Source organism: Dipodomys spectabilis, unplaced genomic scaffold (assembly GCF_019054845.1).
Source record: "Dipodomys spectabilis isolate Male_0828 unplaced genomic scaffold, ASM1905484v1 ptg000418l, whole genome shotgun sequence".
In the NCBI taxonomy this organism is placed as follows: Eukaryota; Metazoa; Chordata; class Mammalia; order Rodentia; family Heteromyidae; genus Dipodomys; species Dipodomys spectabilis.
The window spans coordinates 294111-438289 of NW_024871095.1; the positions used below are offsets into that span (position 1 = coordinate 294111).

At 40.2% G+C, this 144179-nt stretch overlaps 1 pseudogene; it reads right to left on the minus strand.

The window, feature by feature from the left end:
- Positions 1-10802: 10802 nt before the first annotated feature.
- LOC122097228 lies at positions 10803-10899 on the minus strand (annotated as a pseudogene).
- Positions 10900-144179: the final 133280 nt, after the last annotated feature.

Consider the following 144179-nt stretch of genomic DNA (forward strand, 5'->3'; position numbering starts at 1 on the left):
TATTATAATGTTTTGAAATTATTATATGATGGAATTAAAAATTTGTAGAGTCTACTGAAATTATCTCATTTTGTTTGGATTTGTGATGCTAAATCAATAAGACCATGGTTTCCTGAAATTTATGCTAACAGACTATATCACCAAATTATATTCTAATTACATCTTATTATTGTATTTTTATATAGGGTTCTACTGTTGCTGTTTTATGATATAGAAAGTTGTGAAGCTAGACTGAAACTTGCAACCCCACTGCCTCCAGTAACAATGTTTTATCACTGATAAGTATAACTCTAACTAATCAGGAGTTTGAGACCTGAGATTTAGTTCAGACAGCCTGAGCATGAAATTTTATGAGTCTCTTCTCTCCAGTTCAGTACAGAAAGCTTGCAGTGGAACTGTGGCATAATTGGTAGATCACTACTGTCACCAGAAAGATACTCGGGCTTGTCATATAGCCCCTGAATTCAAGACCTAAAACACAGATATGCACAACACACCCTCACACACATACACACACACTCCAACACACATGTACACACACATTCTCTATAGCCCCTGAATTCAAGACCTAAAACACAGATATGCACAACACACCCTCACACACATACACACACACTCCAACACACATGTACACACACATTCTCTGGCAATGTTGTATCTTAAATTCTTATCCAGAGATTGGGCAATAGGCCACTAATTTGTGAAGGTTTTTTTCCTGATTATTTTGAAGGAGGAGGATAGTTCATGGGACAAAGATGACAAGACTTTAGTGAGGAATTCTTTATAAACGACTAGCTTATTAAAAAAAAAAAAAAACAAGAGCACAGTTTTTATATTTAAAGCTTACATTCCTTCAACTATAGTATTTCTCTATAATAATCATTGAATTATGAGAAGACAATGCAGCACCTCTTCCCTCCTCCCCTTCCCCTCTGTCATAAAATATGACAAAAGTATCAAAAATACTCTCTTATTTTACAAGAATGTACATCTATAAAAAGGTCTGACAATATGTATAAGGTTTATTTTTAAATACTTGTATGATTTTCCCACCTCTAAGTACTTAACTTTTTTCCACATGACAGCACACTGGGGCTTCAAGGGCAAACAAGATTAGGAAACAAAAAACTAACAAAGTCCTAGGATGTAGATGTCAAAAATAGATGCAAGAAGTACATGGCAGGCTGAGAGGGCCCAGAGAGGAAAAATGATTTCTGTAGGATGAGAGGAATAGTGACAAATAAGGCATGGATCTGACCTAGGAAGTGTTCCTTGAGGTTGAGAGCATACTGATTCCCAGGCCGAGCTGAGGATATTGGGATTTGACAATGTTCACATATGTATAGAGTGATGTGGGAGGGGAGATTTCAGTCTCCAGTATGTCTTTGGGATGGTCTTATGTGAGCAGGAAGCTTAGATCATTGGGCTCTGAGAGATGACACTCTCTGCCTCATAATGGAATAGAATATGGAACTCTGAGAGCCAGGCAACTGTAACTGACAGTCAGCTCAAACCAGCTCAAGTGGCCTGTAGCTCAGGAACAAGAAAGATGTTCCTGTGTTGTTTGCAAAGTTCAAGAGACTCAGATCTCAGGCATGAGAGGTGTTAGTTCTTCACTCAATGCTGTAGACATTGGATCAGTGCCAAAACATGAATCCATATACTCAGGCCTTTTTTAAATTTTTTATTATAAAGATACTATACAGAGGGTTACAGTTACATGAGCAAGGTAATGAGTACACTTCTTATTAAGCATTGTTACCCCCTCCATTGTTTTCCCCCTACCATCCCTTCCCTCCCTAACTTCCCCGAGGTTTTTTTTTTTCTTTAATAGTGATTAAGTGATAACAAAATTTCCCAAATTTCACAGTATTGTGGAATAAGGATGCGCATTTAAAGTCACAAGCTCATTCTAATTTTCCTGGAGCAAATTGTCTATCACAGTCTATAACATATAATGGTGTACCCATATACACCATACATGTGATCAGCAGTATGGGATAATTAGTAGTGGTTCGACCAGATGAGTGGGAGTTCTTTGTTTCTTAAGTCCTGTTAATTTTGTCATAACACCTAACATTTTGGATTTAGCATCCACTTATCAGGGAGACCACGTACCGCTTGTCTCCTTGCTCTTGGCTTACCTCGCTCAAAATGATTCCTTCTAGCTCCATCCATTTCCCTGAAAATGCCATTATTTTGTCATTTCTAATGGCTGCATAATATTCCATTGTGTATAGATACCACAATTTTTGGATCCATTCATCTGTGTTGGGGCATCTGGGTTGTTTCCATATCCTAGCTATTGTGAACAGTGCTGCAATAAACATGGAGGTGCACGTGTCCTTGTATATTGGTTCCTGTTGTTGAGAGTAGAGGCCTAGAAGTGTTATGACTGGGTCATAAGGGAGGTCAATCTTTAGCTTTCTAAGGACCCTCCAGACTGCTTTCCAAAGTGGTTGTATAAGTGTCCATTTCCACCAGCAGTGTAATAGGGTTCCTCGTTCTCCACATCCCCTCCAGCATTTATTGTTGGCTGATTTGTGGATGTGGGACATTCTGACTGGGGTAAGGTGGTATCTCAGGGTTGTCTTTAGTTGCATTTTGGATTAAAAAACAAGACCCCTCTATCTGCTGCCTTCAGGAGTCACATCTTGCCCATAAAAACAAACACATTTTCAATGTTAAAGGTTGGAACAAAATCTACCAAGCAAACGGCCGCCATAAACAGGCGGGAGTTGCAATCCTAGCATCAGATAAAATAGACTTCAAATTAAAATTCGTGAGAAGAGATAAAGAAGGTCGCTACATACTAATTAAGGGATCTCTCTTTCAGGAGGATATTACAATTCTAAATATCTACTTGCCAAACAATGGTGCACCCAAATTTATCCAAGAAACACTACTTTCCCTCAAATCCCATATCAATCCAAAGACATTAATTATTGTGGATTTTAACACACCACTCTCTCCAATAGATAGATCAACTTGGCAAAAACTCAACAGAGAAACTGCAGATCTAAACAGCTGCATAGATCAACTAGATTTAAGAGATATCCACCGAACATTTCACCCAGCAGCATCAGAATACACGTTTTTCTCAGCAGCACATGGAACATTATCTAAAAGAGACCACATTTTAGGCCACAAAGCAAACTTGGCTAAATTAAGAAACATTGAAGTTATACCTTGCATCCTCTCTGACCACAAGGGAATAAAATTAGAACTCAACACCAAAAGCCACCAAAGAAATTCTAGTATCACATGGAGGCTGAACAACACACTGCTGAATCACGAGTGGGTCATGGAAGAGATTAGAAAGGAAATTCAAATGTTCATGCTATTCAAAAAAATGAACACACAAATTACCAGCACCTCTGGGACACAGCAAAAGCAATACTCAGAGGCAAGTTTATAGCTCTGAGCTCCTACATCAACAAATTGGAGAGATCAGAAATCAACAATTTAATGACACATCTAAACCTCCTTGAAAAAGAGCAGCAAGATAAACCCCAATCCAGTAGACGGAAAGAAATAATTAAAATTAAATCAGAATTAAATGAATTAGAATCCAAAAAAACTATAGAAAGAATCAACAAAACAAAGAGTTGGTTCTTCGAAAAAATTAACAAAATTGGCAGACCCTTAGCAAACCTTATCAGAAAAAAAAGAGAACACACCCAAATAAATAAAATCAGAGATGAGAATGGAAACATCACCACGGAAACAACCAAGATTCAGAACATTATAAGGGAATACTTCTCAAAACTTTATGCTAATAAGTTTGAGAACATGACAGAAATGGACCTTTTCCTAGCAAATATTGACATGCCAAAACTAAACCAAGATGAGTTATACCAGCTTAACAGGCCCATATCAAGCATTGAAATAGATACAGCAATAAGAGACCTTCCAGCTAAGAAAAGTCCAGGATTAGATGGTTTTACAGCGGAATTCTACAAGGCCTTCAAAGCAGAGCTCACACTAATACTCCTCCAATTCTTCAATGAAATTGAAAGAGAAAGTTCACTACCGAACACATTCCATGAAGCCATCATAACCCTCATCCCAAAACGAGGCAGGGACTCATCAAAGAAAGAGAACTATAGACCCATTTCTTTGATGAACATTGATGCAAAACTTCTCAACAAAATTTTGGAAAACCGACTTTAACAATTCACCCAAAAAATCATACACCATGATCAAACAGGATTCATTTCAGGGATGCAAAGTTGGTTCAATATAGGCAAATCAATTAATATTATTCATCACATCAACAGGAGCAAGAATAAGAACCACATGGTTATCTCAATAGATGCAGAAAAAGCATTCGACAAGATCCAACACCCCTTTATGATGAAGGATTTGGAAAAATTAGAAATCCATGGAACATTCCTCAATACAATAAAGGCTGTATATGACAAACCTACAGCCAGCATTATACTTAATGCTGAAAAACTAAAGCCATTTCCTCTTAACTCAGGAACAGGACAAGGATGTCCACTCTCTCCAATTCTCTTCAATGTAGTATTAGAATGCCTAGTTACAGCAATAAGACAAGATGCAGACATAAAGTGGATCCAAATAGGGAAAGAAGAAATAAAACTCTCCCTCTTAGCAGACAACATAATCTTGTATTTAAAGAATCCCAAAGACACCACTCCCAAATTACTCAAGCTGATTCAAAACTTTGGCAAAGTAGCAGGGTATAAAATTAACCCCCCAAAATCAATGGCTTTTCTGTATGCCAACAATGAGAAAAGTGTGGCTGAATTTAGGAAACGAACTCCATTTGTAATAGTCCCACCAAAAATAAAATACCTAGGAATTAACTTAACCAAAGGAGTGAAGGACCTCTATGATGAAAACTTTAAAATCTTGAAAAAGGAAATCAACACAGAACTTAAAAAATGCAAAATCTCCCATGCTCCTGGATTTGAAAATTAACATCGTGAAAATGGCAATACTTCCCAAGGCTATCTACAAATTCAGCGCGATACCTATCAAAATTCCAACCTCATTCTTCAAGGAAATAGAAGAGGCAATCCAAAACTTCATATGGAACAATAAAAGACCCCAAATAGCAAAAACGCTCCTCAACAGAAAGAACATTGCTGGAGGAATATCAATACCAAATTTCAAACTCAACTATAAAGACATAGTAATCAAAACAGCTTGGAATTGGCATAAGTACAGACCTCAAGCCCAATGGAATAGAATTGAAAACCCAGAAATGAACCTACAGACCTACAGTCATCTAACTTTTGATAAGGGAGCTAAAACAATAGTATGGAACAAAGACAGCCTCTTCATTAAATGTTGCTGGCAAAATTGTTTAACTACTTGTAGAAAACTAAAGCTAAACCCTTATATATCACCCTGCACCAGAATCAACTCCAAATGGATCAAAGACCTCGAAGTCAAACCAGACACTCTGAAAACATTAGTGGATGGAATAAGAGAAACCCTAGGTCTCCTTGGCTCAGGCCGAAATTTTCTGAATAGAGACCAGGAAACACAACTAATCAAAGAAAGGTTGGACAAATGGGATTGCATAAAGTTGCAGAGCTTCTGCATTGCAAAGGACATAGCTAGCAAGATCAATAGAAAGCCCACGGATTGGGAGAAGATCTTCACTAGCCATACAACAGACAAGAATCTCATATCTAAAATATACTTGGAACTCAAAAAATTAAATCCCCCAACAACAAATCCTCAAAGAAAAAACTGCCCAATAAATAAGTGGACAAAAGACTTAAAGAGAAACTTCTGTGAAGAAGAAAGAAGGATGGCCAATAGACACATGAAGAAATGCTCCACATCCCTAGCCATAAAAGAAATGCAAATCAAAACAACATTGAGATACCACCTCACTACAGTTAGAATGGCAAAAATCAAGAACTCTAACATCAAGAGATGCTGTAGGGGAGGTGGACAGAAGGGAACCTTACTTCACTGATGGTGGGAATGTAAACTTGTTCAACAACTTTGGAAAGCAGTATAGAGGTTCCTTAAAAGACTTCACATAGAGCTCCCCTATGACCCAGCAATCCCACTTTTGGGCATTTACCCTAATGTTTACAAACAAGACCACACTAAAGATACCAGCACAACTATCTTTATTGCAGCATTATTTACCATAGCTAAGATATGGAACCAACCCAGATGCCCCTCAGTAGATGAATGGATCAAGAAAATGTGGTATATATACACAATGGAATTCTACGCCTCCATCAGAAAAAATGACATTGCCCCATTTGTTAGGAAATGGAAAAACTTGGAAAAAATTATATTAAGTGAAGTAAGCCAGGCCCAAAGAAACATAGGCCCCATGGTTTCCCTTATTTGCAATATCTAGTATATGTATGAGTCAAGCGGAAAAGGTCAGATAATGTGATGTTAGGAAAATGAACCCTTAGATATGTATTTTAATGTTTTTTTCTTTCATGCTTGTGTTGCTTGTGTTTCTAACGCATTTATAAGATTATTTCTTTGTTGCTTTGTATGTCCCTCCTCCACAGTATAACCCCTGCTTTCACTATATTTGATGTCAGTGTAACTTGTGGAGGAGATGGGGAAAAAAAAGTCGTTTAAGGATACAGGTGGACCTGTTGCAACAATGAGAAGTACAAGTTGTCATGTCCAAAACGAGCTTTACAACATCGGTGCAGGGGCGGGGGAGAATGATTGGTATTGGGGGGAGGGAGGCTGGGAAGGGATGAGAAGGGTAAACAAAGGAGGAGGCTGCAATGCTTGGTAAGAAATGTACGCATTATCCTTCCCATGTAATTGTAACCCCTCTGTACAGTATGTTCACAAATAAAATTAAATTAAATTAAAAAAAAAGTATAACCAATTTAAGAGGTCAAATGCATATTCTGTACTGACAATCATCTTACAGCAATAACTTGCCAACTAATTATTTCGGTATCTTCTTACCTAACATACAATAAGAGCTGAAAGCAGTCTCTTTTTCTAAATTAATATTGTAAATGCTTTGATTATGATGACTTTATTATTAGACAAATAATATGTACAGAAGGGTGGTTCCACTGAAATGACATGACAGACACTGATAAATAAAAACATTTCAACACAGTTAGCTTTTTTCAGTCTCACCCTCTCCACATTGGCAAACAACATTGAAACAGCACATGTACACATATACACATACACACATGTTCGCACATGTATACACACATATGCATGCATGCTAAATTCAGGGTTTATTGTACAAAAAATCCAAATAAAATATTAGTGATTAGGACAAATGATAATATGCCTTATTACAAAATAATACATAAACCATTACCACGCATGTTACATTTTACCTGCCTTTCCACATGTGACCACTTAATTTATTTTTAATTAATTAATTACCCTATTAATTAATTCATTTGTTTGGTGCTAATCCTAGTGCTTGAACTCAGGGCCTAGCTTTGTCCCAGAATTTATTTTTTGTTTCAGTTTTCTCAAGGCTAGTATTTTACTGCTTGTACCACAGCTCCATTTCTAGCTTTTGATTGTTACTTTCAAATCAGAATCTAATGGACTTTTTTTTTCTTGGTCTGCTTTCAAACCACAATCCTCAGATTTCATCTTTCTTATTAACTAGTACTAAAGACATAAGCCATCGGTTTGGCTTCTACTTTTTCCTCTATAGTTATCTAATGCCCATACTTATATAGTAATTTTAAAATGAGAGTATAGAAGCAAGATGTACAGTGATGATACTGTCCTGTCAGAAATTCAAGTTAGTAATGTAAATTTATTATTAAAACCATACACAAACAATACCATGATATAGTGTAAGAGAACTCACTATTGAACATACGAGCTTTAAGAGTTTTCTAATAGATCCATTATTTATTGGTACCCAACATTAGAAAAATGTATGAGGCATTGGTAAAACAGAAGTCCTTTGCATGACTACATACATTCTTTGTTTTTTTAAAGACACTTGCTTTCATCTAAAATGTAGGCCTGACTATTGTCTTCATGTGATTTTGATGATTGAAAGTGCTTAGTGAGAAAGTCAAAACGTATTAGTAGTCCTTAACTATCAATTCTCATTTTCTTCTTGGAGAATATTATGATCAAATCAATAGTTCAGAATCAGCAAGCAATACTTCACAATCATGCTTCCAGTGCAAGTGGATCACCAATAAGAAATCCTCAATACCAATTTCCACAAAGTTTTGTCACAGATACAATCTCCCTGCTTTCTCTAGCTGCTTTACTACCTTCTTATTCCTTCATTGTACAGGAAAAGTATGATTCAACTGATTTCAGTCAGATCTGTTACTAAAATTATCAAGGATTTAGTTTATTGTGTGTAATTTTGTCAAAGTTATATCTCTTTACATAGGCTACTAAAAATGTATTTACTAATTTCAAGTAAATACATAAATTCTATTTCCATCTCTTTTAAAAATAAATTTTTGTTTGCTCTATAAATTGATCAGAGGCATGGATTTTGTGGCTAGATAGGTCATTAAACATCTGTCTCTCTCTTTCTCTCTCCCTTTCTTGGTTCTCATAGATAATACGATTGCTCCATAATTATCCTAATTTATTTTGCTTTTATATTTTTGGTTGCATCATTTCACTTTTTCCTCTGCCATTTCCCATATCATTTATATAAAAGGCATTATTTCCTATTTTCTCATTCCTAGAATAAGCTGCACATGAAGACATCACAGGTCCTCATTTTCTGTGTGTACATTTGAATATGGAGGAACATCTTTCCTCTGCTCTCCATCAATTCCCTACTCTCCAGTTAGAATAATTTCGAATAGTAAAATTGGAAAAAAAAATAAATCATGATGAATAAACAGTTGCAGAAAATTCACCGGATATTTCTGACCAGTTCAACCAATGTGAAATATTAGGGAAATACATGGACACCTCATTCCCACTGGCACTCAAAGTCTCTGGTTAGGCAATTCTTAGGAATATGGGGAACAAGATGAAAAAGTAAGGAATGGTATCAATTGCAAGAAATAAAATTGGAGAAGGATCCAAGCAATTTTCTTCATTTTGCTGCTGAAAATATTCAGCTTATTACATTGCGGAGACTTCTTTCCCAAAAGGCCACCACTCATGTGAATAGTAGGGATGATGATGAGTATACCCCTCTTCGAGAAGCCTACAGTGGACACTTAGACATTATCAGTGAGTTGATGTCTCAAGCGGCACATGCAATAACTGTAGATGACTGATCACAGTGCATATACATGGAATAATACCAGAGTGGCTTCTTTCTTACTTCATCATGATACAGATACCAATGCCCAGACTAAAGGACTCATTTTTTTAAAAAAAATTTTTTTGGTTTGGTAGTGGGACCTGAACTCTGGGCCTGGACGCTGTCCCTCACCTCTTCAGCTCAAGGCTAGCGCTCTACCACTTGAGCCACAGCACCACTTCTGGCTTTTTTTTCCTGCTTATGTGGTGCTGAGGAATCGAACCTAGGGCCTCATGCATGCAAGCTTAGTGCTCTACCACTGAGCCATATTCCCAGCAAAATATTTTTGTTTGTTTGTTTTTTGTTGTTGTTGTGTTTTTTTTTGGTCGGTTGTGGGGCTGGAGCTCTGGGCTTGGGTGCTGTCGCTGTGCTCTTCAGCTCAAGGCGAGCACTCTACTGCTTGAGCCACAGCGCCACTTCCCCAAACTAAAGAATTTTTGACACCTTTACATCTTGTTGCTGAGAACTTAGATAGCAAAGATACGCTGGATCACCTTCTGTTGAACCATTATATAAAACCAGGCCGGAAGAACAACATAGAAGATACTGTATTTGATATTGCCAAAAGGATAAATATGTATCACTACCTCTGTGACGTTGTGATAGGCTATACGAATTGTTCACTGAAGTCCTAATGGTCGGGTTAAGTTTCTTAAATTTCAAAAATGCAAGTCCATCTTTTGTGTCCCTACAAAATATTTTCACAATCCAAATAAGAGCAATATATATATTTTTTGGTCAGTCATGGGGCTTGAAATCTGGGCCTGGGAGCTATCCCTGTGCTCTTCAGCTCAAGGTTAGCACTCTACCACTTGAGACACAGCTCCACTTCCAGTTTTCTAGTGGTTTATTTGAGATAAGTGTACCACAGACTTTCCTTCCCAGGTTGGCTTTGAACCATGATCCTCAGATCTCAGCCTCCTGTGTAGCAAGGATTATAGGCATGAGCCACCAATGCCTGGCAGCACCAATATTTTACTGTAAAAATTCATGGATTCCGTGGAATTCTTCCAAGTGAATTGCCTGCCTTGGATGTCAAAATGTATTCAATATTTTTTGTATATATGTATAATAATTTCTTCAGAGTTTGTGATTTTTTTAATCAGAAATAATTTTAATTTATCTGTTGAAATGAGTAGTACAGAAACTAAAATATTTCTTGTGCTTGTCTGAAAAAGTATATTTTAAAATATTCTATATTATATGTTTGCAAAATGTTCATAATTTATTTTATTTTCTCCTAGATATACTTTGAATTCTACATTATTTTATAATATATAGGTTCATTAATGTGTCCTTTCCGATTGCATTCCATATAGAAACAGTTTGCTTCCTTTTTTTCTAGGACTTAATATTATTTTTATTTGGGATAAAATGAAAATGTTGTCTAATTTGAGAATATTTGTAAAGTTTATGCTATGTAAACGCCTTTCTGAGGTGAAGATTTAATACACTGATCTCAAACTAAATTATATGAATTACGTGTATTTTTACACTTGCAATTTTGTAATCAACTTTTTAATAACTGTTTTTCATTTCTTGCATCTGAAGAATGAAAAATATGGAATACTTCTCAAATTTTCATATTATCCTTGTGCAAGTGCCATGTTAATCTCTGTATTTTAATTTGAGTATACGTGCTGCTAAAGTGTGTAGTATCCTCTAAATTTAAGTAGTTAATCATGCAATCTTTATACAGGTTTATATCTATGGGTGCCTACTTGTAACAAGGAAACTTTATTGTTCCTAACAATGCTATCGATCTTATTTCCCTAAAATTCTGTGAATAGTGGAAAATTTATATTTATCAGTCGATTGCTCACATTTGCAAAATTTTTTTGTCAATGACTATCTTAAGTTTTTTTATTTGGAATTTGATCATACTCTCAATTATTTATAGATAGGTCCAAAGGTGATGGCTTTTTCAAGTATTTATTCAACTGAATTAGCTTTGCGGACCTAATGGATTCAAAGTAAGTGTTGCTTAAGAGCTACTTCTAAACTTCTTAAGCTGACATTTTCCCAAATGAGGTGTTACAGGAACAAATGTCTACCTGAGCCTTTACACTTCTTCCATGTGGGAACAGCCCAACCAGAATATCTTACCCTGACAGCATAGATTGTCTTACTAGAAGAAAACTAATCTTGGTTACAAGAGATCATAGAGAGATGAACAGTTCAAACAGAACTGTTCAGACTAGAAGGTATTTTATCAAAATATAATTGTTTATTATACCTTCCATTTCAAAAGTAGCTAACGCCAAGAAGGTGAAAAAATTGTTGGTATGCATGATTACTTAATGTCCTGGCCTGTCTACCATCCAACCATGCAGCAACTTACACTACTGCCTTTTTATCACCCAATATTTTCATAGTTGCAGGAGAAGTGCATATGTTTCTCCTCATTATTAGGCATTAAATTGATAATGTTTTAATCACAGTGTTTCCTATTGCCTCCATGCTGTAAATCTACAAATGGTAAATCTTTAGGTCTAACTCTATCAGACACTGAAGTAGAGATAATGGAATAATACTTTAAAATAGAGTTGCCTTTAATACAGTAACTACAACAGAACAATACAAAACGTGTGCTTTTTAATTATATTATATATAGTTATATATTTTATATTGATATGTGCTGATTTTATATTTCACACATTGAAACTGACTAGAATTAGTTGATAGTTTGACAAATAAATTGATATTTATTTATTCCAATAAATAGAATTGGAATATAAATAATTAGGTTTAAAATATATATTAGACTATAAAAGTATCAATGCAAAGTTTTTAGTATAAACTTATGATACATTCTAACTGTTCTTGGTCTTCTGAATCCACATGGTAAAAAAAAACAATGTTTTCCTCTAATCAATAATGGATTTTACTCTGCTGCTGTTTATTGTTTTAATTCGCTTGTCCCAAACTGTTTTTCTCCATATTTCTAAAGCATTCCTACTGATTATGCCCAAATTTTGCTTAGATGTCTAAAAACTATTATTCTTCTGCAATACCCATGCATACTAGGGACCCAGGTCCGAGTTACCTGCATCATCAGATAACAGGGGCAAAACTTCTCACCAAAGCCCATGCAACATATCAACACAAAGTAATTGAAGACCCATCTCAATTTCGCATTTCCTATATTTCAGGGCACCAATTCCTTGAGATGCAGGAATTAGAAGTAAGCAATTGTGAAATACAAGGCTACTTAAAATGAAGGATGAGATCGCAAAATTTGAGAGAAAGTACTGTAATTTAAACATTCAACTTACAGATGACCAGCCCATATGAGTGAACAAGTTCACAAAGTGTCATAAGATTATTTTAATACCCCTCACCTATTATTAACGAAAGATTTTATTCCAACATAAGTGGGCCAAAAATAGTTTCTGGGAGGATAGATCAATAATTGGTCTACCAAACCCTGAAATCTTGACTTAGAGCTCAAATGTAATTCAGAAAAACATTTGAAGCACTAAAGAGTGCTTCAAACACTGGGAATTCAGTACAACATGTTTCTGTGGTATAAAAATGTCACTCTCAAACCAATGATAATCTATATTTAATCTCCTGAAAGTGTATTCCTTTTCAAATAAACATTTTGAAATCACATTTGCCAAAATAACATTTGACAAGTTGATGATACTTAGTGACATTACAAGTTTTTCAAGTATAGGGAGCAAGTTACAATAGAGTTGAATTATTTACACAGCACTAATGCCAAACATGTTCAACCATTCATTAAAGTGTAGAAATAATACCACCCACAATTTGTGTTTTTCAGTAAGAGACTTCCAGAAGTGTGTTAAATAGATCAGCCTCCTAAATTTCAAACCCAAACGTTACCTAATAAATTTCATCATTTATTAAGGTACATTTAAAAAAAATCACAAATAGTTGCCTTATCATATGTTATTTTATGTTTTCCCTCTGTCTAACATAGTAAGAAATATGACTTTAAGTCTTGAATATGGGTACTCATCAGAGATATGACAAACATAATACCTGTCTTCTATTTCTATCATATTCCTCTCTAGGAATAAAGTCAATTTTCTTCTTTTTCCAAAACTTATAGGTAATAGAAAATATTATTCCATGTAAAATAAAAGAATCACACCATTGTACAAAGCCATTTATAAAAATTCATTGTTAGGAATACATTCTAAGCTATTTTTTAACTTTCTTTTTGACTAAAGATTAATCTTCCAAATGGGTGAGAATAAAAACATGTTTAGGTGCTTCACGTCTCCAGTCTTGCAAATTGTTGCTGCAGATGAATGAATTATGGAAATATAAGCTGACATCAGTTCAAGAATATGCAGGATTGAGACTCCATGGAATGTATATAAACCTTTCAAAGTATTAATAGATAGTTTAACAGAATGACTATCAGGAAGTTGAAACCAGAGAGGAATTATAATAAAGACATAGAATGAATGAAAAATGAACAAGGGGTAAGTACAGCTAGAATACTCAATGTACACATATCATGAAGGGAGTGGTAAATTGGAAATAAATCTTGGAGAAAGGGTTGGTTGAGAATGATGGAAGGAGTGACTCTGATCTAGGAGCATTGGACAATTAGATGGATATATTTAATTGTAACACAATTGCACAACCTTTTAAAATTCAGTTAAAAAACACAAGAAACAAAAACACACAAAAATCACAACCAAACAGCAATCTCTAGAGATTATGAATATGACCTCTCAAAATTTGAATCAGTTAATGAAGGGCATTCTTGGGAAAAGCAAACAAATCTATTCAAAGAGGAAGTTTGGGGTAGGGGAGAATTTTGAACAGAATTAAATAGATTGTCTAAGGTTATAAATCACCTACATCTGCTCTAAACAGTATCTTTCTTCTATGAGTTTTCTGTCTGAACTGTATAATCCAGTCCTGAGAAACACTTGGTAGCTTGTGAGGTAGAATGGAAGAAACAAGATCAAGAACCCATTACTCCACTGGAGAGAAAACAATCCTCTATATTTTCTCTAATCTCTCTTCACTACTCTTTCTTCAAACTTTTAAGTCAATTGATTTTGAATTATATTTTTCCTTTTTCTTCTGGCAATGAAATTGGTCAAAATAATTTCATTAAATATTATTTGTCATTTTCTTCTTTCATGCTGTTTAATTGGCCAAGTGAGTCCATTAAACTTCCCTCTTGCATTTGGTTGCCATGAAACAACATCTATGTTAATGAGGAGAAATCTAATGCTAAACTTTGTCTCCAGAAAACAGTCCAAGAGGCTCTAATCACAAATATTTGGCTGCATTATTTTTTCTTTTACCTTGAAAGACTTCTTCTGGCTAAAGTGCCCACAATAAAAAGTACTACATCACTTGTTGGTTCAATCAGAATTGTCTAACCTCAAGGATATATTTTGCTAACAAGATGCTTAGAAGAAACAAAAAATACTGCACTTTTATCTTCTCTCTTAAGATTCTCCTTAGATACTATATCAGAAACAGTGAAGTTATTCTATGCAAAATTATTTCAATAGATTATTTTTCTCTTGGTCTTGCATTAGTTCACCAAGATGTATGAAGGAGAATAGAGTTAAATCACCCATACCTTGGAAGAAAGTGTGTGTTACAAAAGGACAATGCTTCTATGTCCTACTTCTATGTCCTTCTCTTAGCTCTTGCCGAGTTCCAATTAATCACAGCTTCTTGGCTTCAAGTCTAGTGAAGCTGAAGAGCCATACAGGCTCCACCACTGCTACATCTTCATTATTTCTCTTTTAAAACTCTTTAAGTTGCCTCATTTGGATGTGGAATTTATTTTCATGTCTTCATTCAATCAGTTCTGCATTATAGTGAGACAAATGTGCTCTGTAAAATCACTTTAGGGAGTAAAAATACTAACACAATTTACATCAAAAAGTTTTGGCCTCCCTTCACTGCAGAAGACAATACGCTTAGCTAAGGCTTCTAAGAAAACTTTTTTTATTAACTTTTCCATTTGCTCAATTCTTTTCTGAACTTTTAGGCATATGTAATAAAAGAAGTCTTCACTATTTCATATTAATAAGAATATTATTTTTGTGAGCCACTTGGAAATGTGAAATCATTGGTTTGAAGTGTCCAATCAGATTTTTTTTCTGTGTTTCACTGCTTCACATCCAAAGACATTGTGAAAAGTGTTACAAACAGAAAGGTGTAATCCCAACACCTTCTTTCATTGTGGAGGTCACTTTCTCCCTAAATATTTTGACTCAAATTATCTTTTTCAGAGAATTAATGTTTGATAATTAAAGGTAAATTCACAAATTTTGATGCCTTATTTTTTTAAGAACTTTTAATTTAAATTCCAATACAACCTTGTTTCAAACACTGAGAATATAGTTCCTGGGTAAGGACAATTCTCAAGGGAACCTACAGGATTTACAGCAAAGTTTCTGAGGTCTGATTGTTTAGTGTGAAAAAGAGCCATCTTCATCCACATTGCTCCCTCTCTACTAAGTCTCCTTGGATTTCTTTGCATGAAAGCCTATTCTTCCAGGCAATTTAAAATTTTTTTAATAGGCTAAGTTGTTAAAAATTTTGAACAATTAAATTTTACCTGTCATAACTTTAAAACTCTTTGAAATCCTTTATCAGAACCGAGAATTCACCAATCCTAATTCCACCTTTACCATCAAAAAGTTAACATGCTTTTTTCAGAACGTTATCAATGCAGCTATTATTTTCCAGTGGCTTTGTTATGCGTATATATAACCATATTAGCTGATGCTAAGCAAAATGAATTCCAAGATATGGAACCAGATTATTTTTTCATTTGTGGTTGTTGTTTTTGATGAACTATGTGATTTTTGTTTTCTTTGGGTTTTTCCCCTATGGTTTATCCCTGCTGTATTTCATTTTGTATTGTGTATACATTTACCTTGATTAGCGAAGGGTAAAGGAAAAACATAATGGTGAGACAAAGGACCAAAGGCAAACCAATGCAATAACAATACTCACAAGACATTATGTTGGAAATGTACATTACAACTTGTGAGGGGTAAAGGGGTGAAGGAAAACTGTGAGAAAAATGAGGGAGGGTTATCAAGTTTGAAAAGTTATGATTTGATACCTTACAATTACTGTAACCCCACTGTATATCATTTTTATAATAAAACTGAAAAAATAAGCTGCATAAAATATAATTTCACTGTATTGGCCCAGTAAATAATATTCTTTATGTAGTAACATTTTAAAAATCAATAATATTTGGCATCTAATTTGAATTAATTACCCCTTCTTTATCAGAGGGTCATCAACTTGAATGTTATCCAAGTAGACAATATTTTCACAATATACTTGCCAAATTTTTCAAAAAAGAATAAATTCAGTACTTTCTCATTCTAAAACAGAAAACAGTTTAATGCTATGGAAATCCATAACTTTTAAAAGTAAGTAAGTTGTTAAGAGGACAGAATATATGTGTTCTTCAAAATTCCTATGATTAATAGCTACTCATTTTTAAATTCTCAACATTCCTAAGAGATTCAAAACAGTACCTGTTTGCATGTTATGTAATTTTGCAATAGATGCAGTTTCCAATGGGGTATTACAGATTGAGACCTAAACAGAAAAATAGCCACATTCTGGTAGAGGATAAAACTGTGAAGCATGTGTAATAATTAATTCTTCAAAAGTAAGCAATTGTTTATGAGTAAGCTATTATAAATATGACCATCAATCCCAAGATTTATGCCATAAAGTCATCCTAGCCCAACAGTTTCCAACTTGTAAGGGACACCTTAAAATTCCTTAATTCACATCATGAATACCTTATCTCTATTTTGAAAAAATACTACACCTCTGCTAATGTGACACCCTCCTTGTTCTGAAAAGAACACAATAAACTGAGCTGCATCATTTTTCCTCCACTTGTATTCTTGAGATCAGAACACTTGCAAATATTATTTATATTTATACTTTTTTAATTATCATAGATATTCAGTATGCTAAGATAAGAAAATTATGATCCAAAGCCCACCCAGGAAGGAAGGTTTCTTAGAATCTTACCTCCAAAAATCTCCACGAAAGCCAGACTCAACTGGCCCTGAGATTGAAGTGGTAGGACATGAGCCTTGAGCATAAACAGGCTCAGAGACACTCTCCAGGCCAAGAGTTCAAGCTCTAGGACGAACCAATAAAACAAAAACAAAATTGAAAACAAACCCCAATCCCAGCATTTTTCTCCATGTATACAGAGGCACGTAAATAAGGAAATGGCTTCCTGTGTTACATATATGAAGAAGAAAGAAGATGTCACACAATTACTATCTTCATACCATATTAAACCAAACCCTTAAAAAATTGGTTTTTCTAAATGTATAAATTAATGTCATCCATTTGTTGGCAACTCTGTCTAGATTATTCACATTAACATGGTATACATGAACTGTGCGAATTATCTATTAACTATGTTCTAATTATAACTCTTTTGAAAGAATAACTAGGCAAATAGAATGCCAGAATCATTTGTGATTTTTCACTTAATCCCTCTACTTAAAAAGAATTTTGTAGTATCCTATAGAATATGAAATTACAAACAAAACCAAAAAATATATTTTAAATTTAAATTCTAATTTAACAAGGTCTACAAAGTCCTACATTAGACGAACTTGCTATTTCTCCAGACTTAAGCTTTTGTAATCCTTCAACATTTATTTGGAATCCAACAGAATGAGACACTTACTTTTGCAAATTTTTGGATGGGAATCATGAGCTATCTTGCATCTATGGATGTTCTGTAATGATGAGAGCATTTAAAACACAAGTGAGAATATATATGAGTTGCATTCAATAGGAAACATAATGACAAAATTGAGCCAAACTTACAACTGTGTATTCCTTTAATGTTGTTTGGTTTGTTTTACTGAGACAAAATTATTCTACCTGGTCCAGGGAAGGTACCGTTATGTAATTCCACTCTCTAATCTCCTGTCTGAGTGCTAGAATTCCAGGCTTGTATCACATTGACCTGCCATATTTTCTTTATTTAATCTAGAAACAGACTAGCAATTCTGAACTTCTCCTATGATCTTATCCACTAGACTGACGGCTCAGACTGTTTATGTACTATTTTCAAAGATGTTTTAACATTTGACACTGGATATAAACATTTTCAGATGCACCAGCAGGGTTCCCTGACTCATTCCTCCATGGATCCTATCCCGTTAATAATGATTGCTTGACTCTCTTACTATCTTTGGTCCCTACCTATGTAATATTCTCAACTTCTGGGGCAAAGTTCACTTGAGGGATTTCTAATATTAAAAATTATCACTTGATTCTAGTCTTACTCAGGACCTATTTTCTATTTTTCTAACTTTTCTACATATTCTGAGAGCTGTTTCATTTGTGTATTTTTGTGTGCACCTATAAGTGCCTCTGTGTGTATGTGTATGTTTGTATGTATGTATGCAAAAACCTAAAGCTGTTATTCAGCAATCTTGCTCCTGACTGGTATTCCAGCTTTTGGCTGGTTAATTATTTGTAGTGTCTTAAAGCCTATACTGTCCAAGCCAGATGCAAATTGAACTTCCCAGACTCCTTTACATTCTTAGGTTTTATTTTTCCAGGAGTATCAACTTTTAAACTTCAAACACTTTTGTGAGTGTAAAGTCTAACCTGTAGCCCAGATTTTTAACTCAAGAATTCATATAAAGATAGATGAACATTTACATTACATATCCTGAGTGTACACTGCTAGAAATGTGATCATAAACCAAGTTGTTGTGAGATCTGAGGATTGGGGTTTAAAGCCAGCACAGGTAGGAAATTCCTGGAGACTTTTTGCTCCAATAATTACCAGAAAACTGGAAGTGGCACTGTGGCTCAAGTGGAAAAGCACTAGCCTTCAGCTGCATTTAAGAGGGACAGCCCCCTGTCCCATATTTCAATTTCCACGAACAACAACAACAACAAAAAAAAGAATTTAAGAAAAGGAAAGGAAAAGAAATGTGATCTTAGCCACCAGGTTCATTGCTAGTATAATTCCTGTTCTCTCAGATGGACTCTTTTTTTCCAGTTAAGTCTATTCTTCCATATATGACTTACATTGGAAACAGAATCATTTTTCCATTCTCCTTTTTGCACATTTACGTGATTATCAAGCGTGATTTAGAAAAGGAGTGGCCTCATGCTTCATGTTCCACTTAGGAGTAATGCTTTCTCCATATCACTCACATAAATCTACATACTGGACTTGGCATTATTGTTTCAAAGTTTTCTTATTTGTAGAGTATTCTATATTGTATTGAACACTTATACATAAACACAGAACTTCTTTTTCTCCTATAATTGCTATTGTTTCTCTTACGGTTAACTCATGTACACTTGGGAAATTAATGCACAGCACATAGACTCACAAAAAATGATCTGAGGACCTTCTTCCCATTTAAAATTCACATTAATTTACAGAGCACATAAGAAGTTTGAACAAAATGTTCTCATGGATAATGTATTAATAAGCAATTTAAATTGCATTTCTATTTACTAAGTTGTCTCTGAAACACGTGTTACCCCATGTCCCAAAGTGTCCTTGTGCTATTTCAATGAAGCCAGAAAACAGTCATTATTTTCTGTAGCAGCACCATAGATTGTTACTGGAAATAAGTGGAAGTAACTGTTATTGGACATGGAAACTGATCCCAGGAGAGGAATTGAACATGGAGAAATGATAAAGTTCAAGTTAACTATTGCTTTCCTTTTTACTGTACAAGAAAAGAATCCAAGGCTGGAAGGAAACTCTGTCCGTGACTTTTTTGAGTGTGTCCTTTACTCATATAAAACTTGTCTGTAAACATCTGGTTGAGAGTATTACAAAAGGAAACAATATGCCATTTGAAGGCCAGTATAGAACAAAAGGAAGTAACTTTGTTTTAAAAGTGTTCTACTGCAAAGAAGCAAAGATATGGAGGTTTTTAAGTGTCTTATGGATGGATGTTTCACTCCTGAGATGATTCTCTTGTTGCAGGAATCAGTTATCAATTCCTTTAGTCTGGTCATGAGTTTTCGATAGCAATAAGGATTCCAAAAAAGCAGGATCCAGTGAGTATGATCAGCAAAAGCAGCCTCTTCTCGGACCACCACTATTATAAGGAGAGTCCCAAAGAAATACCCAGGGTTTGTTTTGTTTGCTTGTTTGTTTAGTTTGTGCTGGTTCTGGCGCTTGAACTCAGAGACTGGCCCCTGTCCCTGAACAGTTGTCTTTCTTTCCCACCTGGCCCAAAACTAGTACTCCACTGCTTGAGCCAAAACTCCACTTCTGGCTTTTTTGGTGTTTAATTACAGATAAGTGTTTGACAGACTCTCTTGCCTGGGTTGGCTTTAAAATAAGACAATAAGAAAGCTAAGTGACATCAACTGTATAGACATCTCTTTTGAACCAAGAAATATTAGATGAAGTTTATTATAAAGCTAATATTTGACAATTTTTAAAGGAGAGAATATATTTAGCAAAGAAGCCATAACAAATAACTCAGCGAAAGTAGGTGCACTACTAAATCATTTGGGAAGATTACAATTGACTTCATCATTCCTTTGGGGGAAACTTAAAGCCATATTTGCACTTTTTTGTTGGTTGTGGGGATTGAACATTGATCCTGGGCACTGTCTCACAGCTCTTCAGCACAACTTGAGCACTCTACCACTTTAGCTTCAGCACCACTTCCGGGTTTCTGGGGTTAATTGAAGATAAGTGTTTCATGGACCAGTGTTTCCTGACCAGGCTGGCTTTGAACCACAATCCTCTGGTCTCAACCTCCTGAGTAGCTAGGATTACAGGCTTGAGCCACGAGCACCCAGCTCATATTTGCATTTATGTGCACTTAATGTCACTATGTAGGCAAAGAATGGAAATCTGAACCAAATGATGTGACATTGCAGCTTTTCAGAAAAATTGAAGTAGCAATAAATATGTCCTCCTTTTCCATTTTGTTACATTAATGACTCATGAGTTATGGGACTCTTACATTAGCATCCACTTTCATCTTTGTAGGTGTATTTAGTATCAGGAAATGTTCATAGAGAAGTATAGAAAGACAGATTTTTAGGAAGCAAAGGAGATCAGGTATGAAAGAACAGCATGGAAGAAGATACATTTATCACACAGAGATTAAGAACTAGCCTAGGAGATTTTGAATGCTAAAGGCAATGAGGAATAAGCCTAGTTGATAACTAGTTCTTCAATAACCAAACATGGTTCCCTAGAACGGTTTCTCCTGTACCTTAGTTACTATCATGTTTTTCTTTCCATCTGGAGTTATGCCTTCTCTTCTGTCACAACTGTTAATTAACCTTTGCCTTTTTGGTGTGATGACTAGCCAAAATAATTCCCAAATCTCACTTAGACTATCCTTCTCATGGTGACTAGCAGTGACCCCACTCAAAAGCCTGGAATCTTTTAATTTTCCAGTATTAATCTTCACCTGACATCTAAGCACATTCCCGGCATTAATTGCCGTGACCTAATGAACAAAACATTCTTTCAACACAGTATCCTAACATAGGTAAAGTACATGAATTAGGGACTATTGTCAGGTATTAGTATGGAAGGAGCAATTATATATTCCAAATATGGGTTCTTTATTTTGCATTTACTAACTAAATTGTTGTTGTTGTTGCTGTTGTTGTTTTGGCAGTCCTGGGACTGAACTCAGTGCTTGGGAATTATTCCTCAGCTTTTTTTTCTCTCAAGGCTAACACTCCACCACTTGAGGCACAGGACCATTTCCAGTGTTTCCTTTTCAATTTATGTGGTACTGAGGAATTGAACCCAAGGTTTCATGCATGCTAGGCAATCACCATACCATGAAACCACATTCCCAAAACCCTAAATGACTTTCTTAAAATGGCATTACATTTTCATTCTGTAATTATGTATCATAATTTTAGCCAGTAATTTTGGCTAGAAAAGTGCATTGAACACAGTACGGAGTCCAGTAAGGCTAGACGGACAATGCATAACTGTCACAGTGTAGCCAGGGCACAGAGGGACTTACTTCATGGTGCTGGTACAACAGACTGAGTGAGACAGCTCCTGACCCACAGCCTACCTCCAGAATGAGAGGGCCACCTTGGTTCTAACCACATGGGGATGCTGAGAAAGAGAAAGAAAGAAGGTCAGAATTACACTTAAGCCAGGTGCCGGTGGCTCAGTCCTATAATCCTAAGTACAATAGAGGCTGAGATATGAAGATCGTGTTTATAGCCATCCCGGGCAGCAACACCTCTGAGACTCTTATCTCCAAAGAACCACCAGAAAACTGGAAGTGGTGCTGTGACTCAAGTGGTAGAGTGCTAGCTTTGAGCTGAGGAGCTCAGGGAGCTGCCCCAGGCCCAAATTTCAAGCCCCATGACTGAAAAGAAGTGGACTTCCCAACACAAAATGTGGACTGAATAGCACCCATTGTCCTAGGGAGCATGGCAGAGAAGTCAGGCCGAGCTTCCTGTCAGCTGGGAGTCATTAGTAGGTCACCCGGTTTATCTGTGCCTCAGTTTCCCCAGCTTTAAAACTGAACAAAGTGAAGGATCCCATTACTCATGGGGATAGGATAAAGAGATCCATATTTTGTTTCATAATCCCATACCTGTTGCACCATTAATAATACACACCATCTGAGATCTTTCCGGGTATCTTCCTATCATATGCTCATGGAATTGCCAAGAATAGTATCAGATGGCCTCTTCCTCTGTGCCTGTCCCTGATCCAGAGATCCCTCTGTATTAATCTCTTGTTTCCTCACAACTGTCCCATGAGGAGATTGAAGTCCAATGGTTGAGGCCCAACCCAGAGTTTCACCTCTGGTCAAGAATCTGCTGCCGTGGACTGAGTTTGGGCCAATCTGACTAAACCAATGACTGAGGGTGGTGCTACATATCTACCATTCCAACTACAGAAGAATGGGCCTGGTGGCTAATGCCTGTCACAGATAGGAGGACCATGATCCAGCCCAGACTGAGCATATATTAATTCTCCATCTCAGAAATGCCCAAGACAGAAAAGCTTGACTCTCATGGTAGAAGACCTAACTGGCAAGCCTAAGGCCTTGAGGTCAAACCCTAATATACCAAAAAGAACCAGAGTCCCAGTGCAAGAGGCTCATGCCTATAATCCTAAGTACTCAGGAGGCTGAGATCTGAAGATCACAGCTCAAGATTTAAAATAGGGTTGACCTCACCCATCAGACGTCATGATGAGAAGACCCAGAGTCTGACCTATGCCGTTGCGCTCCATACTAGCAGAACTCATATCCTTACTAAATGTTGGTCATGCTCTATGTCCCCCTGGGAAGCCATCCCCTGCAGGCCGCACTCCCAGGTCCTACAAAGCTCACACTGCCACCAACCAGGCCAAAATAGTACACAGCTCCATTGCACACAGATCCCTTGTTCTTGTAATTTAACAGTGCTGTGTCCCCTTCAAGCCTCTCACCTTTCCAGGCCCTCAACCTCAGCTGTGAATCCCATACATGCCCCAAAGTTAGCAGGTAGAAGTTAGCAAAGCATTCGGCCTCCTTGTTACAACCCACTTCTACACACACACACACACACACACACACACACACACATTCAGACCGGTGACAGAAGTTTCATCCATGCAGCACCTGCAATTTGCCAACTGATCACAAACCTGAGCACAGTCAGGCTGTACAAGGAAAAAGATGATCTCTCTCTCTCTGTCTCTCTCTCTATGTCTTTGTCTCTCTGTTTTCAGGTGAAAGGTTGACTGAGCACAGAAGAAAATGGCTCACACAGCAAGGTGTCTATCATCTGCATCCAACACCTCCTATCCCCAGAAAAAAAGGAAAAGACCCCAAAAGGCAGGTGTATACATGCTGCTCTACACCTCTGATTAAAGCCACTGGGTTCTCATAATGGAGAGGAAGGGCGCAGATGTGCGGCTGTGTGGCTCCCATTGCTACAGGCCAGGGATCTGTGGCGCCCACTCCTCACCCAACCCTGCATCTCCCCGTTTCCTGGGACACTAGCTGCTGGGGATGGGGGTAGGATCTTCAGGTCAACACCCACCCTCTCCCCTCGGGCACATTTATGGCAGGGCGTGGGCCAGAAGGTGGGGTACAGGAGAGGCGCGGGTCCGGGTCGGAGGGAGGAGATATGGGGTCCCAGGGTGCAGGGCTGTGTGGCAGCCACTCACATGTGTTGCTGGCAGAAGCTTTAGGCAGCTGCTCCAGGTGGGGCAAGCAGCAATGGCAGAGGCATTACAGACACTCAGGCGCTGAGCAGAGGACAGAGAAGCCAGGACCTGGGCCGCAAACTGGCTCGTGGCACACCATTGCACCATTGCCTGAGGAAACCATGGGTCTGAGCCCGCAGCACCAGGTTTGAAATGCTGCTCCATGGGGAAGGTGGGGAGGGGGCCGGGACTCAGGCAGGCACAGGGTGGGCCTGAGGAAGGCCTCTCCTTGTAGGCCTCGAGTCTCTTGCTCACCACTCAGCCACCTCTACCTTCCTTAACTGCTGGTAGTGGTGTCAACAAACAGAGGGAATCATGGTGCTACTGGGCAGCATGGAATGTGGGCGTGGCCACCATTCTTGTATCCCATTGGTCAGAAAGAACCATGAAACAATGGGGGTGTGGCTGGAATTCTGTGATGCAGGCAGAATGGGCAGAGTCAAAATGATGGCAGCCCCTTTCCCAGAGAACTCTGTCCAATCCAGTTGGGGACAAGAGGGTTACCTGCTTTAGCCGGATGGCTGCACAGATTACTGTGTATGTCTGTTTGTTCCCAAACCTTGAACCCAGGATCTGGGCACAATCTGTGAGTTGCTTTAGATCAAGGCTAGCTCTCTACCACTGGAGCCACATGGCTTTACTTCTGGCTTTGTTGGCACAAGTTGGACAGGAGTTTCAAGGACTTTCCTGCCTAGGGTGACTTTGACAACGATCCTCCTTTCACAGCCTTGTAAGTTTTAAGGAGGACAGATGAAAGCCACTGATGCCTGGCTAATCATTGGTTTTGCTGATGTTCTTGGACAGGCCTGTGAATTCCCTATCCTCAGGTTTACTTGGTAGGAGCTAGAGCCCACAGTTTGAATCCTAGTCCTGCCACCAACAAATGGCAGATCCTATGAAACTCATTCCTATTCATATGATTACCAAAGGAATGTGAGGTATGTCATGGTTAAATGGGCAGTACTTGTGTGATTCGAGGATAAAATTATACACAATTACATTATAGGACACTGGTCAATATTAATTCTTTATGAAGCATTTAAACATTCACCTTCATTAAATAGAGTGCAAATGAAATACCTACGAATTGGGCATCACATAGCATGGAGATGCCTTTTTTTTTTCTGCCAGGACTGGGATTTGAACTCATGGTTTAGGTAACCCTGCTGTTGCACTGTGTGGAAAGGGGAAAGGGGAAGCTTGCCTCCTTGAATTCAAGAAATTCAAGTCTGTTCCTTGGGCCTGAAATCAATGCCGACCACTAGAAAACATCCTATTTGTGTACATTTTAAATATATGATTTATATTTATATGTATATGTTGATTCCATATTGCATTCAGTGTAGTTACTTATTTTATTTTTGTTTTATTCATGTATTGACTACTCATTTTGTTGACTATTATGACACATAGAACAGTGATTCCATTGATTACATAGGATATAGGTTTGCATATGTATTGCACATCCTTCCTGACACCCAGGACTTTACAAGAAAAGGAAAACATATGTCACCATCAGCTTCTTACTACACAATTCATTTTTTGGGAGTGTTGGCATCTGAACTCACAGCCTACAATGCCCAATTCATGAATGACTGAGTGTCAGCCTGCCATCCTGTGTCAAATTGAGCTGACAGGCAGTTCCGAGTACCTGAGATTGAGCTCCAGCGGTTGACAAAATAAAAAAAGATTGACATGCCGATGGTAGTACACTAATAAATATATATCTTTATAGAGTGCCAGATATGTCTATACATTATTCAGTTATATAGCCTACATTCCTACCACTTCTTGGGTATTTATAATGCTACATGTAGTTAATGTTATTGCTTTCATGCTTAACAAACTATTAAGTAAATCAATCAATATTCTTAAAATATTGCATTCTGTAAATAATAGTATTCTTTTAATGCTTCATAAATATTAAATAATATCAGTCTCCTGAAATGATGCTGTCTAATTTTATAGGAGCATCATTCACCATCAACTCATTGATAATATTACCTTGTTATTCCCATGGGTGGGAACAAGATTCTTATTATCTCCTGCCATTGATTGGTGTCAGGACTGGGATTCGAAATCAGGGCCTACATTACCATGTGGACCTATGACTTCCTCAATAGTCTGACAACCTTCAGCAATCCAAGATGAAGTACCCTTTGCAACAGTGTCATTCAGACCTAGGAGGGTAACCGTGCAAGGGAAGAAGACATAAAAAGGCCATCTTGCTGCATTTTTTCTGTACATTTTTGCCACACAAGGCCTGGGGTCTAGGATCCCAGTATCTACTGTGGGTCCAGTGGCTGCACCCCAGCATAGGGTGATCAAAGCTGAGGCAGAGTTACCACAACCTGAGTTCAAGCCCCCTGCTGGGCAAAAAATAATTAAAAAAGATTAGCTTCCTGGCTTGCAATTCACCCCGTTTATTCTGCCAGGGTTTGGATTTGAACTCAGAGTCTGGGTAAATCTGCAGCACTGTGGAAGAAGGGGAAGCTCACCGTACTTGAAGATAAGAAAGTCAGGCCTGTACTCTAAGCCAAAATTCAAGCCCCAGCCTTGGAAAACATACTATTTATATACATTGTAAATACAGGATTTGTACTTACCTATGGATGTTCAGTCCATACAGGTTAGGTGTAGTTGTTCCTTGTACTTTTTGTTTTATTCATTTATTTACCATTGATTTTATTATGATGAAACCCCTTCCCTTTATTACATTGATGACATCCTATCATATGGAATCTAATCTAAATTTGTAGACGTGTTCTCCATCATGCCTGACACCCAAGACTCTCAGAGAAAAGGAAAAAATTTTCACACTTGGCTTCTTACTGCATGATCCAATTGTTGGTAGTGCTGGGATATGAACTCAGGGCCTAGCAGGACCAATTGGTGAATAGTTTAAGGTGACCACACCAGCCTGTGAGCAAGAAAGGTGTTAGGCCATTCCCAGGAACTGACATTGATCCCCAGGTTGGGCCACGATAGTCATAAATTAATAATTTAAACATAGTATCTATATTTACATATATGTGTGGACAGCATCTTACGTTTAGAGTACTTTTTCTCCTTATTTTCTGTCTTATGTAAGTTTTGTGTATTTTACTGAGTAAGGTAACAGATATAACTCTGCTGACATGGATGACAACCTGTTCCTATAGGTATATGGTTGCCTATGCATTCTACATCCTAGTGGAAGACTGGGACTTACACAGGAGAGGAAAACATGTTTAACGACTGGCTTCTGACAACAGAATGAATCTTTTGTCAATGCTGGGATTTGAACTGAGGTCTGTATAGCTCTTTTGCACTTTGTGGGAAGGGAAATCTCACCATCCTTGAAGAATAGAATGTCAGGCCTGGTGCAGGGCCTGATATGAAGCCCCAGCACTGGACAAAATAACAAGCCCGCCTTTTGTAAACATAGGATCTCTCTTTACCTACAAGTGTGGTATGCATCTTGCATTCAGTGTAGTTTTTCTTTTTATTTTGTGTCTTATTCATGGATGTATTGTGTATTTTATTGAGTATGGTGATAGATATAACTATGCTGACATGGATAACAACCTATTTGAATGGCTATAGAGTTGTCTATATAGAATTCTCCATGCTTGCTAAGACCCAGGACTTTCACAGGAGAGGAAAACAGGTGGATCGATTAGCTTCTCAAATCGATGGTGAATCTTTTGGCAGTGCTGGAATTTGAACTCAAGCCCTAGCAGGCAAAATTGGTGAATGGGTCATGGTGAACACACCAGCCTATGAGGCACTAAGGAGGTAAAGCCCTGGTGGGCGCCAATATAGTCATAAATTCATCATTTAAACAGAGGATCTATATTTCCATACATGGATGGGCAGCATCTTGCATTCAGTGTAGTCATTCTCTTTATTTTGTGTCTTCTTCATTGATGTATTGTGTATTTTCTTTATTATAGGATGACAGATATAACTGTGGTGACCTGCATGACAACCTATTCCCATGAGTATAGAGTTCCCTATGCATTCTCCAACCTAGCTGAGACCCAGGACTTGCACAGCACAGGAAAACTGGTGCAATGACTGGCTTCTCACATCAGGGTGAATTTTGGCAGTGCTGGTATTTGAACTTTGGGCCTAGGAGGCCCAACTTCCCAATGGGTCCACGTGATCACACCAGACTCTGAACCACTAAGGATCTGGTCTGTTCCCAGGAACAAAGATCGAGCACCAGGGAGGCCACAATTGTTCTGAATGAATCATTTAAACATGGGATGTATATTCAAATCCGTATGTGGACTGCATTGTGCAGTTAGTGTAGTTATTCTATTTTGTATGCTATTCATGGATGTATTGTGTATTTTCTTCAGTATATGATGACAGGTATAACTGGGCTCACATGATAACAACCGATTCCCATGGCCACAGAGTGGCTCATGCATTCTTCATCCTAGTTGAGACCCAGGACTTGCACAGGAAAGGAACACAGGTGCAACAATTGGCTTCTGACATCAGGATGAACCTTTTGGCACTGCTTGGATCTGAACATGGGGACCAGCAGACCCAATTGACGAATGGGTCCCTGTGAGCACACCAGCCTGTGAGCCACTAAGGAGTAAGGCCGTTCCCAGGACTTGAGATGGACCCCCAGGTGGGGTTGGGGGGACACACAGCAGTCATCCATTCATAAGTTGAAGGTAATATGCAAATAAGTACACATTTGTATAGAGTAGGAGACACGATAACCTGTGATGGAATCCAATCTACCATCTGTCTACTGATTCTTGGATCTTTCCAGATGCCTTCATTTCATGACTGTGATGATTCTTGTCATGCTTAATCAACACTACTTTACAAATAAGCTATACCCCATGAGTCTTGCCTAGTCACATCATGCTTGAACTACTCATTCGATGAGATCGATCACATTCCATGACTTTTCCTGGTACAGAAACTAGTATCTCAGGATTTCCCGCCATTGCTTTCTCATTGGGGTGGGCTGAATTCAAGCCTCAGGCATGGAAAACATACTCCTTCTATACATTTTAAATACAGGATTTATACTTACATACAGATGTTCAGTAGATATCGTGTTTGGTGTGGTAGGATTTATACTTCCACACAGATGTTCACTCCATATCACTTTCAGTGTGGTTATTCATTTTATTTCTGTTTTTATTCATTTATTTGCGATTAATTTTATTGACTTTGATGACACCTATACCATTTATTACATTGTTTACATCCTATCACATATCTTCTAGATTTGTAGATGTGTTCTCTAGCATGCCTTCCACCCTGGACTCTCCCAGAAAAGGAAAACATGTGTCACACTCGGCTACTTACTCAAAGATTAAATTTTTGGCAGTGCTGGTATCTGAACTCAAGGCCTAGCAGGCCCAATTCATGATTGGGTGAGTGTGAGCACAGAAGCCTCTAGCCAATTAAGCTTTCAGGTGGTTCCCAGGCACTGAGATCAAGCCCCAAGTTTGGCCAAAACAGCAATACATGGATAGGCAGAGGGTGGCATACAAATAAATATATATTGTTAAAGAGTTCCAGAGCTGTCTGTCTATGACTGAATGACATCTGCTACGTTCCTACCAACTCTTAGGTATTTATTATATCTCCATTGAAACAATATTATTCTTTTCATGCTTAATAAACTATTAATTAAGGTCAACTAGCATCCTAGGATTATTGCATCCAATTTTAGACTAGACAAATGCATGAATTACTCTTTCAATCTGTATTCTTATGCATAGGAACGAGTCTCTTGTGATCTCCTGCCATTGGTAAGTGTAAGGATTAGGATTTGAACCCTGGGCCTATGCTGACATGTTGGCTTATGGCTTCCCTGATAGCCTGCCAGCCATCAGCAACGTCAGGCCAGGTCCACTTTGAAACCATGTCATTCAGACAGAGGATAGTCACCGTGCAAATACAAAATTGTAAAACCCTGAGCCCTCTACAGCTCCCCACTTTTTGTGCTGTTCTGCTTTTTTTTTTCTTCTTGCAAGCCTTCTGGACCTAGGGTTCCAGGATCAGCTTTGGGTCCCGAGGGTCCACCCCAGCCTAGGGAGAGTGATGCTGAGTCAAAGTTGCCATGACCTGAGTACAAGCCCTGTGGTTGGCAAAACTAACTAAATTGAAATAATAAAGCTCCTTGGTTTGGAATTTTTGCCAGTTTTCTTTCCTAGCCTGGGATTTGAACTCAGAGTCTTGATGAATCTGTAACAATGTGACGAAAGGTGCAGAGTTGCCATTACTTGAATTCAAACCCCATGCCAAGCCAAAAAAAAGTCACTGACCTCAGCAGGAAAGTTAGTTGTGAAGATGGTAGGGAAGGGATGGTAGGGGAAAAACAAACAAGGAGGCAACAATGCTCAATAGGAAATGTACTCACTACTTTGCTCATGTAACTGTGACCCCTCTGCACAACATTTTAAAAATTAAAAGCGTACAAAAATTATGTAGTGCTAAGAAGCACTTTGGGGATAAGAGATGGATGTCTGCATAGCTGTACAAAATTCTACAGTGATTTTTTTTCAGTGTTCAGTATGGAACTGAATAAACATAACTGTTTCTGTTACAAATATTAAGTCACTGTCTTGGAACTGGGGCCAGTATTTCTGCCATTGCTGGGATTTGAGCTCACTGTCCAAGTAACTCTGTTGCACTTTGGGTGAAGGCTAAGCTCCCTGTCCTTGAGGAAATGATTTTCAAGATAGAGTTCCCAGGGCCTGAATTAAGGCCCTGCAATAGAAAAAATATTTGTATACATGTGTAGTATAAATATATATAGGTACATATGCATGTTTTTTTCATATTATGATTATTATTATTGATTTTGTATTTAATTTTTATTTTGTACATTTTATTGTTTATTGTATTTAGTATTATTATATGCATAATAGTTATTATGTTGTGTACATATATTATAAATTATACACAATAATTCAGTACATTGACTCATTTTCATTAATTCTTTATTAAGTGTTGAAACATGATACATAATTTGTCAAGTCATTACATGGTTAGAGTCTGTCCCCAGTATGAGCTTTGGACAACTTCCTATAGGGATTTGTTTTGATGATTTATACTCAGAAGCCTTTGCTTGTGACTAGGCAAGTTCAGGGATAAAATCTTGAGTTTGGGGCTGGGAATGTGGCTTAGTGGTAGAGAGCTTGTTCAGCATGCATGAATGCCAGGGTTTGAATCCTCAGTGCAAAATACTCAGGAAAAGCCAGCAACTGTGGTGTGGCTCAAGTGGTAAAATGCTAGCCTTGAAAAAAAGCAGCTCAAAGACAGTACCCAGGCCCTAAGTTCAAGCCCCAGGTCTGGCAAAAACAATACGCCAGATTCCAGTGGCTCTGGAAACCTACTTTCTCAGGAGGCTGGGATCTTAAGAGCGTAGTTTGAAGACAGCCTAGGAAAGGAAAGCCTGTTAGACTGAACCATCAAAAAACCCCATGTGGGACAAGTGGTAGAGTGTTTGCCTTGAGCTGAAGGGCCCAGAGACAGCGCCCAGGCTTCAGTTTGAGACACACAACTGGAAAAAGAGTGAGGGTTAATCAAAGTAATTTTCCTATTTGCTATTTATGAGAATATTTTTTGGAACATGAATGCTGATGTACACCAGAATTGGAGTCAGACCTCAAGGTTCATGTGTAGCACATCCATAAGCCCAGCCTCTCAGATTCTAGCATTATAAATATGTGTCCTACAGGGTTCTGAAAGGCACATTGTTGAAAGGCTTAATATGCTCCCCAAGCCTTTTGTGATAAGCAGTTGACTTGTATTGTCAATGTCATTACAGTTCTGATACTAGCAGAGAACCAGTAGCTCACGCCCATCATCCTAGCTCAGGAGGCTGAGGTCTCTATCACAGGGTGAAACCAGCCAAGGAAGGGAAGTCTGGTACATTCTGACTTCCTGTTCTGAAAGGTTAGATGCTTAAGAAATTCCTGTGTTTCCCTTGGGGATGAGAAGTTACTTGCACTCTAGATGTTCTTGGAGTTCTTGATCTACAGAAGAAGGAAAGAAATATTATTGACCCAATCGGGGTTCAAATGAAGTTCTCAGGATCCAAACCCTAGCTCTGTTAGCAGGAAGAACTCCAGTGTAACACTATATTTGAAGGACAGGAAACTGTTTCAAAAGCCAGGCTAGGTACAGAGAACTAGGCCTGCAGGATTAGGAGGCAGAATGTACACACTCAACAGGGAAGTGAGCTGCAAAACCACTTCATTCATTCCAGGCACAGCCAGCAATGGGGGAAACCTGAAACATATGTTAGAGTTACACCAGGGTCAGGCTTTTCTCAGCTTCCTCAAACAATGACTAATTAACCTTCCTCCCTAAGGTTAAGGGAGCCTCAGGCTATCTTTAAGTTACCAATAGAGAGCCAGTTTAGTGGGGGGAGAGGAGGAACAGAGTAGAAAAACCCTGTTTTCTGGTCTCAGGGAGTGGGTTATTGACTCTCCATTTGTCAGGTTTGAAAACCCTTCTATCTCTGCCAGTCTTTTCTCCTTCCTTCATTCTCCACATCATTAATGCTAATCCCCAGTCCAAGGAGGGGCAGGGCCATTTTTCTTCTGTCTCCAAGCACCTGAGTTAGAACCTGGCTCTGCCCTCTTGACTCTGGGACTCTTGGCTGCCTGAGAAGTGGGACAGAGACAGTCATCCTGCTCGGCATTTGTGTGAAGGCGATGCTGGTGTCCTGGAACACTGCAGAAAGATTCATGACTGGGAATGTTCCCTTCTTTCCTTCTGATATCAAAAACAGATTCTTCTATCAACTTTCTTTCTTTCTTTCTTTCTTTCTTTCTTTCTTTCTTTCTTTCTTTCTTTCTTTCTTTCTTTCTTTCTTTCTTTCTTTCTTTCCTTCTTTCCTTCTTTCTTTCTTTCTTTCTTTTCTTTTTCTCTCTCTCTCTCTCTATCTCTATCTCTTTCTAGTTCTTTCTTTCCAGCTATCTACCTACCTTCCTACCTAGGTAGCTATCTCTTTGCCAGATGTTGGATTGAACTCAAGGCCTGGTCAATGTCTCTAGCACTCTGCTACTTGAGCCACAGCACATATTCTGGCTTTGTCTGTGAACAGGTGCCTGAGTAATCAAACCCAGGGCTTCTTGCATGCTAGGCAAGCACTCCCTCGTTAATCCATATTCCCAGCCACTTCATTTTTTTTTCCTTAATGGTAGTTTTTACATAAGTATGCTACCATTTTATGTTCTCAAGTTGAATTTTCTGAATACCAGTTACTTCTCTTCCCCATCTGATTTGTGATTGTTCCTGCATTGCCCTCATAATAAAATGTAAATAAAGGCTGCTGAAAGCTTCAGTGTGCATCATATAAAGGCACAGGCCTAGAACCCTGGAAGACAAAAGCAATGGGCCTGAAATGAAGAGAATGATGCTGTATTCACAATTAGCATATCTGAAAAATAAACCAGTAAATAAAAGCAGAGTTTGCACTATGGGAGGTAATATCCATACACACATAAGTAGGTAGGGCACTGATATATAAACTTGGCCGTCTCTTTTTAAATTTTTCTGTGGCCATCCCAGGGCTTAAACTAAGGGCCCGATGTGTCCCTGAGCTGCTTTTGGTCAAGGCTGAGGCTCTACCATCACCAAAGCTCCACTTCCTGCCAACTGGTAGTTAATTGGACATAAGCAATTCCCAGGCTTTCCTGCCTGGTCTGGATTGTATCTCCTGCTCAGTTTTCGCTCTCAAAGCTGGAGCTCTACCCTCTGGGCCACTGCTCCACTTCTGGTTCTCTGTTGGTTTATTGGAGAAAATAGTCTCAGAGACTCTCCTGCTCTGCTGGTTTGAATAGCGTTTTCCTGAGGAGGCTTCAAGTGGTTTCCTCAGGGATTCACCGAGGAGCCGCTCCACACAAACCCTTAGTCTAAATCTCTAGGAGTACTAGAGAAAAATGGAAACATTGTTATACCCCAGTCGCAGGACCCCCACCAAAAAGACCACCGAGAGTCAGAATTTACAGCTGTTTTAAGGTTTTACTTAAACGGGCTGCAGCTCGGGCCTTGTTATACACTCCGACACAGCAGCACCTAGGAGAAGAGCCCCAAGGTAAAGATTTGCAGGGTTTATAAAGGCACACAACCAACCAGGTGTTTGGATTACCACCACATGTTGCTCTGCTGGAAACAAGCAACAATTGGTCACTGCCTCAAAACTTTAACCCTTCATTCTCCCCCCTTGACTTATGGTCCTAAGACACAATCTTGTGGCTCCAGCCTCAAACTAAACTCCAACAGCTCTTGATCTTGAAAGGGTATGGTCCCTAACTGACCTTAGCCATACTATTAAACAACAATACCAATAACAATCAGTTCATTTTTCTTCGCTTGAGGTTAACTCAGAGTGGTTGGGTAGGATGCTTTGAGACTTCCCATGTTTCCCCAAGGTTGTCCAGGGCAAAGGAGCTCCGCCGGTCTGGCATGGGAGCAGAGGATCCAAGCAGCAATTCCATCCACCTTAAGGGCAGTAGGTGTAGCCAGTAGCACCATGTAAAGTCCCTTCCACCGTGGTTCCAGAGATATCAGGTTGTGCCTTCGAACAAACACCCAGTCACCTGGTTTAAACAAATGTGGGGTAGGAATAGAAGCAGAATCATATAATGCTCTAAGCTGGGGCCACATATTCTTATGCAAAAGCTGTAAATAGTCAAGCTTACACAGAAATTCAATATCATCCAAATCAGCAAGCAATTCTGTCTGAAGGCTAGGGATAATGGGTAGAGGGTGTCCATACATTATTTCAAAAAGAGTAAAGCCAAGCTGATTGGGTGAATTTCTTACTCTAAACAGGGCGAAAAGAAGCAGCGATACCCAGTCTGGGCCAGTCTCCAAGGCCAATTTAGTTAAGGTCTCTTTTACAGTTCGATTCATTCTTTCTACCTGCCCTGAACTCTGGGGTCGATAAGCACAGTGCAATTTCCGATCCATCCCCAGTGCGGCGGCTATTACCTGACTTACTTTTGAGTTGAAGGCCGGTCCATTGTCCTACCCAATGGTGGATGGGAAGCCATACCTGGGTAGGATTTCTTCCAGGATCTTCTTCTATATGACATTCACAGTCTCATGCTTTGTTGGGTAGGCTTTAACCTATCCTGAAAAGGTGTCTACAAAAACTAGCAAATATTTATATCAAAAATTTCCAGTTTTAATTTCTGTGAAGTCTACTTCCCAATACACACCTGGCCTATCTCCATGGAGGTGAGCTCCTTTTGTAACCAGTTGAATAGGGGCATTGGTGAGCTGACAGGCTTTAAAATTTTTAACAATGTCCTCAATGAGTTGATTTCCTATCCTGATTTTTATTTCTGAGTGTCAGCAAGTCGTTCATTCTTCGGGTTCCCATTTGAGAGACCAGATGGATTCTCATAAGAATTCCCTTGCCCAATCTTTGAGGCAAGATAAGTTTCCCCCACCAGTTTTCCACCAGTCTTTATTTCTTTCTCTGTTTGGGGGTTTATAGGACATGGAAATTTTCTTTATCCACTCCAAGTCTTCTTGGGAGTACTGAGGCTCAGGAGGCAAAGCTTGTGACCCTGGGTCTACTTCCGCTCTGGGCTGAGGTCCACCTCCTTAGCTGCCTGATCGGCCAAGTTATTTCCTTTGGTTATTGAATCAGTTACCTTTGATGGCCAGGACAGTGCATAATGGCAATATTTACTGGTTCCCATAAGGCCCAGATGAGGCTTGAAATTTCTTGTTCATTTATAATAGCCTTTCCCTCAGCTGTCAACAGCCCCCTCTTTTGGTAAATGGCTCCATGGACATACACAGTGGCAAAAACATACCGACTGTCCATGTAAATGTTTAGTCTCTTCCCTTTTCCCTTCTGTAGGGCTTTTGTTAGTGCCTCTAGTTCTTCTTTTTGTGCAGACATTCCCTGGGGGAGTGCTTCTGCCCACAGTATCTCAATGTCCGAGGTGACTGCTGCACCAGCATACCTTTTTCCATCTCAAATGAAACTGCTGCCATCTGTGAACCAGGTATGCTTGGCTTGTGAAAGTGGTGGGAACAACCAGTCTGGCCTCTTTTCTTTGGCCTGTTCACTCCTTTCACAGTCAATTTCACGTTCTCTGTCCTTCCTTTCCTGTCTTTGCTGCTGTCTCTCTCTTATTGTAAACCTTTTCTGCTGCAGCTACTATATCCCTAATAGACTTTTTACCAAGTCTGTCTAGAGCCTGCAGCTTTCACTTTATGTCTGGTGCAGCTTGATTTATATAGGCAAACATAATCATCTGAGCCAACACCTGGGTTTCAAGATCATACAGGTATATTGACTAAAAGCTTTTATGAGCCGCTCAAGATATGCTGCCGGACTTTCACTTCCTCCCTGTCTATCATCAAAAACTTTGGCCATATTACTAGTTTGGCAAGCCACCGCCTTGAGACATGCCAAAAGGGCCTGGCAATAGATGAGGAATGGCTCCCTACTTTCAACTGTATTGTTGTCTCATGATGGTCAGATCTCAGGAAAATAGGCAGTTATCATGGCAGGATCCAGGATTGGTGCTCCTGTGGGGCCAGGGATATGTTTCCAGGCTGCCTCTTGGATAGTCTCTCTCTTCGGTGGTAAAAAGGACCTGTAAAAGCTGACTAAAATCATCCCAAGTGGGCTGATGTGTAAAGAGAATACTTTCAAGCAAACAAATTAAATCCTGGGTTTCTTAGAAAAGGGGGCATTTTGGGTGTGCCAATTGTATAGATACTGGTAGAAAATCGCCAATATTGGAGTGGCTGTTGACCATCCGCATCCACAGCACCTATGGCATGTATGGGGAAAAGAGCTGCATTAGAAGGGGGGTTGATCCCATGGCATCATCGAGTGATTGGCCCCTCAGAAACTGTAAGGGCAGGTGCCAAGTGTTCTATAGCTCCCTCCTCCTCTTGATCATTCTCAGGTTCTGCAAAAGGAACCTGGAAAGGACAGTATGGGGGAGGAAACATTTCTTCTTCCAAGTTATCTCCCTGAAAAACCGGGGCGTACCTTTTCTTTTCCTCTGTCTCAGATTCTTTTTGTAAGTCTAGGGGGCTAGATGGAGTGGTGCCTATAGTTTCCAGTCCCGTAAGACATACAGTCCAAAAAACAATAAACAGTGCAAACAAAACACACCTTACAGTTACAAAAAAAGCCTTACAAAGTGGAGATCTCCCAAACTGGTCCACTGACTACAGTCACGGTGTGGTTCCACACCCAGGCCACACAGCAGAAGGAGCAGAGCCACAGTGGGGGAGTTGGGCCTCTGTTAGGAAGCACTCTTGGTCAGTTCCGGCCTAACACTGAATCGATCCCCACCCCCCAATTCACATGGCGGGGTTCCAAGAACCCCCACCCCACAAGAGGATCTTGGACGTCTCCCAGTTCCTCCAGGGTTGTGGTGCAAGCGTGTCTGCTTCAACAACCCTTTATGAATCAGAGTAGCCATCCTCACAAAGGAAAACGAAAGTAAAACAGACAAATGATAGGACAAGACAAATTAACAATGACAGCTCTGTTCTACCTTTGGAGTCTGAGATCTCGTGGGTCTTTGGGGGGATCCCGGACGAGCCCCCACTAATATGTTATACCCAGGTCGCAGGATCCCCACCCAGAAGACCATCGAGAGTCAGACTTTACAGCTGTTTTAAGGTTTTATTTTTTTTTATTTTATTTTTTTTTAAATTTAATTTAATTTTATTTGTGAACATACTGTACAGAGGAGTTACAGTTACATGGGCAGGATAATGCGTACATTTCTTACCATGCATTGCAGCCTCCTCCTTTGTTTACCCTTCACATCCCTTCCCAGCCTCCCCCCTCCCCCCCTAATCCCAATCCTTCTCCTTCCCCCCCTTCCCCCCCTTCCCCCCCTTCCCCGCCCCCCCCCCCGCACCAACGTTGTAAAGCTCGTTTTGGACATGACAACTTGTACTTCTCATTGTTGCAAGAGGTCCACCTGTATCCTTAAACAACTGGTTTTTCCCCATCTCCTCCACAAGTTATACTGACATCAAATATAGTGAAAGCAGGGGTTATACTGTGGGGGAGGGACATACAAAGCAACAAAGAGATAACCTTATAAATGTGTTAGAAACACATGCATGAAAGAAAAAAACATTAAAATACACATCTAAGGATTCATTTTCCTGACATCACATTATCTGAACTTTTCCGCTTGACTCATACAAATACAAGGTTTTATTTAAACGGGCTGAAGCTCAGATCTCATCCTACACTCCAACACAGCGGAGCTCAGGAGGACAACCCAGAGCTAAAGCTTTCAGGCTTTATAAAGGCACACAACCAACCAAGTGTTTGGATTACAACCACGTGTTGCTCTGCTAGAAACAAGCAACAAGCGGTCACTGCCTCAAAACCTTAACCCTACACATGAAGATGCTATTAGTGTGTTCTAGACACTTAACGTTGGAGACACAAAACACTCATAATTATTAGATCATTTTATAGCAAAAGGAGCAATGCAGACTGTATGAGGATCGCTCCAGCTTTCGGTCCTCATATCCTGAGACAGTAAATTCACAGCAGCTCAATGCAAAGTGACATAACTGGCATGTACTGTGGATATTTGCTCCCAAATCCTGTGACACTCATTTCTCACTTTTGGCCTAAACCTGTGACCAGAGGGGAAGATGAGGAGAGAAAATCATTCTCAAAGAAAGCAGCTATAAAGAACATTGTGTAGTTTACTTATAAATTAAATCCTTGGGAATGTCCCTGTTAAGAAGTCAGATTGTCCAGATTAAAAAATGAAGAAACAAAGAAATAAGGTGCCAGTGGCTGCTGTCTGTAAACCCAGGTCCTCAGGAAGCTGAGATGTAGAGAAACTTAGTTTGAATCCAGCCATTGTAGGAAAGTCCATGACACAGTTATTTCTAAGACATGACAGAAATACCCAGAAGTGGGGTTGTGACTCAAGCTTAATGCAGTACCTTTGAGCAAAAGGAGCTCAGGGACCATGCATAGGCTCATATTTCCACCCAAGGACCTGCCCCCTCAAAAAGAGCCTGTACTTCCATGTCTTTGTCTATGTATTGTATTCTTATAGGTGAAATTAACGAGTAGCTATGATGAATGGCACCAACGTAGGAAATTTGTATTAAGTACAATGAGTTCATAATAGAGAGACTTCTTTCAAGATAGTGCATGTTCCGCGACTCCCCTCACTGTTCACAGTGTAACATGAGGTTTTCTCTGCATCACAGGCCTGCTGGAGGACGTCTCTCTCATTGCCTGGACAGGCACACAAAAGCCCTCACTCCTGTAGAGTTGGGTAACAAACAACTCCATCTGGGCCAGTTAGTGAGGATGTGTGGGCAGGCTCTGAAGGTCAGGAGAAAAAGGCCTCTTTGTACCCTTAGCTATCTCTCTCCCCAATGCTATGTTTCAACAGGAGACCTTCATTTGTGCCACCTCCCATGGCAGGCCAAGTTCTGTGCACTTATCCTGCCTTTGTGAGACTATATTCTGTTGCTCAGTTACAGAGCTCAATATAATTCAGGAGTCCTTCAGGCAGAAAACTAGGGCACTGAACATAATGAAATGATTCACTGCAGGCAATTTTGGGCCTATGGTGCCTCTCCTATGTTTCCAGAAGCTTGGGAAATCCAAGCACATATTGGATATCACAAAGCTTCCTGTCATCTAGGACTGGTGAAGCTCATCAGGTTTTGAAACCATTGACTTCTCCTAGTTGGGCCCAGGGTGGCTAGGTTTTGCGGTTGAACACAGGGCCTGGGTGCTGACCATGAGCTCAGTGCAGAAGCCCAGTGCTTTACCATTTTGTGTAACAACATCACTTCTGCTCTGTGAGTGTATGTGTGTGTGTGTTTGTTTGTGCACACCACGTGTGTGTGTGCATGGGTGTGTGTGTGCATGCACACATATACATGAGTCCTCAAGCTTGACCTCAAGACCTGAGCACTGTACCTACTTTCTCTTGTAGAATGATATCCCTCTCCCACTTGAGCCACAGAGCCACTTTAGGCATTGTCCTCGTGATGAGGTCCTGAGAAGTGAAGCCCACGATTTCATATATGCAAAGCATTCTACCACTAAGGTACATTCCCAGCCCTCTACTTCAGCTTTGTTAGTTTATTTCTGTCTTTTTTTATTGTTGTTGTTTTTTATTGTGGCAGGAGTTTACGTCTTGGCATGGGTGCTGTCCCTGACCTCTTCAGCTCAAGTCTTGTGCTCTACCACTTGAGCCACAGAGCTACTTCCAGTTTTCTGGTGGTTCATTGGAGCTAAGTTTCTCATGGCCTTTCCTGCCCAGGCTAGCTTTGACCCATGATCCTCAGATCTCATCCTGCTGAGTAGGTAGGATAACTGAAATAAGCTCAAGCACCCAGCTTCACCTTCAGGTTCTTAGTAGTGAATTGGAGATAATAGTCTCATGGTAACTTTTGTGACTGAGATAGTTTGGAGTCCAGATTTTTAGAACTTAGCTTCCCGAGAAGGCAGGATGACAGACTTCAGCTATTGACCCGTTGGCCATGGCCTCTGCTGCAAGGGGGTCCATGGCTCCACGTGGTGGAGTGCTAGCCATGAGCCCAAGAGGTAAGGGTCAGTGCCTCAGCCCCGAGTTCAAGGTTCATGACCAAGAAAAAACCAAACCAAACCATTGTCTGCTGTAGACAACTCACGAGTCTTCAGTAATACATAATTTTGTCCCGGACATGGGGACCTATCTGAGCCTCAATATTCTTGTTTGTATAATCATCTAAGTTGTGGAGCTCTTACATAGACAAGATGTAAGAATGCACCCGGTTAAGGACATAGCACATGGCACTCTTTGCATCACTCAGCACACAACATCCTATGAAAGATTCAGCACCCAGCACCCAATGCAGGACTCAGCACACTGCATCCTGTGAAAGACTCAGCACATAGCACCTTGTGTACGACTCAGAACTGAGCACCCTAAGGAGGACTCAGCACATAGCTCCATTCCACAAGCTGTCATTAGAATTAGGGTGCTTTCATCAGTATCACCATTCTTTGAGGAAAATTTACAAACCATACAAGTTCAAATCTAATGGTTTAGTGGGGTGTTTTTCTGGGGAAGGGGTGTTAGCCACGTGGCTTGAACTCAAAGCTCTACCACTTGGAGCCACATTTTGAGGTGTCTCTCAGACTTCCTGCCAGGACTGGGTTTTAAAGCCTCTGAGCAGCTAGGATGACGGGCATAAGCCAGAATGACATGGGTAACCCGTGGAGCTGGGTTGCAGTGGTTTACAAATGGCTAAGTCAGGTTAGGTGGCAGCTGTCAGCACCAGACTCCTAGCTTGATCTCTAATGAGGTATTTGAAGTTCTGTCCTTCTATAAGTGCAGTTAGAATGTCCTACATTTTTTGGCATCAGACCTAGGGCTTGAGTAAGAGCTTAGACACTGTCGCTAAACGTTTGTGCTCAAGACTAGCACTTCATTGATTGAAAGACAGCAGAAATTCTGAGTTTTCTGTTTTGTGGTACTGAGGAATTGAACCCAGGGCTTCGTGCTTACTATGAGAGCACTCAACCACCGAGCCTCAGGAGTGAACGAGATGTAAATAGATAACGATTGCTGTATATAAATATTTTGTACACAAAAAGAGATTTCTGCATATTATTAAAGTGTAGATAATATTGCTACCAATTCTTAGGTATTAAATTATGTCTCCATTTAATGATGTTTCGCAGTTAACAATTAATAAAGCATTAATTAATAATTACTCAATATCCCATAATTATTTATCATGTATGTACATATAGCCGTACATATAATTAGATATTTCATAGAATGAGACCAATGTCTATATATTGTTAAATTATGCATCATGTGTTACTCCCAATTATTAGTTATGTCTCCATGTAATTTTTATTCTGTTAATGCTTAATAAAATATTAATTAAACTTAGTGCACATCCTACACTTATTGCATCTAATTTTATCCTAGGATGATTCATTACTAATTCAATCTGTTTATCATTTACTGTAGTGGTAATTCTTCTACCTATGATGTTTTTTACCTTTATTACATCCTATTACGTAGTATATAGATTTGCATCCAAATTATACATCCTACCTGACAACGAGCATTTTCACAGAAAAGGAAAACATGTGTCATGCTCAGTTTCTCACTCCAAGATTACATTTTTGTGAGTGCTCGGATCTAAACTCAGGGCAAAGAAGGCTCAGTTCATGAATGGGTGACTGCCAGCACAGCAGCCACTAGCCAATTCAGCTGCCAGGCAGTGCCCAGGCCCTGAGATTGAGCCCCGTATATTGACTCCAAATTGTGCTTAGTGTAGTTATTCATTTTATTTTTTTATTCATTTAGCATTTATTTTATTGACTGCTATAACACATGGAATATTTACTACATTTATTACATAGGTTATAGAATTCCCTATGTATGAAACTTCACACCTGACACCCAGGACTTCCACAGAAAAAGAAAACATGTGTCACCCTGTGTCTTACTGCATGATTCAATTTTTGTTAGTGCTGGCATCTGAACTCACAGCCTACCAGGCCCAATTCATGAATGGGTGAGTGTCAACATGCCAGCCTGTGGTATATGGAGCCAACAATCAGTTCCGAGCACCTGAGATTTAGCCCCAGGGGTTGACAAAACAAGAACAGATGGACATTCAGATTGTAGTATACAAATAAATATAGATCTTTATAGAGTGCCAGAGATGTCTATACATTGTTTAGTTATATAGGCTACATTCCTACCAATTCTTGGGTATTTATTATGCCTCCATGTAATTAATATTACTGTTTTCATCCTTAATGAATTATTCATTATATCAACCACTGTCCTGAAACTATTGTGTCCATGTAATTAATAGTTTTCTTTTAATGTGTCAAAAATATTCATTAAAATCCATCGGCCTCCTAAAATCACTCTCTAATTTTATGCTAGTATCATTCAGGAACAAGTAATTCAACCTTGACATTCATAACTTTCCATCAGTATTCCTATGAATAGGAACGAGACAATTAGGATCTCCCTCCATTGGTAGGGGTCAGGACCTGGCTTCGAACACAGGGCCTATGTTGTCGTGTTGGCCCATGGCTTCTCTGGAAGAACGACAGCCTTCAGCAATGCCGGGTTACCAACATTTTTCAGCCCTGTCATTTAGACCCAAGATGGTCACCTTGAAAAGAAAACAAATGTAAAACCGGCAGCCATCTGCAAGTTACTGGTTTTTTTTTTTTTTCCTGTGTCGTTTTATTTATTTATTTTTCCTGTCAGCCTATGAGGCCCAGGAACCTAGGTTCGCCTGTGGTTCCAGTGGCTGCAACCCAGCCTAGAGTGATGAAAGCTGAGGCAGAGTTGCTATGCCCTGAGTTCAAGCCCTGTGCTTGACAAAATAAATATACATAATACATACATGCATACGTACATATACATTAAAATATTTAAACAATTATTAGGCTACTTGGCATTGTATTCATGCCATTTTTTTCTGCCAGGCCTGGGATTTGAACTCAGGGTCTGGGTAAATCTGCATTCCTGTGGGGGAAGGGAAAGCTCACAGTGCTGGAAGACAAGAAAGACAGGCTTGTTCCTAGCATTCGTAAAAATAATATTTGTATACATTTTACATACAAGATTTATATTTTTTTTTCAATGGAAAATAGGATTTAATATCATCAAGTTGTCAATTCCTCTCAGATTGATCAATAGATTCAAGGTAATTCCAATCAAAATCCCAGGATGTTATTTTGTGGCTATTGATAAACATGATACAGTTTCTGAGGGCGAACAAAAGCTACATCTCCGTGAAGCTGCTGGGCTTAAAGACTCACCCTCAAGCTGTTACAATGAAAGCTGTAGTACAATGGGGGAAAGTAAACATGTACCCTGACATGGCACAAAAGAATGCCCCAGAGTAGGCTCACATAAGCACAATCACCTCATCTTTTGCAAAGCAGAGAAGACCAGGCCATTGATAAAATGCATGCCTTTTGTCAGGAGGTTACTGGAACATCTGAAAATCTACCTAAGAACCATGAAATTAGACACCAGTGTTGCACCCCCCACAAAAACTAACTCAAAATAGATCATATGCCTAAATACAAAACATAAAAGCTATAAAACTATGAGATGCAAATGTAAGGGAAATTTGATATGTGCTTGGGTTAGGGCATGCCTTTTCAGATACTATGCCAAAGGCATAAATCATTAAATATGCATTGTGTACACACATGAACATGTTGAATTGCAACCCCTTTATACAGTAGTTTGAAGCTCATAAACAATAAAAATGAACAGAAAATAAATAATTGGTAGATAGTAATTCATTAAAATTAAAAGTTTCTGCTTTGTGAAAGATATCAAAGTGAGCATTGGTGCTATTGCCTGCTTTTGAGGAAGCCAAGCTCTAAAGATCATGGGTCAAAGTCAGAAAGAGCATTAGAGTATGGGAAACTCTTATCTCCAGTTACTCAGCAGAAAGCCAGAAGTAAGGGTTTGGCTCAAGTGGTAGAGTGTCTGTCTTGAGCAGAAAAAGACAAGTGAAATGCAAGTACCTGAGTTCAAGCCCCAATACTGACACACAAAAAAAAGATGATCCATATGCCAGAGGAAATATATGCAAAAACATCTGATAAAGAAAAATGTAGAAAAATCTCTAAATCTGACAATAGGAAAACAATTTGAGCAAAAGATTAGAACAGACACCTCATCAAAGAGGTCAGTGGTAGAAATACAAAATAGTGCAGTCTTATAGCTCAGGAGTTTCTTAAAAAAGCTAAACAAAACTTTGCCATGTGAGCCAGCAATGGATGAATTCCTTGGTATTTTACCCAAGGGAGTTAAAAACTTATATTCACATAAACAAATCAACTAAATGAGCATATTTATGACACCTTTCTTTATAATTGCCCAAACTTGGAACCAACCAAGGTATCCTTTAACATGTGAGTAAATAAACTGTGATACATGCAAGCCAGAAACTATTATTCAGTGAAATTTAAAGACAAGGAAAGATACAGAAGAATTGACGTAAGTATTACTGAGTGAAGAAAACCAGTCGAAAATGTCAGTTTCCTATATCATCCCATTGTAATACTGAGGAATACAATATAGATAGTAAAGTTTTCAGGGATCCATAGAAATGAAGGACCGGGCAGGACACTGATTTGGGTACAGCAAAACCTGGTGATCCTAAAAGGACAAATACCAACCACTCTGCTTAACCAAAGTCTCCATCACTATAGGAGTGAACCTCAAGTTAACTGAGGCCTGGGGTTGAGGTTGTGCAGATGCAGTATAACAAGTGTGACATGCTGGGCAATTTCTTGAAGGTGGAAGAGGTGATTTCTCCCTTAATGACAGTAGATAGGAAAGTGCAGTGTGCCCTGCTCAATTCCTACAAGTTCCTTAAAAATAGATTTGAAATTTATTTTTAATAACAGGTTAAAATCAATTTGTTCTATTTTATTATTTTATTCTGTCAATACTGGGCCTTGAACTCAGGGGCCTCAAACTTTTGTTTAGTTAAGTTAGTTTTCTCTTTCTTTCTTCCTTACTTTCTTTCTTTCTTTCCTTCTTTTTGCTCAGGGTTGAGCCCCATTTCTACTTTTAGCTCTTTCTTACTTAATTGGAGACAGGAGTCTCATGGACTTTCCTTCCTAGACTGGTTTTCTTTTTTTTTTTTTTTTAAGCATTTTTATTTTATTTTATTTTATTTTATTTGAAAACATACTGTACAGAGGGGTTACAATTACATGGGCAGGAAAATGCATACATTTCTTACCAAGCATTGCAGCCTCCTCCTTTGTTTACCCTTCACCTCCCTTCCCAGCCTCCCTCCTCCCCCCCACCCAATCATACCCCCCTCCCTCCCCCCCACCGACATTGTAAAGCTGGTTTTGACATGACATTTTGTACTTCTCATTGTTGCAACAGGTCCACCTGAATCCTCAAACGACTTGTTTGTCCCCATCTCCTCCACATGTTATACTGACATCAAATATAGTGAAAGCGGGGGTTACACTGTGGGGGGGGGACATACAAAGCAACAAAGAAATAATCTTATAAATGCGTTAGAAACACATGCATGAATGAAACAAAAACATTAAAATACATATTTGAGGGTTCGTTTTCCTAACATCACATTCTCTGACTTTTTCCGCTTGACTCATACCTATACTAGATATTGCAAATAAGGGAAACCATGGGACCTATGTTTCTTTGGGCCTGGCTTACTTCACTTAATATAATTTTTCCAAGCCTTTCCATTTCCTAACAAATGGGGCAATGTCATTCTTTCTGATGGAGGCATAGAATTCCATTGTGTATATATACCACATCTTCTTGATCCATTCATCTACTGAGGGGCATCTGGGTTGGTTCCATATCTTAGCTATGGTAAATAATGCTGCAATAAACATAGTTGTGCTGGTAGCTTTAGTGTGGCATTGTTTGTGGTCATTTGGGTAAATGCTCAAAAGTGGGATTGCTGGGTCATTGGGGAGCTCTATATGGAGTCTTTTGAGGAACCTCCATACTGCTTTCCAAAGTGGTTGAACAAGTTTACATTCCCACCAACAATGAAGTAATGTTCCTTTCTGTCCACATCCCCTCCAGCATCTGTTGTTGTTAGAGTTCTTGATTTTTGCTGTTCTAACTGGAGTGAGGTGATATCTCAATGTTGTTTTGATTTGCATTTCTTTTATGGCTAGGGATGTTGAACATTTCTTCATGTGTCTATTGGCCATCCTTATTTCTTCTTCAGAGAAGCTTCTCTTTAGGTCTTTCGCCCACTTACTTATTGGGCAGTTGTTTCTTTGAGGATTTGTTGTTGGGTGGTTCAATTTTTTGAGTTCCAAGTATATTTTAGATATGAGACCCTTGTCCGTTGTATGGCTAGTAAAGATCTTCTCCCAATCCGTGGGCTTTCTATTGATCTTGCTAGCTATGTCATTTGCCCTGCAGAAGCTCTGCAACCTTATACAATCCCATTTGTCCAACCTTTCTTTGATTTGTTGTGTTTCCGGGTCTCTATTCAGAAAATTTCGGCCTGAGCCAAGGAGACCCAGGTTTTCTCCTATTCCATCCTGTAATGTTTTCAGAGTGTCTGCTTTGAGTTCAAGGTCTTTGATCCATTTGGAGTTGATTCTGGTGCAGGGTGATATATAAGGATCTAGCTTTAGTTTTCTACATGTAGTTAACCAGTTTTGCCAGCACCATTTACTGAAGAGGCTGTCTGTCTTCCATTCTATTGTTTTAGCTCCCTTATCGAAGATTAGATGGCTATAGGTCTGTAGGTTCATTTCTGGGTTTTCAATTCTATTCCATTGGTCCTGAGGTCTGTTCTTATGCCAATACCAAGCTGTTTTGATTACTATGGCTTTATAGTAGAGTTTGAAATTTGGTATTGATATTCCTCCAGCAGTGTTCTTTCCGTTGAGGAGCGTTTTTGCTATTCGGGGTCTTTTATTGTTCCATATGAATTTTTGGATTGCCTCTTCTATTTCCTTGAAGAATGAGGGTGGAATTTTGATAGGTATTGCGTTGAATTTGTAGATAGCCTTGGGAAGTATTGCCATTTTCACAATGTTAATCTTTCCAATCCAGGAGCATGGGAGGTTTTGCCATTTTTTAAGTTCTGTGTTGATTTCCTTTTTCAAGATTTTAAACTTTTCATCATAGAGGTCCTTCACTTCTTTAGTTAAGTTAATTCCTAGGTATTTTATTTTTTGTGGGGCTATTACAAATGGAGTTGCTTTCCTAATTTCAGCCACACTTTTCTCATTGTTGGCATACAGAAAAGCCATGGATTTTTGGGGGTTAATTTTATAACCTGCTACTTTGCCAAAGTTTTGAATCAGCTTAAGTAATTTGGGAGTGGAGACTATGGGATTCTTTAAATACAAGATCATGTCATCTGCAAAGAGGGAGAGTTTTATTTCTTCTTTCCCTATTTGGATCCCCTTTATGTCTGCATCTTGTCTTATTGCTGTAGCTAGGCATTCTAACACTAGATTGAAGAGAAGTGGGGAGAGTGGGCATCCTTGTCTTGTTCCTGAGTTAAGAGGAAATGGCTTTAGTTTTTCACCATTGAGTATAATGCTGGCTGTAGGTTTGTCATATACAGCCTTTATTGTACTGAGGAATGTTCCATGGATTCCTAATTTTTCCAAAACCTTCATCATAAAGGGGTGTTGGATCTTGTCGAATGCTTTTTCTGCGTCTATTTAGATAACCATGTGGTTCTTATTCTTGCTCCTGTTGATGTGATGAATAATATTAATTGATTTGCGTATATTGAACCAGCTTTGCATCCCTGAAATGAATCCTGTTTGATCGTGGTGTATGATTTTTTGGATGAATTGTTGAAGTCGGTTGGCCAAAATTTTGTTGAGAAGTTTGGCATCAATGTTCATCAAAGAAATGGGTCTATAGTTCTCTTTCTTTGATGAGTCCCTGCCTGGTTTTGGGATGAGGGTTATGATGGCTTCATAGAATGTGTTCGGTAGTGAGCTTTCTCTTTCAATTTCATTGAAGAGTTGGAGGAGAATTGGTGTGAGCTCTGCTTTGAAAGCCTTGTAAAATTCCGCTGTAAAACCATCTGGTCCTGGACTTTTCTTACCTGGGAGGTCTCTTATTGCTGTTTGTATTTCAATGCTTGATATGGGCCTGTTAAGATAGTTTACCTCATCTTGGTTTAGTTTTGGCATGTCAATATTTGCTAGGAAGAGGTCCATTTCTGTCAAGTTCTCAAACTTACTAGCATACAGTTTTGAGAAGTATTCCCTTATAATGTTCTGAATCTTGGTTGTTTCCGTGGTGATGTTTCCATTCTCATCTCTGAGTTTATTAATTTGGGTGTGTTCTCTTCTTTTTCTGATAAGATTTGCTAAGGGTCTGTCAATTTTGTTAAGTTTTTCGAAGAACCAACTCTTTGTTTTGTTGATTCTTTCTATAGTTTTTTTGGATTCTAATTCATTTAATTCTGATTTAATTTTGATTATTTCTTTCCGTCTACTGGATTGGGGTTTATCTTGCTGCTCTTTTTCAAGGAGGTTTAGATGCGTCATTAAATTGCTAGTTTCAGATCTCTCCAATTTGTTGATGTAGGAGCTCAGAGCTATAAACTTGCCTCTGAGTACTGCCTTTGCTGTGTCCCAGAGGAGCTGGTAATTTGTGTGTTCATTTTTGTTGAATAGCATGAACATTTGAATTTCCTTTCTAATCTCTTCCATGACCCACTCATGATTCAGCAGTGTGTTGTTCAGCCTCCATGTGATACCGGACTTTCTTTGGTGGCTTTTGGTGTTGAGTTCTAATTTTATTCCGTTGTGGTCAGAGAGAATGCAAGGTATAACTTCAATGTTTCTGAATTTAGACAAGTTTGCGTTGTGGCCTAAAATGTGGTCTATTTTAGAAAACGTTCCATGTGCTGCTGAGAAAAACGTGTATTCTGATGCTGCTGGGTGAAATGTTCGGTAAATGTCTGTTAAGTCTAGTTGATCTATGCAGTTGTTTAGATCTGTGGTTTCTCTGTTGAGTTTTTGCCGGGTTGATCTATCTAGTGGGGAGAGTGGTGTGTTAAAATCCTCAACTATTAATGTCTTTGGATCTATATGGAATTTGAGGGAAAGTAGTGTTTCTTTGATAAATTTGGGTGCTCCATTGTTTGGTGAATAGATATTTAGAATTGTAATATCCTCCTGAAGGAGAGATCCTTTAATTAGTATGTAGTGACCTTCTTTATCTCTTTTCACGAATTTTAATTTGAAGTCTATTTTATCTGATATTAGGATTGCAACTCCCGCCTGTTTATGCGGTCCGTTTGCTTGGTAGATTTTGTTCCAGCCTTTAACATTGAAAATGTGTTTGTTTTTACGGGCAAGATGTGACTCCTGCAGGCAGCAGATAGAAGGGTCTTGTTTTTTAATCCAAGTAGACAGTCTATGTCGCTTAATTGGAGAGTTCAGTCCGTTAACATTAAGAGATAGGACTGAGAGGTATTTGGGAGTTCCTGCCATGTTATCTACCTTCTTGGGGGCTGCGAAAACTGGGTTCTTCCTATGGTTCTTGGCTTCTCAGTTTGGGTGCAGTTTCTTGGCCTTTTTTGCGGTCTTGTTGGTTTTCTATGTGTAGGACATCTTTAAGAATCTTTTGTAGGGCTGGTTTGGTGGAGATGTATTGTTTCAATTTTTCTTTGCTATGGAAGGTTTTTATTTGGCCTTTGGTTATGAAGGAGATTTTAGCTGGGTACAGTATTCTTGGTTGATAGTTGTTTGTTTTTAGGGCATGGCATACATCGTTCCAGGCTCTTCTTGCTTTGATTGTCTCTGCTGAGAAATCTGAGGTGATTCTAATTGGTTTCCCTTTATAAGTGATTACCCTTTTCTCTCTGACAGCTTTAAGGATCTTTTCCTTGTTCTGAGTTGATCCTGTGTGGATTATAATGTGGCGGTGGGATGTCCTATTCTGGTCTGGTCTATTTGGGTTCTAAAGGCTTCTTGTATCTGGACAGGCCTATCTTTTTGCATGTTTGGGAAGTTCTCTGCTAGGATCCTGTTAAACAAATTTCCTAGACCATTAACTTCTGTTTCTAGGTGCTCCTCTACACCCATTATCCTTAGATTAGGCCTTCTGATGGTGTCTTCCAGGTGTTGGATAGATCTATCATATTTCTTGGACTTGTCTTGGATGGTTGTATGTTCTTTCTCTATAATATCTAGGCTGTCTTCAATCCCTGAGATTCGACCTTCTGCATGGTCTAACCTGCTGTCAAGACTCTCTACTTTGTTTTTTATCTTTTTTCCTTCTAGTTGGTCAGCTTTGATGGCTTCAAGTTCTTTGTTGAAGCTCTGTTTTAGGTCTTGTATGAATTTCTTTACTTCCTTAATTTGGTGTTCAGTGTTTGTCCTCAAATCACTTAGTTGATTGGTTATGGTTTCTTTGGGCTCCCATTCCTTCTGTTGGGTTCCATTCAGCATTCCCTTTGTGGTCTCCCTGACTTCCTTCAGCTCTTTTTAATGGATTCCATGAATGCCTTTAGTGATCTTTGTGTGTTCTCTACCTGGTCTCTCAATTCCTGTATTACTCTTTGATTAGCTTCCTCCCGTTCGTGGGATTCCTGCAGATCTCTTTGAGTGTTCTCAGCCTGCTCACGCCATTCCTCCCTTTCTCTTTGAGTATTCTCAAGTTGTTCACGCAAATCCTGTATCAGTTTTTGAGTAGCTTCCTCACGCTTATGATATTCCTATATAAACTTCTGGGATGCCTCCTCTCTCTCCCTGTCACGCTCATACAGAGTCCTTTGTACATTGTCAAACTTTTCATTTATCATGTTTGACAGCAGTGTTTGTAGAGCTGTTTGGGAACTCTCCTCTGGATTATTCATTATCTGTTCTAACCCCTGATTATCAAGATTGGGAATTGAGATACCCGAATTTGCCATTTTTCTTGTGTTTTTCCGGCTTACTCTGCCCATTTGAGATGAAGATAGCACCAGTTTTGTGCTAGAACACTATCTTAAGGCAACCATCAACCAAAGTTTGCATTTGTACAGTCAATAGTCTACAGATACAATCTAGTTCAACAGATACATCTATTCGACATCAAACAACTATATGTTAAAGGACTTCGAACCGCAGAGAAGAATTTGGAAAACCAGAAATTATTAGGGTTAGGGAGAGATGTGGGTAAAAAATAGGAATAGATTGGTGTGGGGAGGCACAGGGAGAGTCAACTATGTCCTAATCACAGTGCAGGAAATAGGTTGGGTAGGATGCAAGTAGAGAGAGAGAGAGAAAGAAGAAAGGGAAAGGGGAATGAAAAGAGACCAGAAAAAAAAATAGAAACGTAAAAATTAATGTTATTTTAGAGATTAAAAGACCATCTATTTATAGAGGAATATGAATATGTTGAGAGAAAGGGAGGGACATAGAGGAGATGTGGAAAACTTTAATAAAAATGCTTAAAATATTATATAGGTATAAAGAGGTAGTACTGCTATTAATGAATTTAAGTCTCAGTGGTTTTGAATTGAGTAATAAGTTTGTGGGTTAAGTGTGTACACAATGGGGGGTAGGGTCTACTGGTTAACTATGGGTTTATCTGAGGATGTGCAGGACAAGAGTTAAGTCACAAAAAGAAGAACAAAGAGGAAAAGATGGAAAGGATAGGAAAGTGAGAAGAAAAGATCAGAAGTTCAGTAGAGCTAGACAAAAAACAAAAAGATAATTAAGAATGAAAGAAAAAGAGAAAGAAGACAAGAAAAGAAAGGAAAACACACATTCACGTATTCCTAAAATAAAAATTATAAGAGGAGAAAAGAAAAAAAAAAAGTTAATGGAAAACAATTATTTTTTCAGAAGAGGCAAAAATTAATTAATAAAAGTTTTAGAAAAGCAAAAAAAAATTTTTTATATATATAAGGTAACAAAAAACGAAGAAAAAAAAACAAAAAAAAAAAGAAAAAAAGAAAAGAAGAAGAAGAAAAAAAAAAAAAGAAAAAAAGGTCTTTGATTTTTTTTGGGGGGGGGGGGAGGGGGGGGAAGAGTCCTGTATCTCCCTTTTGTCTGCAACCAGAGTGTGGTTGGAGTCTCTGGTCAGCTTGAGGTCCTGTGGCTTGATTGGTTTCTTAAGTCAGTTTGTTGGAGCAGGCAGAAAAATGCTCTGCTTTACCCAAGATTTTGAGATTCCCCCTCCCAGGTTAGTTTACTGGGAGGGTGATCTGCTTTGAGAATCACAAAAGAGGGGGATGCAGTGATGAGGCTAGGTTCTGGGTAGAGTTGAGGCCTTTCAACAAACAGTAGCTTTTCCCTGGGGCTATTTTGTGAAAAAAACTCACAGCACCCAGCCTGGAGCCATTCTCAGGGTTTCTGTTTTTCAATTGATTGTGGTGGCTGCTAGAGGGAGGGGCAGCCTGTGGCTCTGGTTACCCGGTGAGGAGAGCCACTCCAATGGCTGGCGCCTGAGCTGGGTGACTTTTCCCTGGATGGAACTGAGTCTGTGAGGTCACTTCGCCGTTAAGTTCTTGTGACCTGCTAAATGACTCGTTTTATTCCAAGGCCTGAGCTGGAGCTAGCCTCTCCTCCGAGCTTTGTCGGTATCCAAGATGGAGATCACCGGTGCTGGGGGGGGGAGGGGTGGCCTTCCCTCCTCTGCTCCCTGGGAAGGAGTGAGGAAGTGGGGCTACTCACGCCGAGTCTTGGATCCTGGGTCGTCTCTGGTCTGCAAAGTGCAGGATGAAGTTGTCCGCTCCTTGTCGGTTCTTGCTGGTGTTGAGTAGAATCCGCTCGCCCGCTGCGTCTGGCTCCTTTGTCCCGGACTCTCTGTGTGAGCGCTCAGGTATGACCGCGGCTGGGGTGGCCGCTGCGACCCTGCCGCCGCAGCAGCAGCTGCTGGCAGACGCTCAGATGTGTCTGCTTGGCTTCCCCTCTCTTGGCTAACTCTCTGTCCTGTGATGTCACACTTGGTGTGATTCTCTGGCTTGGGACTGTTCACTGGAACTCTGAAACTGTTTTCTATGCAAGAGCTTGTTCAGATTCCAGCTTCTCCTCCGCCATCTTCCCGGAACCGTCCAAGATTTATATTTAAATACACATGTTTACTGCATAATGCAGTTAGTGTAGTTATTCATTTTATTTTGTTTTTTATTTATTCATTATATATTTTAGAGAGTATGATTACAAGTATGATATTTTTTACATCCTATTACACAGAACATAGATTCGCCTATGTATTATACATCATTCCTGAGACCCAGGACATTCACTTATAAGGAAAACTAGTGGGACAATTGTCTTCTTCCACCAGGATTAAGTTTTTGACAGTTCTGTGATTTGAACTCTGGGCCTAGAAGGCCCACTTCCTGAATCGGTCAATGTTAGCACACCACTCTGACGCAAGTGAAGTTGTCGGGCAAATTTGAGGACCTGAGATGAAGCCCTAGGAGTGGCCAATGTATAAACAGATAGATGTGTAGATTGCAGTGTGTGTGTGCATTTACATATGTATATGAATCTATAAATAAAGTTATATAGAGAGACAAATAGACATTTATGTAGATTCTAGTGTATAACTCTGTATAAAGAATGATGACCTATATCTTATTTTTATATATTCTATTACTATGAATTATTTGGTCTAAAATTATGCCTCCATTAATTAATCACGGTGGGAGACTTAATAAAGTATTAATTAAATTAATCAATGACCTATATTTATTGCGTACAATCTTATACTACAATGACTAGCTAATTAGTAGTTCAATTGGTACATTACAAAGATTCTAATATTGTTCCTATAAACAGGAAAGTGTAGGTGAAAGTCCCAGGATCAATCTCAGGGCCTAGGTGTCTTCGTTGGGCTCAGGCTTCACTGACAGCCCACCAGACTTCGGCCATGTAAGGACATGTACAATTTTCAAGCTGAGTCATTGAGAGTCAGGATGGTCACAGTGCAAAGGAAACAAAGGTAAAACTGTTGTCTAAAACTTCCTGGTTTTTCCTCCTCCATCTTGGTTGGTTTATCTTTTTGCCAGAGCTGGGAGTTGAACTCGGGTTGTAGGAACCCTGGATCATCTGTGGGTGTAATAGCTGCACCCCAGCCTAGGGTAATAAAGGCTAAGGCAGAGTTGTGGCGACCTGAGTTCAAGCCCCGTGCCTGCCCTCCCAAAAAAGTTAAGGTCCTGGCTAGGAGTTTGAACCATTTTATCTGTCATACCTGGAATTTGAAATCAGGGACTGGGTAACAGTATTGTGCTCTGGGTGAAGTGAAAGCTAACCTCCTAGAGGAAAGAAAAATCCGGAACATTTTCCAGTGTGTGAATTCCAGCCCTAGAAATGGCAAAAAAATAATATTTATATACATGTATAATATATATCATACACATGTATTTGCATAGATATTACACATTGTATCTAGGGCACAATATTTCCACAGAAAGGAAACCAGGTCAACATTGGCTTCTTACTCCCCTATTGACTTCAGCATTCCTGGGATTTGAACTCAGGGCCTGGAATGTCTAATTCATCAAGGGGTAGTTTAAGCACAGTAGCCTCAAACAAATTCAATGTCAGGCAGTTCCCAGGACCTGAGTTCTAGCCCCAGGATTGGCCAATATATAAATAGATAGATGTGCAATTTGCTGCAAATATATGTAAATAAATATATATAGTGAGAGAAAGAGAGAGATATATATGTATATTCCAGTGTACATTTAAATATAAAAATATTATAGAATGTGAGATGTCTATATATTATTAAATTACATGTAATATATTACTAATAATTATTAGGTAATGAATTATGCCTCTATTTAATGAAGTATCATGGATTAAGGCACAATAAAGTGCTTCCTTGTGTAAACGGAGCTCACAGACAATTTCTAGGCTCATAGTTCAAGCCTCAGGATCTGCACTAAAAAAAGGAGCCAGTAACTGCATGTGTATGTGTATATATGCATGTATTTCTATCAGTGAACATCATAGTCGTTATGAAGAATAACACCCAGTAAATTTGCTTTGAATTGAATGATGTCATAGCACAGAGAGTGCTTTCAAGACAGTGCATGTTCCTGGTCAAAAAAAATTTAAGACCGTGGCTTGGAATTTGAACCATTTTTCTGACAGGCCTGAGATTTCAACTCAGGGTCTGATTAACTCTCTGACACTGTGGGGGAGGGGAAAACCACCATCGTTGAAGACAAGAATTTCAGACCGGTTTCCAGGGCCTGAATTCAAGCCCCAGCACTGGAAAAAATCCTTTATTTATTTTTTATTGATTTTATTTAGTAGTATTACATATATAACATTTATTTCATTTATTACATCTTATGACATTGACTTATTTCCATATAGATTATACATCACACAGAGACCCAGGACTTTCACAGAGAAGGAAAAAAAATGGGTCAAAATTGTCTTCTGACTCTACATATAAACTTTTGGCCATGCTGGGATTTGAAATCACAGCCCACAATGCACAAATCATGAATGGGTCAGTTGTAAAAAAAAAAGCCTTTGGCAAACTGAACTGCAAGCCATTTCTGAGGACCTGTGATCAAGCAATAGTAGTGGCGGATAGACAGATAGATAGATTGATAGACAGACAGACAGACAGACAGACAGACAGACAGACAGACAGACAGACAGACAGACAGACAGACAGATAGATAGATAGATAGATAGATAGATAGATAGATAGATAGATAGATAGATAGATAGATAGATAGATAGATAGATAGATAGATAGATAGATGTGTAGTTTGTTATGTATATAGAGAGAATCTGAGGATATTAAATTATATATATTATGAATTATTAGTTATTAAATTATGCCTCCTTTTAATGAAATGATGTATCATGGTTGAATACTTACTAAAGCATTAATGTAAAAGTAGTCAGTATTCCTTAATTGGGAGAATCATACCATGGTGCTAGAATGGAAGACATTATCCAATACTTTTTGTGTGGCATTCTATAAGAGAATCATGAGCTAACTGCAAATTTAATTGTTACTTTTATAACATTCCATTAGGCATTCCCATGGATAGGAATGATTTTCTCAAGATCTCCCTCCATTTGTAGATGGCGGTACTGGCACTTCAATTCTAGACCTGGGTATTTTACTTCGAAATGCAAACCATTGGAATTGCACTGTGAAGATTTCAAATTGTCAGGATGAAAGAAAAGAATGAGAAGAAAAGAAAGCCAAGTGTCTGTGGATCCTACCTGTAATCCTAGCTCTTCAGGAGTCTGAGAGGTAGACAATGCCAGTTTGAATTCAGCCAAGACAGGAAATTCCACCACACTTTTATTTCTGAGGGATTAGAGGAATAAAAAATTCCCATGAACGGAGCTCTGACTCAAGGGCAGAGCGCTACCCTTGAGCAAAAGTAGCTCAGGAACATTGCCTAGTCTCATAGTAAAATCCCCAGACCAGCCAATAAAAAAAAAGCCAGTAACAACATGTCTCCCCATGATTGTATGCATGTATTTCTACTCATGAAGGTCTAGAGTTCCTATGATGAAAGGTATCCAGCTAGGCAATTTGCTTTGAATAGAATGATTTCATAGAACAGAGAGAGTTTTCAAGACAGTGCATGTTCCGGGGCTCCTCTCACTGTTACCATTGTAGCCTGAGGTTTTCTCCACATCGGGGACTGCTGGAAGAAGTCTTCCTCATTGTTGGAACAGGTCTCACTCCTGTACAGCTGAGTGATAAAAAAAAAACTCCTTCTAGGCCAATTAGTGAGGAGTTTGGGTAGGCTCTGAAGGCCAGGAGAAAAAGGCCTCTATGTACCTTAAGCTATCTCTCTGTCGAGAGCTCTGTTGTGACAGGAAGACTTCATTTGTGCAGCTCCCGTGGCCAAGTTCCCTGCACTTATCCTGTCTTTATTAGACTATGTTCCAGTGTTGAAATAACCTGCTACAATTAATTCAAGGGTCGTTCTGGCAGACAACTACGGAGCAGAACCTAATGAAATGATTCATTATTGGCAATGATGCCTCCCTGGGTTTCCAAAAGCTTGGTAAATCAAAGCACATATGTAATATCACTATGCTTCCTGTCATCTATGCTGGTTAAACTCAACAGATTTTGAAATTTTGACCTCTCCTAGTTGGGCCCTGGGTAGCTGTGTTTCACGGTTGAACACAGGACCTGGATACTGACCATGAGCTCAGAGCAGAAGTTCAGTTCTTTATCATTTGGTGTCACAGCTTCACTTCTGGTATCTGTGTGTGTATGTGTTTGTGCATGTATGTGTGTTCATATACTTGTCCTGGAGCTTCAACTCAAGACCTGAATACTGTACCTGAGTTTCTCCTGTACAAGGATAGCACTCTACCACTTGAGGCATACAGCCATTCCAGGCTTTTTTCTAGTGATGTAGTACTAAGGAATCCAATCCAGGGATTCATACATGCAAAGCACTGTACTCCTAAGACATATTCCCAGCACTCTACTTTAGATTTCTTTCTTTCTTTTGTTGGAAGTTGGAGGTATTTAAGTCTAGTCCTAGGTGTTGTCCTTGAGCTCTTACCTGAAGCCAATCACTCTACCACTTGAGCAACAGCACCCCTTGAGATTCTTGGTGGGTCACTGGAGAGAAGCGTCTCAAGCAATTTCCTGCCCAGGCTGGCTTTGGACCTTGGACCGTGATCCTCAGCTCTCAGTGTCCTGAGTACCTAGGATGACAGGCACAAGTCAGCAGCCACTAGCTTCCACTTCAAGTTTCTAAGTGGTGAATAGGAGATCATAGTCTCATGGGACCTTTTGTGTCTGGGACAGTTTTGAACCCAGATCGTCAGATCTCAGCTTCCTGAGTAGGCAGGATGACAGACCTCAGCTACTACACGCCTAGACTGTAACAGTCTGTTGCAAGGGGGTCCTTGGCTCCATGTGGTAGAGCGCTACCCATGATCCCCACTGGTAAGTGTCAGTAGCTAGACCCTGAGTTCAAGGTTCATGATCAAGAAACAAAAATAAAACAATTGTGTGCAGGAGACAACTCACTAGAGTTAGGTACATACATAATTTTGGCCCTGACATGAGGACATATCTGAGCCACAAGTTTCTCATCTGCACAATAATCTTACTTGTGGACCTCTTACAAGAACCAGATGAAAAAATGCACCCCATGAAGGACTCAGCACACAACAACTCATGAAAGACTCATCATATAACTGTAACCCACATAATGTCATTAGAATTAGGGTGCTTTCATCAGTATCACCATTCTTTAAGAAACACGCCACATACAATCCAAATTTAGATTTTAGAGTGGTGAGGTTTTTTTTGGGGGGAGTCAGCCATGGGGATTGCACTGAAATGTTGGGGGTACTGTATTAAGGTCTTTTGATCAGACTAGAACTCTACCACTTTAAGCCACAGCTCAGAGTTTCGCACACTTCCTGTTAGGGCTGGGTTTTAAACCCACCAGTGTCAGATATCAGCTCCCGAGTATCTTGGATGACAGGGTGAGAAAGCCAGCAGCATCTAGTCCCTGGCACTGGGTTCCAGCGGTTTGCCTCTGGCTAATTCAGGTTAGATGGTAAATGTCAGCACTAGACCCCCAGCTTTCTCTCTGATGAGGTATTTGCAGCCCTATCCTTATATAGTTGCAGTCAGATCATTCTATCTTTTCCTTTTTTTTTGGTTTGGTGCCAGTCCTGGGTCTTGAGTAAGGATCTAGACACAGTCCCTAAGCCTTTATGTTCAAAGCTAGTGCTCGAATGTTTGAGCTGCAGCCCAACTTGTGGATTTCTCTATGCAAATGGTAGTGAGGAATTGAACCAAGGGCTTCGTACTTACTAGGCGAGCACTCTACCACTGAGCCTCAGTAGTGACAAGTGTATAAACAGATAAATGTGTAGATTGGTAGATAGACAGACAGATAGATAGATAGATAGATGTAGATATATTTAACGAGAGATGTCTGTAAATTATGAAATTGAATATAAATATTGACAATTAAATTATTCCTTCCTTTTTAAGTATCATGATTGAATGCATAATAATGTATTAATTGAAAATTAGTCAATGTAGTATAATTGTTGTGTATAATTTTATAATATAATTGTACACTAACTACTAATGTAATTGTTACTTTTACAACATTCTATTTTTACAGATGTCTATTGGAAAGCGTTTCTTCTTTAATTTTAATTTTTTTAATTTGTTTTTTTTTTTTGGGGTCCGGTTGTGGGGCCTGAACTCTGGGCCTTATCGCTGTCTCTCAGCTCTTCAGCTCAAGGCTAGCGCTCTACCACTTGAGCCACAGCGCCACTTGCAGCTTTTTTCTTTTTGCTAATGTGGTGCTGAGGAATCGAACCCAGGGCCTCTAGCATTCAAGACAAGTGCTCTACCACTGAGCCACCTTCCCAGCCCTGGAAAGCGTTTCTTAGAATCTCCTGCCAGACATTCATTAGTGGGAATCCCCAGATTCAACCTTCAGGCTTAAGTTGCTGATTTCGGCTTGGCTTCCCTAATAGCCCGCCAAACATCAGCAATGTAAGGTCATGTACATTGTCTAGGCATTGTTATTTAGACCCAGGATGGTACTATACAAAGGAAAAAAAGTAAAACCATCTGATTGAACTTCTCAGTTTTATCCTTTTCCTTTTTATATTTTTGCCAGCCCTGAGATCTGAACTCAGGACCTAGGATTCCAGGATCAACTTTGGAAGAAATGCCAAGATTTGAGTTCAAGCCTGGTGCTTGTACTAAAAAAAAATAACAATAATTATAATGATAACAATAATAATAATGATGATGATGATGATGATGATAAGGCCCTGGCTTGGAATTTGCACCATTTTACTGGCAGGCCTGGCATTTAAAATCAGGGTCTGGGTAACTCTGTGGCACTGTGGGTGAAGGGGAAGATCACCGTCCTTGAAGACAAGAACTTCAGAAAAGTTCCAAGGGCCTGAATTGAAGTCCGAGTACTGGAAAAAATAATACTAATATATGAGATCTATTTACATACATGGGTTTATTCCATATGACTTTTATTACCCTTATTTATTTAGTATAATTACACATAAAACATTTATTTTATTACATCATATCATGTATACTGAGACCCAGGACTTTCACAGAGAAGGAAAAAAATGTGTGAAAATTGGCTTCTTACTCCATGAATACACTATTGGCTATGCGGGGATTTCAACTCAGCCTACAATGCCCAGTCCACCAATGGGGTCACAGTCTTAGCCCGGAAGATCTGAGTACTTGTGATCAAGCCACAGTAGTGCCATCTATCTATCTATCTATCTATATATATCCATACAGATATCTATCTATCTATCTATCTATCTATCTATCTATCTATCTATCTATCTATCTATCTATCTATCTATCTATGTGTGTGTGCATATATATATATGTGTATATATATATATATATATATATATATATAGTATACTGACAGAGGGAATGTGAGGATACTATTGAATTATATATTTTTACAAATAATGTGTTATTAAATTATGCATCCATTTAATGAAGTATCATCATCTAATACTTATAAAATATTAATAAAAAATCAGTCAATATCCGTAATCATACCATCGTGCTAGAATGGAAGATATAAATTTAATAATTTTTGTGTGGCATTCAAAAATAAAGTCATGAATTAAGTGCAAATTTAATTATTACTTTTATAACATTCCATTAGCATTCACATGAATAGGAATGAGTTACTCAGGATCTCCCATTATTTGTGGGTGGCCATCCTAGCATTCGAATTCCAGGCCTTGGAAGTTTACTTCGAATGCAAACCATTGGTATGACACCGTGAAGAATTCAGATTGTCACGATAAAAAAGAACAACAAGAAGAAAAGGAAGCCAGGTGTCAGTGGCTCTTGCCTGTAATCCTAGCCCCTCAGGGGGCTGAGATGACAATTTGAATTCAGCTGGGTAGGAAAGACTGCGATATTCATAGTTCTTAAGAGATCACAGGAAATGAAAAGAAAATAACAACAAAAAAACCCTGAGTGGCCCTGTGGCTCAAGTTGCATAGCACTACCCTTGAGCCAAAGGGCTCAGGGACATGGCCTGAATGATGGGCATTCAGCAGGTTGCCATGCCCAGTCCCCCAACCTTGACAAACTGGAACAAGCCCTCAGAGAGTACTAAGTCTGAGCAGGCAGCTTGAACAAACATCCTTCAGTGCAGTTTAAGAACTGAAGCCAGGAAGCATTTGCCTGGGCTGGTGTGTACAACTGGTGAATTATGTCCTGGCACTTATCAAGGGAAACCACAATTCTTAGGCTGTAGGAATTGTCGAAGGTTGTGGCTCCATATCCTATATCCCTCTGTAGGATGTGAGCCTAGGTCTCTGGGGCCTGCTGGCCATCACTCATTCATCATTCCTCATTGCTGAGTCTCAGGCTGGTCCCAAATCCTGGGAAGATAGAAAATAAGCAGCAATTTCTGTGCCAAAAGGGGTAATCCAATAAATCCCACCGTTATAACTCCTGTTAGAAGTAAGCCTTCAGCTTCAAATGTGGCTTACTGGTAGAGTGCTTACTTAGCACACATGAAGCCCTGAGTTTGATTCCTCCCTAACACGGAAATAGAAAAAGCCAAAAGTGACACTGTGGCTTAAGCAATAAAAGTGCTTACCTTGAGCAAAAGAAGCTAAGGAACATGCCCAGACCCTGAGGTAAAGCTCCAAGACTGGCCAAAAACAAAAACAAAAAAAAAAAAAAACAAAACAAAGGTAAGCATGGTAAGACATTTTCTACTGGGATGTAGAAGAGGGCTGAGGTTATGGGTAACAGGTAGAGGGCAGGTGCTGTTGCCTCACCCCATTAACCTTAGGTACTCATGAGGCTGAGATTTGAGGATCCCAAATACAAGCTGGAAAGTCTATATGATACTCTTTTCTCCAATTAAACTCCCAAAAAGCCAGAAGTACAGCTGTGGTTGAAGTAGTAGAGTGCTAGTCGTGAGCACAGAAGATCAGGGATAGCATCCAGGCCCTGAATTCAAATCCTAAGACTGGCACACGCACACACACGCACACACACACACACACACACAAATACACACCAAGATAGAGAATTTGACAGTCAGCCTGCACAATTTCCACCTCAGAAACTCAATATTTAAAAAAAAAAGAGGGAGAAGGGAGGAAAATCTTGCTCTAGGAGGTGATATAATCAGTGCCAAAATTCCACAGGAGTTCTAAGATGTGGAACAGGACAGAGAGCCTCAGGCACAAGGTACAGCATGGGCAAAGGTATTGATTTGTGGGGTAGAGCATGTGGTGTGGATGGAATGAAGGTTCTGTGGCTTCAGACAAGTCTGGCCGAACACTGAAGGTTGGGTCAAGTTTTGTACTTGAGTCACAGGTAGGGCAGAGGGAGGGGTCCCAGATTGAGGCCCAGAGAAAGATTAGCTTGGCTCTTCACCAAAGACCCCAGACAATTTCTGTGGCTGGAAGCCTATTTTTCACAGCTCCTGACCCTCAGGCAGTCTTTGCATGGAGGAGTCAGGGCAAATGCAGGGAAGAACTCTTGCTTAAGAAAAGTTTCTAGCTCAATCCCACCAGTGCCTCACCCCCTGTAAACCCTAGGTACTCAGGAGCCTGAGAGCAGAGATCATGGGTCAAAGCCATCTCAGAGGAAGAAAGTTAGTGAGACTTTCTTGACCATGAACTAACAAAAGCCAGAAATGGAGCTGTGGCTCAAGTGGTAGAATGTCCACATTGAGAAAAAACGTTAAGAGACTACAGGTCAGAACCTGAGTTCAGGCCCCAGAATTGGCACCTAAAAAATAAAGAAAAGCTTTCAGGAGCTCCTAGTCCACTGTGGTGATAGGACTCATCAGCCAGACAAGGGTGGCTTATGCTGGCCCTCCTAGCTCCTCAGGCTGACATGTGAGGATTGCCGTGCAAATCCAGCCTGGGCAGGAATGTCCGGAAGACTCTGATCTCCAGTGATCCACCAGAAAACCAGAAGCGGTGATGTGTCTGAAGTGCTAAGCTGAAGAGCTGAGAGATGGTGCCCAGGCCCAGACTTAGAGCCCCATGACCAATACCTGGCCTACTTTGACCTCATGCTGTGGCTCTAGGCAGACTACTTTCCACTGGGCTCCTGATGGTCTTCCAATGTCTATGTGTCCTACAAGTCTTGAAAGCAGCCTCCCTGAAAGCCTTTGCCTACAGAGCGGGACACAGTACAAGACAAGGATCAAGCCTTGTGGAATGGAGGTCATCGGCCGGGTCATCAGAAGGGCATCTGTCATGAGTGCAGTGTGGATCTGAGCACTAAATCGATGTCTCAGACCACGGTTCTGCGTCAGAAAGGGTAGACCAGATAACGCCGGCTCACAAGGGAATCACAAGAATGTGAATTTGTCAGGCACACCTTCCGCAGGTTTTGGGCTCATGAGAGACTTGTAGGCTGAGGAATCCAAAGCAGGCTGGCTGCTGCTTGTAGCAGTCACTATATCCCAGGAGTCCCAGGGTTCAGAGCCCTGCTTAACTCACCATTGCTCATTGGCAGATGAAGGTCTGCTATCATGGGATAACTAAAAAGGAGCATCCATAGTGTCCTTCCCTTGATTCTATGGCCCCATGCTTGGATGGAGGGGTAGGTTCCATGGAACTTCCTGCCATAGGCCAGACTCCTCAGCCCAAGAAGGACTTAAGGAGAAACTACTGACGTAGCTTGAGAGTTTACTTGGATTATGCCTCAGGACTGCCCTTAGTTCTAGCTCAGCTTATCATTACTACCTTCCTCAGTGTGTGTGTGTGTGTGTGTGTGTGCATGCACACACACGTGCATGCAAATGTGTGCATGAGTGAAACTTAGTAGTAGGGCTTGACTTCAGGGCCTGTGCTCTGTCCCTCAGTTTTTTCATTCAAGGATAGCACTCTACCACTTGACCACAGCTTTTCTTCCAGCTTGCAGGTGGTTCTTGGGAGAGGAGAGTCTCACAGACATTTCTTGTTGGGCTGCATCTGAATGTTAGTCCTCCGATCTCAGCCTGCTGAGGGAGCTAGGAATATGAGAGCATGAGCCATTAGAATCTGGCCTCGCTTTCCTTCTTGGATAAAACAGAATACCTATTTCCTAGCCAAGCACCCATCTACAGCTATCCCTCTTTCCCTTCCCCTAACCCTCTGGGATTCAGAGGAAACATACTCTTCCCTGAGGACAAAGAAAAAGGATGCCCTGACAGGTTTGAGCTTTATGTTCTCCACAGAGTCAGGGGCTGCTGGGAGCTGATGTACAGGTCAGAGATCTAGGCCAGGGCAAGTAGACAGCTGTTAGAAAAGATAGTATGAAAAGACATCCGTGCAGCTGCATGCAAGTGGCTCATGCTTATAATCCTAGCTACTCAAGGCTGACACTGGAGGATCAATCAAGACTCAAAGCTAGCCTGGGCATACTCTTATCTCCAAAGAATCACCAAAAAGCTGGGAAGAAGAAATACTATAATTCAAATGTTAGAGCACCAAACATGTGCAAACAAGCTAAAGGTTAACCCTAGGTTCTTCAAGCCTTGATAAACACACACACACAGAAACACACACACACACAACCCATATGCATGCAAAATCAGAGATTTCTACACTGTAACCTTTGGGTATTCTCTACCTTTTCCCCCACTAAGTCTGGTGGTTGTTGGCCTGGGAGTTGGATGCATCCAACACCACCTGACATCTATAATTTTGGGAACACACTGGCTATAACGTCAGCCTTTCCCAATCCCAGCTCCTTGATTGGATCATGGTCTATCCAGACCCTTTGGGGTTCCTTTTACAGACTTGCCAAGATCCTTTAAAGAGGCATCACACGCTGGTCACTGGTGTCTCAAGCCTGTCAAGTTAGCTACTCAGGAAGGTGAGATCTGGCTTCCAAGCCAGCTCGGGTAGGAAAGTGTGAGACTCTTATCCTCGAAGAACCATCAGAAAACAAGAAGTGTCCCTGTGCTCAAGTGGTAGAGTGCAAGCCTTAAGAAAAAGAGCTCAGGGACAGAGCTCATGGAAAACAACAACAAGGAGAGGCATTGCATGTTGGCTTTGGGATTGGCATGGGCCAAATATTGGAAATTTCAAGTGCACCAAGATAAAGCAGTACCTCCTTTAATCATGCTCCTCTATCTTTTCCAAACCATGGCCTTGGCCGTGCTTTGGGTCAAGATGGCTCTGGCTTGACGGGAAAGCTCCAAGGAGGAAGATCCCAGACCAATTGCCCTGGCTCCTTCCTCCATGCTCACACTGCTGCTTCTGCTCTTTGCCATAGACCTTCTTCCTGAAATCCATCCATGAGATCATTGACACCGACACAATGGTGAGTGGTGGGTCCAGCCTAACTCGGGGAAGTTAGAGGTGGAAGTCAGTTTGGGACTAGGAGCTTCTACCCTGGGTGTTGGCTGAGGCCAGTGCTGACATTTATTTCATCCTGAGCCTTGCAGGGGTAGGGGACAGTGTAGACAAAACATTGCATCAGGTAAGATGGGAATCTGTAGGACCACTTGTGTTGGGAAGACTGTGGGACTCAGGGGACCACTGTTCTTGGTACTCTTCTCTCAGACGTCCCTCTCCCTCTCTCATCCCTCAATACTAAAAGAGAAACTTTAAGTAAGGGTGTCGATGAGGGGGCAGGGAAGTATTTCCGCGTGAGCCAGACTTGTGCTTCATATTCATCCTAACCCCTAATTCCTATTTATCTGAGGATTGGCCATATGGGTTTAGGGGTGGGGGATCATCCTAGATGAGAATGTAGCTCAGAGATAGTCACCTAGCAAGCCTGAAGCCCTGGGTTCAATTCCACAACGAAACCCTGGAAAGGGAGGTAGGGCTCAACTTGTAGACCACCAGTCTTGATCAAATGGAGCTCAAGGACAGTGGCCAGGCCCTGAGTTCAAGCCCGATAACTGGAAGAACAAATCTTTGTTGAGGCTTTATTTTCCCTTTGGAAACGATTTATGCTTTGTGATAAACACAACATGGGCCTCTTCCCTGGCCACCAATGGGCCATTAGATGTCCCTGGAATTTGGGCCTCCTCCCAGCAGCCTCTGCTCTACTCGGCCCACAGTTTACCCTTCCATCACCAGGCAGATGGAGGCCTAGAGAAGCCCACCTGGCCACCTAGTTCTGGTGGCTGCTGAGGATTGTGGGACTCAGCATGTCACATAGGGAGTCATCATCCCCATCAGTCTACAGGAAAAAGAGATGGAGCACTGCAAGCCTGAGTGCACCAGCTGTGGTAGTTTTGGATTTGGGGATCTGCCGCAGGATATGCTCTGTGGGCTAGTCCTGTACGGGGCATGGAACCCTGACCTCTCCTCTTGCAGTTTCCACACTATCCTGAAGTTGCAATTCTTCAAAACCTTTCTGCGCCTACCTCATCTTGACCACCCATGAGCCTGAGTCCTCTGAAGCAGCTGCACTGGTGGGGAGCCCAGCCTGTGTCAGCATTTGGAGCCCTGTGTAGGAGTGAGAGCCGCTCTTGCAGCTATCTACTCTTCATCTTCACCTGAGACAGCTGGCACATGCACGGGGCTTTCTCCTGACACAGCTGATCCAGAATGAACATCTGTCCTTTACATGCCAGGAGGGATTCCTGGGCAGTGCGGATATGTGCCAACAGCTGGTTGCATCAATGTTGGAGCTCATCTGCAGGACTCTGGAAATCCACCTCATCAGGCAGGTTGTGGATGAAGCAGATTTTCTTCTCGGATGCCCACTTGTCCCACTTCCCATTCTCTCACATGTTGTGGTGGCAGCTCACGGGGCGGAGGACCTGTGGCTCTGGCTCTATCTGGCACTGAGCTGTCCAGAAAGGGGGAGTGCCTGAAGCAGTCCGGCAGGAGATTCCCCCTGTGGATCTAAGCCTCTGAGAGTGCTAACAGAGCCACATCCCTCTCAGTTTGGGGGACATCTCCATCCTCTGCCATGGGCACATTGAGGAGATTCGCTTCCTCAGATTTTGCTTCTCCAGGGTCCAGAGCTTCCCCTTCCACAGGGAAAGCCAGGAACCTCAGCTGGGCCTGCAGGTGCTTCCTCTGTAGACTGGTCACTTCCAGGCACTTGAAACTGTCCTGTCACTTTGGGGGCACAACCTAGTGCCCCAGTTGGTCGGACCCTGCAAATGTTTCAGCTGCTCCAACAGCTGGGTGAGCTTCTGCAGGTGCTACTGCAGGACCTACTACTTGGAGCACAGCTGCTCATTTGAAGTGATGTGATGCTCACAGGTGGCTCTGAGCTCCTGCATCTAGGCCAGAGCCTGCTCCTGCTGCTCCTGCATTTCCCGAATCGCTTGGCTCTCTCTCAGCCACCTCTTTCCATTCCTCTATCTTCTCCTCTGAGCCGTCTAGCTGTTCCGGCAGATGTTTCTTCACCTGCTGCTCTGAGTCCAACGATGCTAGAGAGAGCCTCCTTCTCACTGCTCACCCTGTGGAGAGCGTTCCGCAGCAAGACCAGCTGTTCCTCCAGCTGTGGGTTGCACACACATGCACATCGTGGGGTCTCGGGGATCTCCTGCCGATCCTTGGTTTTCTTCTCTAGTCTTCCCAGTTGCTCCTGCTGCTCCCCAATCTGGAGATGGAGTCTCTGGTTTTCCTGGACCTAGATATGAAGTTGTTCCTCCAGGTATTTCAACCCCATCTGCATGCGGTAGGTGTGGGCCTGCAGGTGGTGCTCCTCCTGAGATGGACCCTCGGGGGTCCATGGCTCTGCCAGCTTCCTTCTCTGTCCCCCCAGTTATTCTCTAGGTGCAACACCTACCTCGATCCTCACTCCTTCTCCTCTGTCAGTTGGTTTACCTGCTCGGTCAGCCAACAGGCCTCCTCCTTCTGCGCGGAACTCTCAATGCTCAGGTTCTGCGAGAAGGTGTCTGTCTCCAGATTTGCTGCGGTCACCATTCAGCTCAGGTTGTCCTGAAGTCTCTTTAGTACCTCACACCCATCCAGCACTTGTTGGAACTTGAAGATTCTGTTCTTCTTGTTGCTCCTCTATGTCCAGAGTGCTTCCAGCTTCTCCTAAATCTCTGTGTTCACTTGCTCCAAGTCATAGAAGCTATTGGGTTTTTCCTTGAGCTGAAATGTTACATCATTCAGCTGTTCAAACAACATTTCAGTCTCCTTCTGTAAGTAGTAACCACAGAAGCCTCCATCTCTGGCTCCCCCATGTGCTGCTCTGCGGCCTATAGGCAGCTGGTTAGAGCTTCGTGCTCCATTTCTCTGTCATATGCCATGAGCTTCATGTGGGCTTGTGCCGATTGTAAATCACTTTCTGCTGAAACCAACCTCTGTATGGGTAGCTTGTGGATGTCTAGCTCTGTTTTTGGTGCTTTGTGCACTTGGGCTACCTTCTCCTTCTCTTTCTCTTGTCAGTCCTACAGGTCTGTCTTTTCCTGCTTCAGTGGTTGGATCTTGGCACAGAGCACCTGGTTTCTTCTTTTGCTGCAGTACAGGGAAGGCACCACATGTTGGTAGCACCTCTAGATTCTTGGTGGTATCGGGACCCTTGACACTCCAGACAGTGATGGCTGTGACTGTGTCCAAAGGCAGGGGAGGCCTGTAGTAGGCATCACCTTTGGCCAGACCCTGCATTGAATCACCCTCCCAGTAGTGTTTGTCTTTGGGATCCTACTCTTTTTTGTATTCTTTGTTTTCTTGAATGTTGAAGGTCTGACAGGAGGATTCTTCTGCTGGTGTTCTGGCAGTAGTTTGTTGCCCTCAGCTCTGTCTCAGAGTCTTGTTGTTTCAGACATCTGAACGCTGGGATGGGAAAGATGGGCTGGCCACATTCCCAGGCTCGGGGAAATCCTGTAATCTCCCACTCACTGACTAGGTCATCAATTTCTGATTGTACTCCAAATTCGCCTTGAGATTCTTTCTTACCACTCAAATGCTACTAGTGGTGTCAACCAACAGACAGTCGGATGGCTGCACAGATTGTTGTGTATGTCTGTTTGTTGCCAGTCAGTCGGGGACATTGAACTTAGGATCTAGGCACAGTCCATGAGCTGCTTTTCCTCAAAGCTACCCCTCTACCACTGGAGCCACATGGCTCTACTTCTGGCTTTGTTGACACTGAAGTTGGACAGGGGTCTCAAGTACTTTCCAGACTAGGGTGACTTTAAATATGAATCTCCTTTCACAGCTTTGTCAGTATCATGGAGTACTTCTGAGAGCCACTGGTGCCTGCTTAATCATTGGTCTTGCTGATGTTCTTGGACAGACTGGTGAGTTCCCTATCTTCGGGTTCAAGTGGTGGATGCTGGAGCCCACAATTTGAATCCTGGTCCCGCCACCTCCAAATGGCAGGAGATCCTAACTCATTTTTATCCATATAAATACCAATAGAATGTGATGTATGTCATGATTGAATGGGCAATTCTTGAATGATTCTAGGATAAAATTATATACAATTATATTCTACGATACTGATTAATTTTAATCAATACTTTATGAAGCGTTTAAAAAATTACATTCATTAAAGGGAGAAATAATGAAATACCTAAGAATTGGTTGTCATATAGCATAGAGATGCCATTTTTTTCTGCCAGGACTGGGATTGCAACTCATGGTCTGGGTAACTCTGTTGCACTGTGTAGGAAGGGGAAGCTTGCTTTTTTGAAGTCAAGAAATTCAAGTCTGTTCCTTAGGCCTGAAATCGATCCCCACCACTAGAAAACATCCTATTTGTGTACATTTTAAGTATATGATATATATTTACATACATATAATTGCTCCATATTGCATTCAGTGTAGTTATTTATTTTAACTTTTGTTTTGGATTTGAACTCAGCATTTTGGTATCTCTGTGGCACTGTGGGTGAAGGGGAAGCTCACTGTCCTTGAAGACAAGAAATTCAGACCAATTCCCAGGGCCTGAATTGAAGCCCCAGCACTGTAAAAATTACACACATGAGTTTAGTGAGTATGACGTTTATTACCCTTATTCGTTTAGTATTATTACGCATATAACATTTCATTTATTACATCCTATCATACAGGATAATTTGCATATGAATTATACATCATACTGAGACCCAGGACTTTCTTTTCAGGAAAAAATGTGTGAAAAGTGGCTGCTTACTACATGAATAAATTTTTGGCAATGCTGGGATTTCAATTCACAGTATAAAATGTCCAATCCATAAATGGGGTCAAAGTCTTAGCACACCAACCTCTGGCAAACTGAGCTGCCAGGACGTTCTGACGACCTGTTACTTGTTATCAAGCCACAGTAGTGCGCTATATACATGTGTGTGTGTGTGTGTGTGTGTGTGTGTGTGTGTGTGTAGATTGATGTATATATATATATATATATATATATATATTTAGAGAGAGAGAATGTGAGGATATTATTAAATTTTATATATATAGTTACCAATAATTAGTTATTAAGTTATGTCTCCATTTAATGAAGTATCATGGTTGAATACTTATAAAAGCATTAATTAAAAATTAATCAATATCCTTCCATTAGGGGAATCATAACATAGTGCTAGAAGGGAAGATATAAATCCAATGATTTTTGTGTGGCTTTCTAAAAGGGAATCATGAATTAACTGCAAATTTAATTACTTTTATAACATTCTATTAGCATTCATGTAAATAGGAATGAGTTTGTCAGGATCTCCCTCCATTTGTGTGTGGCAGTCCTGGGATTCGAACTCCAGGCCTCAGAAGTTTAATGCAAACAATTGGAATGACATTGAAGATGTCAGATTGTCACAATTAAAAAAAAGAACAACAAGAAGAAAAGAAAGCCAGGTGTCAGTGGCTCCTGTATGTAATCCTTGCTCCTCAGGAGGCTGAGATGGAGAGTATGCCAATTTGAATTCCGACAGGGCAGGAAAGTCTGCAACACCCTTATTTCTAAGAAATCACAGGAAAATATCCCCATGGGTTGGGGCTGTGGGTCAAGGGCAGAGTGCTACTCTTGAGAAAGGAAGAGGTGATCAGGGATAGGGCCTAGTCTCATATTTCAACCTGAGACCTGTCAAAGAAAATAAGAAGGCAGTAACCCCATGTCTCTGTCTATATATGGATGATGTACGGATGATATGCATTCAGCAGGTTGCCCATGACTAGACCCCCAACCTGGGAAAGCTGGGACAAGCCCTCAGAGAGTACTAAGTCTGAGGCAGTAGCTTGAACAAAGCATCCTTCTCTGCCATTTAATAACTGAAGCCCAGAAGGCTTGCCTTGCAACGGATTCATTAAGTTCTGGCTGAGATGTCCAATTGGGTGGGACATCTTCCTAGGCTGTAGGAGTTGTGGAAGGTTCTGGCTCCATATTACATATCCCTCTGTAGGACTTGAGCCTAGATCTCTGGGGTCTGGTGGCTATCACTCATTCATCATTCCTCCTTGCCGAGTCTCACTCTGCTCCCAAATCCTGGCAAAGATATGAAATGGCCAGCGATTTCTGTGCTGAAAAGAGTATGCCAATAAATCTCACGCTCATAGTTCCTGTTAGAAGTAAGCCTTGGGCTGTGAATGTGGCTAAGTGGTAGAGTGCTTACCAAGCAAGCATGAAGCCCTGGGTTGGATTCCTCAGTACCACATAAACAGAAAAATCCAAAAGTGTCACTGTGGCTTAAGAGATAGAATGTAGCCTCGAGAAAAAGCTGCTCAGGGACATGCCTAGACCCTGAGTTCAAGCCACAACACTGGCAAAAAAAAATGTTAGCTTGGTGAAACATTCTCTTCTGGGACTCAGAGGAGGGCCGAGGTTATAGGTAAGAGATAGAGGGCAGGTGCTGGTGGCTCACCCCTGTAATAATAACACTCAGGAAGTTGAGAACTGAAGATAATAACTGTAAGCTTGTGCTGGCAGGAAAGTCTATATGAGACTCTTATCCAATTTAACACCAAAAAAAAAAAAAAAACAGAGCTGTGGTACAAGTAGTAGAATGCTAGCCTTGAGCATAACAACTCAGGGATAACATCCATGCCATGAATTCAAACCCCAGGACTGGCACACACACACACACTCACACACACACACACACACAATCACACACCAAGTCAGAGCATTTGACAGTCAGCCTACACAAGTTCGATCTCTAGCAACTCAGTATTAAAAAAAAGTGAGAGAAGGGTAGGAAAGACTTGCTCCAGGAGGTGATATGACCAGTGCCAAAATTCCACAGGAGTTCTAAGATGTGGAACAGAGGGCCTCGAGCAGAAGGTACAGAGCTTGCACAAAGGTCCTGAGGGGTGGTGTAGAGCAAGTGGTGTGGGTGGAATGAAGGTTCTGTGGCCTCAGACAAGGCTAGTAGAACACTGAAGGCTAGGTCAAGGTTTGTACTTGAGTCACAGGTAGGGTAGAGTGTGGGGTCCCAGAATGGGGCTCAGGGGAAAACTAGCTTGGCTTTTTACCAAAGACCCCAGCCAATTTTGTGGCTGGAAGCCTATTTTTCACAGCTCCTGACCCTCAGGCCCCCTTACCATGGAGGAGTCAGGGAAAATGCAGGGAAGAACTTTTGCTTAAGAAAAGCTTCTACCCAATCCCTCCAGTGGCTCAACCACTGTAAATCCTAGCTATTCAGAAGTCTGAGATCAAAGATCATTGGTCAAAGCCAGCTCAGTGGAGGAAAGTTAGTGACATTCTTCTGGGCAATAAACTACCAAAATCCAGAAATGGAGCTGTGGCTCAAGTGGTAGAGTACCAGCCTTGAGGGAAAAATTAAGAGACCAGAGCCCAGACCTGTTGGGTCTTCGTCCGCCCCACGAAAGACAGACGAGGTCCAAGGAAAAATAAGTTCGGCGCTCGCCCATTCCCCAGCCTCCCTCAGCCCAGGAGACAATCAGACACAGAGGTGAGCCAAATCCAGCAGGTAGAAAACTCCTTTATTAACAGAGAGCAGCCCTTTTTAAAGCCAAAAAGGGTGGGTGGCATGGCAAGGGAGGAAGAGGAATCAATCACTCTCAAGGTCACACCCTATCATGCACATGAGCCTTCACAGGCTGGTTAGGCACTGATCGGAAGATCAATTGGGCTCTGCCCACTCTACTCTCTCCCAGCGCCATCTTGGCTGCCCATGTGCTCTACAGTAAATTGGGCTCTGCCCACTCTACTCTCTCCCAGAGCCATCTTGCTGCCCATGTGCTCTACAGTAAGTTAGGCTCTGCCCATTCAAACCCCTCCCAGCGCCATCTTTGCTGCCCATGTACTCCACACAGACCCTGAGTTTAAGCCCCGGTACTGGCACAGAACAAATAAGGAAAGTTTTCAGGAAATCCCAGTCCACTGTGGAGAAAGGCCATTATCAACTGGGCGCCGGTGGCTAATGCCTATCATCCTAGCTACTCAAGCCTGAGACCTGAGGATCAGTCAAAATTAAAAGCTAGCCTGGGCACACTCTTATGTCCAATGAATCACCAAAAAGCTAGGAAGCAGAGCTCCTGTAGTTCAAGTGGTACAGCACCAACCTTGTGAAAACATGGTAAAGGGTAGCACCTAGGCTCTGAATTCATGTCCCGGTAAACACACACACACACACACACACACACACACACACACACACACACACACACACACACACACACACACACACACACACACTAATATCCTTAACAGATGCCAGTGGCTTATACCAGCAATCCTAGCTACTCAAGAAGCTGAGATCTTAGGATGGCAGCTTGAAGCCAGAACAGGCAAGAAAGTCCATGAGACTCTTATCTCCACTAAACTACTAAAAAAAATTGAAAGGTGAGCTCTGGTTCAAGTGGTAGAATGTTAGCTTTGACCAAAGGAAGTTCAGGGACATTCCCTAGGCCCTCAGTTCCAGCTCTAAGATTTTTTTAAAAGACATCCTTTGCCCCCCCAAAGGCCATAAATCCTGATTTTGTGATCCTAGACCTCACTTCCACTCCTGCCACTTCCACAGTACTACCACAAGTGGCCGGTATGTGGCCAACACTGGGTTAAGAAGTGAAAGTACACAAGGGGGTGCATAGCCAGGTCAACACTAATACCACAAAACAATTAGGTATTGGCCATACCAGTCTCTCATCCCCCAGTTCCCTGGCCCTGGAATCTAAAGTCTGTGCCTCTGTACTCTGAGCATCTGGAATAGTCTAGAAGGTCCTGAGAGGCCCAGCTGGGGCCGTAAGATAGGCTGTCCTGTGATAAAGTACATTTACATTTCCTAGACACTGATCTATACTTCCAAGCCACCTTGGCCTCACCTCCCATGTAGCACTATATCCTCCTTGCTTGGGCAGCTTTCAGTGAGCTGTCAAGCTCGAGGTGGCCAGAGCCACCAGCAATCCCCCATTCCCCACTCCACTGCCAGCCTGCTGAGAGGGATGTGCAGTCAGAGGCCCAGCTGAGGAAAAGGATAAGACATCACATGACTGAGGCCCTCCCTCTCAGGCAGAGGCGACCCTATGCCAGCTAGCATCACTGACCCAGAATCCCCTGGAGGCGGCCAAATATTGGGACAGCCAGACTTGTGCCCCAGAGAAAAGTTGGAAAACAGGCCTGTGGCAATTTAGGACTCATTGTAGACCCTGATAGGGGGCTAAAGGTAAGGTCTGTGTGAAGGAGGGGCACCATCTGAGGTCAGAAATAGGCAGACCAGCAACCAGGAAGGGGACCGAAAAATACGAGGGAAAATTACACACACACACACACACACACACACACACACACACACACACACACACACACACACACACGGATATTCCAAGCCCTTAGCAGTCCCTGAGAACAAACCCTGAACTCACTCTATTAGGATCACATCAAACCCGTGAGAAGATGGCACTATCATACTCAGACTAACTGTAGACACAATATTGAGCCTCTCATATCTAGAATGTCTCATAACCCAGCATGGAATTTCCTACCGTACACACTGCAATGTGAAAAACTCAGCCAACCTCTTTGTTTATTATTGGTCATGGGGTTAGAACTCTGGGTCAGGGCACTGTCCTTCAGCTCTTCAGCTGAAGATGAGCACTGTACAATTTGAGCCACAGTGCCCTTTCCTGTTTTCTGGTGGCTCATTGGATGTCAAGACCCACAAACTTTTCTACCCAAGCTGGCTTTGAACCGTGGTCTTTATATCTCAGCTTTATAAGTCGCTAGCATGACAGTTGTGAGCCACCGAAGGCGCCAGACTTCATCCATCTCATATACCCAGAGGAAACCCAATTCATTAGGCCACAAATTTCTTTTTTTTTTTATTTTAATTTATTTTATTTTATTTGTGAACATACTGTAGAGAGGGGTTACAATTATATGGGCAGGATAATGCGTACATTTCTTACCAAGAATTGCAGCCTCCTAATTGTTTACCCTTCACATCCCTTCCCAGCCTCCCCCCTCCCCCCCCAGTCCCAATACTTCTCCCCCCTCCCCCCCCACGCCCCCCGCACTGACATTGTAAAGTTCGTTATGGACACGACAACTTGTATTTCTCCTTGTTGCAACAGGTCCACCTGGATCCTTAAACGACTTGTTTTTCCCCATCTGCTCCACAAGTTATACTGACATCAAATATAGTGAAAGCAGGGGTTATACTGTGGGGGAGGGACATACAAAGCAACAAAGAAATAATCTTATAAATGCGTTAGAAACACATGCATGAAAGAAATAACATTAAAATACATATCTAAGGGTTCATTTTCCTAACATCACATTATCTAACCTTTTCCGCTTGGCTCATACATATACTAGATATTGCAAATAAGGGAAACCATGGGGCCTATGTTTCTTAGGCCACAAATTTCTTGTAACCTTTTACTTCATACTTTAACACCAAGCATCCAAATCCATCCTTCATTAGGGAAAGTACAGACACAACAATCCCACCCCTGCACCCATTTGCCCACTCCTTGCCTGCCATATGCCTTGACCACTTGAGTTCTTGGTAAGGCACCATCCATTCTACTGTGGCTTCAAACTGGTGCAAACTTGGGGAGTTCTTTGAAATGTCTGTAAAGTGAGGCCAGCACCTGGTCTCTCAATCACAGCACCCTCCCACACACAACTCCATATTTTTGCAGCGAAAATGTTTTACTTTCTTTCTTTTTTTTCGATTGTGGGCTTGAATGCTGGGCCTGAGTGCTGTCCCTGAGCTCTTCAGCTCAAGGCAAGTACTCTACTACTCGAGCCACAGCACCCCTTCCAGTTTTCTGGTGGTTTGTTGGAGATAAGAGTCTTAGGGTCTTTTCTGCCCAGTCTGGCTTTGAACCATGATCCTCAGATCTCACCTCCTGAGTACCTAGGATGACAGCCATGAGCTACTGGCACCCAGCAAAACATACTTTTCAATGCCTGTCATTTTATCCTCTCAGGAGACTAAGATATGAGGACTGTAGTTGGATGCCACCCTTGGCAACAAAGTGCATGAGAACCCTTTATCTCCAATTAAACACCCCCAAACCTGGAAGTGGAGCTGTGGCTCAAGCAGTAGAAGGCTCGCCTTGAGCTGAAGAGCAGAGGGATAGCGCCCAAACCCAGAGTTCAAGCCCCATGACTTACCAAAAAACATTTCAGTTTTCACTAACTACTAGGAGCAAAAATGTGAGATTGAATAGTAACTAGAGCATTATCATTATATTTATTTCTCAGTGATCATTCTAGTAATGATTAATGAGAGTTTTCCAGCCATGTTTAGCTTGAGAGTTAGTGTTAAGTAATGGATTAGATGGTAAGTAAATCTGAAATTGTTCAGGGTACAGGGGTTCAGGAAAAGGTAAGATCATTGGAAACTACAGTATTTTTCCTGATAAGAGAATTTGAGGACAAATATTATAATACTTCATGTTAGGAAACAAGATAACTTCTGAGGTAGAGTCAGAAAAATTGTGGGAATTAGGACAAATTGAAACGCATTTCAGATTGCAAACTGGAGTATCCATTAGAATGATTAAAAACTAGAGTCTTTTTCTTAAACATTAGAATTGGACTATCATTAAAGTGAAAGTTAGGTTTCAGTTCCAGCTGGAGTTAGAGTTAGCCTTAGGGAAATGGAAAGTTTAGGGTCAAACTGAAAGTAAATCTTCGAATAACAAGTCTAGTTAGAATTAGGATGAATGTGAAATAAGAAACTGCTAATAATATTAAGATTAGGGTATGATTAGTGTGAGGGTTAGCCTGAATATTCCAGTTAGGGTTCAGGTTACAAAAATGGCAAGATATTGTGTAAAACTACAAACTATTTTTAGAAAGATGAGTTGAATCAAAGTTAGGATGAATAAAAACTAATGTATTTGTATGGCTTTTAGAATCCAAAGGCTATTAGTTCTAGGGTTAGGGTTACTGTTCTAGTTCAGGTTAGACTTAGGCTTAGGGAAGGGTAAGCTTTACGGTAAAAGTTCTCTACTAACATTTTCAAGTAAAATAAGTTTGAAATTTAACAAAAACTACAGAGTTTTCCTAAGTTTTCTATTCACTTTTGAATAGGGTTAAATTTAGAGTTAGGTTACTAGTAAGGTTTATATATAGTTAAGGTTAGGTACTAAACTAGATTTTTAAAAAAACCTGCAACTTCTTTTTGGAGATATAGGAGTTCAGTAACCATTAAGATCAGTGGAAATTTTGATCGTTTTCATGATATGAAGATTTAAGGTTAATGATTCATAATAGGGAATGATTTCAGAGTCCAAGTCAGGGAATCTGTAGGATTTGGAAGCAAACTGCAAATTATTTCAAAGACAATTAGTATCTGTTAGAATGTGTGTAAACTCGAGTATTTTCCATTAATTTTAGGATTGGGTTACTATTATCATCAAGATTACTCTTAGGGTTCTGTCCAAGATTAGAGTTAGAATTAGGGAAATGGAAGGTTGAGAAATTGAGTGACTTACTTTCTTTGTGTATGTATATGCACTATTCTAAGGCTTGAACTCAAGGCTTGGGTTTTGCCCCTGAGCTTTTAGCTGTAGGCTAGCATTCTACCACTGGAGCCATGAGTGCACTTCCAGCTTTCTTTGACAGTGAATTGGAGATGAGAGTCTCACAGACATTCCTATCTAAGCTGACATTGAACTGAAATCCCCAGATCTCTGCCTTCTGATTTAAGGTAGGATTAATGCATGAGCTACTAGTGCCCAGGAAATTGCCTGAATTATACTGATTGTTTTTAGTTTTGTTCGAGATTGAGACTTGAATTCATTATCTGACAGCTTTGCTCACTAAGTAGCACTCTGCCACTTGAGCCATATCTTCAAAAATGATTATTTTAAATAGCTGGAAATCATTTAATTTTCTTCAGATGATATGTATCATTAGTGTTGTTCTAAAACTTACCCTAACCAAAAACGATTTATTGACCCTAGAGATTATCTGAGCAGATTCTCATGCTTTGCTTCTAATTGCATAACATTTTAGGGACATGATTTTTTAATTATTATTTTAAGCAGCAAGCAGTTATCATTAAATAAAGCAGTTTATGCATACAATATACCTTGATCAATGCCAACCTTTGCAAAATTCTCATCCCTCCCTCCCCTATATACCTCTTCCTTCACTCTTCTTAATTTTGTAGGATATTTACTGGATTCCTCTCTGAATTTTCCCTCTTTTCTTCTATTCAATCTTCTACTTTTTCCCACTTCACTCCTCTTTTGACTACCCACTTCCAGCAACTCTACTCCTGGGCATTTACCTGAAAGATTATAAACCAGCATATAGTAACGGTATCAGCACAACCATGCTTACTGAATCAGCCCAGATACTCCCCAAAAGAGAAATGTATCAAGTAAATGTAATACACAAACACACACACACACACACACACACACACACACACACACACACACACACTGGAAATTCTACTTACCCATCAGAAAGAACATTGTACCATTTGTATCTCTCATTTCTCATTTCATCTGCCTGGTATCTCATTGCCATCGTATTGTCCCTGTACTGCAGTAACTGATACATGCACACTGATGTAAAAGATTTTCAAGGTTATGGGCTAATCATGGATTCCTGGGTATGAGTTCTCTGCTCATTCTCTTTGTCTATTCTTGCCTTTGAGTAGTGATTGTACAGATTTATTTGTACCATTTGCTACACAGAAAAGGGATGAACCATATATATATGTATCTCTCTCTATATATGATTATATACATACACACACACACACACACACACACACACACACACACACACATATATATATATATATATATATACATACATGGATATATGCACACATATGGATATATATTAAACACTTGAGTACATTTTATGTTTTCAAGAATTATGGAACTAACAAAAATCACATGCATTTTCCTACTTTTTCTATTTTTTCAAAACTTAAAGAACTTTGTATCTTTTGAATACCTAATTTTTAAGATAATATCACCATCTCTCATATGTCAGTGGCCTTGAAATTAGATGTTCAAATACGACAAAGTTATTTAGTCTTTTTGGTGGAAGAAAGGCATATTACTAGGGTTCTATTCAGGGGTTCTCTGCTTGCTAGACAGGACGTTGTCTGTATAGCACCAAGCATATCAACTACTTTTGCCATACTTCTAGTCCATTTTATTTACTTGAGGTCTTGAACTTTTGCCTTGGTCGGATCTTAGATTGACTGAGACTTTGCTACCTATGCCTCAAAACAAAATTAGCTAGGATTACAGATGTGAAACAGTATGGGCAACTCATTTGTTGAGATGGCTGTCTTGGCAATTATTTCTTTGGCCTGGCCTCAGACCAAGATCCTTGTCATTTCTGCTTCCCAATCAGCTGGGATTACAGATGGGGCTACTATACTTGGTGTACATGACACCTTCTGTTTTTTTTTTTTTTTTTTTTTTTTTGTCGGTCGTGGGGCTTGAACTATGGGCTTAGGCGCTGTCCCTGCACTCTTCAGATCAAGGGGAGTGTTCTACCGCTTGAGCTACAGTACCAGTATCGGTTTTCTAGTGGTTTTATTGGACATAAGAGTCTCACGGATTTTCTTTCTCTGGCTGTCTTTGAACCCTGATCCTCAGATCTCAGCATCCTGAGTAGCTAGGATTACAGGCGTGAGCCACCAATGCCAGGCACACATTCTGATTTTAAAAGAGTTTTTCATTGTAAAAATGCTGTGTAGAGGGGTTATAGTTACATGAGCAAGTTATTGAGTACATTTTCTATCAAACATCGTTACCTCCTCCTTTGTTTTTCCCCTCCCCTCCCCTCCAAACACCATAACTTCATTCCCCTCTATTCCTTTCGCCTCTTCCCCGCCTATATTGCAAATATCCTTTTTTAACATAGTGTCTTGTGCATCTCATTGGTACAATGGGTCAGCCTATATCACTATTTATCTATTTTGCTTTTTCCCTTCCCCTCCCCAAGCTAGAGAAAGGTGTATACAAGATGCAGGGCACCGACCCTAAATACAGTGAAAACAAGGGTTAAACAATTGGGGAGGAACATAAAAAGAAAAAAAAAACACATGGTAGATTATAAACCCTATCTTGGGGTTCATTTCGCTTAACAGCATCTTATCTTGTCGTATGTACATAGCTTTTGAACTTTTATCCTTGTTCCAGACATATAATAGTTACTGTAAATAAGGGAAACCATAGGACCAATGTTTCTTTGCTTTTGGGTTACTTCACTGGATATAATGTTTTCTAAGACCTCACTTAGAGCTTCCCTATGATCCAGCAGTCCCCATTTTTGGGTATTTACCCTAATGATCACACACAAGACCATACTAAGCTACCGGTACAATTATGTTTATTGCAGCATTATTTACCATAGCTAAGATATAGAACCAACCCAGATGCCCCTCAGTAGATGAATGGATCAAGAAAATGTCACACACACACACACACACACACACACACACACACACACAATGGAATTCTATGCCTCCATCAGAGAGAATGACATCGCCCCATTTGCTAGGAAAGACGTAGAAACAATTGTATTAAGTGAAATAAGCCAGGCTCATATAACCATAAGTCCCATGGTTAATCTTACTTGGAGTAACTAGTACATGGTACCATATAACCATATAAGAGGATGTTATGTGAAATTAACCCCAAGGTAGGGCACAAATGATTTTTATTCCATGAGATTCTTATCTCTGTATAATCCCCCAAATAAAGTTGGAAGGGGAGCTGTCGTTCAAATGCAGAGCACCAACTTTAAGGGAAAAACCCTAAGTGACAAGGTAAGATCCTAAGTTTAAACCATAGTATCAGCACTCAAAAAAGTTGATTTCTTTTCCTTGAGGTTTTTATTAAATTGCTCGGGAAAATAATCGACATTGTATTTATGTTTACCATTACTATTAAAATCATGTTATATTTATTTATGTTATTCTTTATTTTCTTTTTTTTTAATTTAATTTAATTTTATTTGTGAACATACTGTACAGAGGGGTTACAATTACATGGGCAGGATAATGCGTACATTTCTTACCAAGCATTGCAGCCTCCTCCTTTGGTTTACCCTTCACATCCATTCCCAGCCTCCCCGCTCCCCCCCAATCCCAATCCTTCTCCTTTCCCCCCCTTTTCCCTCCCCCCCTCCCCCGCACCGACTTTGTAAAGCTCGTTTTGGACATGACAACATATACTTCTCATTGTTGCAATAGGTCCACCTATATCCTTAAACAACTGGTTTTTCCCCATCTACTCCACAAGTTATACTGACATCAAATATGGTGAAAGCAGGGGTTATACTGTGGGGGAGGGACATACAAAGCAACAAAGAGATAATCTTATAAATGCGTTAGAAACACATGCATGAAAGAAAAAAAACATTAAAATACATATCTAAGGGTTCATTTTCCTGACATCACATTATCTGACCTTTTCCGCTTGACTCATACATATACTAGTTATTGCAAATAAGGGAAACCATGGGAACTACGTTTCTTTGTGTCTGGCTTACTTCACTTAATATAATTTTTTCCAATTCTTTCGATTTCCTCACAAATGGGGTAATGTCATTCTTTCTGATGGAGGCCTAGCATTCCATTGTGTATATATACCACATTTGGTTGATCCATTCATCTACTGAAGGGCATCTGGGTTGGTTCCATACCATAGCGACGGTAAATATTTCTGCAATAAACATAGGTGTGCTTTAGTATGGTCTTGTTTGTGATCATGTGGGTAAATGCCCTAAAGTGGGATTACTGGGTCATAGGGGAGCTCTATGTGGAGCCTTTGAGGAACCTCCATACCGCTTCCCACAGTGGTTGAACAAGTTTATACTCCCACCAAAAATGTAGTAAGGTTGCCTTCTGTCCACATTCCCTCAAGCATCTGTGGTTATTAGAGTTATTGATTATAGCCATTCTAACTGGTGTGAGGTGGTACCTCAATGTTGTTTTTATTTGCAATTCTTTTATGGCTAGATAGGTTGAGCATTTCTTCATGTATTTATTGGTCATCCTTCTTTCCTCTTCTGAGAAGTTTCTCTTTAAGTCTTTAGCCCACTTATTTAATGGGCATTTGTACCTTTGAAGATATGTTTTTGAGGGAATTCATTTTTTGATTTCCAGGTATATTTTAGATATGAGACACTTGTCCGTTTTATGGCTAGTGCAGATCTTCTCCCAATCCATGGGCTTTCTAGTGATCTTGCTAGCTATGTCATTTGCCATGCAGAAGCTCTGCAATTTTATGCAATCCCATTTGTCCCATTTGTCTTTGATTATATTTGTATTTCTGGGTCTCTATTAAGAAAATTTCGGCCTGGGCCAAGGAGAACTACGGATTCTCCTATTCCATCCTGTAATGTTTTCAGAGTAAAATTTCAAACTTTTAAAGTTTCAAATATTACAGGAAGATCTTTGATTCATGTTGAATGGATGTGAGTAGATTGAGCTGTTGCATACATTCGTGTGTGTGTGTGTGTGTGTGTGTGTGTGTGTGTGTGTCTAAGGGGGGTAATGTGTATCATTGAAATCAAGGATAAGGAACTTGGTTCCTTTTTCTGAGATATATATTATGGTGTTTCTTTCTTGGTGGTAGGCTCTGATTGCTTGCCTTTGCTGATGTGCACATTCCAGCTCAATTTTTCAATGAAATTTCTTAATTATTATTATTTTTTTTTGGGTCCGGTTGTGGGGCCTGAACTCTGGGCCTGGGCGCTGTCCCTCAGCTCTTCAGTTCAAGGCTAGCACTCTACCACTTGAGCCACAGCGCCACTTCCGGCTTTTATTCTTTTTGCTTATGTGGTGCTGAGGAATCGAACCCAGGTCCTCATGCATGCAAGGCAAGTGCTCTACCACTGAGCCAACTTCCCAGCTCTCTCAATTATTATTGAACATATAATGCTCTGATACTGTTTTGTCTTTAGTCTGCCATCTAGGATCTTCTTTTCCAATTAAATATTAACTTTCAATATGAATTTTATCTCCTGACTAATTTTCCCCTTTAATTTGCATTTTGAAATAAGAATTATAATACCTTTGATCTCTGTATTCCTGACGAAAAACCATTTTGAATTTTCTGTGTGATGTATTAACACCTGGACAGATTTGTTAGCACCAAGACCTTAAATTTTCTTTTGTAGTTTTAGTTTCAAATAACCCTCCTCCATGTTTTTAGAATGGTTAGACAAATAATTCCCACTATGCCTCACAACTTTTATCTTTCACTTTGTCTATGTTTCCTTGTCACTGCTAAATTGTTCTGGATGCCTGTATTATCTACCCCAACCCCTGCAAAGCTGTTGCTGCTACCCAATTTCATCCCACTGCAACTCAGCAATTACAGTCACAATTATCCTTTCCCTGGTACTGCCTTTCTCTGCTACTCATTTTGCTACCCATAATTCTTAACACCATGGTTCCAGCCACCTGATCCCTGACACTCTGTCTCTGCTACCACATTCCCAAACAAAGCAAGGCACTAGTAGACACAGACAATCGACTTGGGTACTCCTCTTACAGGCATAATAGGACGTTATTCCTCAGGTATTTATCATGAGGGACTAACTGGTGGTGGAAAAAAAAGAGGTTACTCAGAGGGGACTAAAATTCAAGGATATCAACTTTTAACTTATTACTAGGAAAATCAGGCCCTAAGGTGAAAGTTAATGAGAAAAGAAAATTTGACAAAAATATTGGGGATGATATAAATAAAAGTTTTAGCTTAATCTCTTCTACCAGTGATCTGAATGATTTATGACATAGATATGCAACTACTTTGCATTTTAAAAAGTATATGAAGATGCACATTTATGTGGTACTTATATTGATTTATGGAATTGTTGCATATGATCATGTTAATGACACTCAATAGTTTATGCTTTATGATATGCTCATGAGTCTGCCTTTGGCAATATGAATTGAGCTCTCTAACAATAAATGGAATTTCATTGCAAATACTACAAGGATATAACTAAGGCTAATACCAAAATGAAAGCTGGAACAAGAAAACTGAACAAAGCTACAAGTTTGAAGGGAAGGGGTCAGTGGTAAGGGCTATGATAAAAGAGAAATTCTTCACCACGGAATCTTGGAAGAATAAAATGTGTCTTGTTGAATTACTAGCTTTTCAAACATTCTTAGAAAGCAAAACATGATTTTTGATTCTTGCTTTTTGGAACCTCTTTAATGAGTGGTGACACAAAAAATTATCGAAATGACTGAAAATCCACTGACATGAATTATTAGATTAACATTATACTCAAAGTTGCCTTGAGATGCAGGCAGGCTGGATTCCTTTCTTATTAAATTAATGGAATAAGCTTCCTTTTGAATGGTTGGACAGTCTAAGACACTCGTTCCAAAATAAGAAAAGATACTGGAGAGAAAAAAAGAGGAAGGAGAGTCAAGGCTGCTGAAATTAGCATATTTCCCATTTGGACTTTAATGGGTTGTTTTTACAAAGAATTAGAATTTTATCTTATGATAATAATTTCAAAATGGATGTGCTAAAGGATAGCTTCGAAATGTAATATTTAATGCTGTTGGATTACTTGAAGACAAAGGTTTACAGAAAACTTTAAATTCCAGAAAAACTGTAATGTACCAATAAATACCTAGAAGAAATATAATTTAAAAATTCACCTGTTCAAAGCAAATCCTGGCATGAAAGTCTGTGAATCACTTATCTCCAAACAGGAAGTGCAACTGAGGCTCAATTGGGAAAGGGCTCCCCTTGAGCTGAAGAAATCTGGGATATATTAATTCCGAAGCCCTGAATTCAAGGCCCTTGACTGACAAAAAGAAATTTTAAAGAATTAAATCATTAGGGCTGGAAGAAGACACAGTGTTAGAGTGCTTGTCTTGCATGCATGAGGTCCTGGGTTCAATTCCTCAGCACCACATAAGCAGAAAAAAACTGGAAGTGACACTGTGGCTAAAGTGGTAATACGCTAGCCTTGAGCTGAACAGCTCAAGGACAGCACCCAGACCCAGAGTTCAGGCCCCCCTAACAACGTCAACAACAACAAAAAAAAATTAAAGCATCAAACAACCTGAAGATGTTGTCCAGAATAATGAATGCAGCATTATCCGATGACATGACTTAGTGACTTGAAACCGTTTACCAGGGGAGATGGTGGGCATTTTGTGTGTGTATCAAGACCTGCAAAATTATTTTATACTTTCCCAGGGAGGGAGAAAGGAGGAAATGGGGGGGGAGGAGTGAGGTGTTTGGTGGACTTGCCTTTTGGTTCACTGACGGTTTTCTGGAGTCAAATTCAGAGAAATTCTGCTTGCAATCCTAGTTGCATGGGTAATGACGAAGCCATGTCCTGAAAGTGGTTTTGTCCTGTCCTTGGCCTGGTTCCAACCACCACTGGATAATTCAAGTCCCACTGCAGGACTAAGATGCCTTGAAGATTACTGATCCATTGGGCAGGTGGACCTAACCACAGCCAGAATAGGCAGATAATGCAATTTTGAGACCAGCACTGGAAATCTACAGCAGGCAGAGATTTTTTAAATATATTTTTATTGTAAAAATACTGTACAGCGGGCTAAGAGTTACAGGACTAGGTAATGAATACATTTCCTATACAGCATTGTTACCTCCTAGTTTGTTTTACCCCTACCGTCCTTTCCCTCCCCACCTCTCCAACTCTTCCCTCCTCGACCCCTGCCTGATATTGTAAATTCATTTTCAACACAATAACCTGTACATCTCATTGTCACAATGGTCAACCTGCATCCCCATTTAAGCATTCTGCTATATCCCCTCTACTCCCCAAATCAATATATGTATATATATATATATATATATATATATATATATATATATATATATATATATATATATGATACAGAACACTGGACTCAAATACAGTGAAAACGGGTTTACCGTAGGGGAATAACGTACAAAAGAATCACATAGAGTTCTTGATTTTTGCCGTTCTAACTGGAGTGAGGTGATATCTCAATGTTGTTTTGATTTGCATTTCTTTTATGGCTAGGGATGTTGAACATTTCTTCATGTGTCTATTGGCCATCCTTCTTTCTTCTTCAGAGAAGTTTCTCTAAGTCTTTCGCCCACTTATTTATTGGGCAGTTGTTTCTTTGAGGATTTGTTGTTGGGGGGTTTAATTTTTTGAGTTCCAAGTATATTTTAGATATGAGACCCTTGTCGGTTGTATGGCTAGTAAAGATCTTCTCCCAATCCGTGGGCTTTCTATTGATCTTGCTAGCTATGTCATTTGCCCTGCAGAAGCTCTGCAACTTTATGCAATCCCATTTGTCCAACCTTTCTTTGATTTGTTGTGTTTCCGGGTCTCTATTCAGAAAAGAGGGGATGTGGACAGAAAGGAACCTTACTTCATTGTTGGTGGGAATGTAAACTTGTTCAACCACTTTGGAAAGCAGTATGGAGGTTCCTCAAAAGACTTCACATAGAGCTCCCCTATGACCCAGCAATCCCACTTTTGGGCATTTACCCTAATGTTTACAAACAAGACCACACTAAAGCTACCAGCACAACTATGTTTATTGCAGCATTATTTACCATAGCTAAGATATGGAACCAACCCAGATGCCCCTCAGTAGATGAATGGATCAAGAAAATGTGGTATATATACACAATGGAATTCTATGCCTCCATCAGAAAGAATGACATTGCCCCATTTGTTAGGAAATGGAAAAACTTGGAAAAAATTATATTAAGTGAAGTAAGCAAGGCCCAAAGAAACGTAGGTCCCATGGTTTCCCTTATTTGTAATATCTAGTATATGTATGAGTCAAGCGGAAAAGCTCAGATAATGTGATGTCAGGAAAATGAACCCTTAGATGTGTATTTTAATGTTTTTTTTCTTTCATGCATGTGTTTCTAACACATTTATAAGATTATCTCTTTGTTGCTTTGTATGTCCCTCCCCCACAGTATAACCCCTGCTTTCACTATATTTGTTGTCAGTATAACTTGTGGAGGAGATGGGGAAAAACCAGTTGTTTAAGGATACAGGTGGACCTGTTGCAACAATAAGAAGTACAAGATGTCATGTCCAAAACGAGCTTTACAACGTTGGTGCGGGGTGGGGGGCGGGGAAGGGGGGGGAGGGGGGGGAAGAGAAGGATTGGGATTGGGGGGGAGGGGGGAGGCTGGGAAGGGATGTGAAGGGTAAACAAAGGAGGAGGCTGCAATGCTTGGTAAGAAATGTACGCATTATCCTGCCCATGTAACTGTAACTCCTCTGTACAGTATGTTCACAAATAAAATTAAATTAAATTAAAAAAAAAAGAATCACATAGAGAATTATAAGCATATTAAAAACAAAAGAAAGAAAGGAAAAACCACTTGTGTACATTTCGCTTAACATCATCTTGTATGGTCATATGTACCTAGCCTTTGATCTTCTCTGCTTGTCCTATACATGTGCTAATCCTTGCAAACAAAGGTAAAACAAGGTAAATGATGGGACCTATGTTTCTTTGGGTCTGGCTTACTTCACTTAATATAATTTTTACAAAGTCTTTCAATTTCCTACAAATGGGGCAGTGTCATTCTTTCTGATGGAAGCATAGAATCCCAGTGTGTGTTTGTGTGTGTGTGTGTGTGTGTGTGTGTGTGTGTGTGTGTTTGTGTGTATGTGTGTGTATGTGTACCACATTTTCTTGAACCATTCATCTATTGAGGTGCATCGGGGTTGGTACCATATCATAGCTATGGTGAATAATACTGCAATAAACATGGTTGTGCTGGTAGGTTTGTGATCATTTGGGTAAGTGTGCAAAAGTGGGGTTGCTGGGTCACTGGGGAGCTCTACATGGAATCTTTTGAAAAATTTCCATACTGCTTTCCAAAGTGGTTAAACAAGTTTACACTCCTACAAGTAATGCAGTAAGGTTCCTTTTAGCCACATCCCCACCAGCACATGTCATTATTACATTTCTTGTTTACAGCCTTTCTAACTGGAGTGAGGTGTAATCTCAATGTTTTGATTTGCATTTCTTTTATGACTATAAAAATTGAGCATTTCTTCATGTGTCTAATGGACATTTTTTATTTCCTCTTCAAAGAAGTCTCTCTGTAAGTCTTCAGCTGACTTAGTTATTGGGCAGTTGTTTCTTTGAGGATTTGTTGGACTCGGATTTATGATTTTGAGTCCTAAGTATATATTAGATATAAGACTTTTTCTGTTTTATGACTCATGAAGAACTTCTCCGAGTAAGTGGGCTTTTTATTGATCTTGCAATCTATGAACTTTACCTTGCAGAAGCTCTGCTGTTTCATACAATCCCATTTGTCCAACCTCTCTTTGATTTGTTTTGTTTCTGATTCACTATTAAGAATATTTTGGCCTGTGCTAAAGAGCCCTAGAGTTTCTCTTATCCTTCATGTAATGTTTTCACGGTGTCTGCTTTTATGTTGAGGTCTTTGATTCATTTCGACTTGATCCTCATGCAGGGTGACATATATATATATCATACATATGTATATATATGATATATGTATATCATATATATATATATATATATATATATATTTATGGATCTAGCCTTAGTTTTCTACAGGTGTTTAACCAATTTTACCAGCACCATATAATGAAAAGTCTGTCTTTCTTCCTTTCTATTCTTTTAGCTCCCTTGTCAAAGATTAGGTGGCTATAGGTCAATGGGTTTATTTCTGAGTCCTCAGTACTATATCATTGGTCCTCAGGCATGTTCTTGTGCCAATACCAAGCTGGTTTTATTACTATTGCTTTTTAGTATAGTTTGAAATTTGGAAGTGATATTGCTCCAGTTTTGTTCTTTCTGCTAAGAGTTGACGAACCTACAGCCAGCATTATACTTAATGGTGAAAAGATAAAGCCATTTCTTATTATTCAGGAAAGAGATAAGGATGTCTGCTCTCTCCACTCCTCTCCAACTTAGTATTAGAATGCTAGCTGGGGCAATAAGACAAGATGCAAACTTAAAGGGAATCCAAATAAGGAAAGATGAAGTAAAACATACAAGATGACCAATAGAATAGAATTGAAAACCCAGAAATGAACCTACAGTCCCATAGCCATCTAATTTTCGATAAGGGAGTTAAAAAAATAGAATGGAAGAAGGACAGCCTCTTCAGTAAATGATGCTAGCAATATTCGTTAACTACTTGTAGAAAACTAAACTAGATCATTATCACCCTGCACCAGAATCAATTCCAAATGGATTAAAGACCTCGGAGTCAAAGCAGACACTCTGAAAATATTACAGGATGGAATAGGAGAAACCCTAGGTCTCCTTGGGGCAGGCCAGAATTTTCGTAATAGAGACCCAGAGCACAAAAAAATTTAAAAAAAGGTTGGAAAAATGGGATTGCATGCAATTGCAGAGCTTCTGCCTGGCAAAGGACATAGTTAACAAGATCAATAGAAAGCCCACGGATTGGGAGATCTTCACTAGCCATACAATGGACAAGGGTCTCATATCTAAAATATACTTAGAAATTAAAAAATTAAAACCCCCAACCACAAATCTTCAAAGAATCAACTGTCCAATAAATAATTGTGCTAAAGACTTAAAGAGAAATTTCTCTGAAGAAGACAGAAGGATGGCCAATAAACACATAAATAAATGCTCAAACTCTCTAGCCATGAAAGAAATGCAAATCCAAACAGCATTGAAATAACACCTCACCCCAGTTATAATGGCTATAATCAAGATCTCTAATAAAAACAAATGCTGAAGGAGATGCGGACAGAAGAGAACCTTACTGCTCTGTTGGTGACAGTGTAAACTTGTTCAACCACTTTGGAAAGCAATATGGAGGTTCCTCAAAAGACTCCACATAGATCTCCCCTATGACCCAGCAATCCCACTTTTGGGCATTTACCCAAAAGTTCACAAACAAGACCACACTAAAGCTTCCAGCACGACTGTGTTTATTGCATCATTATTTACCATAGTTAAGATATGGATCCAACCCAGATGACCCTCAGTAAATGAATGGATCAAGAAAATGGGGTATATATACACAATGGAATTCTATGCCTCCCTCAGAAAGAATGACATTGCCCCATTTGTTAGGAAATAGAAAGACTTACAAAGAATTATATTAAGTGAAGTATGCCAGGTCCAAAGAAACATAGGTCCCATGGTCTCCCTTATTTACAGTAACTAGTATAAGTCTGAGTCAAGCAGAATTGGTCAGATAAGTTGATGTTAGGGAAATGAACCCTAAAATATGTATTCAAATGTTTTTTTTTCTTTTGTGGGATTATTTCTAACACATTTATAAATTTATTTCTTTGTTGCTTTGTATTTCTTCCCCCACGGTATAACCCATGCTTTCACTGTATTTGATGTTGGTATAATTTGTGGAGGGGAAAGGAAAAAACAAATAGTTTAAATAGGGATACAGGTGGACCCCTTGCAACAATGAGATGTACAAGTCTTTATATCGAAAACGAACTTTACACCTTTGGTTGTGGGGACAAGGGGGGAGGATGGGAAAGGATGGGAAGGGGAAACAAATTAGGAAGCTACAATGCTTCAGAAGAAATGTACATATTTTCTTGCCCAGGTAATTTTAATCGCTCTGTACAATTTTTTCACAATAAAAAATAATAAATTTAAAAATAGGAAAAAGAAGAAAAAAATGAAAATGACATGATGTTTTATTTAATGGACCTCATGGACTCCACTCCCAAGTTACATGAGCTGATCAGAAACTTTGACCAACTAGAACAATAAAATATTGTCTCAATAAAACCAAACAAGAAAGGAATATAAAATAAACCAGAAAGTAATACACAGGTGGAAATTTGGGCTAATTTTATTATTATGTTTTGAGAAGTCAAGTTTCCTATAGAAATGCAACTCATATATAATCCTCAGTTGTGTTTTAAATGTTGTCTTAATTATAGAACATTTATAGATGCAAAAGAGCTCATGGTTCCCAACCAAAAATTTGAAAAAGTAAGTATCATTCTGTTAGAGTCCCAAGAAATGATGAAGGATTACAAAAGTTTAAGCCTGATGAAATGGGAAAGTTCATTTAATGTAGGACTTTGTAGACCTGGCTAAATTAGAATTTAGATTTAAAATAGATATTTTTTGTTTATAATTTAATATTCTATAGGATACTACAAAATCCTTTTCAAGTAAAAGATTTAATTTACAAATTCCCTAATGAATCTGGTATTCTAATTGACTAGAATATTCTTTCAAGTGAGGTATAATAAGAACTTAGTTAATACATAATTCCACCAGTTCATGTGTAAGATGATAATGTGAATAATCTAGACAAATTGTCAACAAATTGATGATATTAATTTATAAATATAGAAAAAGAGCCATCTTTTGAGACTTTGGTGTAACGTGGTATGAAGAGAGTAATTGTGTGACATCTTTTTTTTTTCTACCTATACATAACACAGGAAGAAATTTCCTTAATTATGTACCTCTGCATACAATGAGAAAAATGGTACATTTGAGGTTTGTTTTTATTTTGTTTTTGTTGTTTGGTTTGTCCTAGGCTTAACCTCAGGGCTTGGGCACTGTCCCTGATCCTGTTTTTGCTCAAGGCTCCTGCACTACCACTTGAACCTCAGTGCCACTTGGGTCTGGCTTTTCATTATGAGTTTATTGGAGATAAGAATATAAGGAACCTTCCTGTCTGGGTGGGGTTTCAACCATATTCTTCAAATCTTAATATGAAGATATACAGATCTCCTGATTATCTATGATAGATAAAATATATAATAAAATATATGTAATAAAATAAAATATTTGTAAGTGCTCTGATCTCAAGAACACCACTGCGGGGAAAATGATGTAGCAAAGTTTAGTGTAGTATTCTTTCCACAATAAGAATGGCATCACATTAGCAGAAGTGTAATATATTTTGACAATAGTCATAAAGTTGTCATGATGTGAATTTACGGAATTTTAACGTGCACCTTACCAGTTGGAAATTGTTGGGCTAGGATGACTTTACGGCATAAAACCTTGGGATTGATTGTCATAGAAATAATAGCTTACTCTGATATAATAATGTTTACTCTTAAGGAATTAATTATTATAGATTTCATAGTTTTAACCTCAACCAGAACGTCTCTTTTTTTTCTGTTGACTTTTAAATATGTAGCGCCTCATTGGAAACTGCATCAATTGCTGAATTAATTAAAATGCAAACAGGTACTGTTTTGAATGTCTCTGGTATGGCATGTTCAGAATTTGAATATGAGTAGTTAGTAGTCATAGAATGTTGAGGAACAGATATATTCTGTACTCTTAACAATTAGTCAGTTTTCAAAGTTAGGAGTTTCCATAGAATTGAACTGTTTTCTGTTTTAGTATAAGACAATACTAAAATAATATTTTTTTCAAAATAATGGCAACTACATTCTGAAAATAGTGTATAGTTTGATAACATTCCAGTTGATGTCCCTCTGATAAAGAAAGAGGTCATTCAAATTAGCACGCAAAATGTTCATTTTTTTTAAAAGGTAATACACATAGAATAATATTTACTGTACCAGTACAGTGAAATTATATTATATATAGCTCATTTTAACTTAATTTTATTGTCAAGCTGATATATAGAAGGGGTTGCAGTAATTGTTAGGTAGTGGATACATAACGTCAAAATTTTTACCCCCTCCTTCATTTTTCTCACACTTTTCCTTCACCCCAATATTCCTCACAAGTTGTAATGTAAATTTCTAACATATTGTCTTGTGAATATTGCTATTGCATTGGTTTGCCTTTTGTCCTTTGTCTTGCCATTTTATTGTTCTGCTTCCCTTGCCAAATGAAGATAAATGTATATACAATACACAGGATACTGAAATTAAATACAACAGTGGACAAACCATAGAGGAAAACACAAAAGAAAAAAGAAATCACATAGTACATTAAAAACAACAACCACAAAAAAACCTCTCTTTCCATAGCTAGGAGTTTATTTTGCTCGACATCATTTTATGCGGTCATTTATAGATAGCTATTTAGCCATTTTGCTCATCTGCTAGGACTATCCTAGATATTTCCTAGTTATTACAAATGGGGGAAACCATGGAATCTGTTTCTTTTTTCTTGCTTATTTTTCTTAGTAGGATTTTTCCAAGTCTTTCCATTTCCTTATGAATTGGAAGTATAGAATTCCTCTGTACATATATAAACCACATTTTGTTAATTCGTTCATCTACTGAGTGGTATTTTGTTTTAAAACATGATTGTATGTAAGTATCTCTTAAGGCCATTCAAAAATGAGAGATGCCAACTCACCAGACATACTAATATGATTTCCAAGTAAGATAGTATTTTATGTTGCTACAAGTGTTGAGATATCTGGATGAGTCTAATGTATATCTTGCACTAAATTAGGCAGGAAGATATCATATAGGATTAAAATGATAGTGACAAAATATTTCCCTTGAGAAAGATATAGGAGGCTGCCAAAAGTATGAAGTAGTTCAGATAATTTTGAAGAATTTAGAAATGCAAGCCCAATTATATCTCTTTAAATAATAATTATGTAAGTAGAAGGGGAAAAGAAAGGTAAGAGAAGAAAATAACTGACAGCAGATCATTGTCCCAAATTAGAGTAGGAAAAGACATAATCTATAACTTCCAAATTAAAGAGAGACAATATAATACGTCCCACTTAATTTAGGTACATGCAAAGTATTTACTTGGCTTTTCCCTACTTAAATGCTCCAAAATAAATGAAAACTTAAAAGAAAATTTTTGTGATTGCCATTGCTTCAACTTGAACACTAACTGTGATCAGCCCTCTTTTTCTTACTTTGCACTTGGAAAATAGTCCCTAAGTTGATGATGTTGTGGCTGATTAGAGTCAGAGTTAGGGGCTTATACTTGTACAATTATCCCAAAGTAGTTTAAAACAGTTTTCTCCCAAGATATCCAACTATATTTTCTGAAACTGTACTTTGAACACACCCTCACACCTGAGCACATTATTTGAAATTATACTTCAGCTTTTCTTGGCACATTCTCCTTTGTGTCTTTGTCTTCTTTGCACATTCCTTTTGAGTTCATAGTTGCTCTATTTCCATTTCATCTGTACAAACTGCTAAGAACATTGTTCAACTACCACTTCTTGTTTGCACACGCTCAGTCTATGTATGAAAGTACTTTGTCCATGTAAAGCAATAGGGTAATACTCACTCTCTGAGGAGAAAAGTTCCACAATATAACCCTATGCCCACATTAGAGCATGTAGAATTTAAAGCATTTTGAGAGAACAGTGATATTAGAATTGAAAGGCTCCTTAGGGACATTTTCTTGGAGCTCATTAGTTTACGCAGGAGAAATATAAATATGCACAAAATTTGGAGCTAATTAGTAAGTATCCAAATTAACATTAGATTCTAGATGTTGTGTTAATACAAGTCACCATTGTATTATTGTTACATCTGAAAACTTCACAACTTGACAATGTGTATGTGAAAATGAAAGAAAGGCATTAAAGCAAAATGTCTTATCTTTTTAGGCATTTAATCCTAGTGGTGAGTGTAATGTCTGAATTTTTCCATTCAATAAAAGCTTGAAGTTTATAAGGACATTTTTCTACATATAACAATTTGTATCAGGTTGATTGACAGGGTTATTTCAGCATGGAGATATACCTAAGAAGAATTAGATTTCAATAGAGTATTTGGCGGTTATGATTTGTTAAAGTCTATTGAGGCATTTTCTGTTCTAAAGAAGAATCAATTCAAGGAGTCTTCAGTCACATCAGTAAAACTGTATGTTTAATCTAATACTTGGTGTTACTTGTCCTACATTTATAATGAGTAGGCTGATAAATATATTTCAATAAAATCCCAAACTGATATGGATAGATGGGTCACTAATTGGAACTGTAGGACAAATTAGGCTTCTCTGTGCTGTTGTTCAATCTATAATCTCCTGGCTAAATAAATTTTTCAAAATTGTTCACAGAATACCTCTAAGAAAAGTTCATGACAGTTATATCTGTATAATATTTTTAAGGTCAGTGTTAAAGCATTTGTTCCCAACATTTAAAATCAATAGGATCTGTTGAATTAATGGATCCAGAATTTTATGTCTTCACATCCATATCTCAACATTTTATCAATATGACTTTCACCAAAACACTGTTCTTATTGAACTTGTCTATGTCCTCTTACTTTTCAAATCCAAATAGATTTCCTTCAATATCTTCCTGAAAATTCTTTCAATCCTTTTCTTCTGTAAATCTGTGTTTATTAATTTTTTGTTACCTTATTTATCTCTTTCCTCCAATTTTATCCACACTCTTACTGACATTATTCACACTTTCGTCAGAACTTTCCTTTTCCTCTTCCCTTTAATAATTTCCCTGATTTTATTATTATTTTTTATATTCATGTTCGTGGATATTTTGATGATGTTCAAACAGAACTATCTTTGCATCTGTTTAACATAAACCTTAGAACTAGCAGAGAGTTTTTTCCTTCTAAATCCATCTTTTCCACCTGAAGTCCTTATCACCAAGAATGTAACTAACACAGTTAGGAGACCGAGATGTGGAAACATTTTAGATTTCCTTTTACCCTACCTCCATCCATTAGATAAGATGAATGATCAAGATTTTCTCAGTTTCTGTCACTAATGTAATATCTATGTACTCCTTTTTGTGCCCCTGAAACCAATCTATTGCAAATACTCATCACCAGTCATTCAGTCCTAAAACAACTGTTTACAAAATATGCATTTTTCCCCATGGTCTTTTCATATTGGTCCTCTCCATCAACCAATGACTCTCCTTGTAAGCACACAGGGTGAAGAACTCAGACAAAAATTCTAGTACCATTATTTACTCACAACATTGACTTTTGGTCTTGCATTGCTCATCTGTAAATGGATGTAATCTACCAGAAATATTGAAGAATATATTTGTTGATTTCTAGAGCAAGGAAAAAGAAAGCAAACAGTCCTTACATTTTCTACCTTAGCTTACAAATAAGGAAAGTGTCAAATTCAGTTTGTTGGTATAAAGACAGAAATAGTTTCATGCAGAAATAAAAATAAATTTTTACTCCTGGCTCTACAACTTGTGTCATTTTATGGTAACTGGATATATGTAAGTGTTATTATGTAAATTGTGTCATGTATTTACAGCTGTAATGAAGAACATACTCTTAATATATCATTGTAAAACATTAGTTATTGAATAGTATCTATATGAGAATGTTATTTGAACTAATCACACTAAGTTGAAACCTACATCTTAGTCCATCAAAATATGGAAATAAATGATTTTATTTATAAGAAAATAATAACACCAATTACAGTGAGTATACATTAGAAAGACTACCTGTTTATGTGATTGTATTTCTTGATATTGAAACACTCCTGTTTTTATTCTGTTTTTTTTTTTTTTTTGGTTCATCATGGGGACTGGACTCTTGGCCTGGCACTGTCCCTCAGCTCTTCAGCTCAATGCACTCTACCACTTGAGCCACGGTGCCACTTCCCGCTTTTTCTGCTTATTTGGTGCTGAGGAATGAAACCCAGAGCCTCATGTAGGCAAGGCCAGCACTCTGCCACTGAGCCACCTTCCCAGCCTTCCTCTTGTTATTGTTTTTGTATGTAATCCAACGATGTTTATAACTATGTATTCAATGTTGGAAATTTAGCTTCAAAGTTATCTAAAGTTTTTATTTTTCCTTTTCAATCACAACGTCGTCATTATCAGGCTACACTGTGGTCATCATCCTCTCCACCCAAATTCTTATTAGCATCATAAGTGCTAATTATTGAATGTCGGATATCTGTCTATGATTTTACTATTATTTGTCTTTTGATTAATAATTTTAATGTTACCGCTGTGCATGCATCCATATTGAAATTTAGAACAAATAAACAAAAAAACTAAACCATATCAGGTAGCTTGACTATGTGCTTATAACAAAATATAGAATAGAATTTTTGAAGCATTGCAAATTCCTAATGAGTATGAATTAACTTCCTCTCTCTCCTTAACAACAAACAAATATTAAAGAGTTTGGGCAGAACCTTTTAAAGTAATATATGTAAATATTCCTACAATATCATGTGTATATCTAAAATTCCCTTGAAAGTAATAAACTCTACTTTCTGTTGAAATATAGTTATTTTATTCTAGGAAACTTTTAGCAAAATAGACTGTATATCTTTGAAATGAAAAAGGTCAAAAATAGTAACATAAAAGTTTTAGAGGGAGTCTGTCATATATATATATGTATATATATATAAATATTATGAGTAGAATAGTACATTTTTAGACATTATTTGTCCTCAGAAATATATACATATATCTAAATTTATTTGCAGAATGATATACATCATAGTGAAACAAACATCTTAAAACATATTTAAAATTAAAAAAACAAAACTTCGTGAAACCAAGTGCTGGTAACTCACCCTTATAATATGAACTATTCTGGGTGCTGAGATCTTAGAATTGTTTTTGAAACTAGCCCAGACAGAAAAGTACTTCTTAGATTCTTATCTCCAATTAACCAATAAAAACAGAAATTAGTTCTTTTCCTCAAGTTGTAGAGTGCTGTCTTTGAGCATAAAAAGGCTTGGGACAATGCCCAGGCCTTGCAAAAAACACCCACAACAACAAATTGTATCACATTAATTTGACAAAAGCATCTTTTAACTGCTGTGAACATTTCTTAGAAACATGAATACATACCCCTGGAAAATATTAAGTAAAAATGTATAGAACATTTACGTCTATGTTAAAGACATGAATATTTAGATTGTTTAAGAAATTTAGGTAATGATTAGAAGTTAAGAATAATGACAGGTAGGTCATATATTGAGACTGGTTTTTTTATTCTATTTTACAATAGAAATAAAATGATATTTATAATGATTATATAAAATTACTCTTGGTTGGTATTTGAATTATCATAAGTGATAAATATTTTTAAATGATTTCCAAAGCAAAGGAATATCAATTCTTTTGTAATTTCAAAACAATTAAGAAAATGATTTCAAGGCTGGTTCACTCTAAATTTATATTTGTTTCCTTGTTCTAGTTTTCATATGTTAGTAGACTTTAAAATTCCAAAAATTTAATGGATATTGGCATTCAGGAACATATTCACATACACTAATATTGGAGTCCCTTAAGTGGAATTGTTTTATTTCATTTGTTACTTTCACAAATGAATCCAGATGATTGCGTATTTTGTTCTTTTCACTGCTTTTAGCTCTTATCTTGAGAATACGTTTTTCCTAGGAAAGTAAAGATAAGCAATTGGATTGAGCAAGTAACATATAACTTTCATAAAATGCAGATGCATAGATTTGTGTCTTCTGTCATTTGCTAAATGTTTCTTCCAGAAAAGTTTCTCAAGTATTCGAAGTTTTTCCCCTTCCCCTCCAAAAATTGTACCGACATCAAATACAGTGAAAGCAGGGGTTATACTGAGGGGGAGGGAAATACAAAGAAACAAAGAAATAATCTTATAAATGTGTTAGAAACAATCGCATGAAAAAAAAAAAAAAAACATTTGAATACATACCTTAGGCTTCATTTCCCGACCATCCCATTATCTGACCTTTTCTGCTTGACTCAGACATATACTTGATATTGCAAATAAGGGAAACCATGGGAAAAAATAGGGATACAGGTGTACTCATTGCAACAATGAGATGTACAAGTCGTTACGTCAAAAAATGAACTTTACAACTTTGGTTGGGGGGGTTAGCGGGGAGGATTGGGTGGGACGGTGGAGGAGGATGGGAAGGGATGGGAAGGAGAAACAAAGGAATAGGCTACAATGCTTGATATGAAATGTACTCATTTTCTTGCCCATGTAATTGTAACCCCTCTGTACAGTATTTTCACAATAAAAAAATAAAAATAATAAAAAATTACTTAGAAATGATGCATAATTCCTAGGTATTTCAGTTTTCACATGTAGTTTTGCCTTGAGTTATCTCTGTATAAACTCAAACGGACAAAATACCCTCAAAATAAACAGAAATCACATCTTTGTTTTAAATGCAGTAGTTTACAAAGAGTTTTATCCAACACCAAAAACATCTTTTTAGCTATTCTGCATTTTGGGTGAAGAAGTTTTAACAATAGTTTTTTTTTTTTCTGACATGCAATTCACTTACAATATATTATCTCCTTTTATTGTATATATTTTAGTGCTTTAGAAGTGAATTGTACCTTCATAGGTTTTCAAAGCCAAATTTTCACAAACTTGCATTTCTTCAAAGAGAAATGCTGTAAATTTCAGAAGAGACATTAAAATAGATATAAAATTCAGTTACAGGAATTTGCCCAGCATACATCCTGTATAGTGTGTCTTTTCAAAATTTGTTTTTGGGGATCGTTTCCCGGGACTCACACATAATATTCAAGTTCACTGACAATTAACTACATTCTCTGTCCAAAAAAGTTTTTAACTTCTGATTAATACAGTAATGGAAGTGTAATGCCGGGATCCTATACAATTCTCTTTCACCTTTTGAAGACTTGAAAATTGTTTGCTAAAATGATTGAAGTATTATACAAATCGATCACTACAAGAAGTATATGAATTTCTCCACAAGTGTATTAATATATTTTGCGTCCTCTTTTTATATCATGGTCATACTAATGAGTTTTCTTTTTATCATTTCTTAGACACTGAAAAGGAGCTTATTTCATATGCTCCTCCTATTGACTATTAATTTATATATGTTATTTAAAGAAATATCCTATTCAGGAAAAAATTTATATAGTAGAAGATATAAGAATACTTAAGGTTCAGAATCATTGTAGCATTAACATTGTAGCATTAACAAATATGTGCCCTCTGTTGGATATGTTTTTATTTCTGTTATAGTGTCCCTTGAATTATGAAAGGTTATCACTTGATATAATCCAGTTCTTGCTTTTCTTTAGCTACTAATAATTTCCATGTCAAATTTTTAGAAACCTTTACTGATTAATGTCATGAATTTTTACATTTATGTTTTATAGGGTTTTACACCTCAGATTTAGTTTGATAATCATTCTTTATAAGGTTTGAGGTAGGCCAGGTGCTGGTGGCTCAAGCCTGTAATCTTAGCTACACAGGAGGCGGAGATCTATGGATCGTGGTTTAAAGCCAGCCAAGGCAGGAAAGTCCATAACACTCATATCTCCAAAAAACCAGTAGAAAACCGGAAGTTTTGCTGTTGCTCAAGCGGTAGAGTGTTCACCTTGAGCCGAAGAGTACATGGACAGTGCCTAAGCCCAGAGTTCAAACTCCATGACTGACATACAAACAAACAAACAAAGGATTGAGGTAGTAGTCTAAGATCATTCTTTAAATCTAGAGAGGTAATAGTGCCATTACAACCATTTAAGATTCTGTTTTTATTTCATAAAGTCATAGCATCCTTTTCAAAATCTGTGGACCATAAAACTAAGAATTTATTTTTGACAAATCTGTTATCTTCTTCTATGTGTCTGTTCTTATAGTAGAATTATGTTGTCTTCACTACTAAACATGGTAATACTATTCAAAGCTAGTATGAAGGCTCAAGCTAAACCATTTTACAAGATTGCCGTGACTGACCTGTATTCCTTGAATTTACATAGGAGATTATTGAGCAGGTGGACCAATATTCTACAGAGATATCTAAATATTTGATATTCACTCATATTTCGCCCCTTGTGAAAATACAAACCCCTGATTTTATATATAGAAAATGTATTTAGAGACTGTTCAATGCAACTAAAATTAACTTAGGAATGAGTTAAGATTTAGATAACAGTACAGCATAATAAAGCTGAATGATAACGACTTGAGCTGTACTGCCGAAGAGAATGGGAGGGGGAAGAATGGTGGACCACATAGGAGCTGTAGGTCTTCGGTATTGTTTCAAAAAAACAGAAAGACTTCAGAGAAGAGAAGGAGAAAAATAAAGTGTCCTGAATCTAGTTTCTTTGTAATCCACCTGATAGATTGGACTGAAAGTCAGATAACATGGGAAAAATAAAATTAAAAAAAAAAGCATTGTATAGAGCTGTTACAATTTAAAGAAGTAATAGGAATATAATTAATTTCCAAAGAAATAAGAGAAAGAATAAGAATAACAATTGCTAACGTGGATAGAAGATGGATCACATTTTATCATATATAATTTTGAAAAAACATACTAGAAATGAAAACTTAAAAGTCATAATTTAAAATACAATTTTTATTATAACTAGATAGTATAGCTCAGTGGTAAATCATTGGCCTAACATATGTGAGCAATTGTGTGATCACCCAAGCATTACAAAGTACACACAAATACACACACACACAAAACCCACATAAATATACACACAGACACACCACATACACACATTTGTTATTATCATATTAAACAGAGGAAATTATCACAAATAGTAAAAGTATTTTAATATATGAAATCATAATATTGCTCATACTATTCAAACGTTTAGTAGAAATAAAATAGTCACAAGATACTTGGATTCGTATAGATTAATTAAATTGAAAATTAAAAAATAAAAGACATGAGAACTTTGCAAACAAGTTTTAAATAATGAACATTTTGAATTATGTGTCCTTTTTTTTGACAAAAGATTGATCTTACTGGTGTTTTAACTCAAGATTTAGAATATGATAACCATGTGCTCTATATCTTGCTAGGGATGGCTATATCTCTAATCATTTCACTCTGGTAATTTTATGATAAAGTCTCATATTTTTCAGTCTCTCCTGAATCACAAACCTATTTACACTTCCCACCATAGTTAGAAAATGGAAACTACAAACACTATGCCCAGCTCAAACAGTTTTTTTTAAAATTCAAGTACAAATATTTCCAAACCTGAACATGTAATGCAGCCTTTTTTAATAAAGTATGTGCTTCTTGAAAATACAGTATTTGTTACCTGGACAAATATGTTTAGAACTATAATAAAATAAATTTATTTAAATTCACCAATCATAAAATTTAAGAAAATAATTTTTAAATATTCACATGTTAACTATTTTGAAAGCAAAAATATATGTCTGAATAATTTAAATGTGTTAAAATTATGCAAAACTAGATTAACTAATCCTACAACTCTGAAAAAAGAATTACCCTAAAGAAACAAGACAAAATAAGTTCAAAATTTGAAATTTGGAAAATAAAATGAAGTGTACTCTTTAGTTGACTTAAATAACTGTAAACCCTCTGTATATCAATTTTATAATAAGAAATGCATGAACAAAGTAAGAAAATTACACATTGGTCAATAGCGACAGGAAAAATATCAGTAGTTTTTTTTGAGTGTGCAAAAAATCAATGGAAGAGATAACAATGTTTCTTCCATAATAAATGTACTCATTTCCTTACTTATGTAACTATCCCTTCTGTACATTACCTTTACAATAAAATTAAATTGAAATTAAAAATAAACTAAATAATGTACCAATAAAGAATTCGTAGAGAGTTAGGAAGGTGGCTCAGTGGCAGAGCTCTTGCTTTGCATGCTTGAGGCGCTGGGTTCACTTCCTCAGCATCACATAAACAGAAAAAAAAAGCCGGAAGTGGCACCGTGGCTCAAGTGGTCGAGTGTTAGCTTTGAACTACCCTTGAGGAACAGCGCCCAGGCCCGGAGTTCAGGTTCCACGACTGGACCTCCCCCTCCAAAAAATACAAAAAAAACAGAATTACTAGTAGCCATTGGTTAAAAACTTTTTAGAAAATTGCCCTATGTACCCAAGTAAGATAATATGATGATACTATTTAAATACTTCAACTTCAGCAGAGAAGCCAAATGTTTAAAAACTGGTACAAAGTAAAGTAATAAATCAGAATATATTACTATTAATAATAATCATAAGATGAATTTATAGTGTTAGTCAAATAGGTAAGAAATGAGGCAATTTCCCATTCGTTTGCACTTAATAAGTGAGAAAGAATTTTCTAGGTCTTTTTAAATATATAATATATAATATGTTTAATGAAGAAACTATTCTGTCACATATAATAATCAAATGAAGGTGATATTAGAACAAAGAGCAGATTGTACTAAGTTTTGGATGTTAATGTATATACTTATTTTTGTTGTGGGAAATTGTGTTCAATTTGGTGTATTGTTTTTGTTAGACTGGTGTCATATCAGTGGTTAATTTTAGGATAGGGGTTCCCTTTCCACAAGAACATGCACCTGATCTGTCTTTTTAGCCTTTCGATTATCAATGGCATAACAGTTGCACACCAACTTGTCTGAATTCCTACCTTGGCTGGCCCGGATTCTGCAGTCCTTCCAATCTTAACCTGTAGATAGTGCAGGATGGTGGAAATAATCAAATGCACCCAGCTATAGATTGAGAAGGAAGTCCACTAAACTTTTGGCCTGGGTTCTGTTCTCAAGCCTCCCCAATCGTTAAGAGTTCTGTGATGGGAGCCCCTGGTGCCAAGCAGTAAGAGTATTTTTTAAAGCAACTAGACATACATATGACTTAGCCATGTGAACACCTCAGGACAAGAATAAAAGAGCAGTGAAGCATAGTGGACAGGCCCAATTTTAACTAGCTACTTAGAGGCTGAAGAAGCTTAGCTAGCTATTCAGGAGTCTGAGATCTGAAGACCACTGTTCCAAGCCAATCCAATCATGAAAATACATGCGATTATCTCCAAAAAAACAGAAGTGAAACAATGGCTCAAGTGGTAAACCACTATCCTTGGTCACAGAAGCTTAGGGAGAGTGCCCAGGCACTATCAAGCCTCAGGAATGATGAATGAATGAATAAGCATTTGCACATGCGAGTGCGTTTATATGCGTGCATGTGTACACACACATTCTCTCTCTCACACACACACACACATACACAGAAATGAGTACTTCAATGTGAAGTTCTTTTTTCTTTACCTTGCTGTAATCTATTTCCCTGTATTAGTTTACAAATTAACAAAATCAGCTAAGCACCTATTTACATACAACTCATCATGTTTCTCTAAAGTCAACTCTCATTTTGGAAACATGCTGGTCCCAAACTATTTTTCCCCATATTTCTGTAGCATTCCTACTGATTATACACAAATTGTGCTGATATGATGTCTAAAAGTTATTATTCTTCTACAGGATCCACGGGTCCTAGGATCCCAGGTCCCATTTATCTGCATCATCAGAAAACTAGGGCAAGAGTTCTCACCTAGGCCCAGGCAACATGCCAACAGAAAGTAATTGAAGACCCATCTCAATTTCTCATTTCTTATATTTCAGGGCCCCAATTCCTTGTAATGCAGGAATTAGCAGTAAGCAATTGTGAAATTCCAGGCAACTTAAAATACAGAATGAGATCCAAAATGTACAGTATGTACAAAATGTACAGTACAGTAATGCAAACTTTCAATTTTCAGATGACCATCCCATATGAGTGAACATGACCAAAAATGTCACAAGATTTGTTATTTGTAATACCCCTCTCCTAATGATTAATGAATGATTCAATCCAGCATCAGCAGGCCAAAACATAGTTCCTAGAATGATAGATCCATAATTGGTCTACCAATGCTAGGAATCCTTGACATAGAGGTCAAATATAATTCAGAAAAAACATTAATTGTGAAGATCCTTAGTACTTAAAAACACTGGTACTTCAATAAAACTTGGTTCTGTAGTATAAAAAGTTGTCATTCTCAAACAAATGATAACCTACATTTAATCTCCTGAAAGTATATTCCTTTTCAAATAAACTTTTTAAAATCACATTTGAAAAAATAACACTTTACACGTAGATGATATTTAATGACGTTACTAGATTTTCAAGTGTAGGGAGCAAGTTACAATAGACTTGATTTATTTACCCAGCACTGATGCCAAACAGGTTCAACAATTCATTAAAGTGTAGAAATAGTTCCCCCCACCATTTGTGTTTTTCAGTAGGTGCCTTCGAAAATTTGTTAAATAGATCAGCCTCCCATATTTCAAACCAAAACATTAGCTAATAAAGTAAATTTCATCACATAATAAGTACATTTTAAAAAGTCATGAATAGTTGCCTTATCATATGGTGTTTTATTTTTTTCCTATCATTCTAACATACTAAGAAATATGACTTTAATTCTTGAGTATGGGTACTCATCAGATATTTGACAAACATAAAATCTGTCTTCTTTCTCTATCATATTCCTCTACAGTAGTAAATTTTAGTTTTCTTCTTTTTCCAAAACTTATAGGTTGTAGAAAATATTATCCCATGTAGAATAAAATAATCACAAACCATTGTACAAAGACATTTATAAAACTGGTAGTTAGGAATCCATTCTAAGCCTTTTTTAAACTTTCTTGTTGACTACAGATTAATCTTCCAAAAGGAGGTGAATAAAATCATGTCTAGGTGCTTCATGTCTGCAATCTTGCAAAATGTTAATTCAGATGAATGAATTATGGAAATATAAGCTGACATCAGTTCAAGTATATGCAGGATATAAACTACATGGAATGTATATAAAACTTTCAAAGTAGTAGCAGACAGTTTAACAGAATGACTGTCAGGAAGTTGAAACCAGAGAGAAATAATAGTAAAGACATAAAATGAATGAAAATGGAACAAGGAGCAAGCACAGCTAGAATACTCAATATACACATGTGAGAAAGGATGTGGTAAATCGGAAATTAATCTTGTCGAGGGGTTGGTTGAGAATGATAGAAGGAGTGACTCTGATCCCGGAACATTGGACAATTAAATGGACATATTTAATTGTAACACACTTGCACAACCTTTTTAAATTCAGTGAAAAAACACAACTAAAAAACAAAAACACACAAAAAGCACAACGAAACAGAGATCTCTATAGAGTATGATTATGACCTCTCAAAATTTTAAATAGTTAATGAAGGACAATCTTGGGAAAAGCATACAAAGTTGTTTTAAGTGGGCAGTTTGGGGTAGAGGAGAATTTTTAATAGATTTAAATAGATTGTCTAAGGTTATAAATCTCCTACATCTGCTGCAAATATTTTCTTCTGGGAATTCTCTTGGTCTGCACTGGATACTCCAGTCCTCACCACCCTTGATAGCTTGTGAAGATAGAATGGAAGAAACAAGATCAAGAACTCATTACTCCACTGGAAAGAAAACAGTCCTTTATGTTTTCTCTCATTTCTCTTGACTACTTATATTCATAATTTTAAGTCAAGATATTTTGAATTATATTTTTCCTTCTTTGTTCAAAGTAATTTACTATATATTATTTACCATTTTTTTCTTTTTTAAAATTTGTTATTGCGAACATACTGTACAGAGGGGTTACAATTACATGGGCAAGATAATGAGTACATTTCTTATCAAGCATTGCAGCCTCCTCCTTTGTTTACCCTTCACGTCCCTTCCCAGCCTCCCCCCGTCCCCTCACCCCATCCTTGCCCCCCACAGGAACTGTAGAGTTCGTTTTCGACATGACAACTTGTACTTCTCATTGTTGCAACTGGTCCACCTGTATCCTTAAACAACTTATTTTTCCCCTTCTCCTCTAGAAATTATACCGACATCAAATATAGTGAAAGCAGGGGTTATACTGTGGGGGAGGGACATACAAAGCAACAAAGAGATAATCTTATAAATGAGTTAAAAAAATGAATGAAAGAAAAAAAAACATTTAAACATATCTAAGGGTTTATTTTCCTAACATCACATTATCTGACCTTTTCTGCTTGACTCATACATACACTAGATATTGCAAATAAGGGAAACCATGGGACCTATGTTTCTTTGGGCTTGGCTTACTTCAATTAATATAATTTTTTCAAATCCTTTCCATTTCCTAACAATTGGGGCAAGGTCATTTTTTCTGATGGAGGCATAGAATTCCATTGTGTATATATACCACATTTTTTTGATCCATTCATCTACTGAGGGGCATCTGGGTTGGTTCCATATCTTAGCTATGGTAGATAATGCTGCAATAAACATAGTTGTGCTGGTAGCTTTAGTGTGATCTTGTTTGTAAACATTTGGGTAAATGCCCAAAAGTGGGATTGCTGGGTCATAGGGGAGCTCTATGTATAGTCTTTTGAGGAACCTCCATACTGCTTTCCAAAGTTGTTGAACAAGTTTACACTCCCCCAACAATGAAGTGAGTTTCCCTTCTGTCCACATCCCTTCCAGCATCTGTTGTTTTTAGAGTTCTTAATTTTTGACATTCTAACTGGTGTGAGGTGATATCTCAATGTTGTTTTGATTTGCATTTCTTTTATGGCTAGGGAGGTTGAGCATTTCTTCATGTGTCTATTGGCCATCCTTCTTTCTTCTTCAGAGAAGTTTCTCTTTAAGTCATTAGCCCACTTATTTATTGGGCAGTTGTTTCTTTGAGGATTTGTTGTTGGGGGATTTAATTTTTTGAGTTCCAAGTATATTTTAGATATGAGACCCTTGTCTGTTGAATGGCTAGTGAAGATCTTCTCCCAATCTGTGGGCTGTCTATTTATCTTGCTAGCTATGTCCTTTGCCATGCAGAAGCTTTGCAACTTCATGCAGTCCCATTTGTCCAACCTTTCTTTGATTTGTTGTGTTTCTGAGTCTCTATTAAGAAAATTTTGGCCTGTGCCAAGGAGACCTAGGGTTTCTCCTATTCCATCCTATAATGTTTTCAGAGTGTCTCCTTTGACTCCGAGGTCTTTGATCCATTTGGAGTTGATTCTGGTGCAGGGTGATATACAAGGATCTAGCTTTAGTTTTCTACATGTAGTTAACCAATTTTGCCAGCACCATTTACTGAAGAGGCTGTCTTTCTTCCATTCTATTTTTTTAGCTCCCTTATCGAAGATTACATGTCTATAGTACTGTAGGTTCATTTCTGGGTTTTCAATTCTATTCCAATGGTCCTGAGGTCTGTTCTTGTGCCAGTACCAAGCTGTTTTGATTACTATTATTTGCCATTTTTTTCTACCATGCTGGTTACTTGTCCAACTGAGCCCATTAAACTTCCTCCTTTCAGTTGGTAGGTATGGAAACCCAGCATCAATGCTAATGAGGACAATCTCTAATGTAAAACTTTGTCTCCAAAATACCAGTCCAGGAAGCTGCGATCACAAATATATAGCTATCTTTTTTTCTTTTACCTTGAAATTCTTCTTGTGTCTAAAGTGACCTCAAAAATAAGTACTCCACCACTTTTTGTCACAATCACTTCTAACCTCAAAGATATATTTTGCTAACAATATGCTTAGAGGAAACAGAAGAATACTCCACTTTTATCTTCTCTCTTAAGACTCTCCTTAGATACCATATCAGGATCAGTGAAGTTATTCTTTCCAAAACTATTTCAATAGATTATCTTTCTCTTTGTCTTGCATTTGCTCCGCAAGATGTATGGAAAAGAACATAGTTAAATCATCCATACCTTGGATGGCAGTGTCTGTTACAAAAGGACAATGCTCCTATGTCCTATTTCTCTGTCCTCCTCTTAGCTCTTGCCTGATTTCCAACTAATCACAGATCCTTGGCTTCAAGTCTAGTGAAGGTGAAGGACTATAAGGCCTTCTCCACTGCTACATCTTCATGGTTTCTCTTTTAAAACTCTTTTATTTGGATGTGGAATTTATTTTCCCGTCTTCATTCAATCCATTCTAAATTGTAATGAGATAAATAGGCTTTGTAAAATCACTTTAGGTAGCAAAAATATTATGGCAATGTATATCAAAAACTTTGGCCTCCCTCCACTGCTAAAGCCAATATGCTTAGCTTGGACTTCTAAGAACGCGTTTTCTTGCCTTTTCAATTTGCTCAATCCTTTTCTGATCTCAAAACTTTTTGGCTTATGTAATAAGAGAAATCTTCACTATCTCATGTTTATAAGGATATTATATTGTGTGAGCTACTAAGAAATGTGAAATCATTGGTTTCAAGTATCCAATCAGATTTTTTTCTGTGTTTCAGTGCGTCACGTGCAAAGACCTTGTAGAAAGTATTACAAACAGAAAAGTGTAAACCCAATATCTTCTTTCATTGTTGAGGGCACTTTCTCCCTAAATATTTGGACCCAAATTATCTTTTTCAGAGAATTACTGTTTGGTAATTAAAGTCAATTCACAAATTTTGATGTCTTTTTTTTTAAAGAACTTTTAATTTAAATTCCACTACAACCTTGTTTCACACAGTAAGAATAGATTTCCTGGGTAAGGATAATTCTCAAGGGAACCTACAGGATTTATAGCAAGGTGTCTGAGGTTTGTTTGTTTAGTGTGAAAATGAGCCATCTTCACCCACATTGCTCCCTTTCAGGTAAGACTTCACGGATTACTTTGCATGAAAGCCTATTTTCCCAAGCAATTTTAAATTTTCATAATAGGCTAAGTTGTTAAAAAGTTTGAACAAATTAAAATTTACCTGTCATAATTTTAAAACACTTTTGAAATTCATTTATTAGAACCACGAATTCACCAATCCTAACTCCACCTTTACCATCAAAAAAAGTTAACATGTTGTTTCCATGATATAGTGTCCATGAAATTATTATTTTCCAGTGGCTTTGTTATGCATATATATAACCTTATAAGCTGATTCTGAGCAAAATGAACTCCAAGATATGGAAACAGAGAGTATTATTTGAGGTTGTTGTTTTTAAGGTACTATGTGATTTCTATTTTCTTTTGGGTTTTTCCCCTATGCTTTATTTCCTGATGTATTTGATTTTGGTGCCTGTGTACTGTGTATATATTTACCTTAATTAGGAAAGGGAAGAGGAACAACAAAATGGTGAGACAAAGGACGAAGGCAAACCAATGCAATAGCAATACTCACAAGACAATATGTTGGAAATGTACATCACAACTTGTGAGGAGTATTGGGGTGAAGGAAAACTGCGGAGCAAATGAGTGAGGGGGTAACAAGTTTGAAAAGTTATGTATTCACTACCTTTAAATTACTGTAACAGCACTGTACATCACTTTGACAATAAAATTAAATTTAAAAAATAAGCTGCATGAAATAAAATTTCACTGTATTGGTATAGTAATTATTATTCTCTATGTAGTAACATCTTAAAAATCAATACTGTTTGGCGTCTAATTTGAATTATTTACCCCTTTTTAATCAGAGGACCATCAACTTGAATGCTATCTGACTAGACAATATTTTCACAATATACTTACCAATATTTTGAAAAAGAATAAACATAGTATTTTCTCATACTAAAAGTGAAAACAGTTTAATTCTATGGAAACCTATAACATTTAAAAGTAAATAAGTTGTTAAGAAGACAGAATATATGTGTTCTTCAACATTCCAATGACTAGTAACTACTCATTTACAAATTCGGGAGATTCTATACCTGAGAGAATCAAAACAGTACCGGCTTGCATGTTATGTAATTCTGCAGTAGATACAGTTTCCAATGGGGTTTTACAGATTGAGAAGTCAACAGAAAAATAGCCACATTCTTATAGAGGATAAGATTATGAAGCATCTGTAATAATTAATTCTTCAAGATTAAGCAATTGTTTATCACAGTAAGCTATTATTTTTATGACCATCAATACCAATATTTATGATATAGAGACATCCTAGCCCAACAGTTTCCAACTTTTAGGATGCACCTCAATCTTCCCTTAAATCACATCATGAATAGCTTATCTCTATTGTGAAAAAATATAACTCTGCAAATGGAATGCCATACATGTTCTAGAAAGAACACCACAATAAACTTGGTTGCATCATTTTCCCCCCACTGGTATTCTTGAGATCAGAACACTTGTAAATATTACTTATATTTATACTTTTTAAACTAACATATAAATTCTAGATGCTAAGATCGGAAGATTACAGTTCAAAGCCCACCCAGGCAGAAAAGATTCCCTACATTGTTATCTCCAATAAACTTCTCAGCAAAAGCCAGATGCAAGTGGCACTGAGGTTGAAGCAGTAGGGCACGAGCCTTGAGCATAAACAGGCTCAGAGACAGTACCCAGGCCTAGAGTTCAAGACCTAGGACAAACCAATAAAACAAAAACTAAAATAAAAACAAACCTAAGATTTTTCTCAGTGTATACAGTAGCAAATAATTAAGGAAATTCCTTACATACAGGTAGAAGAAAGAAGATGTCACACGATTATTCTCTTCATACCATGTTATATCAAAGACTCCAAATACTGTTCTTATTCTAAATTTATAAATTAATATCATCAATTTGTTGGCAACTCTGTCTACAGCATTCACATTATCATTTTATACATGAACTGTTGGAATTATCTATTAACTAATTTCTAATTATAGCTCTCTTGAAAGAATATTCTAGGCAAATAGGATGCAAAATCATTTGTGAATTTGTCAATTAAACCCTCTACTTAAAAAGAATTTTGTAGAATCCTATACAATATAAAATTTTAAAAAAACCAAAATATTTATTTTAAATCTAAATTCTAATTTAGCAAGGTCTTCAAAATCCTACATTAGACGAACTTTGCTATTTTTCCAGGCTTAAGCTTTCGTAATCCTTCATCATTTCTTTGGGATACAACAGAATGATGATTACTTACTTTTTCAAATTTTGGATGGGAATCATGAGTCATTTTGCATCTAGGAATGATCTGTAATGAAGAGAGAATTTAAAACACAAGTGAGGATTAAGTATGAGTTGCATTTCAACAGGAAATTTGACTTCTCAAAACATAGTAACAAAATTAGCCCAAACGTCCAACTACGCATTCCTTCCTGCTTTGTTTTGTTTTTATTAAGACAAAATTATACTACCTGGTCCAGGAAAGGTTTCACTATGTAATTCCATTCTCTAATCTCCTGTTTTAATCTTAGTGCTAGAATTCTAGGCTTGTATCACATTGCCCTGCCATAGTTTCTTGGTTTATTTAATCTAGATACAGACTACTAATTCTGAATTTCTCCCGTGATATTATACACCAGAGTGACTGCTCAGACTGTTCATGTACTATTTTCAAAGATGTTCTAACTTTGGCACAGGATATGGACATTTTCAGATGCACCTGCGGGATCTCTGATTCATTCCTCCATGGATCCGTTCCCTTTAATAATGATTATTAACTCTCTTACTATCTCTGTTCCATACCAATGTAATATTCTCAAACTTATTTGAAGGAAGTTCATTTGAGGACTTTCTAATATTAAAAATTCTCACTTGATTCTAGTCTTATTCAGGAAATATATTTATTGTTTTCTAACTTTTCTACACATTCTGAGAGTTGTTTCATTTATGTATTTGTGTGTGCACATATAAGTGCCTCTGTGTGTATGTGTATGTTTGTATGTATGTATGCAAAAGCTTCAAGCTCTTATTCAGCAGTCTTGTTCATGACTGGTATTACATCACCTGAGCCATTCTTCCGATCCAGCTTTTGACTACTAAATTTTATATACTGTTGCAAAGAGTGTTCTGCCCAGGCTGGATGCAAACTGAACTTCCCAGACTCCTTTACATTCTTAGGTTTTATTTCTCCAGGAGTATCAACTTTTAAACTGCAAACATTTTTTGAGGGTAATGTATAAGCTGTAACCCAGATTTTAAACTCAACAAATCTTTTTCTTTTGTTTTAGTGGGAGGTCCGGTCCTGGGGCCTGAACTCTGGACCTGGGCTCTGTCCCTCTGCTCTTCAGCTCAAGGCTAGCACCCTACCACACAGCGCCAATTTCGGCCTTTTTCATTTTTGCTTAACTGCTGCTGAGGAATCAAACCCAGGGTCTCATGCATGCAAGGCAAGCATTCTACCACTGAGCCCCCTTCCCAGCCCCTAACTCAAGAATTCTTATAAAGATATATGAAAACACACATTACATATCCTGAGTGTACACTGTTAGGAATGTGATCGTAAGCTGGATCATGGTGAGATATGAGTATTGAGGTTCAAAGCCAGCCCAGGTAGGAAAGTCCCAGAGACTCTTTCTTCTAATTAACTAAAAGAAAATTGGAAATAGCACTGTGGATCAAGTGGTAGAGCATTAACCTTGAGTTGAATAGCAGAGAGACAGCTCGTAGGCACAGAGATCAAGTGCCAAGACCACTGCCAACAAATATATATGTGTGTGTGTGTGTGTGTGTGTGTGTGTGTGTGTGTAAAGAAAAAAAGAAATGTGATTATAGCCACCAGTTCATTGCTAGCGTAATCGCTGAACTCACAAGATGGACATTTTTTCCAGTTAAATACATGCTCTTATATCTGACTTGCATTGGAAAGAGAATTATTCTTCCATTCTACTTTCTACAAAGTTGCATGATTAGCAAGCATGATTTAGAATGGGAGTGGCCTCATACTTCATGTTCCAGGCAGGAGTCTTGCTTTCTGCATATCACTCCCAAAATTCTACATACTGGACTTGGTTTTATTGTTTCAATGTTGTCTTATTTGTAGTCTTCAATATTGTATTGAACCTTTATACTTAAATACAGAACTTCTCTTTCTCCTATTATTACTATTGTTTCCCTTACTGTTAGCTCATGTTCACTTGGGAAATAATGAACAGCCCCTACACTCACAAAAAGAATGTTCTGAAAACCTCCTTCCCATTTAAAATTTGCCTTAATTTACAGAGAACTTACAAAATTTGAACTCAACGTACTCATGTATAATGTATTTATAAGCAATATAATTTTCATATTTTCTCTTTACTAAATTGTCTCTGAAACACGTGTTACCTCAGGTCCATAGTTGTTCTGGTATTATTTCAGTGAAGCCAGAAAAACCTTCATTATACCTCAAGCAGCGCCATCGATTGTTACTGGAAGTAACTGTTACTGGATGTGGAAACTGACCCCAGTAGAGGAATGGAACATAGAGGAATAACAAAGTTCAAGTAACCTTGTGCTTTCCTTTTTACTGTACAAGAAAAGTATCCCAAGACTTGAAGGAAACTCTGTCCCTGGCTTTTTTGAGTGTGTTCTTTACTCATATAAAATTTTTCTGTAAACTTCTAGTTCAGAGTGTTACAAAAAGAAATAATGTACCATTTGAAGGCCAGCATAGAACAAAAGGAAATAACGTTGTTTTAAAAGTGTTCTCCTGCAAAGGAACAAAGACATGGAGGTTTTAAAGGGTCTTATGGATGGATATTTCACCCCTAAGATGATTCTGTTGATGCAGGCGTCAGTTATCAATTCCTTTGGTCTGGTCTTGAGTTCTCCAGAGCAGTAAGGATTCCAAAAAAGCAGGATCCAGTGAATATGATCAGCAAAAGGAGCCTCTTCTCTGACCCGTACTCCTTTAAGGAAGGTCCCAAAGACATATCTGGGATTTTTGTTTGTTTATTTAATTTGTGCTGGTTCTGGGGCTTGAACCTTGAGGCTCGATCCTGTCCCTGAACAGTTGTCTTTCCTGCCCACATGCCCCCAAAGTAGTATTCTACTGCTTGAGCCAAAACTCCACTTCTGGTTTTTTGGTTTTTAATTTGAGATAAGAATTTTACAGACCCTCCTGCCTGGTTTGGCTTTGAATTAATATAGTAAGTAAACTAAGTGACATCAATTGTATAGACTTCTCTTTTGAAACAAGAAATATTAGATGAAGTATATTGTAAAGCTAATATTTGACAATTTTTAAAGGAAGAGAATATGTGTAGCAAATAAGCCATAACAAATAACTCAGCAAAGGTAGGTGCACTGAATCATTTTGAAATTCTTTTTTTTTTAAAATTTATGAAAGCTCAGATTTATTTAATAGAAACATTTGATGAGAGACAATGTGTTGTTACATTCTTTACATATTTAGAAAAGTAGATGCATTGTGACTTAACTATGTTAGGCTGAGTTGAATTTATTCACGGTGCAAAACTTGTAAAAATAGAAATCATTTTTGAATTTCAAACGGTCTTTCTTTTCTTCACCTTGAGATTCATGTCTCGCTTCTTCCTCTATATGAAATTATTTTTTCTACTTGAGAAGATTATTGATCTTGTCTTCCTTTTGGGGAAACTTAAGGTAATATTTGCACTTTTTCTTGGTTGTGGGGCTTGAACTCTGATCCTGGGGTCACTCCCTCAGCTCTTTAGCTCAAATTGAGCACTCTACAGCTTACGCTACAGCACCACTTCAGGGTTTATGGTGGTTAATTGAAGATAAGCGTCTCATGGTCATTCCTGACCAGGCTGGCTTTGAACCACAATCCTCTGGTCTCCTGAATACCTAAGATTACAGGTGTGAACCACCAGCACCCAGCTAACATTTGCGTTTATGTGCACTGAATGACACTATGTAGACAAATAATGGAAATTGCAGCTTTTCAGAAAATTTGCGGTAACAATAAATATGTCCTCCTTTTCCATGTTGTTTCATTAATGACTCATGAGATATGGGACCCTTAGATTAGCATTCTCTGCCATCTGTGCAGGTGTATTTACTATATGGAAATGTTCATAGAGAAATATAGAAAGACTGAGATTTTTAGAAAGCAAAGAAGATAAGGTAAGATAAAACAGCACAGAAGGAGATACATTTATTACACAGAGATTAAGAAGTAGCCTAAGAGATTTAGAATGATAAAGGTAATGAGGAATAAGACAAGTTGATAACTATTTTTTCAATAACCAAAAATGGTTCTCTAAAACAGTTTCTGCTTTACCTTAGTTAATATCATTTATTCATTAACTCTGGAGTTATTCCTTCACTTCTGTCACAACTGTTAATTTGCCTCTGCCGTTTTGGTTCCATGACTAACCAAAAAGATTTCCAAATCTCACTTAGAATATTAGCAGTGACCATTCAAAAACCTGGAACCTTTGAATTTCCAGAACTACACTTCACCTGACACTAAGCGCATTCAAGCCATTAATTGCTGTGACCTAATGAACAAAACTATTTTTTTCAACACAATATCCTAATATAAGTAAAGTACATGAATTAGGGACCATTGTCAGGTGTCAGTATGGCAGGAGCAATTATATATTCCAAGTATGGGCTCTTTATTTTGCATTTACTAGCTAAATGTTTTTTGGTTTTGTTTTGGATTGCGTTTTTTCTTTCTTTTTTTTTTGCTTTTTTGCTCAAGGCTATCACTGTACCACTTGAGGCACAGCACCACTTCCAGTGTTTTTCTATTTATGTGGTACTGAGGAAATGAACTCAGGGTTTCATGCATGCTAGGCAATCACCATATCATGAGGCCACATTCTCAGATCCCTAAATGACTTTCTTAATTTGACATTACATTTTCATTCAATAAATATGTACCATAATATTGGCCAGGTGCTAGAAAATAATGTAGAAAAGAATACAATATAATAAATCCAGTAAGGCTAGACCTACAATGAATAACCCTCACAGCCTTGCAAGGACACAGAGGGCTTATCTCATGGAGATGTATCAACACGCTGAATGAGACAGCTCCTGACCCACAGCCCACCTCCAGAATGAGTGGGTCATCTTGGGTTCCAGCCACCTGGGGACGTTGGGCCACCTCCTACAGCACCCATTCTACCAGTTCCTGAGATCAAGTGTGTGTGTGTGTGTGTGTGTGTGTGTGTGTGTGTGTGTGTGTGTGTGTGTGAGTGAGAGAGAGAGAGAGAGAGAGAGAGAGAGAGAGAGAATCAGAATTAAACTTAAATCGGGTGCCAGTGGCATAAAATTAACTTAACTACACAGGAGGCTGAAATATGAGGATCATGGTTCATAGACAGCCCAGGCAGGAACGTCTGTGAGAATCTTAACTCCAAAGAACCACCAGAAAACTGGAAGGGGCACTGTGGGTACAAGTGATAGAGTGCTAGCCTTGAGCTGAGGAGCTCGGGAACAGTGCCCAATCCTAGAGTTCAAGACCCACGACTGAAAAGAAGTGGACTTGCCACCATAAGAAGTGGACTGAATAGCACCCATTGTCCTAGGTAGCATGGTAGAGAAGTCAGGCCGAGCTTCAGGCCCCACCTGAGCCCTTCCTGGTATCTTCCAGTCATATGCTCACAGAATTGCCAAACCTTATCTGAATGCCACTCCCTCTCTGCCTAGCCATTCTCCAGAGATCTCTCTGTATAAATCCCTTGTTTCCTCACAACTGTCCTGTGAGGAGACTGAGGTCCAATGGTTGAGGCCCTACCAAGTGGTTCACGTGTGGTCAAGAATCCGCTGCTGTGGACTGAGTTTGTGATAATCCATCTAAACCAATGACTGAGCATTGTGCCACATGTTTACCAACTGGAGAGGACCAGGCCTGGTGGAGCATATCTTTCACAGGAGAACCGTGATTCAGCCCAGCCTGAGCATATATTTTGTTTCTATCTCAGAAATGCTCAGGACAGAAAGGTGACTCATCAGAGGCTTGGAGAGGAAAAAAGCAGGGGGGTTCATGGTGCCCCCAGAGGAGTGCTTGACCCAGGGTATGTTGGTGTTGGGGCGGCCACTCACCTGTGCTACTGGGAGAAGCTGTTGGCAGCTGCTCCAATTGGGGCAGCAGGGATGGTGGCAGCATTGCAATCACTTGGGCCCAGAGCAGAAGACTAGGGGCATGGACCAGGTCGGGGATTTAGGCCTGCTGGCAGCACGCCATTTCCTGAGGTTTGAAACCTGGCACCACGTGAAGGGAGGGAAGGGGCCAGGTGGGGGTGCAAACATCAATTTCCTACTATACTCCAAAGTCACCTCGAGTCTCTTCCTCACCACTCAACCACCACTACCTTCCTCAACTGCTGGTAGTGGTGTAAACTAACAGAGGGAATCCCAGTGCTACCTGGCAGCATGGAATGTGGGCGTGGCCACCAGTCTTGTATCGCATTGGTCAGAAAGAAGCATGAAAGAATGGGGGTGTGGCCAGAATCCTGTGAAGCAAGCAGCATGGGCATAGTCAAGATGACAGTGGTTCTCCCAGCCCTTTTCCCAGGGAATGCTGTCCAGTTCAGTTGGGGACGAGAGGGTGACCTGCTTTAGCTGTATGGCTACACAGATTGTTGTGTATTTCTGTTTGTTACCAGTCCCAGACCTTGAACTCAGTATCTGGGCACAGTCCATGACTTGCTTTTGCTCAAGGCTGGTCCTCAACACAAGGCTTCTGGCTTTGTTGGCACTGAAGTTGGACAGGGGTCTCAAGGATTTTCCTGCTTAAGGTGACATTGACCATGATCCTCCTATCACAGCCTTGTAAGTATCAAGGGGGACTGCTGAGAGCCACTGGTGCCTGCCTAATCACTGGTCATGTTGATGTTCTTGGACAGACTGGTGAGTTCCCTATCCTCAGGTTGAGGTGGTGGGAGCTGGAGTCCACAATTCGAATCCTGGTCTTGCCACCTCCAAATGGTAGGAGATCCTAAGAAACTTGTTCCTATCCATATGATTACCAATGGAATGTGATTTAAGTCATGATTGAATGAACAATTCTTGAATGATTCTAGGATAAAATTATACACAATTATATTACACGACACTGATTGATTTTAGTTAATATTTTATTAAGTTTTTAAACAATCACATTCATTAAATGGAGGCATAATGAAATACCTAAGAATTAGGTCTCACATACTATAAAGGTGACGTTTTTTCTACCAGGACTGGGATTGGAATGGAACTCATAGTCTGGGTAACTCTGTTGCACTGTGTAGGAAGGGGAAGCTTGCCTTCTTGAAGTGAAGAAATTCAAGTCTGTTCCTTAGGCCTGAAATCAATCTCCAGTACTAGAAAACACCCTATTCATGTACAATTTACATATGTGTTTTATATTTATATACATATGTTGACTCCATATTGCATTCAGTATAGTTATATTATTTTTTGTTTTATTCATGTATTGGCCATTTATTTTATTGACTATTATACAGCACATAGAACATTGACTACATAGGCTATAGGTCTACATTTGTATTCCACTTCATACCTGACACCCAGAAGATTCACAGTAAAGGAAATCATGTGTCACTATCAGCTTCTAACTCCACGATTCATTGTTTGGGAGCCCTGGCATCTGAACTCATGGCCTACAAGGCCAAATTCATTAATGGGTGAGTGTAAAATGCCATCCTGGGGCAAATTGAGCAGACAGGTTGTTCCCAGGACCTGAGAACCAGCCTCAGGGGTTCACCAAATAAGAACAGATTGACATGCAGATGGCAGTATGCTAAAAATATATATATCTTTATAGAGTGCCAGAGATGTGTATACATTATTCAGTTATATAGACTATATTCCTACCAATTCCTGAGTATTCATTATGCGTCCATGTAATTAATGTTATTGTTTTGATCCTTAAAATATTAATGAAAGCACTCAATGTCCTGAAATTATTGTGTTCCTGTAAGTAATAATATTCTTTTAATAATTCATAAATATTAAATAAAATCAACCAGCTTTCTGAAATGATGCTTTTTAATTTTATAGTATCATCATTCATGATCAACTCATTCAACTGTGACATTGACAAAATTCCAGTGTTATTCCTTTGGATGGGAACCAGTTTCTTAGTACCTCCTGCCATTGATTGGTGTCAGGATGGGGATTCTAAATGAGGGCCTATGTTGCCCCATGGGCCTATGGCTTCCCTGATAATCTGCCAGCCTTCAGCAAAGCAAGGTGAAGTACCCATTGCAACAGTGACCTTCAGAAGGGTCACTGTGCAAAGGAAGAAAACATAAAAGGCCACATTTTTTCTTTGCATTGTTTTCCTTGCAACGCGTGGCAGTCTAGGATCCCAGAAGCACCTGTGTGTCCCGTGGCTGCACTCCATCCTAGGGTGATAGAAGCTGAGGCAGAGTTGCCACAACCTGAGTTCAAGCCCCATGCTGAGAAAAAAATTAGCTCCGGGCTTGCAATTCGCACAGTTTATTCTTACAGGCTTTGGATTTCAACTCAGGATCTGGGTAAATCTGCAGCAATGTGGATAAAGGGGAAGATTACCTTACATGAAGATAAAAAAGTCAGGGCTGTTCACTAGTCCTGAATTCAAGACCCAGTCCTTGAAAACATACTATTTACATATATTGTAAAGATAGGATTTATACTTACCTATAGATTTTCAGTCCATACAGGTTTGGTATGGTTGTTCCTTGTATCCTTTGTTTTATTCAGTTATTTATCATTGATTTTACTATGATGAAACCCATTCTGTTTATTACATTGATGAAAACCTATAACAAAACATCTAGATTTGTAGAAATGTTCTCCATCGTGCCTGACCCCCAGAATTCACAGAGAAAAGGAAAAAATGTTTCACACACTCCTTCTTACTTACTCCATGATCCACTTGTTGGTAGTGCTGGGATCTGAACTCAAGGCAGAGCAAAACCAATTGGCCAATCAGTCAAGGTGATCATATGAACCTGTGAGCAACTAAGTAGTGATGCCATTCCCAGAATCTGACATTAATCCCCAGGATGGTCCACTATAGTCATAAATTCATAATTTAAACATAGGATCTATATTGACACACATGTATGGACAGCATCTTGTGTTCAGTGCAAATATTCTCCTTATTTTGTAACTAATTCATGGAGATATTGTGTATTTTAATAAGTATGGTGACAGGTATAACTGTGCTGACATGGATGACAACCTGTTCTCTTGGTTACAGGGTTGTCTATGCATTCTCCAGCGTATTTGAGACCCAGGACTTTCATAGGAGAGGATAAAAGGCACAACGACTGGCTTCTGACATCAGGATGAATCTTTTGTCAGTGCTGGAATTTGAGCTCAGGACTGGGTAACTCTGTTGCACTGTGGGGGAAGGGGAAGCTCACCATCTTTGAAGACTAGAATGTCAGGCCTGGTGCAGGACATGATTTGAAGCCCCAACACTGGACAAAATAACAAGCCTACTGTTTTTAAACATAGGATTTCTATTTACCTACAGATATGGTATGCATCTTGCATTCAGTGTAGTTATTTGTTCTATTTTGTGTCTTATTCATGGATGTATTGTGTATTTTATTGCATATGGGGTGAGAGATACAACTGTGCTGACATGGATGACAACCTATTCCCATGGCTAAGAGTTGCCTATATAGCATTCTACATCCTCAAAGAGATCCAGGACATTCTCAGGACAGGAAAACATGTGCCAACATAGGCTTCTCACATCAGAATGAATCTTTTGGTAGTGCAGGAATTTGAACTCAAATCCTAGCAGGCCCAATTGGTGAATGGGTCATGGTGAGCACACCAGGCTGTGAGCTACTAAGGAACTAGGCTATTCCTAGGATCTGAGATGGAGCCCTGGTGGAGGCCAATATAGTCACAAATTCATAATTAAACAGTGGATACATATTTCCAAACATGGGAGGAAGGCATCTTGCTTTTGGTGTAGTCAATCTCTTTGCTTTGTGTCTTATTCATTGATGTATTGTGTATTTCCTTGAGTATAGGATGACAGATATAGCTGTGGTGAACTGGATGACAAACTGTTTCCATGAGTATAGAGTTGCATATACATTCTCTTTCCTAGCCAAGGCCCAGAACTTGCACAGAACAGGAAAACTGGTGCAACAACTGGCTTCGCACATCAGGGTGAATTTTTGGCAGTGCTGGTATTCGAACTTTGGGCCTAGGAGGCCCAACTGCCCAATGGGTCCACATGATCACACCAGACTGTGAGCCACTAAGGAGATGGGCTGTTCCCAGGAACTGAGAACGAGCCCCAGGGAGGCCAAAATAGTCCTCAATGATCATTTAAACATGGGATGTATATTCACATCTGTGTGTGGACTGCATCGTGCATTTAGTAGTTATTCTATTTGTATGCTATTCATGGGTGTATTGTGTATTTTCTTGAGTGTATGATGACAGGTATAACTGGGCTGACATGGTTAACAACATATTCCCATGGCCACAGGGTGGCCCAAGCATTCTCCATCATAGCTGAGATCCAGGACTTGCAAAGGAAAGAAAACACGTGCAATGATTGACTTCTGACATAAAGATGAATCTTTTGGCAGAGCGGGGAATCTGAACTCGAGACCTAGCAGGACCAAGTGGCGAATGGGTCCACATGAGCACACCAGCCTTTGGGATCTGCCATTGAGCCCCCTCCCCTGAATGGAAAGCGGGGAATACAACAGTCATCCATTCATAAGCTGAAGGTAGTAGGCAAATAAGTACACATTTATATAGATTAGGAGAGATGGTAACCTGTGATGGAATCCAGTCTGTGTGAACTACCGATTCTTGGATCTTTCCTGATGCCTCCATTTCATGACTGTGATGATTATTATCATGCTTCATCAATTTCTTTACAAATATTCGATACCCCATGAGTCTTGCCTATCATTTCCTACTTGCATCATGCACGAACTACTGATTCAAGGATGAGTTTGATCACATTCCATGACTCTTCCCAGGTCCAGAAACGAGTATCTCAGAATCTGCCGCCATTCCCTCCGCATTGGGGGGGGGGGGGGTGAATTCAAGCCTCAGGTCTGGAAAAGATATTCCTTATATACTTTTTTTTTGTGGGTCCACTCGTGGGCCTGAACTCTGGGCCCAGGCACTGCCTCTCAGCTCTTCACCTCAAGTCTAGTGCTCTAACTCTTGAGACACAACGCCACTGCCGGCTTTTTTTTCTGCTTATGTGGTGTTGAGAAATCGAGCCAACGGTCTCATGCATGCAAGGCAAGAGCTCTACCCCTGAGCCACCTTCCCAGCCCTCCTTATATATATTTTAAAGATAGGATTTATACTTCTGTACAGATGTTCAGTCCATATTGTGTTTGGTGTGGTTATTTATTTTATTTCTTGTGTCATTCATTTATTTAGAATTTATTTTATTGACTCTTATGACACCTATAGAATTTATTATATTTTTTACATCCTATCCCATAACATCTAGATGTTAGATGTGTTATCCATCATGCCTGGCAGTGCCAGGATCTGAACTTAGAGCCTAGCAGGATCAATTCATGATTGGGTGAGTTTGAGCATGGCAGCCTCTAGCCAATGAAGATGTCAGGTGGTTCCCAGGCTCTGAGATCAACCCCAGGTTTGGGCAAAACAGCGATATATATAGGAACATAGTAGGTGTCATTCTATCATAGATAGACAGCTTTGGAACTCTTTACCTATATATATCAACTCTTAGGTATTCATTATACCGCCATTGAAGGAATATTATTCTTTTCATACATAATAAACTATTAATTAAGCTCAATCAGCATTCTAGGATTACTGTATCCAATTTTAGCATAGACCGATGTATAAACTACTTTTTCAATCAGTATTCCTGTACATAAGAATGAGTCTCTTGTGATCTTCTGCGATTGATGTCAGGACTGCGATTTGAACCCAGGGCCTATGTTGACAGGTTGACCTATGGCTTCACGGATAGCCCACCAGCCACCAGCAATGGCAGGTCAGGTCCACTTTGCAGCTGTGTCATTCAGACCCAGGATGGTCACTGTCCAAAGAAAAAAATCATAAAACCCCATCTGTGTGTAATTCACCACTTTTTGTGCTTTCCAACTTTTTTTTCTTCCTGAAAGCACTCTGGGCCCCCGATCCCAGGATCGGCTATGGGTCCAGAGACTGCACCCCAGCCAACGGAGATCCAAGCTGAAATAGAATTTCCATGACCTGTGTTAAAGCCCTATGCTTGGCCAAAAAAAACAATATTTATTTTTTTATTATGATAAATAATTTATTAATTATTTAACTAAATTAAAAAAATAAAGCTCCCTGGTTTGGAATTTCTGTCAGTTTTCTTTTCTAGCCTGGGATTTGAACTCAGGGTCTTGGTAAATCTGTAGCAATGTGAGCGAAGAGTTGCCATTACTTGAGTTCAAACCCCATGCCAACCAAAAATGAAAAACGAAGTCACTGACCTTGGCAGGGGGAGATAGTTGTGGAGATGGGAGGGAAGGGATGGTAGCGGAAAAACACAGGAGGATTAAACAATGCTCAATAGGAAATGTACTCATTACCTTGCTCCTGGAACTGTAACCCCTCTGTAGTACATTTTTACAATAAAAAACATACAAAAAAAGAGAAACAATATAGTTCTCAGAGAAACATTTTGCAGGTAAGGGAAGGATGTTTGAATAGCTGTACAAAAATCTACACTGCTTTTTTAATGTTCAGTATGGAACTGAATAAACATAACTGCTTCCATTAAAAAATTTAAGTCACTGTCTTGGAACTGGGGCCAGAATTTCTGCCATTGCAAGTTTTTGAGCTCACCATCCAGGTAACTCTTTTCCACGATGGGTGAATGCATAGCTTATTGTCCTTGAGGAAAAGAAATTCAGGATAGAGTTCCCAGTGCCTAATGAAGGCCCTGCAATGGAAAAAAATATTTCTATATGTGTATTACATGATATATACTTATATATGTAGGTTAATTCCATATTATGAATTTTATTATTGATTTTGTATTTTATTTTTCTTTGATTCATTTATTGATTGTTGCATTTAGTATTATTATACACATAATATTATATTTTGCTCATCTATTATAAAATTATACACAATAATTTAGGACATTGACTAATTTTTCATGAACATTATATTCAGTATTGAAGCATGCTACATAATTAAATTGAAAGACATATTCTTCTGGGACTCAGAGGAGGGCCGAGGTTATAGGTAAGAGGTAGGGTAGCGGGCAGGGGCTGGTGGCTCACCCCTGTAAGCTACTCAGGAGGAAGCGATTGCAAGCAGGAAAGTCAATTTAAGACACTTTTCTCAAATTAAACACCCAAAAATCCAGAAGTAGAGCTGTGATTCAAGTAGTACAGTGCTAGCCTAGAGCACAAAACCTCAGAGATAGGATAGCATCCAGGCCCTGAATTCAAACCCCAGGATTAGCGCACGCACACACACACACAAATACACACAAACACACATACACACACACACAAACACACACACACCCCAATATAGAGCATTTGCCACTCAGCCTGCACAAATTCCATCTCTATCAACTCAATATTAAAAAAAAAAAATAAAGATGGAGAAGGGAAGGAAAGACTTGCTTCAGGAAGTGATATAGGCAGTGCTAAAATTCCACAGTAGTTCTATTATGTGGGTACAAGACAGAGAGCCTCAGGCAGAAGGTATAGCATGGACAAAGGTCCTGAGGTGTGCTGTAGAGCAGGTTGTGTGAGTTGTATGAATGTTCTATGGCTTCAGAAAAGTCTGGTAGGAAATTCAAGGCTGGGTCAACTTTCACTTGAGTCACAGGGCAGAGGAAGTGGTCCCAGAATGGCGGCCAGGGGGAAGATTATCTTGGTTTTTGCCAGGGTCCCAAAGCCTTTTCTTGTGGCTGGAAACCTGTTTTCACAGCTCCTGACTCTCAGGCCTCCTTTGCATGGAGGTGTCAGGGCAAACGCAGGGAAAAACTCTTGCTTTAGAAAAGCTTCTACCCCAATGCCACCAGTGGCTCAACCCCTGTAAATCCTAGCTACTCAGGAGACTGAGATAGAGATCGAGGGTCAACCCAGCTCCGGAGAGGAAAGTTAATGAGACTCTTCTTGCCGATTAGCTACCAAAATCCAGAAATGGAGCTGTGGCTAAAGTGGTAAAGTGGTAACCTTGAAGGAAAAACTTTAGAGACCAGAGCCCAGACCCTGAGTTCAAGTCCCAATACTAGCACAGGAAAATTAAAGAAAAGATTTCAGGAGCTCCCAGTCCACTGTGGTGTAAGGCCAGGTCATCCAGGCACAGGTCTCTCACGCCTGTCCTCCTAGCTCCTCAGGAGGCTGTGATGTGAAGATCACGTTTCAAACCCAGCCCTGGCAGGAAAGTCTGGGACACTCTGATCTCCAAGGAACCTACAGAAAACCAGTTGCTCTGTGGCTCAAGTGGTAAGGTGAAGAGCTGGGGGACAGTGCCCAGGCCCAGAGTTCAAGCCCCATGACCAATACCTGGCCTGCTTGGACCTTACTCTGTGGCTCTAGGCAGAGGTTTTCCAGTGGGCCCCTCAGGGTCTCCTAATGTCTAGGTGTCCTGCAAGTCTTGATGGCAGCTTGTTTGAGGACATTACCTAGAGAGCAAGCCACACTACCAGAGAATTATCAAGCCTGGGGGCATGAAGATCATCAGAATGGCATCTATCATGGGTGCAATGTGGATCTGAGTAGTAAATTACTATCTCAGATCACGGTTCTGGGCCAGGAGGTGCAGGAGCTGCAAGATATCACACCAGATAATACCCACTCACACAAGTATCACAAGAGTGCAATTTTGTCAGTCAGAACTTGGGCAGGTGTTGAGTTGGGCTCATGAAAATTTTGTAGACTCAGGAATCCACAGCCAACTGGCTGCTGCTTGTAGCAGGCACTATCCCAGGAGTCCTAGGGCATGGAGCCCTGCTTTCCTCACCAGTGTTGGGGAAAGGGGGCAGATGAAGGTCTGCAATCATGGGCCGACTACAAAGGATCATCCCTAGTGTCCTTCCCTTGATCCTGTGGCTCCATGTTGAAATCGAAGGGCAGGTTCCGTGGAACTTACTGCCATGGCCCAAACCCCTCAGCCAAAGAAGGACATAGGGAGAAACCACTTGATTAGGCTTGAGAGTTTACTGTGACTGTGACTCAGGATTGCCCCCAGTCCTAGCTCAGCTCATCCAGGTCAAAACTAATGCCCTAAAACATTGAGGTACTGGCCATACCAATCTCTCATCCCCCAGTTCCCTGGCCCTGGAATCTAAAGCATATTCCTCTGTATTCTGGGCATCCAGAATTGTCTAGAAGGACCTGAGAGGCCCAGCTGGGGCCAGAAGATAGATTTGCCTACGATAAGATACGGTGACATTTCCTAGACATCTAAGTGTACATCCAAGCCACCTTGGCATCACCTCTCATGTAGCCCCAGATTATCCTTGTTTGGGGAGCCTTCAGTCAGCTATCAAGGTCGAGTTGGCCAGAGGCACTGGCAACCACCCTTCCTTCACTCCACTGCCAGCCTGCTGGGAGTGCGACATGCAGCCAGGGGCCCAGCTGAGAAAAGGACAGGACCCAGCATGACTGACCCTGCCCCCCCCAGAGACAGGAAAGAATATATGCCAGCTGGCACTGCTGACCCAGAATCTCCTGGATGAGGACAAAGATATGGACACCCGGACTTGGGTCCCAAGGAAAAGCTGGAATATGCAGGTCTCTGGTAATTTAGGACTCATTGTAGACCATGATAGAGAGCTAAAGACAAGGTTGCAATTGAGGAAGGGCACCATTCAAGGTCAGGGAGAGGCAGACAAGCATCCAGGAAGTGGACAGAGATTGATCAGGGAAAAATACACACACCCAAGTACACACACACACACACACACACACACATACACACACACACACACACACACACACACACACACACACACACACACACACACACACACACACGGTTAGCTTAAGGCCTCAGTAGTCCCTGACCAACTGAACATCCCAATCTCTGAGAAGATGGCACTACCATCCTCAGACCAAATGTTGACAAAATTCAGAGCCTCTCACACATCTAGAATGGCTCATAAAACAGTATGGCATTTCCTACTGTACACTCCGCTATGAAGAAAACTCAGCCAGATTATTTTTGATCGACGGTCATGGGGTTTGAACTTTGGGCCTGCGTGCCATCCCTCAGCTCTTCAGCTGAAGGTGTGCGCTCTACCACTGGAGCCACAGCACCACTTCCAGTTTTCTGGTGCTTCAATTGAGTTAAAATCATACAGACATTGCTGCCCAAGCTGGCTTTGAACCATGATCCTCAGATCTCAGCCTCCTGAGTAGCTAGGATGACAGTTGTGAGACACTGGCAGTGCCCGGTTTCAGCCACCTTCTTACAACCAGGGAAACCCAACTTGTCAGGTCATAAAGCACATCTAACCCTACACTTTCAGACTTTGACACCAGCATCCAAAAACATTCTTCCTTGGTTGGAGAGAATATAATTGACATTAATCTCCCACACCTGGTCCCATTCGCCCATTCCCTGCCTGACAGGCCACAACCTCTGCAGTTCTTGGTAAGACAATGCCCACCCTGCTGTAAATTCACACTCGGGCAAACTTGGGGAGTTCTTAGAAATGGCTATACACTGAGGCCAGAACCTGGTGTCCCAACCACAGCAAGCCTACTCCTTCACCATCTCTGGCAAGCAAATGGTGACTTTCTTTCTTGTTTTTTTGGATGAGGTGCTTGAACTCAGGGCTTGGGTACTGTCCCTGATGATGATTTTTGCTCAAGGCCAGTGCTTTTCCACTTAAGCCATGGCACCAACATTGGCAATGAGACTCTCATTGGACTTTCCTCCCTGTGCTGGGACACAAGACCCTCTGGATCTCAGCCTCCCAAGTTGCCAGGATGACAGGCATGAGCCATCAATGCATGGCCTATGGTGTCTCACTATTTACAATTTCCAACAAGTCCGCCTCTAGACACTACCACCTAGACACGCCTCTACATCCTTCAGAGAGAGCAAAGGGAGGCTCAGAATATGGGGAGGGCCATGAGCATTAAAGGGCCCCCTTCACATCACTATCCTTTTCTAAGCTCCCATCTGCTTCCTCTGGATGGCCTGGATGTCTGGGGCAGATCAGACCAACTAGGACTTCTGAGGCCCGCCCATGTATACCCACTCCACACCCAACCGATACCTGAGGATTTCTGGGGCCAGCTGCTACATGTCCCAGTGGAAGCCTTTGAGAGGGTTGCTGATAACTGGGTCCAGGGTGCCCAGGACAGAAGGAGTGTCAGGATCCCCTTTGTCAAAGAAGGAGACACAAAGCATGAATGGATCTACTAAGAGCTACAGGGCACACCATCCACCTGTCACCCAGGTCCCTTGGAGTGCAGTTTTACATTGGCAGTGCGGGGGCTCGAACTCGGGGTCCAGGCACTGTCCCTGAGCTTCTTTTGCTTGAGGTGAGACCTTTTCCACCCAAAGCCAAGGTACCATTTCTGTCTTTTTCTGTGTATGTGGGACCTAGGAATCGAACCCAGGGTTTCCTGTGTGCTAGGTGAGCCCACTACTGCTAAGACAAAATCCCAATATTGGATAGCTGTTCTTCTGTGACCCCTTGGGCCTGTCTTGGGACAGTCTTGCCCAACTTTACCGAGTTTCTAACAAGCAGCCTTGGCTGGAAAAGAACACGCTCCTCTCTGTTGTCCTTCATCTATGGCATCTTTTCTCTTTGTGCTTCCTGTCACATCCTCCCTGTTAAGCAAGACCCCCTTTCAAGTGCTGCCTCTAAGAAGCCCACTCCAATCACCATGGCAGAGGGAGATCTTCTCCGCTCTGCAGGCTGTTGGCCTTGTCATGCTCTGCCTTCCAGCTGGTGTGGGTTGAAAGCGCACAAAGGCGAAGGCCTGGCTTTCACCACCCAATTTTTGAAGGCTCTGATACACTACCCAGGAACCAGTGAGGTATCACAATCTGTGAGAGGGCACTTGAGGCCCAGGCAGTCTGGGGGCAACAAATGAGGCCATTTCATGTGTGGGCTTGAACTGAGGATCTGGGAGCTGTCTTTCTGAGTTTTCATACTGAAGGCTTCTACTCTCCCACTTGAGCCACAGTTCCATGTCTGGATTTTTGGTGGGTCCAAGCAGAGAAGAGTCTTATCGGCTTTCCAGCTTATGGCTGGCTTCGATCTTTGATCCTCAGATCTCTGCCTACCATGGAGCCAGTATGTCAAGTGTGAAGCTGAGCCAGACAGCCTCCAGAACCTTTCCTTTGAGCTTCTGTTTATCTCATGTCAACTAGCAAGCACTAGTTAAAATAATCATTTATAGGGGATCAAGTTCCTCTCATAGGTCAGTTAATCCAAGGAGATAAAATGTATTTTGAAAAGGCTAGTCAGAATTGGCCTAGGTGAGTGTGTGTGTGTGTGTGTGTGTGTGTGTGTGTGTGTGTGTGAGTTTCAGGGATACCTACCCCCATCTCTTCCGTGATTCATTCTCCCAATTGCAAGAACATCCATGATCTCCACCCCAAGGAAGGCAGGTAGGGGAGTGTTCATAAGGTCACATCAAGTGGGATGATCTGAATTCTATCCTACAACTGATGTTGGGAAAGATAATAGAGAGGAGAAGTTTAGAGGAACATCAAGGGAAGCCCCTTACCTTTGGCTACAAGAACCAGAGAGAAGAATTAATCCATCCATTTTGGTAGTAAGATGACAAGTGCCCACTATTCATTTATTTTATTTTTTGTGAGTCACAGGTCTGGGATTCAGGGACTCGGTGTCATCCCTGAGCTTCTTTTACTCAATGCTGAAGCTTTATCACTTGAGCCCCAGCACCAAAACTAGCTTTTTTCAGGAGGGGGAGGGAGGTATTTTATGGGAGATAAGAATCTCAGACTTGAGGCTGGGAAGGTGGCTCAGTGGTAGAGCACTTGCCTTGCATGCCTGAGGCCCTGGGTTCAATTCCTCAGCACCACATAAGCAAAAAGGAAAAAAAGCCAGAAGTGGCACTGTGGCTCAAGAGGCAGAGTGCTAGCCTTGAGCTGAAGAGCTGAGCGACAGTGCCTAGGCACAGAGTTCCGGACCCATGACTGGACCAAAAAAAAAAAAAAGTATCTCACAGACTCTCCTGCCTGGGCTGGCTCTGAGTGACGACAATCAGAACTCAGCCTCCCGAACAGCCAGAATGACAGGCGAGAGCCACTGGCACCTGACCACCACCATCCACTTATAGTCCCCTAGGGCCAGTGCTGGGCTACCTGTATTGCACCGTCCTTGTTGTGAGTGGGAAGCAGACATGGGTGGGTTTGATACTTCAACAACCTACCTAGCTTTGAGCATTGTTGCAGCTAAGTCTGATGCTGGCTTCCTCCTTATCAACAGCAATGACTTCGTGCTGTCACACAACAAATGTCCCCCAAGAGGTGTTAGATCTGGGGTCTTTCCTCTGCACACTGCTCCCACTCTCTGAAATGACACACAGAAGCAACGTGAAGTAGACATAGAGTGAATTCAGTTTCTTATAATCAGTGTCTGGCCAGATAGGTGGCAGTGAGGATCAAAGGCTAGGGATAGAGTTGTGCAGTTGGGCAATGCGATGCCTCCTCATCCATTTTCCTTCAACTGTCTTAGCAAAGGGTAGTGGGGAAGTACTCACCACACAGACTGACAATGAGTAATCATCACGGTCTACCCCTAGCACAGAGGGAATTACCTAAGGAAGCTAGTTCTACAGGCCAAGCAAGAAAGCTCCTGATCCACAGCCTACCTCCAGAATGAGAGGGTCCCAGCCACATGGGGATGCTGAGGCACCTCCACCAACACCCCTTCAACAAGTTACTGAGAGAGAGAGAGAGAGAATTACACTTAAGCCGGCTGCCAGTGGCACAGACCTAGAAAGGTAACTACAGAGGAGACTGAGATATTAGGATCATGGTTCATAGCCAGTCCAGGCAGGAATGCCTGTGAGATGCTTATCTCCAAAGAATCACCAGAAAACCGGAAGTGGTGTTGTGCCTCAAGTGGTAGAGTCCGAACCTTGTTCTGAGGAGCTTGGTGACAGTGCCCAGGCCCAGAGTTCAAACCCCACGACTGACAATAAGTGGACTTCCCACAACAAGAAGTGGACTGAATAGCACCCATTGTCCGAGGAAGCATGGCAGAGAAGTCAGGCCAAGCTTTCTGTCCTGGGGGTCATGAGTATGTCATCCAGCTTTTCCGTGCCTCATTTTCTGATGCTGCAAAGCTGAACAATGAAGGATCCCCTTCCTCATGGGGATAGGGTAAGAATGAAAGACAGCCATGTTTTGTTTCATAATCCTAGACCTGCAGCATGATAAATAACAAGCCCCTTCTGAGTCCTTTCCAGGTATCTTCTTGTTATATGCTCACAGAATTGCCAAGAAACTTATCCAATGACTGTTACCTCTATGCTTGGCTCTGCCCCAGAGTTCCCCTTGTATTGATCCCTTGATTCCTCACAACTGTACTGTGAGGAGACGGAGGACCAATGGTTCCAGGCTGAACCCAGAGCTTCAACTGTGGTCAAGAATCGGCTGCTGTGGATTATGAGTTTGGGACAGTCATCTAAACCGATGACTGAGCATGGCGCTACATATTTACCATCCCAACTACAGAGGACCAGGCATGGTGGTGCATGCCTGTCACAGGAGGACCATTATCTAGCCAAGCCTGAGCATATATGGAATATCTATCTCAGAAATGCCCAAGACAGAGCCGGGCACTGGTGATGCACGCCTGTAATCCTAGCTACTCAGGAGGCTGAGATCTGAGGATCGCAGTTCAAAGCCAGCCCGGGCAGGAGAGACCGTGAGACTCCTATCTCCAATAAACCACCAGAAAACCGGAAGTGGTGCTGTAGCTCAAGTGGTAGAGCGCTCACCTTGAGCTGAAGAGCTGAGGGACAGCGCCCAGGCCCAGAGTTCAAGCCCCACGACCGACAAAAAAATAAAAAAAAAAAAAAAGAAATGCCCAAGACAGAAAGGCGTGGCTCCCATGGAAGAAGACCTGACTGGAAAGCCTAAGGCCTTGAGTTCAAACCATAATATACCAAAAAGAATCTGAGGCCCGGTGCCAGAAGCTCATGCCTATAAACCTACCTCCTCAGGAGCCTGAGATCTGAAGAACACAGGTCAAGATTTAAAGTAGGGTTGGCCTTGCCTATCAGACGTCATGATGAGAAGACCCATGCCAATATGTTCCATACTAACAGGACTCAAACCGTACTAAGTGCTGACCACGTTCTCTATCCCCCTGGGTAGCCAACCCCTGTGTGCCCCACCTCCAGATCCTCCCAAACTCCCTCTGCCACCAACCAGGCCAATGGGAATAGACAGTTCCAGGGCACAAAGTTCTCTTGCTCTTATAATTTAACGTTGCTGAGTCCCCTTCAAGGGTCTCACACTTCCAGGCACCCAGACCTCAGACTCAAAGCCCATGCTGCCCCCAAAGACAGCATTTAGAAGTTACCAGAAGGACCTCAGGACCAATGGAATAGAATTGAAAACCCAGAAATGAACCAACAGACCTATAGCCAACTAATCTTGGATAAGGGAGCCAAAATAATAGAATGGAAGAAAGACCAACTCTTCAGTAAATGCTGCTGGCAAATTGGTTAACTACTTGTAGAAAACTAAAACTAGATCCTTATATATCACCCTGCACCAGAATAAACTCCAAATGGATCAAAGACCTCAGAGTCAAAGCAGACACCCTGAAAACAGTACAGGATGGAATAGGAGAAACTCTAGGCCTCCTTGGCTCAGGCCGAAATTTTCTTAATAGAAACCCGGAAACACAACAAATCAAAGAAAGGTTGGACAAATGGGATTGCAAGAAGTTGCAGAGCTTCTGCATGGCAAAGGACATAGCTAGCAAGATCAATAGAAAGCCCACGGATTGGGAAAAGATCTTCACTAGCCATTCAACGGACAAGGGTCTCATATCTAAAATATACTTGGAACTCAAAAAATTATATCCCCCAACAACAAATCCTCATAGAAACAACTGCCCAATAAATAAGTGGGCTAAAGACTTGAAGAGAAACTTCTCTGAAGAAGAAAGAAGGATGGCCAATAGACACATGAAGAAATGCTCAACCTCCCTAGTCATAAAAGAAATGCAAATCAAAACAACATTGAGATACAACCTCACTCCAGTTAGAATGGCTAGAATCAAGAACTCTAACAACAACAGATGCTGGAGGGGATGTGGACAGAAAGGAGCCTTACTTCATTGTTGGTGGGAGTGTCAACTTGTTCAACCACTTTGGAAAGCAGTATGGAGGTTTTTGAAAAGACTTCACATAGAGCTCCCCTATGACCCAGCAATCTCACTTTTGGGCATTTACCCAAATGTTTTCAAACAAGACCACACTAAATCTACCAGCACAACTATGTTTATTGCAGCATTATTTACCATAGCTAAGATATGGAACCAACCCAGATGCCCCTCAGTAGATGAATGGATCAAGAAAGTGTGGCATATATACACAAGGTAATTCTATGCCTCCATCAGAACGAATGTCTTTTGCCCATTTGTTAGGATATGGAAAGGCTTGGAAAAATTTATATTAATGAAGTAAGCCAAGCCCAAGGAAACATAGGTCCCATGATTTCCCTTATTTGCAATATCTAGTATATGTATGAGTCAAGCAGGAAAGTTCAAATAATGTGATGTTAGGATAATGAACCCTTAGATATCTATTTAAATGTTTTTTTTTTCTTTCATGCGTTTGTTTCTAACTCATGTATAAGATTATTTCTTTCTAGATTTGTATGTCCCTCCCCCACACTATATTTGATGTCGGTATAATTTGTGGAGGAGATGGGGAAAAACAAGTCGTTTAAGGATACAGGTGAACCCGATGCAACTATGATTGTCAAGTTGTCATGTCAAAAACGAACTTTACAACTTTGGTGCGGGGGAGAGGATTGGATGGGGGTGGCGAGGGGAGGCTGGGAAGGGATGTGAAGGGTAAACAATGGAAGAGGCTGCAATGCTTGATAAGAAATGTACTCATTATCTTGCCCATGTAATTGTAACCCGTCTGTAATAAATAAATAAAACACACACACACACACACACACACACACACACACACAAACACATACAAAGCCATCACGGGTGGCTCCTGTCTGTCATCCTAGTTACTCAGGAGGCTGAGGTCTGAGTATCACTGTTCAAAGCCAGCTATGTAGGAAAGTTTGTGAGGCTCCTATCTACACTGAACCACCAAATAGCCACTGGTGGAGCTGTGGCTCAAGTGTCAGAGCTCTAGCTTTGAGCAAGAAATCTCCAGAACAACATTTAGGGCTTAAGTACAAGGCCCAGTTCTTCTACCTCCAAACACACACAGACACAGACACAGATAGACAGACAGACTGACACACACAGACACACAGACACACAGACAAAGACACAGACACAGACACACACACTCACACACACACACACACACACACACACACACACACACACACACACACACACACACACGGAGAGCCCAAGGATTCAGTAGTCCCTGAGAAAAGAATCATGAACTCCCTCAATTAGGATCACATCCCACCCCTGAGAAGGTTGCAGTCCTGACATCAGACCCAGTGTAGACAAAACAGTGAGCCTCACACATATCTGGAATGCCTCATAGAAGAGCATGGCATTTCCTACCATACTCACTGCTATGCGGAAAACTTAATCACCTCTTTTTTTGTTGTTGTTGGTTAAGGTGCTTGAACTCTGGACTTTGTTGCTTGCCCTGAGCTCTTCAGCTTAAGGCAAGCACTCAATTGCTTTAGCCACAGCACTGCTTCTGGTTTTCTGGCAATCCCTTAGAGATAAGAGTCTCAGGGTCTTTCCTGAGCAGGCTGACTTTCACCCATGATCCTCAGATCTCACCTCCTGAGTACCTAGGATAAAAGCCATGAGATACTGGCACCCAGCCAAACATACTTTTCCATTCCTGTTATGAGGACTGCAGTTGGATGCCTCTTAGCAGCAAAGCCCATGAGAACCCTTTATCTCCAATTAAACACCCAAAAAAGCTAGAAGTGGAGCTGTGATTCAAATGCTAAAGTGCTATCTTGGAGCATAAAAAATAAGATCCACGCCCTAGTTTCAAGCTTTTTCTAGCGTAGACCCAACCAAGGAAGGGAAGCAGGTGGGCATATGGGGGCTCAAAGCTAACACATAATACTCAGGACTCTCAGAACAGACCCCATCCAGCTCTTATTCTCTAGCTTCTATGTCCTACATCATGGCAGTCTTAGATGGGACTGACCATGCACCAAATTGGGACATTCAAGTACAATCTCATACTGAAAATCCTCTGACCTTATCAAAGACTCAGGCTCTCTCACTGTCCTGCCTCAGCACTGGGCAGTGAGGTAAGGTCTAGTTATTCAATCACTAAAGGGAACTAAAGGGTTTCCTGGTCAAGGGACGGAGACTGGGGAGATCTAAGTCCATCTTGGGGAGGTGAAAATGGCTGCTCGATCCCAGAAATTTTCCTATGTTGTTAGTATTATCAAAGAAACCACCCTGTTCAGAGCCCAGTGGCTTTGGTTTTCCCACCAGCCTCTACACAGCTGTGCCCCACCTTCAGCCTACCCTCTCTGAATCCCAGATCTGCCATCTAGACTAAAGACTGAGCCAGCCAAGAGACCCATTTACTGCCCTCATTCCCACGCTGTCCTGTGGCAGTGGCATGCTTACCTCAGTCTTTGGTGGAGGAATGAATACCGGGGGTGGTATCCTCAGATTGAGCCCTGGAAAGTCCTTGTTCCCAAGGATGTACTGCACAGGCATCCTGCAGTGAACGGCAGCCAGGTTGTCAATGATGAACCCAAGGTGCCAGGACTTTTAATAGCATTTTGGCTGGATCAAAGACTGGTAGTTTATGTTGTCAGGTGAGGTCATGGTTCCAATTTCCTGACACACCTGACCTGGGACCATCCTCCCTCTTCAAAGTCCTGCTTAACCCTTACCCCCCGTTGAAACTTTCTCACCTCAATACCTCCCTAGCCCTTGGAAATTTTCTTCTTATCTGACCAGAAAATAAACTCGATGAGGCTGGGGATAATTTAAATCTGGTGACCCACCCTGAGCCCTAGGTTCTACCCGAGGCTGGTTCCCTCTACATCGGTGACCACACAGCTCCTTGCTGTCATGAAGTTGCTAAGGGATCAGTGGCTTGGTCCTACATACTGGCTTTAGGTTCTGAAACTGTCCCCACAGAGATTGTGAATAGTTGTCTCCCTTGGTTCAGGGACTCCAAACCAAGGCTTCCATATTCTCCCTTCTTCCTTCTTTTCCTCTTTTTCTCCTTCTGTCCTTCCCTCTTCTCTCTCTTTACTTTCTTTGTGTCAGCCCTGGGCCTTGTACTTGGAGCCTAGGTGCTGTCCCTAAGCCTTTTTATTCAAGGCTAGCAGTCTACAGCTTGAGCCACACATCCACTTCTGGCATTTTGTTTTTGGTAGTTAATTGAAGACAAGAGTCTTACAGGATTTCCTCCCCGGGCCAAAAGCCTCAATCCTCTGAACTCAGCCTCCTAAGTAGCTAGGATGACAGGCTTGAAGCACTGGCATCCAAATCAATCCAAGGTTTCTTCATGGGCTGTGGAACCAGTCTTGGAACTTTTGTCTGTGTCCCCCCCAGAGACTGGTGCACACTGTAATGGTTTGTTGAATAAATAAATGAACATCTGTCTATGAAAATACTACAGAAAAGACCCATCTGATTCAGATAAGAATCATCTGTGGGGGAGGAGGTACGAAGCCTGATGTAGCTCTCCCTCAGTTCTCCCTCCTCCTTCTTCCCCCTTCCTGATGCCACCATACATAACTGTTTTGGCTCTGAGGATGTGAACCACTATGTACTCGCTGGACTCCAGAGCCTCTGGAATGCCTGTCTTCTCAAAGATCTCTGTCCAGTAGCTGACCAGCTCTGTGGCACTCAATTCCCCATGTAGGTGTGAATGAGGTTGCTGTGAGCTGAAAGCCTGGCTCAAGGGGCCTCCTCTCCTCCCCCTGGGGTCAGTCAGGATTACCACATCCGGCCCCCAAGTTTCATGTTGCAGAGAAAGGATCCTCGAGGTATCCCTGGTTTCTGAATCTCCCAGAGTCTAGTTCAGGTGCTGGGGATCATCTCTGCTCACAGCTGGCAGGCTAGGGATGGTGAGGTCACAATCTCTGCTCCTCACGACATCTTTGACTGTGGTGGTCACCCTAGAGAGAGCCAGAGGAGAATCAACAGCTGCCGAAGAAAGTCAGTCAAGGCATGATGTTCTTTAAAGGAGACCATCTGGCTTGGGAACTCTTCCTGTGCTGCTTTGAACGAAATTGTTTGGAGGCTGAAATCGTCTGTCTAATTTGACCCATCATCCCAGGCGTTAGTGGAAATGGCCAGCTTCAAGGAAAAAAAAAACCTGGAAAATTTGAAGGGTTCTAAATTCAGTCATCTGCATTTTCTTCCAGACAGCCTACAGTAGATTACAGAAAGTGGCATTCTGAGAGCCCTAGCTAACTGCCACAGCAGTTAGCAAGCAGGTTCCAACAGGGGGAATGAACTTGCTTACCACTGCCCAGCTGGTAATGGCTCAGGCCAAACAGAGACTGGAGTCTGCAGGACTCCAGGGAGAACTGCCCACCAGTACATTGCCCCAGGAGGGAATCCGTGCCACCAGTGGGGGCCTGGAGTCCCCTGCCCAGATGCCCATGGACACAGTCAATGCCCTGGGTAAGTTTCCCCTCTCATTCTCGGTCGTGGTGAACCATCTACCATGTCACAACATTCACTACCCCCCATACCCTCCTAGCCTCACAGCCCCTGCCCTACTGCCCCCCCAAACTCGTTCCCTAATTACGTTTGGAGGACACAATCCCATCCCTTGACTTTGCTCCAACTATACACACTAGAGCAGACTGTCTGGCAGGAAGAGTATGGCTGTGGTCACAGTTGCCTCAAGAGCCTTCTGGCTGAAGACAGATGGACAGGTGTCCACTCTAGTCTGGAGTTCACAGAAGCATTCTAGGGGAGACCCACGCAGCCCCAGCAGCTACTGTGGGCTACAGGAAAGGGAGAACAGAAAGGTGGAAAGGAACGTGTACTGAAACCTTCTCCAAAGGAACCATGAAACTGTAAAGGAGAAAACACAAATTATCGCTAGACTCATACTTGGCATTGATGAAAAATGAACAACATACACACACACACACACACACACACACACACACACACACAAATAAAATGCTTTTGCTCTTTGTAGACACGGTGCCTTAAATATGTTTTATTGCTCTCATCTCCCCGCTCTCCCAACACACACACACACACACACACACACACACATACACAAACAAACCACACAAACACACACAAATCCAGAACTCTGACAGAAGATTAGTCCATGCAGCACCTGCAATTTGCCAACGGATCACTCACCTGAGCACAGTCAGGCTGTATAAGGAGAAAGATGATCTGTCTGTCTATCTGTCTGTCTGTCTGTCTCTCTCTCTCCCTCCCTCCCTCCCTTTCTCTCTCTCTCTCTCATGTTCTCTCTCTCTCTCATGCACACACACACACACACACACACACATACACACACACACACACACACACACACACACACACACACACACACACACACAGAGTCAGAGCAGTGCCTCTCCTGAGTTTGTTGGTTCCTTCTTTGGGACAAGATACAAGCTGGAGCATGGGGGTTGCCTGGTCAGAACAGGGGATCCAACCAAAGGGAGCACCACTCTAATAACGCAGAACAACCCTGCCTCTCCCTTTCTCCAGGGCCAGACACTTTCCCTTGGGAACAGCCAGCCTTGACTCCCCATTGAACAAAACCCTAGGCTAGGACACTTGATGAAGGTGTCCCGAGATAGATGGCTCCTCAGAGCCGGGGCTGAAAACAAGCAGGGGGTCATGGTGCCCCAGGGGGGTGTCTGACCTGGGTTTGGTTCAGTGTTGGGGAAATGGATGGGGTCTTAAAGGCTACATACATGGATGGACTCCCTACTTCCAGCCTAGATGCTTCTGGGTGACTTGGTGGATTCTTGGGGAGGACGAGGAGACCAGATGGACAGGGAGCACCAGCAGATGCTGGAAGAGCTGGGAAATGTGATCACCCTGTGAGTACTGTTGACAGCTGGGATGGGGGGAAGGAGGACAGGCTGGGTGTATGTGGGTCGGAGTGGGTATATTCTTCCCAGATATTCACCTTCTATCTGACTCCAAGAGCCCTCACATACCTAGTGGGCTCTTCTGGGACCCTCCTCAGGTGAAAGGGTGACTGAGCACAGAAGACAAGGGCTCACACAGCAAGGAGGGCTTATCTTCTGCATCCAACACCCACCAACCCCAGCAAAAAGAAAAAGACTCGAGAAGACAGGTGTGAAGGTGCTGCTCCCCACCTCTAATTAAAGCCACCAGGTTCCCACCAGAGAGAGGAAGGGTGCAGATGTGTGGCTGTGTAGCTCCCAATGCTCCAGGACAGGAGCTCTGTGGCACACCTCCTCACTCATTCCTCCATCTTCCTGTTTCCTGGGACACTGGCCACTAGGGATGGGGGTGGGATCCCCAGGTCAACACACACCCCTACCCCTTACCCCTGGGGCACATTTGTGACAGGACCATGGCAGACTGGGGGGGGAGGGTGGACTTGAGGAGGAGACAGGAAAGGGGAGGCAGGAGGTGCAGGTCCGTTTCAGTGGTTGGTTGGCCAGAGTGTTTCCAGGCTGTGGGCCCTCAGAGCCACCACTCACATGTACTAATCGGAGAAGCTCTCAGTGGAGGCCCCGGGTGCACATGGGCCCAGAGTCCTAGGACCAGGGCCTAGCGACCAGTTCAGGGCCACAAGCCTGCCAGGGGCACGCCATCTCCTCTGGGCGACTGTGAGAGGTGCAGCTGGTCGGATTTGAAAGTGCCATATTTGAAATGCAATGCTGCTGGGAGGGGGCGGGGCATCTGCGAACACATGGCAGGGCTGCTTGTGACCTCTACTCCTCTTCTTCAGCCAGCAACACCCCCACTTCAGCCGTTCCTGTGCCCCCCTTGTGGGGACCTCAGTCTCAGGGCTGCCATGGGCACCTTGCCTCCACGTGGCTGCCCGTGGCGATGTGCCTGCTGTGCCAGCTCCACGTGCTCTGTGCTCCCCACCAGAACCTGCACTATGATCAGCGAGGCCGCCAGCTGATGAAGCCACTTGCCCTTATGTGTACTCGCTCTTCTCTCTGCTCTCTATCTGCCCCCACTCCTCTCCTGGGCTGTGTTGCACCCGCCGGGCATACCCACCTCCTCGCCCTCTCCTGAGTCGTGCCCCTGGCCACTGCTGCCATGGGAGTGTGCCTTGGGCCCAGCTCCCTCCTCCTCTTGCCCCCCTCCCCCTCTTCGCTTCGGTCCTGGCCCCCACCCCTTGCTGCAAGCCAAGCCCTGACTGGGACCAAAGGCTTCCAGGCCATGGAAATTGTAGCCTCACCTCTGCTCATCACTCCTTCCCAACCCCAGTACCTGCCTGGGGTATCAAATCTCCCCTCAGCCCCATCGCTGGAGGAGACTCTCCTCCATGCTCCTCCAATCCACACACCAAGAAGGTGTAAGGTGACCCTTGTGTGTATGTTTGTTTGTGTATGTTTGTTTGTGTCTGTTTGTGTGTGTGTGATTGTTGGGGATAACTACCTCTCAAGGACTCAGAATATAGTACCTTTTGAGATGAGTCAGCACACAGCACACTTCAAGAAACAGCACAAAGAACCCTGTGTAAAGGATTCAGCACACAGCTCCCTTTGAAGGACTCAGCATATAGTACCATGTGGAGAGTACACAGCACACAGCATCCTTTGAAGGAGGTAGTCCATAGCCCACAATGTAATGGACTAAGTGCATGGCATGCTTTGAAAAACTCAATGCGTACCATTCTTTCCCAGGGACTCAGTACACAGCACCCTGTGTTAAGACCACACACAGCCCCTTTTGAAGGCCTGAGTACGTAGCACACTGTGTAAAATAGTGTACAGTACCCTTTGAAAAACTCAGCACATAGCAAAATTTTGATGGGCTCAGCACATACTGCCCTGTGGAAATACTCAGCACATACCACATTGTCAAAGGACTCGGCGCATAGCACTTGAAAATTTCACCTTATCCATCTCTTCTCAAGGGCTCAGCACATAGAAGTATACCCTTTGAGATGAATTAGCACACTGTACCTTTTGAAGGACTCAGTATACAGTAGCTGTGTAATGGACACTGCCCACAGCACCCTTTGGAAAAACAAGCAGGGCCCACTCTTCTCAGGGATTCAGCACATAAGGCCCTTTGGGATGACTCAACAAACAGGACTTTTTGAGGACTCAGCACAAAACCCCCATGTTGGAAGGACCCATCAAACAGGACCCTGTGAAGGACTCAGCACATAGCTGTATGTCACAAGTTCAGCTTTCATTAGAATTAGGATGCTTTCTTCAGTATCACCACTCTTCAGAAATACTTCACAAATCCTACTAGTTCATATTTAGCTAAACTGCAGGAGGATCAGCTGAGGGTCTTGAATTCAAAGCTTGAGGGCCCTGTCCCTGAGCTCTTTGGTTCAATGCGAGAACTCTAGCACTTGGAGGCACAGCTTCAATTTTTTATTTTTGGTTTATTCTTTGACAGGCCTTACGGTGATCAGGAAGGCCAACTTGGGGTATCCATGGGCAAAGGCTCTTAGCTCGGCCTGGAGCTGACCTCTACCTTCCTTGTGCCTCTGGGAGCCTCTTGCCCTAGGGTGGAACAGACCTGCTCTGGCATCAGCACTCAGGGTGGGCAAAAGTCAGCTTGGCCTTGCTCACTTCCCCCAATTGAACTCTAGAGGACGATGACACGAGGCTGCATGTCCCATGTCTAGCCTTGAGGAGGCAGTAGTCACCTAACATAGGGATTGTACCTGTGAGTTATGTTTACTCTTACTGCCCTGGGGCCCTGTCATGCTTTGAAGCCAACCTGGACAGGAAAGTCCTTGAGACTCTTACATAAAATTAACCATCAAAAAGCAAGTGGGGCTGTGGCTCAAGTGGCAGAGCACTAGGCTTGAGCAAGAAAACTCAGGGATAGAGCATAGGCCCTGAGTTCACACACACACACACACACACACACACACACACACACACACACACACACACACACCACATACATGCAAAATCAGAGATTTCTATATTGCAATCTTTAGGTATTCTCCATGTTTTCCCCACTAAGCCTCAAGGCTGTTGGCCTAGGTATTTGATGCATACAAAACCCTCTGGCACCTTTAATTTTGGGGAACAATATGGTTAGAAGGTCACCCTTCTCCCATCCCAGCTCCTTGATTGGGTTGTGGTCTATCCAGGCCCTTTGGGGCTCCTTATACAGACTCGCCAAGATGCCTTCAAAAGCCATCACATGCTGGGCACAGGTTGCTCATACCTGTCATCCTAGATATTCAGGAAGATGAGATCTGGAGGATTATGGTGCCAAGCCAGCCTGGGTAGGAAAGTGTGTGAGACTCTTATCCTCGATGAATTATCAGAAAACAAGAAGTGTCCCTGTTGCTCAAGTGGTAGAGTCCCAGTCTTGAGAAAAAGAGCTCAGGGACAGTGCTCACAGCCAATAATACCAAGGAGAGGCATTGCAT